This window comes from Taudactylus pleione, unplaced genomic scaffold, assembly GCF_031769625.1.
Source record: "Taudactylus pleione unplaced genomic scaffold, aTauple2 ptg001314l, whole genome shotgun sequence".
NCBI classification, from domain to species: domain Eukaryota; kingdom Metazoa; phylum Chordata; class Amphibia; order Anura; family Myobatrachidae; genus Taudactylus; species Taudactylus pleione.
The window spans coordinates 11,755,996-11,899,517 of record NW_028285714.1 but is presented as its reverse complement, the minus strand read 5'-3'; the positions used below and the strand labels follow the sequence as shown (position 1 = coordinate 11,899,517).

General features: G+C 41.6%; 2 protein-coding genes across 2 annotated transcripts; both read left to right on the top strand.

The window, feature by feature from the left end:
• The first annotated feature begins 37,278 nt into the window (after window positions 1-37,278).
• Window positions 37,279-74,989, top strand: LOC148443258 (mannose-binding protein A-like). The gene is given in 7 exon segments (XM_088463071.1): window positions 37,279-37,410; window positions 37,413-37,452; window positions 48,628-48,711; window positions 48,972-49,022; window positions 57,992-58,039; window positions 58,686-58,772; window positions 74,613-74,989. Coding segments are annotated over 7 exon segments (819 nt in total).
• Window positions 74,990-98,939: 23,950 nt separating this feature from the next.
• Window positions 98,940-143,254, top strand: LOC148443257 (pulmonary surfactant-associated protein D-like). The gene is made up of 6 exons (XM_088463095.1): window positions 98,940-99,105; window positions 117,181-117,270; window positions 117,933-117,968; window positions 122,468-122,500; window positions 126,698-126,784; window positions 142,878-143,254. Exons 1-6 carry the CDS (start codon window positions 98,940-98,942, stop codon window positions 143,252-143,254), a joined length of 789 nt encoding a protein of 262 aa, XP_088319221.1.
• Window positions 143,255-143,522: the final 268 nt, after the last annotated feature.

The following is a 143,522-nucleotide window of genomic DNA, read 5'->3' as shown; positions in this document are numbered from 1 at the left end:
GTAGTGAATCTTGTATGATTCTTCCAAATGATATGGAAAAATAAAAATTCCACTAATCTATATGTAAAATATAAACCTTAAGCTGTGATACATCATAATTAATTGTAGTCATACTGTATCTGATCTACTTATGACATATTTCTTAAAATGTGAAATTATATCTAAACTGTTAATAATTAAATTCATTTTCATCTGTGAAATATGAAAAAAAAAAGGATCATTGGCAAAAAAAATAAAAAAGTGAGGTTTTTGTTTACCTAATACAAATATTAATATTTAATATTGTAAAATTGCATCCAAAAACATAAAAATGAATTGCACTCTCCATTCAGAACCTTCTCATTGGTCACTCCATGTAAAAATAATATTTATTTGATCATTAATCCTGCTGTTTCTTTAGCAGAAAGAAGTTCATCTCAGAGCAAAAAAGTGGGCCATATTTTGCGAGTGGTGCTGCCACACAAAGTGCAGGGCTCTTTGAGTGGCACCGATGCTGCCCCTTGGTCCCTTCATCTGGCTAGCAAGGTGTGTGGAATGGCACCCTGCAGCCAATGTCACTGCTGCAGCACCGTTGGACTCTCTTTGGTGATACGGATGTACTTACCAGTGCTGACAGGCCCACCATCATGATGTAAGCGGTTGGGAGCATGGCCAGCTCAGGCAGAGCCTTTCCTAGCCAAATTAGTGACCTAGGCAACATTTTGTGTGGTTCCCCCCCAGTGGGATCATGAAAATGGGTGTGGCCTCACGGAAGGGGCATGGTCTCACTGTATTGTGGCCCCTTCCCTCATTGTGCTGAGCTTCCAGCAACCCTCTCCCAGCACAGCACCCCTCACCCAGCACATTTCTTCCAGCACAGCACAGATCCCAGCACCTCTCCCTCAGCACAACAGCCCTCTCCCAGCTCAGATCACAGCACCCATCATCCCTGTTCCGGCACAGCATGGTGTTAGCACCCTTCACCTTACTCAGCATCCCTATCCCAGCACAGCACCCCCCAACCAAGCACAAGACCCCTCACTCAGCACAACACCCCCCTCTCCCAGCACAGCATGGTGCCAGCACCCCTATCACAGCAGAGCACCCTTCACTAGTAGTGCAGACCACAGCACCCTGGCCCTCGCCCATTTCCAGACTTACTTCACCTGAGCGCAGCCTGCAGAGCAACCGATTCAAAGTTCTCACTTTTCCCGGCTCAAACCATGTGCCAGTGCATGCCTCCCCAGCGCTAAACATTGTAACCACTACTGCATCCAGGTACCCTACCCCCACAAACCGCTGCTGCCAGCTCACTGTTTGCTGCTGCTGGGCCTGATCAAAGCGGACAGCTGAGCTCTGATTGTGGATGATGCACAGTGGCAATAACAGATGCCAGAGTCTCTACCCAGCCGACAGCAGGTGCCTCAGGTATGCCCACCCCAAACCTCTGCCGGACCTAGGATGGCTTGGATGCCCCTAGGCATTCCAAATGCCCTAGGCATTTGCTTAGTTTGTATAAGCCTAGGGCCGGCTCTGATCACAGGGCACCGTGAATCTTTGTTACAGCTCTCAGCACTAGAGTTGTATTCCTATTTTTATATTGTAGTAAATCCATAATTAAATACATGGGAGATTAAATCCCATGGATAAAAGAGGACAGCCAAAGGTTGTAAAATTACAAGAGTTGCAGTGCATAAAGTCTTAGGTGGAGCCTTAGCAAACCTTCTAAAGAGATATTGGATATTTATCATTTGCTTAGTTGCCAGGGGCAACTCCTCCACTTGTCTTGATATCTGGGCACAAATACCACAGAACAGCATAATAAAAATATTGTCTTTGTATTTTGCCACCAGAAATAAAGGGATAGTTATTCTAGGAATTTATTAATACCCTTGTTACCTGCTAGTTTAAAATCATGAACAAATTGAAGCTTTTTTTTAATGTTACCACTGCCGGTAGATACAAAATATGTTAATACTGATAGTTTAATATAAATCATATACAGAATTTAGAATGATTGCATTTGTTCTGTAAACATACTCATGTCAGATAACAGCTCACAAGTGCCATATGTTTCCATAATATTTGACTTGCAGGCAATTGTGTCTTATGGCTCAACCTGGGATGAATCCTTGTTATAGTCTATATATAGAGTATTAGCCTTCCCATACTAAGAACTTGGTCTGCAAGGAATGAAAAAGTCAAAATGATTTAGGATAAACACTTTTGGGGTAGATTTACTACAGCTTCTAAAACAGACAAGTAGAGGTTTTCCACACTGCAACCAATCAGATTCAGTCTATCATTTTCTAGAATGCAATAGAGAAATGATAGCTAAAATATGATTGGTTGCTATGGGCAACACCACCACTTCACTGTTTTAAGGTGCCTACACACTAGACGATGTGCTCATGATGCAATATTGTGAGCCATTTCCCTTGAACTCTCCTCAGCAGCTTCCCGGGACTCCAGGACACAATATGGTGTGAAAAAGTGTCCCATCTGACTTATCGTGCACAAAATCTATCTATTGCACAAAATCGGGTATGAGATTGGCAAATCTTGCCTGCAGTAAGCAAAATCTGAAGATGCGATGTATGACCAGAGGGTACGCGCATCGGCATAGTGAATGGACACTCACAATTTGGACATATTTTACACAATTTGTCATTTCGATGGGTCGAAATTGGGGGAATTGTGTAAAATATTGTCTAGTGTGTAGGTACCTTTAGAAATTTTAGTAGATCGACCCCTGAGTTGCTTGTTAATTTGAGAGTCTGGTGGTCTGTAAGCATAATGTTGTGATATGCATTGTAATGAATGCCACTCCATTCAGTGAATGCATATTCATTGGCTAACTGTATTTAATTTTCCACATTTTCTGACACAATCTGATGTGTGAGAGTAGTACATGTGTGCATTAATATATTCTCTCTAATTGTCTGTAATATTATTGTGCCAAGTGCAGAATATGAAGTGTCCACCTCAATGATAACTGGAAGTTCTTTGTTTCCTATTACCAATGAAAGCATAATAACCTTCTTGGTTAGTCAGGTGATTTCATGCCACAATCTTATCCAAGTCTTTAAGAAAACATTGGCAAATGTTATTAAGTATTGCACCTCCTTAACAAATGTAGGGGCCAAATGCAATTGTCATGAGTTTCTTAATGTAAATTCCCACATTACATTAATGCACATTTCCACAGTTATTTTTACCAAGCACACTCCCACAATCTGTGCAATTTAATTGAAAGTGGCAAAAGGAAAACAGAGTAGAACTGCGCTACCCTCTGGATAAATGTGACTATTGACAATATTACTATCCCTTTAAGGACATTCATCCTTTATTGAATTTACCTCTAAAAATCAAAAGGTTATTATTGGGCATGCGCGATAGCGCTGGAACGTACACCAGAAAGAATGAGATAGAAATACATGACAGACATCCGGAAATGACAGGATAACGACATCCGTTTGAGTGTGGAAAAGCATGCTGGAGTTTGTTTCCCGAAAGTTATATACTAGCACAACACGGATTTATATATGGACTTCCCATTTTTGCCCACTTGACCGGAATGTATCCGATGGTATATGGAGCGGTTGCTGGAGATTGTTTCCGGAAGTAACATTACAGCGGAAAACGGAAGTTGTTGCACATGGACTTCTTGTCTTGTGTACTTGACTGGAATGCAAGCCGGAAGTAACAACGTATTATAACATGTGGATCATGCTCTAATGTTTTATTGCTAGCAGCTGAGTTCAATTTACTGTATTAGTTAGGGTTTATAACACTTATAGCACTTTTTTATGTATCGGCCCAATCTCTTTCCACCTGAAATGAGAAGTGGGAGATACAATTTGTATATTTCAAATTGATTACCCTACCATTTGGAGTAGGGGTGTGCACCGGCAACTTTTCGTGTTTTGTGTTTTGGTTTTGGATCTGGATCTTTCTTCATGTTTTGGATCTGGATTGGTTTTGCCAAAACCACCCTTCCGTGTTTTGGGTTCTGGGTTTTGTGTTTTGGATCTGTATTTTTTTTAAAAAAAACATAAAAACAGCTAAGATCACAGGATTTGTGGGTTTTTCTGCTCCTATGCTATTATTAACCTCAATAACCTTAATTTCCACTCATTTCCAGTCTATTCTGAACACCTCACACCTCACAATAGTGTTCTTATGTCCAAAAGGTTGCACCGAGGTAGCTGGATGACTACGGTAAGCGACACGAGTGGGCGGCACAAACACGTGGCCCATCAAGGAGTGACACTGCAGTGGCAGACAGGATGGCAGTTTGAAAAACTAGGCCCCAAACAGTACATAATGCAAAGAAAAAGGAGCAAGATGGAATTGTCCTTGGGCCCTCCCACCCACCCTTATGTTGTACAAACAGGACATGCACACTTAAACAATCATTTCAGCGACAGGGTCTGCCACATGACTGTGGCTGAAATGATTGTCAGATATCACAAATTCCCAGTAGAATCTAAGTTTTCAGTACAGTCTCAGAATCGCTTGCCTAGTGAAGTGGAATCTAGACGGGTTTTGGAACCAGGGACACACTACCTCCATCAATTATCTAAATCCCACTGCACTAATGGCGGATACCGGACGCACGTCTAACACCAACATAGCAGTCAAGGCCTCAGTTATACATTTTGCTTCAGGATGACTGCTGTCGTGCTTCATCCTCCTTGCTAAGGACTGTTGGAGGGTCAATTGTTTAGTAAAAGTACTGGTGTCCCTACTTCCTTTCTGTAATGATGAACGACTCCCAGCAGCAACAGCAGCAGTGGCAGCAGTAGGCCTAGCTATGCAGGATCCTCCAGAGGAATCCCGGATAGGAGAGTCAGTCATGCCAGTGACATGGCCTGCAGGACTACTTCCGATCCTGGCTAAGGAGGAAATTGACAAGGAGGGAGTTGACGGTGTGGTTTGCAGGTGCTTGGATACAACAGGACAAAGAGATTTAGGTGTCCCTGGACTGCTTACGGTCTTAGCCAAAGTTTCTGAACTTGATAGTAACTTTATATGAATGCGCTGCAGGTGACGTTTAAGGGAGGATGTTCCTATGTGGTTAACGTCCCTACCCCTACTTATTTCACCTTTACATATCATACATATGGCAAGACAGTTGTTGTCCGGATTTGGGTAGAAATATTGCCAGACCAAAGAGGTGGAATGTTTGGTCTTCTGCCCAGGCATGACCGTGATGGTTTTTTTCATCCCACGGACAACAACTGTCTCCCCCGGAGCCTGATTTAAACAAACCACATCACCATCAGAATCCTCCTCGCCAACTTCCTCCTCAGCACCAGCTACACCAGTATCCTCATCCTGTTGTACTTCAACAGTGACATCTTCAATTTGCATATCAGCAAGTGGACTGTGGGTGCTCCTTTCAGCACTTGCAGAGGGCGTGCAAATGGTGGAAAGAGCCACCTCTTCCCGTCCAGTGCTGGGAAGGTCAGGCACGGCAACCGCCACCACACTTGGACTCTTCTGGGGGATTTGTGATATCTTCTTAGAATGCACAGTTTTTCGCTGTGCTTTTGCCAGAACAACTAGTTTGATTTTTTTAGCGAGATGAGAACTTCCATCGTCATGTGAAGCTGAACCACTAGTCATGAACATAGGGATAGACCTTAGCCGTTCCTTGCCACACCATGTCATAAATGGCATATTGGCAAGTTTACGTTTCTCCTCAGATGATTTAAATGTTTTTTTAAGGTCATTTTCCTGAACTTTGTCATTTGGGATTGTATATGCCCTCTACTATGACATTGGGCATCGGCCTTGGCAGACAATGTTGAAGGCATTTTATCGTCTATGTCATGACTAGTGGCAGCAGCTTCAGCACTAGGAGGAAGTGGTTCTTGATCTTTCCCTATTTTATGTTTATCGGAGAAGGTTTGGTCCTCCATTTATGTTAAATTGATATATATATGTGCAGCTAAGGCGCACACAAACACAGAAAATATTTTTTTATTATTGTTGGAGACTAGTGCACTTTGGGGTTTCACCATCCTTTAAGAAATGAGCCAGCCGGCTCTTTACTCATGGGACACAGGTGCACACTTGGCGCTAAGCTTTTGTTGATGCATGTGCAGCTACAGTGCACACAATTCACAAAGACAGAAAAAAAAGAAAAATTTTTAATTTTTTGTGGCACGCACTTTGAGGGTTACACCACCCTTTAACAGACAGATGCATGCTTGGCACTGCTGCTTTGAGGATACACGTATAGTGCAGACAATTCACAAACACAGAAGAAAATATTTTATTTTTGTTGGATTGCACTTTGGGGGTTACACAACCCTTTAACAGACAGACGCACGCTTGGCGCTGCTGCTTTGAGGATGCACGTACAGTGCACACAATTCACAAACACAGAAAAAAAAATATATTTTTTGGAGTGCACTTTGGGGGTTACAGCACCCTTTAACGGATGAGCCAACCGGCCCTTTACTTATGACACAGGCGCACGCTTGACACTACTTTGTTGATGCACGTGCGGATACTGTGTACACAATTCACAAACACAAAAAAATATATTTTTTTAAAAAATTTTGAGTGCGCTTTGGGGGTTACAGCACCATTTAATGGACAAGCCAGCCAGCCCTTTACTTATGGAACACAGGCGCACGCTTGGCGCTGCTCCTTTGTTGATGCATGTGCTGCCACAGTGCACACAATTCACAAACACAGAAAATAATTTTTTATTTTGTTTGGAGTGCACTTTTTGGGTTACAGCACCTTTTAACAGACGAGCCTGCCGGCCCTTTACTTATGACACAGGCGCACGCTTGGCGCTACTTTGTTGATGCACGTGCTGCCACAGTGCACACAATTCACAAACACAGAAAATATTTTTTTATTTTGTCTGGAGTGCACTTTGGGGTTTATAGCACCCTTTAACGGTCAAGCCAGGGGCCTTTATGTATGACACAGATGCACGCTTGGCGCTACTTTGTTGATAACCATGCGGCCACAGTGCACACAATTCACAAACACAGAAAATAATTTTTTATTTTGTTTGGAGTGCACTTTGGGGTTTACAGCACCCTTTAAGGGTCAAGCCAGCCAGCCCTTTACTTATGACACAGGTGCACGCTTGGCGCTACTTTGTTGATGCACGTGCGGCTACTGCACACACAATTCACAATCACAGGATAAAAATATATATTATTTGGAGTGCACTTTTGGGGTTACAGCACCCTTTAATGGATGAGCCAGCCGGCCCTTTTACTTATGACACAGGCGCACGCTTGGTGCTACTTTGTTGATGCACGTGCGGCTACTGCGCACACAATTCACAAGCACAGAAAAAAAATATTTTTATTTTGCACTTGGGGGGAGCACCCCTGATGGACTGAGCACCCCCTGGACAGCACTACAGCACCCCTTTAGGACTGGGAAACTGCACAGGATTTTGGAGTGGATACAGCCCCTATGGACAACTGACTGCACAACACAGCCCAGCCAGCCCCTAAGGACTTTGGAGGAGTGGACACAGCCCCTATGGACAACAGCAGCACAGCACAATACAGCCAGCTCCTATGGACTTTGGAGGAGTGGACACAGCCCCTATGGACAACAGCAGCACAGCACAACACAGCCAGCCCCTATGGACTTCGGAGGAGTGGACACAGCCACTATGGACAACAGCAGCACAGCACAACACAGCCAGCCCCTATGGACTTCGGAGGAGTGGACACAGCCACTATGGACAGCAGCAGCACAGCACAGCACAGCACAACACTACACTGCACTACAATACACTACACAGCCCAGCCAGCCCTAACTCCCACTCTCCCTCTTCACTATCCACAGCAGAGTGAGAAAATGGCGCTGACACGGGTACCTTATATAGAATCCAAAACCCGTGAGACCCGGAAGGCGGGATGATGACGTTTTGCCTCGATTTCAGATCCGAGTCAGGCTGGAAAAGTCGAGCCTGACTCGGATCAGCCTCGGATCGGGGAGGCTCGGGGGGGTTCGGATTTCAGAAATCCGAACCCGCTCACCCCTAATTTGGAGTATACGTCATTGCTTCTAGAAATTGTGGAGTACTACTCTCTGGACAACAAATCTTATCTAAAAATCTGGACTGAGCTTTTATCTTTAACAGAGTGATTACTTTCCATTAATAACTTGTATTGGAACATGTATATGGTGAAGAGCACTTTTGGTGGCATTATAACAATTTTTATACTGAATTTGTTAGGATTCTTTTGAGAAATCCTTCATAGTGTCTATTGAGCTGCTATTTTATAATTTTATTGCACAAATTTTACCTTGTTATTTATCATAGCCTGGAAAATGGTTAGATGGTGCTGGTCCGGAAACAAATCCACAAGAGGTTCCAAGTGCTTTATCTGGTAATGGAGGGGTGCTAAATGCATTTTGCTATGTTAGGACACACAGCTTCTTCAGTAGCATGATCCCCAGAGTCCGTTTAAGGGCTTTATATACCCTTATGTAGGCGTTAATAATGAGCAGCTATGGCTCATCAAAGTGTCTAATCAATCAAGCCATATAGAGAATTAAAAATTACTAAACATAAAAAGCTTATTAGAAATACAATTTGTTAAAGCATGAATAACATGAATATTAATAAAGGAGAATGTTAAAAGTTACCCAGACTTCTCAGATGCATAGAGTAGAATCTGATCACGTGATATCAACATAAACCATGTGACCTGGTATGACCTATGGGGGCTTGTGTTTATCTCCTGGGTCAGATTGTGATGCCATGTAACATGTTATAGGCAAAAATCACGTGGTTTGGCTGGGTTATAGAGAATATCATCCAATGTATTGGGTCACGTGTTGTAAATATAGAATACTTGATCCCATTCATCTAATTCAACCGATAGTACCCAACTGGAGTATATATGGTGGCATCACGTGTTATCAGCATAAGTCATGAAAACATGGCTCATTATAAATCTTGACTGCTATATGATTGGGGTTTGTGAGAGAATCATTTAGAATTGGGTAACTAAAAATATAGTGTAAATAATGTATACCCAATTGGTAGAGAGAATAAAGTTATATAATATAAATGCCGGTAGTTTTTGCTATCAACTTATGAAATGCCTACATTATAACTCAGATATGAAACAATGTAGGAATACGTATACATACTATAATGAGTATATTTTATTAGTAACCTGATATTTTTGGTTGCTTCAACATATAAGGTTTAATATTTAATAAGAATATGTTAAACATTCAAGTATTAAAAATAACAAATTCCCTAGATAATAATTAACAAATAAGCATAAATAGAATCCAGTTTGTAATAATTAAATCTAGCTCCATAGAAAGTGAACATATCCATTATCTATGTTTTGAATATAGGAAATGGGTGGTGGGGACCCTATCTACCTAAATTCCCAGCTATCAAAACGAAATAAATGTATTTAATTCATGGACTCATTGAGACCCCCTGGATATAAATAATTTAAACTTAACATCCAGAAGACCTCCTGATGACAGAGAGTTTTGAACCTGTCTCCACCCCTCTGGGTAAGATGTATATGTTCAAGCCCTATAATATTTAAAGATTGTGGGTCACTATTATGTTTTTTCAATTAGTGAAGAGATAGGCTATGCGTAGTAACTTTATTAATAATATTACGGTGATGCTCCATAAATCGTCTCTTTAAGGGTCTTGTTTACCAACCCACATAGTATAATCCGCATCCGCAGGTGAGTAAGTAAACCACATATGTGGAGTCACAATTGATAAAATTGGTGAATGCATACAGATCATTCCTATCTTTAAGGGTTATAGTGGTTGTTTTCCTAGATGTATAGGAACACATAGTGCACCTGGTTTTCCCACAACGATGAAAACTTGGTGGCATGTAAGGTAGCCATTGTTAAGAATTTGTTGTTGTGTTACCAGCTATTGAATACGATCTAAGGTGGCTCGGTGCTAGAATGGATTTTAAAGATTTATTTTTTTCTTTACACTATGGATGGTTTTGGGGGTAAGATATTTCTCAGGACATTATCTCTTTGGAGGATATGATAATTTTTATGGCTAATGTCTCTAATCTGCCTGTGAGAGGAACTGTACTTGCAAATAAATGCAGTATCTCTGTTTTTGGTATTGGACTCTTGTTTCATATTTTTTGTTTTCATATTTGTTGTCACAAGTAAAGAATGATCTCTCTGTATATAAAACTTCTTGTAGAGCTTTTAATAAAATATATTAAGGGTAGCCTATCCTTCTGAAGGAAGAAAGCATATTGTTCACTTGTATATGGAAACTATCTAAGGATGAGCAATTTCTGTGTAGTCTAATCAGTTGTCCTTTTGGGATATTGGCTTTCCAGGGATAGCGGTGAGCACTTTTAAAATGCAAATATGACTGTCTACCGATTTTATATAGTTGGAATAATGTATAGTATGGTCTCTTGCCTCTAGAGTCACATCGAGAAAGTCTATGTGATTGGGGTTATATTGGTAAGTAAATGAGAGATTTAAAGAATTCTGATTGGGTGTGGAAACAAAATATGAAGCAGAGGATAGATCCCCATCCCAAATAAAAAATAGATTGTCAATGTAATGGCCAATGAAGACCAGGTTTTCTCCAAACTCACTCCCCCACACATGGAGGTCCATGAACTCTCTCTTATATAGTTTTGCATAGCTCAGTACAAACCTGGTTCCCATGGCCGTCCCCATGACTTGAAGATAAAAAGTGTCGAAGAATAGAAAATAATTATGTGTGAGAATACAGTCTGTGATAAAATCCCTATGTTCCTGGTTGAGATCCTCATCTCTAGATAATTGGGATGACATACATTGTACACCAAGTGTATGATGGATATTGGTGTAAAGAGAAGATATAACCATAGTGAGGAAAGCACCCCTGTCTGAAATGAAATCTAAAGGGCAACCATGTAATCAGAAAATGTATTTGATGAACAATTGTGCAAGGGCTGGGGCAGATAGAAGACCTCAAATGATGTAATAGCGGTGGATAGAATGAAGACTGCATCTGAACTCGCCAGCTCTGCACTGAAGAGAAGCAAGTTGGTATGCAACATAGAAGCTGCCACACTAACAGGTGATGATACACAGCAGTAGATGGAAAGCATGTAACAGTATACTCACTGGCTGAGTGAAGTAGCTGGGGCTGGTCTGTATGCAGCATGGAAGCTGCAGCACTGACAGGTGCTGATACACAGTGGCAGATGGAATACTGGCAATTGCTACAGAGAATCACACTGGAAGCTAAGATGGTAAATAGCGATGAATCCAGAGTAGCAATGAGAATTAAAGAAGACACGATATCAGGATACAAGGAGTAAACCTTGAGCTTAGAACTATCCTGGGAAAGGCACATGTTCAGGTGATGGGCTACTCACAGGAACTGGTTTAAAAAGGGAGTGGTGAGAAGCCATTGGCCAGGCTGACCAGGTGAGCACATAGGTGTATTAGTTAATCACAGGGAGGCGTCCCAGAGATTTCTTGAAAACAGAAATGAATGAATGTTTGAGTTTGTAAGGGATGCTAAGACCACAATTTGTGACACTATCTGTGCTGCCACTCTCATCTTAAATCACAACAAACAATGCCAACTGCAGGAGGACCCAGAGGCTGCTTTAGCCATCGGCTGCACATTGAATGTGCTGATCACAACGGATTCCATCACAACATAACACAACTCAAATTTATCTTCTGTATAAGAAGTGGTAGCCGGTGAGTAAATTGCAGGTAGTCTGCAGCCCTCTAATTTTAATCTGCCAGTAACCATATATGCTGTGTGGACACTTTATAAAACCTTCAGGACTAATTCATTGGCAGGTTTATAACTAAAATGGTCTGCTGAATGAATCTCTTTTTAAACATTTTACATGCCAATTAATTATTTTTTTGTGGGATATTATTCCAATCAATCAATCAATCATTCATTCATTCATTCATTCATTCATTCATTCATTCATTCATTCATTCATTCCATACACTAGGTGATGCTCTTACTGTTCTACAATCTGGAAGAACATTTCTTACTGCTTATTGGAATCTTTCATTACACAAAAAGAGATATATAACTTCAGAGACTCTTTTCCTTATATTGGGGGAGATGTAAGAAGCGCCAAAGCGGTATCAACGCACATTATGTACGCTGATATTGCTTCTCCCCAATGTTTGATCAGGGAGTTGTGTGGTAAATGACAGGCACACTAGGCTGATGCGCTGTGGTCTCTAGTTGGGATCGCCGGAGGGGGGAGTTCACGCTCCTCCACTCAGGCCAATGAGATGTTCTTAAATCTCATCGTTAGTGCTTCCTGATGCATTATAGTGGCACGTTAAGTGCCGCTATAATACATCCCCCCCAGTGTGCTTTAGCCGATACATTTAACAGTTATGTTTGTGAGGAGCACTGTCAGTTACATTGTGTTTGAATTTTAATTGCATTTGTGAATTATGTGGTTTAATTTTTGTGTTTTGTATGCTATCTTGTAGCAGTAAAACAGCAATATATTTTTACCTTAAGGAATAAATGCAAATTTTTGTACACTCCTGACTTTTCTTCAGGAGTGCTGTGGACCAGTCCCTATTTATTAATATATATTTATTGTCTATTCCTTATCCATTAATTAGTGTAGTTAAACGTTATATTGTTATCATCCTTGTTATGAGATTCATGCTAATCGACCTCTAGTTGTTTTTGGACATTTAATGAAAGTCAGATTTACAGTACATATGAGTATATAGTTTTACTGTCACTAGTGTTTGAGGGAAGAAACAGAGTGATAGTACTGTGCTGTGACTGAATAAAATGCACTCCAAAAAATACATAATTTTCTGTTGCAAAAAAATAACAATTGTGAAAAAGATTAAATTTGTTTTTTCTGGTGTCTAAAAAAAGTGCAGTATTTTAGAATTGAGTTTAAATCTATATTTCCTACTAGAATGTGTGTTTCTGAGAGGCAGCATACAGTATATAACTGTAGCTACAGGTGTGGTCATGTCCAAGTCAGCTGTGTAACCCAAAAAATAATAAGTGCATAACAGGGATTTTTTATCTGGTGTCAAGAAAAATATTCATTCCTTTAATAAAACTGCATGGTAAAGGTAACAGTCCTTGAAAAACCCTAAGGTGCATATATATTGCTAAAGCTGGACCCAAACACAGTCAGACATTGGGCCTGATTCACAGCTGCTCGCTAGATGTGGTCGCTCACTCCCAGCGTATGCAAATCCAGCATATGCCCAGCAAGGCAGGTGATCACACGGCAAGGTATTAGCACGCCCACTATGTCTTGGCGAGTGATTACTTTGTGTATGCAGACGCCCAACAGCCATTCATAAGACACCCACTTGCGCACGTCATCTCCTGGAAGGGCATGAAAACATTGATACATCGAGCACCATCGGATGTGCTTGCAGCACTTGAGGTTGACTCTACCTGGCCGCAAGCACTGCAATCACTTCAGTGTGAAATACAACCAGGTGATGTGTAGAATGACGCTGCCTGTTAACTATGCATGTCTATGAAATGGCAATGAAACACACAGGCATGCCTGCGTTCATACCATCACTCCCCTGTTTATAGTGGCCTGCCCCTGTTACCACCCACAAACGGCCTCCCTGTCACTCATTCAACTGGGCTGTCTATGCTGGGCGAGCGAGCACTTCTTGATCTGTTGCAGTGGTTCGTGCACGCGCATTGTGATGCATACGCATGCGCAGAATGCAAATATTGGCCAGCTACGAGCGATCGCATCCTAGCGAGCAGGTCTGAATCCGGTCCCTTGTCTGTAACCCTTGGCTGAAGAGCAAACTGTGTGTTCACAAACTACACAGAAGTCTACTGGACTGCAAGGTATTACGAATGTGAAATAGGGAAGTTTGCATCTCTAATGTTGGCCATGCGATGGCTTTGCAATTGCAGACATTAGCATATTTTCGCAGTAGATCTGCGTGCAATTACGGAGCCGCATTAGCGGTCTGTAGTGAATCAGGCCCTGTATTCCTAGAAAAGCCTCCATCGACTATTTCTTATCCCTCTGCAAATATAAAGATGAGTAGCAGTAAAATGATGATGATGACATGAAATTAAGAATTTTACTGTGGAAGTGCAACAGGATAAGGATGAGGATGTTGATGATAAATGTATTGGACAAGAAGAAGTTGATAAAATTCTGGAGGAGGATGCTGTTTGAGCAAAAGTAAGTAAGTCTCCAGTGGCAACAGTTCTTGCCAGTGATAAGAAGGACATTGTCATCCACCTCTTTCATGTGGACACATTTTTACTCAAATCCTGATAAGTATTGTAAAGGTATCTGTACCATTTGTTGATGCCAAAGTAACTAGAGGTAGGGACTTTAACAATCTAGGCAATTCCTTCCTGTTACATCATTTGCACAATGCTAATTACTTCTATCTTAATCATATATAACAAGCAGTCCAGCTTCAGCATAGATAGATCCCAGGAGATGCAATCTCTGCTACCAACATCTTCATCACCAAACTCCTCACTCCTGCATCCAATTTGCAAAGGACATTAAAAACATATTCTTTGTCTAAAAAAATCCATTGTACCGACTATACACTTAACTAGAGATATGCAGACAAATGGTACTGGTCATATTAAAGATTAAATAAATGTGAAAATCCATTGGGTAGGTTTATCTTCTTCAGCAACAAATACCAAACACATTACCAGCTCATTCACAGGAAGGCTACTCTTTGTATTACAGACATCACTAAGAGGCATACTTGTCAATCTGTTGGAAAAGCTCAGGGATGTGATGGCAAAATGGATTACCCCGCTAAGACTCTCCTTGGGATTTGTTATTTTCAATAATGCAAGCAATATTTTAAGAGCACTACAATTGGTAGAATTTTAACACCATGTGCCACGTTTTGCACACACAATAAACTTGGTGGTTTGCAATTTCATGCTGACTGTGGCCCATAACATTTCTGGACATTTTTGGCATTTAGCAGCCACCACTCCCTTGGTCTATATCATACTACCCTCTATGGCTTTCCTCCTACCTATCTAAATGTTAATTATTTGTCTCCTCTCATGACTCCTCTTACCTGTCACTTAACTAATGGTAGGTGTCCCCCATGGGTCTGTTCTTGGACCTCTCCTTTTTTCCCCTCTATAATTCCTCTTTAGGTGAACTTATCAGCTCATTTGGCCTTCAGTATCATCTCTATGCTGATGATACTCAGATATACCTTCCCTACTCTGATATCTCGCCTGACCTGACAACTGATTAGTTCCTCCCACTCTCTCCTCCAAGATTTTGCCCATGCTGCTCCCTACCTCTGGAATTCTCTCCCTCTTAGACTCTACATCTCTCTCTAAATCTTTAAACACGCTATCAAGACCCATTACTTCATCAAATCCTTCCAGCTCTCATCCTAACCCGCTGCTCCATATTTCTTTCACACTGTACCCTACCTATGTCACCCCTGTCTGTCTGCCACTCCCATTTAGAATGTAAGCTTTCATGAGCAAGGCAATCTTCCCTAATGTGCTTGTCCTTCCTTTACTCATACTACCATCTACTCCTAACTCCCCACAAGGGCACCTTACACTTGGTTGCTTATGACCTGCTTCTTTTTTCAGTGTCATGAGTGCTGATGCCTTAATGTTTCTAAACCATGTCCTTGTTCTCCATTGTCTTGTAAAGTTTGTCACTGTTTTCTTATTCACTGATTTGTTTATGTACTTTGTAAGGAGCTGTAGAACCTTTGTGGCACCATATATATAAAGGATAATAATAACAATAATAAGAGTAGTATTACACAGAAAATTGATGGAGCTGTTTTTGCTCATCCCTGTGATTAGTTTTGAAATAAACATTGATAAGGTTCAATTTACTGATGTAGTCACCTATACATTTCAGAGTGATCAGTGGACTGCTATTTAAGTATTATCAGTGCTTTTTTTTCTATTAAAAAAAGTACTTATTTAATGAAAAAGGGTATAGATAATTAACTAAACTGATGAAGATCTTATGGCCAAGCTACAGTTTCCATGGTCTAAAAAGTAACTGAAATGGACTAGTTTGGTAATACAATTTCCAGGAATTAGTGGTAAAATTTACAGATGTACTGACTTTTTCTAGAAAAAAAGTGCAAGTATTCAGTACTGTTGAGTACGGTACATTATTGGCATTTGAAAGAGGGAGATTGTAGGAATTTGAAAAGAATAGAAAATACATGTATGGAATATATATAAACCAACCAATAGAGTATTAATTATGCAGGGTAATTCTTTGTTGATTTACATAGACATTGAAGGGGCACCATGGAGAAAAGGACAGTATACTCAAGAGCAGTGGACCACAAGATCGATTCAACTGAAAAAAATTCACTTTTTTGTGCACTCTTTTGTTTGCAGAATGAATAATTCTAAAATTCTACTTTTTATATACTAGTTAAAATAAAGGTCAACAAAAAAGCAATAAAAGTTTGATACCATACAAAGTATTAACTTAATATTCATATATTATTATCCAAGGTAAAAATTCCTCGCATACAATTAGCTCCATATTTGTTTATACAAGGTACCAAGAAGAGGTAATGTCTCAAAAATGTTATATTCAAGGAACCAATATTCCAATTCACAATTATTGTTGGAACCAGTATACAAGCATGTGTGAAAAATATAAAGTAATTATACCTAAACAACACCTGACCGTATAAGTTGTGTCAGGGGACCTTTACATAACCACTACGTAACATATACTGTAAGCCCATAAGTTGAACCACACAAATAATCATCAAATGGTCCAACAGGTGTGTTGTAGGAGGATGCAACTATATGAGGCAAATCTCTCATACCCTGGGTGTCATAAATTAATTTGTAAATTATATTCATACTGTATGTCATTACACTCTGCATTGATGAGGTAAGTCTCAAGTCCACTAATTTTGTTACAGAGCAGATGTAAGATAGCATGTTCATATATTTTTATACTTTGCACTAATAGATTATGTACACCAAAAACACACACAACACATATATATATATATATAAATATATATTGACTCAAGTGATAATACAGAGCAGTCCTCCCTTAATAGCCTCTTCCTATTGTCTGATTCACTATTCTGACATTTCAATATGAGTGTTAATTGACTATCAGGTTTATGAAAGAGAGAGGAAATAGAGAGGCCTCTAAATTAGTATGGTTGAAACCTTTCTACTGTAATCACCACTGACTATACCGGATGATATGGATATGACAGTAAAAAAATTACAGGAAATTGTATAAAAGCTATTTTAAAAATATACTTATTATTATAGGTACTATCTGCCTGGATTTAAAAAGTAGGAATCATACTCTATAAACTGAGTTATTTAATTAACAATTGAAGTAACATATTGGCAGAAGTATCCAAATAGTTAATATTTGAAGTATTACAGTCTCAGTTGTTTTCCATGCCGGTTATGTTGAATATGAGAACAGAAACTCATATACTCTACAGCCAGCAGTTTATCTGGATGATACAGATGCAGTACCACTGATTATAGAGGGTAAATTTACTAAGATTCGAGTTTGGTCGAGTTTTGATTTTTTAATCTCGATTTGCATCGACGAATCTCAGGGGATTTTTCCATTTCCATTAGCTGAAAGTGAGTTTTCCGATGGTGACGCAGATCGAGATATATCCCCCAAGTTGCAAGTTAAGATGAGATTACTCAAACGAGATTTCAGTGTTTTCTCTCTGCAAAACTCTTCCGAGCTATCAGCCTGCACATATCAGTGAGATATGTGAAGGCTGTTTGTCTGTTATACCTGTAAAGAAGGGTTAAATTAAAAAAGGATGTAGGGCCAGTGCTGGTTTTAAATATATTGGGAGAAAATTGCATAGGGGGTCCTTCTATATTTAAAACCAGCACCGGACCGAAACTAACCGGTGTGCAATGCCACAGCCAGAAGACACTATTACCAGATCTCCATGGCCAAAGCATTCTCACCCCAAGCTGGTCAGGCCAAGCCGGGGATCTCAGGGGAGGTGGGGACCCCCAAAAAAGGGGTCCCCCTCTCCCGAAACCCCAGGCTTGGACTGAAGCCCAGGGCTCTTCCCCGCACTCCTGGAGCAGTGGGTACGGCGGTAATAAAGTGTTAAATAGTAGTAAACTATTGTATTTTACAGTGGAACTACAGGTGCCAGCATGTTTGCCCTTTGGAACTTGTGGAGCTGCAATTGCCAGCAGGCAGCCAGCACCCGTACTCCCACAGTAAAATAAATAGTTAAAAAAACCACAGGACATACACACCATATCTAGTAAAACTTTATTCCACACACCTACCCAACTCACACATACTTACCTGTACCAGACAGTCGATCCTCTTGTCCCATGTAGAGTCCATGGATGTACCTGGGAAAAAAATCCCATACTCACTTCCATCCTGGCGCCGCTCTCAGTAGCATCCACAATCTTGGCACAACAAAAAAAACGACTTATGTGAACCAAATGAACAAGTGTAAGTATATGTTGTTACATATACTATACACCTCGCAACATGACAGATGACCAAAATCATCTGTTATTTCTCACGGGCCACTTGCCAATCAGTGGTCACTTTACATGTAGCGGCCGCTCATTGGCTGAGATTTGTTTGTGTGGTTTGCCGAAGTAGTTTTTTTGCTTTGAAAAGACCCCTGGATGCTACGGAGAGCAATGCCAGGATGGATGTGAGTATAGGATTTTTTTGGCAGGTACATCCAAATGGATTACTACATGGGACAAGGGGATGTGAACATCTGGCAGCAAGTAAGTATGTGTGAGTGGGATAGGTGTATGTAATAAATGCTTACTGTATATGGTGTGTGTACTGCCTTTATTTAACTATTTATTTTTCAATGTGGGTAAGGGTGCCTGCCACCTTCTGGCACTTGTAGTTCCACAAGTGCCAAAGGGCAAGCATGCTGGCACCTGTAGTTCCACTGTAAAATACAATAGTTTACTACTATTTAACACTTTATTACGACCGTACCCACAGTGCAGGGGTGCCTTGGAAGAGTCCTGGGCTTCAACCAAGCTTGGGGTTTTGGGAGGGGGTAGACCCCTTCTTGTGGGGGTGCCCACCTCCCCTGAGATCCCCGGCCTAGCCTGACTGGCTTGAGGTGTTAATGCTTTGGCCATGGAGCCCCGGTCGGTTTGGGTCTGGTGCTGTTTTAAATATAGGGGAGGGCATTTCCCCCCCCTATATTTAAAACCAGGACCGACCCTGCAACCTGGTGCTGGTTCCTAAATTATTTTGGAATCCTAATTGTTTTGTTCCCCATCATTTTTGGAATCAGGACTGGCTGACAAGTACAGGACTGGTTATAGCTTTTGGGGGGGGGACCCTACAGAATTTTTTTTATAAAAAAACAGTATTTTTAATATTTGCAGGCAGAAACATACACAAATCACACTTGTTTGCCCGATGGTGATAAAATTCAAGTTTGCGATCTCACCCGAGTTTTAAGAGTGAGAAGAGAGAACTCTCCCAAACTCACCAAAGTTTGCCTTTAGTAAATTTGCGAGATGAAAAACATAACTAAACTCACCAGAGATTGTCTTCTCGATCAGACTTCATTCTTAGTATATTTACCCTTAGGAGTCATTATAAGGACATTGTACTAAAAAAGATGCTTATTGTATACACCATATGCCTGAATCTAATAAGCAGGATTTATAGTTAATCTGCATAATAATTACTGCACAAAATAAAGCTCTGATGGTATCTGTTAATTGAAATTCACATTATACATGGGATGATACTGAAGGTCATTTGAATACATCATAAAATGGTTACTATACCATTGTAGCACAGCTCCTAGAACAACTGCCTTTGTCATAAATGTTCAACAGTCTATTATATTTTTAGTACTACACCTATTGGATATAACTAATATAACCATTTTTGAAGGGTTATATTAGCTGCTAAATAAAGTAAATGCAGCTTTTCTAAACATCCATATTACTTACAGTATATTGTTCTTTGTTTCATTATAGGAACTATGATTTTGTAACACATTAAAATTATACAATTGTGCAACATCATTGCTAAATCGTTTTGAAACTGTTACACATTGCAAGGTTTTTCCTAACTGCTGCTATAATCAGCGAAACTGACAGTGGTACTGTATTTCAACAGTATTCTTGCAGTTAGTTATACTAAATACTCCCTGAATGCAATATTTTTGCTAACATCTATTGAGAGAACTGTGAATTATGAAAATTAAGTTTAGACACAGACATATCATACAGCAGTAGTTCAATTATCAAGATGACTTTGCATTAAATATATGCCCCACTGATGGATATCCTGCAGGCTTATTTAGTTATTAAACATACAGTCAGGTCCATAAATATTGGGACATTGACAGAATTTTCAGATTTCGGCCTCTATTCACCACCACAATGGCTTTGAAATGAAACAAACAAGATGTGATTTAACTGCAGACTTTCAGATTTAATTTGAGGGTAATTATATCCAAATCAGGTGAACAGCGTAAAAATTACAACGGTTTCTATATGTGCCTCCCACTTTTTAAGGGGCCAAAAGTAATGGGACAAACTAAACAATCCTAAATCTAACTTTCACTTTTTAATACTTTGCTGCAAATCCATTGCAGGCAATTACAGCCTGAAGTCTGGAACGCATAGACATCACCAGACGCTGGGTTTCATCCCTGGTGATGCTCTGCAAGGCCTCTACTGCAAATGTCTTCACTTCCTGCTTGTTCTTAGGGCATTTTCCCTTCAGTTTTGTCTTCATCAAGTGAAATGCATGCTCAATCTGATTCAGGTCAGGGGATTGACTTGGCCATTGCATAACATTCCACTTTTTAGCCTTAAAAAACTCCTTGGTTGCTTATGCAGTATGCTTCGGGTCATTGTCCATCTGCACTGTGAAGCGCCGTCCAATGAGTTCTGAAGCATTTGACTGAATATGAGCATATAATATTGCCCGAAACACTTCAGAATTAATTCTGCTGCTTTTGTCAGCAGTCACATCATCAATAAATACAAGGGAACCAGTTCCATTGGTAGCCATACATGCCCACACCATGACACTACCACTACCATGCTTCACTGATGAGGTGGTATGTTTTGGATCATGAGCAGTTCCTTTCCTTCTCTTCTCTTCCCATCACTCTGGTACAAGTTGATCTTTGTCTCATCTGTCCATAGGATGTTGTTCCAGAAATGTAATGGCTTTTTTAAATGTTGTTTGGCAAACTGTAATCTGGTCTTCCTGTTTTTGTGGCTCACCAATGGTTTGCATCTTGTGGTGAACCCTCCATATTCACTCTTGTGAAGTCTTCTCTTGATTGTTGACTTTGACACATATACATCTACCTCCTGGAGAGTGTTCTTGATTTGGCCAACTGTTGTGAAGGGGTTTTTCTTCACCAGGGAAATAATTCTTTTGTCATCCACCACAGTTGTTATCCGTGGTCTTCCAGGTCTTTTGGTGTTGCTGAGCTCTCCGATGCGTTCTTTCTTTTTAAGAATGTTCCAAACAGTTGATTTGGCCACACCTAATGTTTTTGCTATCTCTCTGATGGGTTTGTTTTGATTTTTCAGCCTAATGATGGCTTGCTTGATTGATAGTGACAGCTCTTTGGATCTCATATTGAGAGTTGATAGCAACTGATTCCAAATGCAAATGTCACACCTAGAATCAACTCCAGACCTTTTACCTGCTTAATTGATAATGAAATAACGAGGGAATAGCTCATACCTGTCCATGAAATAGCTTTTGAGTTGATAGTCCCATTACTTTTGGTCCCTTAAAAAGTGGGAGGCACATATTGAAACTGTTGTAATTCCTTCCCCGTTCATCTGATTTCGATGTAATTACTCTCAAATTAAATCTGAAAGTCTGCAGTTAAAGCACATCTTGTTTGTTTCATTTCAAAACCATTGTGGTGGTGAATAGAGGCCAAAATCTGAAAATTCTGTCAATGTCCCAATATTTATGGACCTGACTGTATGTGCATCGCATCACATCAATAGCAGTTCAGTCTGGCATCTTCCTGCTTTCACACAAATCTCTTTATATGCTGTAGACATTACAGGGATTCCCCATCAGTGAAGGTTAAACAAGCTATTTTTTTCTCATAAGACAAACCAGTTTCAATTTATATTGTTATTATATATTAGTGTACCAATATTTAAATAAGTTAAAGGGATATACTTCATTATAAATAAATTCTAGAGCTGGGTAATTTATGTCCTTAATCTCAGTGTGATTTGGAATAGATTATCGAATACACCCCCTATTCTACATTGACAATTAACTAGTAGGACAAACTTAGAGTATTAATATACCAATAGATGTTTATGAGATATATTAACTAACACAACACAATTAAACAGAGACACACAGTGGGATAATTCATTTTATTTTCATATATTTTCTATTTAAACACTGTACTCATATCTATATTTTTAACATATTTAGCTGTTTTTGTTCACAATTTTTATAATGAATATTTAAATAAAAGTTAATTTTTATCTTTTCAAAGTGAGTGCGCCATCCCTTGAACAATACTTTGCCTTTATTACTATTTCTTGTTGTAAATTGGCAGCAACCCCCATTGAGAATATTTATTATATGATATTAATATTGGGTCTAACTAACACTATTTCATGTCAGTATATATAATATAATAATGTGTGTATTCTTTTTGAAAGAACAGTGAATTGATAATACATTAGAAAAGATAAAATATGAAGCTGTAGTCTTTACCATGTGGATTTTATAAAGAGATAAATGTATATTACTATATCTGGTACAATTACCTTTTCTAAAGACTGTTCAACATTAATCTTTTTATTGTTGGGAGATAACTGTGTTAATCCCTATATTAAATAATTAATGAGAGTGGCACCAACATAACACAATATATATGTGGAAGCACCAATAAAACACACAAGCAAATCAGTTTTTAATCACATTTTTTATCTTTTCTGTATTACTTTATTTTTTTTATTTTTTTTATTTTGCTCGCTTCCCATATTCTATATTTTTAATATAATATGTACAAATCATTTAAATGAATAATGTCAAAGGTTAAGTTTTAATACAAAACAATAATTTAATGGTATCTGAGTGCACACATCAGCAGACTTCTTCTCCCTCCTTTTCCCGTTCCATTTTGATTGGTTTATAGTCATATAGCCTATGTGACCAATTAACAATAATATTATTGGTTTCATATAAATAGTCTTTTTAGGAGTTTCAGGTAGACTCCGTATACAAGAAAAATATTCCAGTGCAGTGGATATGTTTTTTTTTTCACTAATGAATTACATAAACCTACTATTGGCTGATGAGGGTGTCTCTGATGTCAATCACATAATCAATAACACTAACATTGATATAACTTACTCTAAAATAAACACAGAGACACAAAGTAAAAGTTTCAGATTAGGTCAGCTGTTTATTTAAATAAAAATAAACATATATAACAGGGAGTACTTAAAAAAAAGTATGGTGTCCAAGAAAGGATGGACAAGAATGTAACAAAAACCTACAATGCACTACCAATCTAAATTAACCTGAATTGTAATCCAAGGCCAACAAGGGGCACAAAACACAACCATCACATGGGTATCCGACCGAGGTGTGTGCTGCTCCCTTAAAGGTGGTGCAGCTATAAAATAGTCACATAGGTGAGTGCACCACAAAACAAATATAAATATAACTTGGAGCTTACAACACAAGACTTGTATCTGGTCTGCTGTTCTACTGTACTGTGCCAACTGCAGGTTTCCTCAGAACCACATACAGCCACCAACCTAAACCAACCAGAACACAAAACCTTGTATAAAACCAGCAAACCACATCACGGAAAATGCACGCCATCATCCCATAGAGACATTTATAACAGAAACATACCAAAGTTTGTGCAATAATGACCCATCATAGGACAAAAGAAATGTGCAACCTGCCACAGGGGTCTATTTACTAAGCAGTGTTAGGAGACAGAGTGAAAAGTGATAAGAAAGTGATAAGGTGCCAGCCAATCAGCTCCAAACTGTCATCTCACAGACTATGTTTGAAAAATGACAGTTGGGAGCTGATTGGCTGGCACCTTATCACTTTCTTATCACTTTTCACTCTGTCTCCTAACACTGCTTAATAAATAGACCCCTAAATCACCTACTTATGGGCCAAAGTAACATAATCTCAGACATCCGAGCAGACCAATCTGGGAACAAAGTGTGGCCAAACAATCTTTCAGTATGCACCACCAACCAAATATGCGCTCTAACTGCACCAGCAAACAAGTCAAAATGCTTCACTGTCTCAGACTGAGCTGCCCAAAAATAGAGGATTGATCAATAACTCAAATTGCAACCAAATTGGGGGGAAAATCAACACCAAACTGGAGAAAAAGCATAAAAATAAAGGAATACTGACCCAAAAGCCTCTAGCAGAAAGCAGAAACAAGGAGCGGGCAAGGTCAAGACACAAAAGGGGAAAAACTGAACAATAGGCAGGTGGAGAGAAGTTTGGACAGACAAAGGAACATACAAGTGAAATTGGTGAAAGGTAAAAACAAAAAAAAATCTCCTGAGGGACTTTATAGCCCAGTTCATCTATCTGGTGGGGAAAAATTAAAAAACACCAAACAATCCCCTTACCAAAATCAGCCAGTGAGGGAGCTCAGATAAGGGAAAGACAAAGACACACAATGAGGGGCAAGTCAAGACACAGGGGAGGAGGGCAGATAACAACACTTTCATATGCACACAAAGAGCCAGGTGAAAGCGACCCATCTACGCTCTCCAATCTGGCTCAATGACCATAGGAATCTGGCCGGTCTCCAAAAGACAAGCAAGGCAAAGAAACAGCCCCTGGAGCCCCATTCTCCATGCAGGACGAATCGACCTTGGAATCTAAAAAAGAAAAAAGAACAAAGGTGGACATCTGCAACAGGAGCTGTAGAATTCCCTGGTGACAGTCATGCAACTCATCTAATGCTTCTTAAATTGTACTGCAGCAATGAATCGGGGGATAGGAAGGGACAGGGAGAACAGCCCATGACTAGTACAGTCAAACAATAGCGGACATAACTACTGTATAATCAGGACAAAAAAAAGACACCCGGCAGATAGCCAGAACCTGCATAATAACATAAACTGCAGAAGTCATATGCCTCTCCACATATTACGTATATACCCTGAGACCTTGCACACACTCACATAACACATAGTACTCAAATATACATAGCACACAGTAGTCACCACACAGTACATAACATATAGTACATAAGGCCTGATTGAGCACGGATCGCAACTGCAACAACATATGCAGACGGCTGATTGTTGCAAACTGCGCATGCATTTGCAACAGTGTGTGTGCGTGATGGCAGCATTGTGATCACACAACCTTTCGGAAAGCCATCGCAGAATGATTGACAGGTAGCCAGCGTTTGGGGGTGGTGACGTGGGGGTGGTTAGAGAAACACAGGCACATCTGTCCATTTGAACACCATGCTTATTTTAGTAACTGCGATTACATACGCAGCTTGAGAGCCGACTGCGTAAGACTAGGTTAGCATGAGGGATTGATGTTACTCGATGTTCCCGATGTATATGCAGGACCGCAAGGTATTACGGATGTGAGATAGTGGTAGTGGGAGGTGGTGGACGTCTATATGCTGGCAGTGCGATGACATTGCGATAGCATTCATTAGCATATTTTCACAGCAGACCTGCATGCGTAATCAAAGCCATGATCACAATAGTGATCCATGCTGAATCATGCCCATTGTACACAGCATACTAGAGCACACAGTGTACAGTACACCACAGCATATTGTACACCACATTCAAAATATAGGACATACTATATATATCACACCATCCCTGCTGCACTGTGTCGATCATAGTGGTCATCTCCCTTCACAATCGGTACAACACTGTAGTAGCAATCTGTGAGCAAGAAATGTATGTTCCTCCTGCCCGAATCTATCTTGGGGACATGCAGGTTTCAGGACCCCCCCCCCCAGTGAGGTTGTAGCAGGCTTCACTCCTTCCCACCCTGCAGTACAATGCCTAAAATGGTGGCCACAGTTGCCATCAAGCCCCCAGTCCTCACAGTTGCAGGCGACGGCACACTAGAGAGAGCTTGCTTCCCCAGCACCACTGCTCCATTCATTTAGCATTGTAGTCACCATGGCAAAACACTGCATGCCAATGAGCAAAGGAGACAGGGCAAAGACATAACAAAAGATCCAATAGGATGTAGGACAGTACAGAGTCCAAGAAAACCAACAAGCATTGTAGGTCATAGTCACTTCCCTTAAGAAGATCCACCAACAAAGCGGCTTAGGCCCAGTAAGGCAACATAACTTAAAGCATCTGTTAAAACATCCCATAAATGTGATAGGCTAAACAATATGTGATTGACACTTGGGCCAGCCTCCCAGCCTTGAGGATTAAGCCACTCTCTGCATATTCTTCCCTCAATTCTTCAAAACATGAATCACAATGATATTCAAGAAGGATAATGTAGTGCCACATAGCCTCAATGAAGGCAACAATTACTCAATCATTTTTAAATGACCCTACTAATCTCCTCAAACTAAACATGATCACATTCTTGCTATTTTTGCACATACATAAAATATTCACATATAACCCACTGGTTCTTGCAAACATAAAGCTCAGACAAAAAAAATACACATTTTATTCTACACATCACAATAAATTTATTGAATATCGTAGTACAAAATAATTTACTAACATCATGCTGTTCACTCGTTTGGTTTTTGTTTAATATATTTAGGTCACACTTGTTTCTCTCACAAACTGTATCGATCCCACATATCATCTTAATGAATCCACTAAACTACTTAATGTATAAGACCTATGATACTTCCAATGTAACACTCATTTGGTCATCATTTAACATCACACATTGGACCTGACCTGTATGCAGCAGTGTCTAATGCTGGTTGCCTATCTACGATTTTATTCAAATGCAGATTTAAACTCCTTCACTTGTGTAGGTCCATTTGCAAGGACTTAGATGCTCTCTGTTAACATCCATGCATGCTTTAATGCTGATTTGTGCATCCTTAGATGCCACCTTCGGTCGCACTATCAAAACTTGCACTAGCCCTATGCAGTGTGTAGTTTATCTTTCTGACCATGGCCTTCTATGCCTGCGGCTGTGCACCTGGCTATGCAGCTGCTTTCATTGACATTCCCGCAGCCCTTCTGTAATACTGTACACCCACTAAATGGGCTTTTTCAGTGTGCATTACATCACACCTCCCAGTCACCGCCCAGAAACACCCAGAAGTTATCCACAACATTTCTTATACTGTCTGACACGGTCACAACAGCACCTTTGTGCTTACACTCTGTGTAAGACATGTGACATAGGGGTTTTCCTAAATTCTAGCACATGCACAATTGCAAAAAATCCTTCAACTACATGAACAGAGGAATTGCATGCAGATTGTATGCAAGTCATAATCAGGGCCACTCAAAAGGCCGCCCATTTACTCAGTTGAAGACTAAGAACACTACTGTCCCAATTTTTTTTATCATTTTATATGTTTACATTGATGACATTTTAAACATTAAATAAGGAGCAAATATTATATAGAGATCACTAGTTGTGAAAACAAAAACCAGAGGTCACCTTTCTGTATTTCAAACAGGTTACACTATGATTTATCTCTCTCTTTTCTTTCTTAAGAAAAAAATATGTAATTGTATGGAAATAATATGACTGTGATATATCAAAAGAGAATAAACTTACATTAAAGTTTGTCTATTGCAATATTATATAGGGGAATAACTTACTGATATGACCTATTGATGGTTAGCCCACACCTGTGTCTGTACATACAGAGGTGGCAGTGGATTATGCATGCTGGCTCTGTACATATATAGTGGTATAGCGGTGGTGGTGTAGTGGAACTATTTGGGGTCACTGGCCTATGTAATGCTGTCTTTACTGAGGTATTGCTGGAGTCTTGCAGGATCATGTCCTACTAGCATGGAGGATCAAGCTGAAGTTGCACGGACATACTGTGCATGGACAATACAAGATCAGAGGTCACACCTCTGGCAGCATTGGGGGTCCTTGTGCCTGGACAGAAAAACAGCACAGGTTGCACTCTTCTAACAAGCTCCAAAGGAGATGGAGAGAAAGTTGCCACAAATTTATCAGAAGGAATGCAAGTCACTTCAATAAATTTGAGACTAGTCTTGATGGAGAGGAATATGTGTCGTTGACTAGAATGTTCCACTCTGCCCTTAGTTTTAAAGAGCTGCTTTCAAGGTAGAAAGAACATTTGTGGAACCTTCAATGTTGAATAGTAACCTGAGGAAACATCCATCAACAGTATATTTCACTAGCTTTCAAAGCTGAAGTAATGGTAAAAAAGCAACCTCTACTTCATGATGGTGAGTGCAGAGAAATCAGGAAAGTGTTGAGGTCCACCGAGCACATCTGAGTCTTCATCTGACCCAGCTGCTCTCAATAGCAATGTCTTGATGGAAAAGAAGTCCACATGCACTCTGAAGTAATTCCTTGTAGCAGGTCAGCCAAAGGAAGAAGCTTACAGAACAGGACCATTGTGTAATCCAATAAATCAGAATTGAGAACAGGAATGCCCTGAATGCTAATATTCTTCCTCCTAGTTGGCTATTTTGACTTTGAGAACTGAGACATTAGTCTAGAGATAATAATTTTCATTAATTAGATAATACTGCAAACTGATAACCCATATTAGTATCCAGGTGATCCATATGATGCCCTATTTACCAAATTTCAAGTGTTGAGCTCTCTTGCAGATGCAGTACCTAAATTTAGACATTAGAGGTGCAGAAAGGGCAGTGTGCATTTGATGCATTGCTTGTACAGTGAAGAAAAATCAAGGCTGAAATCCAAATGTTTGGTTGTCATATAATCTGACTAAATAAATGTTTAACTTTTCTTTTTCATAGCATTGAGTGTGTCCTCACTTCTAGGGTATTGTTCAAGGAGCAAAGCACACTGTAGGAGGCTAGTCATCTTAGATTTCTGTGGAATCATGATGACAGTAGATGAGAATATTCACATATCATTGAGTAGGGTTCAAAAAATCATTTAAAATCTTATAAAGCAGATTATTATGCCATGTAAAAATGACACAGGATAAGTAGCAAAGTAATTATAGTAAACACCTCAGACATAGAATGACAATACGCCAAGAAACAAAAAAGAGGACCTGGTGCAGGAGGCAATGTTACAATCACAACTGAATGAAAGCTGCCTCAGGCCATACATTCACATTTCTCCAGATTGGTATATAGGTGGTTCTCTCGTAGCTTCTGTAGAACTAGACGTACGTGCTGATGATGTTGGTCAAGCGACTTATAATAAATGAGAATGTCATCCAGATAACAACAAATTTTCCAAGGAATTCTCGAAGGATGTCGTTGATGAGATCCTGGAAAACCGCCAGAGTGTTGGATAAACCGAATGACATGACCAGGTACTAATAATGCCCTGAGTGAGTACTGAAAGCTGTCTTTCACTTGTGCCCACTCCTAATCTGGATCAGGTTGTATGCTCCCCGAAGATCAATCTTGGAAAAAATGTTGGCCTGGCGTAACTGATCAAAAAGCACCGAGAAGAGAGGTAGTGGGTAGGAATTCTTAATGGTGATGTTGTTAAGGCCTCTATAGTCAATACAGGGATGGAGGGACCTGTCCTTCTTCTCTACAAAGAAAAAGCCAGCCCCAACCAGTGATTTAGAGGGGTGGATAAATCCCTTCACCAGTGCATCCTTGCTGCAATCCCTCATCACCTTGTCTTCTGGCACAAAAAGAGAATACAACTAGCCTTTAGGTATTTTGGCACTTGGTATCAAGTTGATGGCACAGTCATATGATCGATGCAAAGAAATGAAATCTGCCAGCTGCGTGGAGAAGACATTGGTAAAATCTTGGGTACTGAAGTGGGATTGCCAAAGGAACTTCAGCAACCGTAGTTGGAATTGAACAGAGACAGCCAGACAATGAGTTTGATAGGCTTGGCTCCAACTTATTATTTCTTCAGAAGACTAATCAATTATGGGATTATGATCCCTGAGCCATGGGAGACCGAGAATGATAGGGGTTAATGGACAATGTAAAAGGTAAAAATAAATGGTCTCTAAATGCAACGCCCCAACAGACATATGGAACGTAGGTGTTTTAAGTTTGATGTGACCTCTAGAAATCAAACCACCATCCAGTCCACAGATAGGAATGTCCTGATCCAAAGGAATGGCTGGTACTCCCAGTAACTGAAAAAAAAGAAAGTCTATGAAATTGCCAGCTGCCCAACTATCCAAAAATGCTGAAGTGGTCAGGGTGGAATTTGCAAGTTGGATGGCTGCTGAAACAATACTGAGTTCTTGGAGGAAATAGGAGCCAGGCCTAAATGCAATTCCTCCTGAACATTTAGGCATTACCTTTTACTGAGCAGACAGTTGTTCACGGATACCCCCTTGTCTCCGCAATACATGCAGAGACCTAGGGAAAGTCTCCTGCATCTCTCTTTAGGTGACAATCCAGACGCACCAATTTGCATTGGTTCTTCTGGGTAAGAGGATGGAGCCCAAGTGGGAGAGCGGGGTGACTTGGTGGGAAGATTTTGTTCCCATCTTCTTGACCGGAGATGTCGGACAATCCTGATAGCCTTAGGCATGAGGTCATCCAAGGACTCAGTGGGAGGATGTTGGACGAGGATATCCTTGATGGCCTCAGAGAGTCCAAGCTGATTTTTGCTGCATAGGGCCGGTTCATTCTAACCAGAGTCAGTAGCCCATCTTCGGAACTCAGAGGAGTAATCTTCCGCCATTTTCTGACCCTGCTTGAGGGAATGCAATTTGGATTCAGTCACAGGCGGCCTATCAGGGTCGTTATACAATTAGCCCATGGCAGTAAAAAAGGTATTGACTGACTGCAGCACTGCATGGGTTGAGGGCAACCCAAAGAACCAAGTTTGTGGATCCCCCTGAAGAAGGGAAATTACCAGTCCCACTTGCTGCTATTCTGTCCCAGGGAGATGGGACAAAGCCTGAAGTATAGCTTACAGCTATCGTGAAAGTTGAGAAACTGTCGATGATCCCCAGAAACCTGATCCACCAAGTTCAGCTTAGGCTCCTTGAAAGGAGCTGAAATAGCTGGAGTCTGGCTCTCTTCAACATGCAGGGAGAGTTTTTGGACCTTCGGAGTGAGGACTTGGATTTGTGCAGCAAGCACCTGAGCAAGATTATGTGCCTGTTCCATGATTGCCCTCTAATGTCTTGGGCCAACTGTAATGTTATGAATGCCAAAGCCTGCTCCGTGTGAACAGGTCTTTGTGAGAATTGTTTATTTGGGGGTGCAGATTAAGGCTGGACATCAACACACACACCCTCGCTTACACTGGAAGGTTAACACACTTTGCAAATTCATTTAGAAAAGGCTCCAGTGTCCTGTGTGAAATGGTGCCTGGTCTAGATGGCGGGACTTAAATGCAATCCAAAACATGTGGCATCCGGTTCTTAAATTCCAGTTACGAATTGCAACAAGACCCGCTCTGAGATTCGGTTCAAATCGAAACCCCAAAGTGATTCTGAACAGGGAATAGTAATTCAAGAAAACCAAACAACACATTTCTAACTAGAACGGATCATTCTCCAAACTGTACATGTCATATTTGTTAATGTGTATAAAAAAAAGAACTTAAGCTTATATTTTGCCTAAAGGCCTGTTCTATAAAAAGACATGAAATCATATTTGTGCCCCAAATCCAGTCCATGGCTATACGATAGTTGTGAATTTCCAGTTGCTTTTTTAATTTGGAAAACAAATGGGTAATGTGTCCTTTTTGTCACATGTTCCAATGATCGGTCAAAATAGAAGTGTTTATGTAAGATGTAGATTTTTCCATGCTAGGATAAATATGGGGTTTTATTTAGAGTGTGGATATTTACTGGTTGGTTCAACCATTGAAAAATTATAGCTATTTTTCCAAATATATGAAAGCGACTTTTAAATGAGCATCACTCAGCTGCTCCAGTGATTTTTTTAAAGGTAAAAGTGGCCATACACTATGCAATTGTCAGCCTGATACACCAATTACTGACTGATTGGACTGATAATTGCACAGTGCACAGTGTATGTCTGTGACAGAGCAGCAATTATCGCTCTGTCAGGCATGAAAAATCCTCCAGCATTGCCAACAAATGCAATAATTCGTAGAGTTGTGCAGGCTTGGTTCGGTGAAAGATGTAATTTTGTCTTTTTCTGAGTTCCGAAATTTGTCGGAAATGATCAGAATTTGGGGGGGAAATTTGAACCGAGCCTGCACATATCTAATAATTTGTGCACAGAGCTGACAGTGGATATACTCACCATCAGACAGATAGACCAATTATCTGACAGTGTATTGCAATATGTTAATGTAACCATACACTGTGCAATTATCGGCCCGATCAGCCAATTATCGGTTCATTGGGAAGACAATTGTACAGTGTATGGCATGAAAAATCTTTCAGCATGCTCGACAGATGAAATAATTGTGCATGGATATACTCACCATCTGTCAGACAGACCATTCAGAAAACTGTCCTGTCTGTCTGATGGTGAGTTTGATCTGACAGTGTATGGACTATATTGTGGCAATGGAAAATCTTTACTTGATGGTTGTTAAATAAACTTCTTACAATCATTCTTGTCAGATTTACTCAGTGCCAGATTAATGTACACATGGGCCTGGAGCTGAAATTTATGATGGGCCTATTGTGTGCCGCTGCAAGGGGTGTGACAAGTGCCATAGCAGTGTGACTGGTAATGTGGGGTCATGCCCAGTGCAGTGTGGTTGGGGTTTACATAGGGGTGTAGCCTGTGCAGCGTTCTCTTAGGACGCTCAATGCAGTGCTGCATTTCCAGGTGCCGGTGGCCTCAGTACCTTTGCGCAACAGCATGACGTCATCACAGGGCCGTCACAGGGCGCTCCGGAGCCGGTCCTGGTACGCCGATGTGTATGTGTAGGCCGGCACTCCTGTGCAAAGTATAGTGCTATGGCGTCTGGTGCCCTCCTAATTACCTCTGCCTGTGAAGGGAGGGAACATGTAGCAGTCGAATGGGCGGCAGGCACTCTGGACGAATTGTATAAAACACACTAAAAATCCATTTAAGTTATCAACAATTCAGAACTTGTATTTGTCCTCTCAGTAATCCTGATGTAAGAATGAATACAAGTTCTGAAGCGTTGAAAACTTAAACAGATTTACACATACCCATACCTACACACATACACGTAAATTTGGAGGGTACAGGAATTTGAGGCACACTTAAGGGGGCCGAAGCAGGTGTGGTGAGATATGTTGACAGTCATAATGTCAACATTCATTATGTTAACATGAAAATGTCGACATCAGGGGTTAGGCACTAGGGGAAGGTTAGGGTTAGGCTACGGGTGGAGGAGGTTAGGATTAGGCTACATGGGGTGGTTAGGCACCCCATGTTCGCTGCCGACATCTATCATTGCCCGTACTTACAGGGCAACCTGACGATATTGTCAGGTTCTGCAAGTACGGGGATGAGAGAGGGTGACGTCACTGAACAATATATCGTTCAGTGTGGGTGCTCAATGTCATTAATGACATTGAGCACATCACTGTTGGGGAAACACTAGACGATATTGCTCATGGAGCATATCGTCTAGAGGATACCCGCCTTTAGACTGCGGGGGGGAGGAGGTTAAGGTAGAGACCTATAAGGTAGGGGTAGGCATTAGGGTTAGGGGGGAATTCTCACAGGAAGGCTAGAGCAGCAGAGGTCATGACCGCTGGGACCCAGAAGCCGCACTAGAGTCACTGCAGCCGTCAGGAGCAGGTTAGACAGCACTGGGCCAACAGGGATGATATGTCGACATTCCATCTCTGACATGAATAACTTCAACATTATGACCATGTTGACAATCTCCTATCAGCATGATGAATGTTGACATATCACACCACACCCGCTTCAGTCCACTTAACTGTGCCTCAAGCTCCTGTACCCTCCCTATTTACCACTGTGTGTATATGATATATATATATATATATATATACACATATACACACATATATATATACATACATACATACATATACATACACACACATATAAATATATATACACGCACTATATATAAAAATATATATATATACTGTATATATACACACACACCTAATTTAATGTATATATATATATATATATATATATATATATATAGATATGTGTATATATATATATATATATATATATATAGATATGTGTGTGTGTATATATATATATATATAGAGAGAGAGAGATATGTGTGTATATATATATATAGATATGTGTGTGTGTGTATATATATATATATATATATAAAATATATATATATATATATATATATATATATACACACACGCATATTTGTGTAAAAATCCACAAAGAAGAACCGCACACACTTAATAGAATTAGCGGATGCTGAGGTCACATATTGTAGCATATATCATATTCAATCCCAAGGGATCAAAAAACGAGACCAGCACACCTTTAACTTAATGCATGTAAAATGGAATGTATTAAAACACAGCCATGCTTAATCGGGTTATACACAAATGCACGTCACATCTGCTATGCAGTAGATTCCTGTTATACTTATCAGTGCCGGTGACCATATGCATATATTCAATCAAGAGCCCAACAGGCGTTTCAGTGGCAAACCACCTTCATCATGAGCACAGAGTAAATGGGCCTATCCATCAGAAGACTTTTTGAATAATCCGACCAAAACCAGGAGGTTTTGGTCGCTTCGCTCAGAAAATCATCTAATGGATAGCCGGCAAGGACCAGCGAAGCGTGTGCACGCTGGGTCCCTGCCGACGCCGACTATCTGTGGAACATGCCCGTCAACCTGACGATGATCGTCAGGTTCGGAATGTTCTCAGATAGGAGGTCGGTCTCCTGCACTGAATGACGTTCAGTGAACGCCGTTCAGTGCGGGCACCGCACCTAGGCGACCTGAAGGACTGAACGCTAGTCGTTCAGTTTTTAAGTCACCTAATGGATAGGCCCCTTAAGTGTAAAAGCATGGTGTTAAATAGGGAGTGTGACGCCAAATCAAACAAACATACATAGATCTCACCTGTCACTGGGGGGCCAAACTACATGCTGGCCGCCGCGTCCCGGAATCAATGTCACAGAGAGTTCCATCTAACCAGCCGGACACATGGTCAGGCATAATAGGTCCGCCCAGAGGGAGAAACACGCTGCAAAGGGGCCAATGCCAGTGTGTCTCCTGGGGGCCGGACACGATGCAATGTGATCACGGCCATCAAACAAGGACCAATAGCTTGAAGCACGTGACTCACATACATCACGTTTGTTTCAGTCAATGGAACATCAATGTTGTAGGCGTTGACATAAATGTTATAGGTGTTGCCATAGTAATCAACATAGGTAAACATAGACAAGATCTAATGGTGGGTACACACTGGGCGATATTACTGAGCAACTGCACGATTACAACATCGTAATCGTGCAGTCGCTCAGTAATCGTGCACTTTTATGTCGGAAACGACCAGCGATGCGCACTCCCGCTGGTCGTTTCCAACATTGTCCATCGCCTGAACATGCAGCACAATCTGATGATGTCGTCAGGTTGCTGCATGTCGGGGAATGGGGGAGAGAGCCCGGCGCTGAACGATATCGTTAATGATATCGTTCAGCGGCTGTGCTCAATGTCATGAACGACATTGAGCACAGCCTGCCAGGGACACACTACACGATATCGCTCAGGGAGCATTTCGTGTAGTGTGTACGCACCTTAACAGTGTGAGTGTCTGACAGGCACCAAAAACTTGGCAAACAGACTAACATATAAGACAAAGATATTAAGCGCCAAGATACACAAATGGCCCAATCACCATATTAAATAAATGTGAACATATAATATGGCGCACTCAAATAAAACCACAAAAGAGAAAATAACGACATTAATAAAACTAATAATTATTAATGGAAAACAATTATTAATGATTTTTTTATATATAATATGCATATATATATACATAAATATATACACACATATGTATATATATATACACACATATGTATATATATACAGTACACACATGTATATATTCACACTGACCTGTATAAACGGACAAGCTGGGCTGATATACAAGTAACCTTGTAGGAGGTGCAAGGATTACTTTGTCAGGGCTCCCCTGCGTTTGTACTATACTTCACTCAGTGAATGCTGCACTTTCTCCCTGTACTTTGGATTCTTATATATATATATATATATATATATGCACACATATGTATATGTACATATACAGTATACACATGTATATGTAACATATACATGTATAATATGTTCACACTGACCTGTATAAATGGACAAGCTGGGCTGAGCTTCCTTCCCTCTTCAGCTAGGCGATTGGTTGAGAGCAGGAAGGAACAGGGGGCGGGGCTTCGCCGGACCAAAGGTGGGCGGGGCTTCATCTGCCGAGTGTGGGCAGAGCTTCGGCTGCCGGGGGTGGGCAGGGCTTCAGCCTGGCCGGCTGGATCGTCCAAGAGGAGGGGGTCAGAATCGGCTAAGCTAAGCTGTTCTGGCGGCTGTTAGGTGAGTGGCCTGGGCTGTTAGTTGGTAGTGTCAGGAAAGAAAGAAAAAAATGTTTTCTTGCCTGCACTGCAATGCAATCTGCGTGGGCCTATTTTCAATGGGAGGCCTGGAGCTGTAGCTCCACCCGCCCCATTGTTAATCCGGCCCTGGATTTACTCCTGTTATGGAGAAAGCAGAGCAATACTGAAGGTGAGCAACAGAGGTCCAAGTTATATGTAGGTGTTAGGTCTTTGCCAACTGACAACTTCTATAGACATAATTTTAGCCCAAAATCTGTCTCATTGTTTAATGTATTAATTGCAGGTATTAAATAATATACATAACCCTGGACATTTACTCCAATTCAGTACATGCACAAAACAAGATTACCTTAACTTTACAAATCTTGTTTTCACAGTGTAACGTAACATTTTACTAAAAAAGCATTTTTATTGACCTTCCCTGCTCAAAGTTCACCGAGATACTTCTAAGCAATCGATAAACTACCATATATAAACCAATGGCATCACATGTTTGTGAAACACTGACGGTATTATTGTTTCATGACAGAATAAAACCACAGAAATTGGTGAGTGCTGTGTAATAATGTTCTATTTTATTATTTTGAAATTTGTAAAATTCATGTGTTTTCATCTAGGGATACATGATCCTGCACTTCCAACCCATGTCCTTCATAGCTGCAATATTCCTGATATCATTCTCCAAAGCTCTGTCAGACACATCACCCATGTCTTCTGTGGTACAAGGGCTTCCAGGTCTGAATGGACGAGATGGAAAGATGGAAGAGATGGGGTGAATGGATTAAAAGGGGATCCAGGTAAAGGAATACATTATATTTACATATTTATTATTTGGAGATTGTTCTATCAAAATAGAAAAAAATTCATTTGAAAACAAAATTATATGTTATCCAACATTTCAGGAATCAAGAATTATATTTTAAAATATAAAATATTATTTTTGAAGCTATAGTTAGACTTACTTCACAAATGTTATCCAGAATTAACTACAGTAAACCTAGAAATTAGTGCCAATATATCAAATTTTAAAGATGGGTATTGACAAGGGAAACAAAATAAATGTCTATGAAGTTGAGGTTCAGTTTCCATTATTATAATTTTGTAGTTTCATTTTTAACTACCAATAATAAACTGATTAATAACCATATTTTAATATTATTTGAATTTTGAAATTGATAGGTATTTTATAGTATAGTAATTTTCTTCATTTGTATGCAACAGAAATATAATTAAGGAAAAATATAATATTATTTGGGTTGGTTTGGGTTGTTAATTTGATAAAACTTATTTTATTTAGTTGTGAAAAGTTTGAGAACCCTGTCTGGCTCATCATATACAGTATCTAAGCTGTACAATTGTTGCATTTGTGGCTCCTCATGTGTCCTGATTGTTATTGTATGGACACAAATTTGGGTGAAGGGCATGTGCATTTTAGTGGGTATACATAGGAGATAACAGTAGGGTTATTAGGCAGATGTGGGAGTGTCATGGGCATGTACCTCACAACAGCTGTATCCAAAGACACAAAACTACTCACACAGGAGTCCATATTCAGATGGAAAAACTTTAGATGATATGTCCCAGATGGATTTTCACAGATGCAAGGAGCTGCTTGTGGGCGTCTCAGTATTAAATAAATCGTTAGTGGCATTAGCATAAAATGTAGATGCGGTTGTAGTAAAAAACACAGCCACATCTCTTTGCAACTCAGACTCATAAAGAGAAACAATACTGTGTCATATACAGTACACGTGGTACAAGGCAAATATGCAGACCCATACAATTTAATATTCAAGGGCTTCATTAAGACTAAAAGGAAGAGGTACAGCAGACCTGTCTGGGGGACAGCAGATGCTACTCTGTCAGGTAAAAATCACCTAATAAGATGAGATAACCACTTTTTTTGGAACTCTTCACAAACAGATACAGTATTTAAAAGGGCACTTGTCTAGAGTTAGAGACATAGAGCTCTATTTATTAATATTATTTTTACTAAAATAAAGTGAAAAAGGGTGTTTTCACACCCTTTTCACATTATTTTAGTTTCACCTAAATTTACTAAAGGGCAATTGGAGTAGAATTCGTAACATTCAACTCCAAGCCTTAATTATCACATATTTTTAGTAAACAGATCATGTTTCCCATAATTGTATGCAATCTGCCTGCGATTTACTAAAAATACATTGTGAAAAAATACCGGGGGAAGCCATGTGATAATAACGCCACCTGGGGGTGACATTATCCAGGATCTCCTCTGGTTACTGGACTCCTGCGCTTCTCTAATAGGCAGAGCAGAGCTCGGAGCCGGACCCAGTGATCAGCTGTTTGGACTAAACAGACTACAAGCTGATAACTGCTAAAAAATAGTAAAAAATAAAAAATTACCTGCATCCAGGGCCGGTAATCGGCGCTCTGGTAATGTCCACCATGGCTCCGGTCAGCTGGTTTCTCATCCTGCACTGTGACCCCGGTCACAGTGCAGGATGGAATACCAGCTGTCCGAAGCCGCAGAGGACATCACTGGAGCATTAATCACAGGAGGTAAGTGAAATTAGGGAAGGGGGGTCACGATCTCGGGGGGGGGTAGCGGCGGCCGATCAGCGCATGTGCAAGCACCTTGTCACTGTATGTTTTCTGAAAAATACAGTGATAAGGCTGTGGAGGGGATTTGCAGGCACAAAGCTTTATCGCAAGGGATCCCGACAAGGGATTTTTAATAAATCCCTGTGATATTACCTGAATTCGCAATGAGAATTCATTCGGTAATATCACACTACAATCTGCATTTTAATGCAGATTAAGTAAATAAAGCACATAGAGTGATACCAGGATTACCCAGTTATGATCTACTGTAATTGAAGCACTAAAATCAAGAATTTACCTTCTTGATTCCATGTTTGGTGTGTACCGTAAATGCAATTTTAGGGCTAAACAGAATCGCTACCCTGTACTTTTTAAATGGGCCATTAGCTGAGAAACATATAGGGAAATTACCATTCCGAAGGATGGGTGGGGCAAAAAATTGTAGAGTGATGTTACATTTATAAAACGTGGCTAGGGCAAGTCTACGTTTATGTGGTGAATTTAAACCTTTTAAAGAAAAGAACTTAACTTCAGTATAGAAGCATTCATAGGGAGCTACATGTACTATTAAAAGGTAAAACCGAAAGCCCTGCAAGAGAGAAACACTGTATGACATAAACAAAGTACATGTACCCCAAAAGAATTGGGAGAGGAAAGGGGGATCAGGGTATTGCGCTACAGCGTTTACCACAGGGAAACATTGCAGTAATTTCAAATGTAAAATGGGAAGCATGGCCCAGAGGGCAGTTACCTGTACCTATATGCATCAAAATCATATGAATAAACATACACACAGAAGTGGCAAATATTATAAAGCAGGAGAAGCTTTGTTCAGGAGCACTGTGTGCAAAGCTTTGAGATTTTGCTTCTATTGGGGAACCCACCAAAAGAGGTACAGCTGCAATACTCCAAGAGGTGGTAGTTTGGTAGCATTCATGGGAGGTCTGTACTAGGAAACAGACTTGTCAACATGGATATCAAATTCAGAGAACAGATTGACGCTGGCATTTTAGGAGTATATCACATACTGTACATAGAGCAAAATGAATATGAGGAGCTTACCTCCAGTGATTAGATAAGTCATTGGCCTTCATGACTGTGGTAATGGGATGAAAGGAACATCATTTGGCCAAAGTTGCCAAGTCAGGAAATAGCTGAAGACCTCCCAACTTATCTGAGTCCTCTGCCTCTCTTACAGCTCACAGGATACACTCCTTGATTAGAAAAGATAGGAGGTGCAGCAAGATGACAAAATACATAGAGGGGAGAGCCACTGTTGGCTTTGGGAGTCTGGCTATATGATCAATTAGGAGATCTTGGTCAGAGAGAGGGAGAGGTTTATGAAAAAGGTCTGTGTCATAATGAACAGCTCAAATTTCACCACAGAATCAGGGATCCCATTACTTGAGATTATTTTGATGAGACCATTCCTGCTGGTCAGCAACCTTATTAAGTATAGATATGACCAGTGTCTGCAAAGAATCATGGGCTGAAAAAAAGTCATTACAAGAGGCAAAAAATTCCTCCATTTTAGACTCCAAGTGCTCAGTGTGTTTCCCAAATTCAGATATCTCTGATCATAGGTCTTTAATGGAGGTTTTAGATGATATAATGACTTTGAACACAGTAAGCATTTGATGAGGGTGGGTACTGTAATAAAGGACAAATAAATATATACAAATAATCAATAAATTCATAAAACCAACTAAATTCAGTTAAAATGTGCAGCTGAGAAGTTAATACAGTCTTTAGAAAAATCCACAGAATGCTTAAATTTATGTATCAGAAAGCAGAGATAATTCTGTCTGGTTAGTTGCAAATCCAGCAATCTGTTAGTATTTGCATCACAGATGGTAATATTGCATTGGTGTCAGCTGTCACTATTTAATATGCCATCCATTTCAGCAATTTCCTCTCACATTTATCATTGGTACATCTCTTATTGGAAACCATTAGAGTCAATGCCATATCCATAATGGGTACAGGGTGTGCGCACACCCTGAATCCATATATAGTTATACTTACCTCTCCGCAGTCTCTGGAGTACTGATCTGCAGCACTGAACAAGTGCTGCAGAGCAGCAAACATCATAACGGACATTTTCCCATAGACCCGCGAATGCCAGATTCTGGCACCAAACTAAAATCTACTGTGCTCCCATAGAGTAGGGGGCCCACACTGAGTCTGCACACAGGCCCTCTCCTCTCTTAAAATGCCCCTGATTTGAGCTCACCATGATGTTGATGCCATGGACACAATGGGTGTCCATCCTGTAGTCCATGACACATTCCTTCTTCAAAAGGAAGAAGAGAGACGCATCAAGGACTACAGGTAGGACACCCATTTATAGCTCTGTAGTGTGGCCAGTGAGAGTTGCTATAATTAGCTACCAGCAGAACACTATCAGCCTGAGCAAACTGCATCTGTTATGTGTACTTGCTGCACAGCCAGAGGAGTGGAAACACTGTGAGCCACGTTCTGGGACACAGCTGCCGATGTAGCGTGGAGCTGGAAGAGTGAAGGAGCAGTGGAGCAGTAGCCGGGTAAAGTAACCACACTGCCAACTTATATATAACCAGCATGCATATCCCTACTCTGCATCATGGCCCACAGTAAAGACTTTTACCTAATTCCTCTCTGCATTCTTGGAGCCATCTAATTGCTAGAGGAAATTCCATCTTTTAACATACTGTATGCGGCTGATCAATTGTGATTTGGGGCTATAGAATTTAATATACTGCTGTACCCAGCTAGTTTGCAGCTCCATATGCCATGTAGCATGCCCTGCATCTTGCGCCACATAGTACACCTTCAGTTGCACCTTTCAATATTAATCACAAGAGAATGTACCGTGGTGCTGGAAAAAGTCATAATGTGTAATACAACCTTTTGTCCACCAGGTGACGCTTTTCCTAAAGTACACTGCACATGTGTCTGATATTCAATGCATTTTCTGTATCACCACCCGATGATTGACTGACAGAAACTGTGACTCGGTACACTATAGTACAGCATTTGTCATGGAATTGGGACCAGGGCAGTTTCTAGGGTCTGAGGCTCCCAGTGCGAGCAGTCAAAATGCGCCCCCCCCCCTCGAAGCAGTAATATTGTGGAGTGGGCGTGGCATCATCATGAGGGGGTGTGGTATCACAGTAAGGGAGCGTGATCTAGAAAGACCACAGAATGACAGCCACCGTGACTACTGAGTACAAGGGTGTCTAACCTGTCAGAGGCAAAGCGCTGAAAAATATATGTAGCTAAATAAAAGATAGAGAGCATGCGCGCGCCGGAGGCAATGGGGTGTGGCCTAGCTGTCACAAGTCCACGCCGCATTTCTGTGTGCATGCCTGTGGTGTGACATTTGCAGAAGTATGACCTTGCATCACACCCGGTTTTAGTCGCGTTGGGAGCGAGCCCAGCCAGATCCACATAAAATACACTGCAACAAACCACTTCCACATAAAATATATTGGAAAAGCCAGAGGCACATAAACTACGTTTTAAAACCACATCCACCTCAAATACATTATTAAATCCAGAACCACATAAAACACATTGAAAAAACATGATTCACATAAAACACACTTCATTCCAGCCCCCTCCCTTACCATTCCAGCCCCCTCCCTTACCATTCTCTACCCTCCCTTACCATTCTCTCCCCTCCCTTACCATTCCAGCCCCCTCCCTTACCATTCCAGCCCCCTCCCTTACCATTCTCTCCCCTCCCTTACCATTCTCTCCCCTCCCTTACCATTCCAGCCCCCTCCCTTACCATTCCAGCCCCCTCCCTTACCATTCTCTCCCCTCCCTTACCATTCCAGCCCCCTCCCTTACCATTCTCTCCCCTCCCTTACCATTCCAGCCCCCTCCCTTACCATTCCAGCCCCCTCCCTTACCATTCCAGCCCCCTCCCTTGCCATTCCATCCCGACAGGTCTTAGGCTTCCCCCCCACTGGCTCTCAGGCAAAAGTGCCCATTATGCAGTGCCCCCTGTAGTTGTCCCCATATGCAGTGTCCCCTGTATTTATGCCCCTTATGCAGTGCCCACAGTGGTAGTGTAACTTATGCAGTGCCCCCTGTAGTCATGTCCCCTGTAGTCATGCCCCCATCAGTAATGCCCCCAATAGTAATGGTTCCTGTTGTAGTGCCCCAGTAGTAGTGTCCCCAGTTGTATTGCCCCCAATAGTAATGCCCCCTGTACTAGTGTCCCCTTTATAAATTCCCCAGTATTAATGCCCCTGTATTAGTGCCCCCAGTAGAAGTGCCCCTGGCCCCTGAGTAATGCACCCAGTAGTGGTGCCTCCTAAGCAATAACCCCAGTAGAAGTGCCCCCAGAGTAATGTCCCTAGTAGCTGTGCCCAGGTGCCCCCAGTAGTGGTGGCTCCCCCCAAGTATTGTCCAGGCTGCCTGCACACACACACAAAAAAAAAAAAAAAACAGTAACACTTACCTTCAGCCCCGCTCTGGCCCCAGCTCTGGCGTCCGCTCCGCTCGGCTGCTCCTCTCTCTGCACTATGGGAAAGACGTCATGACGTCCTCCCATAGTGCACATTGTGGGAGCCGGAAGCCGGAGCCTCCGTCTCCGTCTCCGGCTGCTCTGCTCTGCCGGGCGCCCGCTGGTAACTGAATCTCAGCGGGCGCCCGGCAGTTAACATGCTGTTTCTACAGCAGGGGTAGGAGGCAGCGCGCCCCGTGCGATTGCACGGGTCGCCTGCCCCTAGAAACGGCCCTGATTGGGACTGTAGAAGAATCTGTAATAAAGTTTTAAATCATTATAGTACAGTATGTGTTTGAGTCCTGTACTTCTTTTAAAAATATATGTTTTAATATTTTTGTCTCAGGGGCTCAGACAGGGCTCACACGCACGCACAGCTTTCAATGAGATGGGATGAATTAATATTCGAGTAACTGCTCAGGTACAGTGTGTACATGTACTAGTATAATATTTAGAAAGGAAGACACATTATTATTATTATTATTATTATTATTATTATCATTACGCTTCTCCCACTGCACCCTCCCTAATGGCAGCGGGTGGGTGGAGTGCACAAGGATTCAGTAGGTGGATGTGAAATCCTTCTTGGCCTAGAGGTAGAGCAGTGGTTTTACATTGCCATTGTCCAGGGTTCAAATCTCACCACAGCCAAATATTATTTCATAATCATGATTACTTTAGATTTATTTATATACATTTTTATAAAGTACAGTGGTGGATCCATCTGCACTAATCAAGTTTTAGATGCACCTACATGTGTTGGGGTTAAGGGCCTCAAACACAACCTCAGTTTTAAATAAGACCACATGATTTGCTGTTAAATAATGTTGCAGTAGTGTATTGAAGGCACTACATTGCTCCACAATTCCCCTGCACCCTGCAAAGACACACCCATACAGTTATGGGGTGCAGAGGTTCGAGTTTCGAGTTTCAGACACACTCTCAGTGTCAGGGGCTTAGATGGGTCAGTCACATCCACAGCTGTTGGGGTTCAGGGACTCAAATGCACCTAAAGTACTGTAGATGAGTATAAGTGATTGTGAGTGTGCATGTATGCTTTAATAAAATTTTACTATCACTGTGTGTGTTTGTGTCCTGTGTTTATTGTAATATTTCTCTTGCAGGTGAACGACATGTACAGGTATGTACCAGTGGGCCCATAATTCCCCTCATGCTGGTACTTGTGGTTCTTTAAGTACTAGCATGTGGGGGAGACTTTCTGGCACCCATAGTTGTACTGCAAAAGACAATATTTTTACTTCTTTCATTTGCACCACATTTTACACAATCAACCTGGAACCCACTGCTCCAGGAGTTGCCGAGAATAGCCCCAGGCTTGGGGTGCCCAGTGAAAGGGTTCCCTTGGTTGTGGCATTACTCCCCCACTAGAAAGAGCTTGGTACTGGTTATGGATAACACAAAGGACCCATATGCTTTTTGTCCCCTGTATACCCAAAACCAGGACTGGCTCGGCTGAGCCCAGTGCTGGTTGTACCCAGTATCTCATTTTTCCATGCTGCTACAACATCCATGCCCCAAGACATATTTTGCCGCCGATTGCTCCATAAGGTCTGGTCGCCTAGCGCCTGATTCAATGGTCGGCAGCCATTTTATCCCTCTCGTGCTTTGACTATACTGCTATGTCCCATGCTAGCCCATTATCTTGGTTTTCCATGCTGATACAACAACCATGCCCCTAGATGCATATTTGTATATCAAGTCTCAAAGCAGCTTACAACCTACACACACCCACTGCCTTTATATTTTTAAGCTTATGTGGAGGGTGCAGTAAGGAGAGGGCTAGAGGGGAAGCACAGGACAGCACTGGGTGCCATGATACCTACAGAGGTGAAGGTAAACACAGTGACATAAGCATGAATTTTATCTGTGTGGTGTGGGAAGTGCATAGCCAGCCCTGAAATTACAAGTTATGTAGCCTAACGTAAATGGATATGAGAAGCACCTGACTGGAGGGTGGGGGAAGGTAAAAAAAATGTACCTACTTTTATTTTTAAAAAAACTATTTGCATCCCTTTTACAGCAAGTTATAGTACTACAGTATACTGTACATACATATCTGTAGTTTTGACCCACTATCGGTTATACTTATCATAACACCATGGTAATTGCACTACTGTACAGTACTGTATGTGTGCTGATTTGCATCCCGTTCAACTATATTTTGATCTGGTTAGGGGGTTGGTGAATATGTCAACACAAAAATGGTCGATACATGATGCATTTTAACAAAAATTATTCGGTTATGAATTGGTTAAAATGTTTACACAAAATGGTCCGCATGTTGTTATTTTTTAGATTGATATTAATTTTTTATGGTCAAAAGGTCGACACAAAAATAGTCGACACAAAAATGGTTGACACATGGTGATTAGTTGTCTTTAGGGTTTGGGTTAGATTTAGGGACAATCCATCTCATTGAAAGCTGAGGGTGCGTCTGACCCCTGCCTGAGCCCCTGAATCCCAAAACGCTTTTGCTGCATCTGAAACTCGATAGCATAATAATAATGATAATAATAAAAAAAAAATGTGTCTTCCTTTCAAAATATTATACATATAAACACATAACCCCACCATTAGTGAATAATAATTCATTCTCTCTCACTGAAAGCTTTGCGCGCATCTCGTTGATGTATCGGTTATGCCATCATAAAAACACGGCCATTACAGTACCGTACAGTACTGTATGTGTACTTATTTGTGCCCCGTTCAATGAGCTTCTGCGATATTATTAAACAGATTGGTTGTGCAAACATGCAACATGCAAATACACTGTGTGAACGTGATTGGCCCACTTCTCAGGGATATCCATCCACTTCTTAAGTATGTTATTCAGTAGTATAAATTTAATCAGTGAAGCACTCGCCACCAAATGGTTAAGCGGTGTATTACCTGCCGTAGATTCTCTTACGTTGTAGAACGCCATGGTGTGCCAGAGTACAGCCATCATGCAACGTTCCAAGGCATGACTCAGAACCCTGAATGTCGCGCTATGAGCAACAAACTAGCTGGGTCCATCTGTAGACTGTGAACATACTGGATTTTTAAACCACATTGGTCTGGTAATCATTACACATATTGGATACAACAAAGAGACGGGATATTTAAGAGATTTAACACAGTGGATTCCAGCTTTTTAGGACTGTTTCCATTTTTATTAGAGTATGATACAGTATATTAATTGAGTTCAGGGGCAGAACTATGGGAGACAATGGAGGCGCCTGCTGCCGGGCTCCAGCACTGAAGGGGCAACTCCTCCATTGCCCTCAATATAGTCACCCCACTTAGGGCTATAACTATGTAACCGGTGTGTACCATCACGGACACCCAATAAATGGCACCTTTTCCTGGCACCTGAGAAGCCACCATACACTAGTGGAGAGCTCAGTGTCAGCTGCCACCTCCGTCTATCTATAGCCTGTCTCTATTCATTGGTGTTGCTGCTCCTCAGCAGCTTCATATGTCATGTCCGCTGCCCTTCTCACCCACAACTCTGTCTCACTCCTCCATGGCATGCCTATATTCTGTGTGCAACTGCGGTTGTATCTGCTTGCGAAATGCTACATTACAGTGTCAGCGGCTTTGACGGCGGGGCACCAAATTATAACTTGCCTCCAGGCGTCTGGGATGAATTTACGCCACTGATTGAGTTATATTTTGCAACATTGTTGAAATTTACATTCTGTCTACAGAGGTGTTTCTCATGATTGGAGAGAATGTTTGTCCCTACCATTTTAACATACTGTGATTGATTGAATAAGGGATAAATGATTGCTTGAGGCCGCTCTACCATTTATTTCAATTTTCACTCTCTCTGCATTTTGTTTGTAAGCAGGAGTTTCTACAATGTTGAATCCCTATCTGTAGACATTATTCTGTATTTAACTAAACATTTTACATATGGAAGTTGATTTCTATTGTTGCAACCACAATATATCTTAATCTTACAGCTTAATCTTAGTCCCATTATGCATTTGTGAGAGCTATGTATGGGAATTACTGACATTTGATTTGTATAGGTAAACCACTCTTAAATGGGAATTTTAGTTAGTAGAATCTTTGAAGTATTGGAAATTAAATATACACTGATAGCAATTAAAGATGTGTTCTAATACACTGTTGCTCCTGTCACACCAAAAAGCAACTCAGCTGCACCGAGTTTCTTTTCCGCTCAAAATGTGCTTATTAATCACATAAATAATACTATCATAAGCTACAAAACCAACTTGTTAGCATACGCTGGCCACTGGGACTTGCATGACTTGTACATCTGGGTGCAACTTAGTCTGAATCTGTGCAAAAAGGAAACCGATATGGGTGTCTGCTGCATTTTCTCCCATCAATTTCCATTATGCTTCATCTGAGACTTTATATGTGTGTTATACCAATTCCTGTGCAGTTAAAGTTGTAGCCTAGAACCTCTAGTACAATGTGAGTGTCGGAGTGTCTCTGTTACATCGGACTACTCACATCATATGGAACAGATGGTAGGTGTATGAGGACACAACTGTTAACCACTCAAACTATTTTCTTAAGCTTTTAAAGTGTCTTACACTACTAACTTATGTAGACTGAAACACCAGTCAAATAACTATTGAAGCAATCTGTGGCTGCAAAGTAATATTTATCGGGAGAAAAATTGTGTATTAAACATTGCAACTTAGCAATTGCGTCACATAACATTGAATACATGACACAAGCAATATACAGTATTTTTCTGCAGTTTATTGTTTTATATGTGTAGTATATGTTGTCATTAGATTTGTAGCTTATTAAATACAAATAAGATATAAAGTATATATATGTATATATATATATATATATATATGTGTGTGTGTGGAACATTTTTAAAATTGATAAATATTTCTTTATTTAGGACCCCCTGGGCCACCAGGAATACCAGGTATACCAGGTATAAGAGGTGATATTGGACCACCGGGAAAAGTAGGACCTAATGGAAGCAAAGGGGATATAGGTAATGGAGTCCATCTGAATAATGCAATATTATGAATTAACTTCATAGAATAGCAGTTTCATATAGATTCAGTATTTCTGGTTGTTATTTTCAATGTTTTGTGCCTATATTTGTATCAAACATATGGGTTAAAGACTTTTTATACCAGGTATATATGTCACATTAAGACAACATATCATATTTCAATACTATTACTAAGTTTAATAATTGTAATGTTCATCTCATTTTCTCACTTTTTCCAAAATCACCAGGTCAAAAAGGGGACAATGGAGCCAGTGGAAATATTGGAGCACCAGGTAAACACTGTATATTCAAAATAATATTTATAGTAAGTAACCAAAATTATACTCTAAGGACAGCAGTGGCATCACTGGGGTAGGTGATTTTCCGGACTGCCCCCAGAGACTCACCTCACACTGCCTACTCCTCAGTGATCTGGAGCCGGGGCATGCACATTAATATCACAGTGCAGCACCCGGCTCTCGGCCACTGAGAAGGAGCTGGTATTTTGGTGTCACCCCCTCAGAGGGTGACACACTTTGCAGTTCACACCTCTCTAGAGAAGCCACTGAAAGACAGCAAATAATAAGAGGGATGTTACCATGTACAGTAGATAGTATCAAGGTAAGTTATCAGTTTTCTGCTAGTTCATTATGGATACAATGATAAGTTTATATCTGCTTTCCCCTTCTTTACAAATGTATCTAAAGATTTTTGTATCAATAGAAAATGATTTACTGCAGCATTGAAAGGAGCCTCCATGAGTAGGCTTTCATTCCATCCCTTTAAATCGGGACACTCGTGAATTACCCAAGATCTGTCAAGCCTGCATGTTACCTGGTTTTAATCAGCCACAGAACCTGTGTAATTCTTGAGTGTCCTGGTTTAAAGGGATAGTATGGTAAACCTATCCATAAGTAACCAGAATATTCAGACTTCCAAACCCCTTTAAAAATCAGGGGTTTTATTTCTTCAAATATGCGCTGGTGTTTTGAGGAGTATTCTAATACATATAAGTAAAGTTGACAGAGGTTTGTTACTTCAGTTCAGTGAGAAATGTAAACAATGTCTATATAATGTAAAGTTTCAACCGATATATTTATATTTTGAAATTCAATGTTAGATACCCTGAGTTTTACAAATTAGTTGCTAAGGTATAGACAATAATAAAAACATATATAATATTCTGAAGTGATCATTTCATTTAAATACTTAGGGCCAAATGTACTAAGGTGGGAGTTTAGATAATGTGAGAGTTTGGTCGGGTTTTGGGGCCTATGTATCAAAACTTGATGAGAGATAAACTTGTGAGTGAAAAAATATTAACCAATCAGCTCCTAACTGTCATTTTTCAAACACAGCTTGTAAATTTAAGTAAGAAGCTGATTGGTTAGTGCTTTATCACTCACAATTTTATCTCTCAACAGTCTTTGATACATAAGCCCCATTATCTTCAAAATGGGAAAACATCTGGATGAGAGTTTCAATCGTGAGAGTTCTTTGATCTGAAAAACATGCGTGTTTGCTCTGTTGCTTTGTTCTCTGACTATTACATTGGCTGAGTTTAAAAAGTGTGAGAATCTCAAATTTTCTAAACTCTCACCCTATTACATTTGGCCCAAAGTTTGAAGCAGAGCCTTCTGTAATGTTTCATCTTACCTGATTATCTTGCTGTTTTATACTGTAACTTGGAAAATAAAGAACTAACCGAGCTGTCCTCAGAGACATGCACATAGGTCAGAGGTTTCCAAATGCGGTCCTCAAGGCTCAACAACAGCTTAGGTTTTAGAGATATCTATGGTTGAGCACAGGTGACTTAATTAGTATCTCTGTCAATTTCATTTAACCACCTGTGCTCAACCATGGATACAGTATCTCTAAAACTTACACTGTTGGGGAGCCTTGAGGACCGTGTTTTGGAACCTCTGACATAGGTGATGACTGCACAATCTCCCTGAAATGCTATTCAAAATTAGACAAGTTTGGAATATCAGCAGGTCAGGAGCTAAATCACTTTCAAGAACTCTGCAGCTGATTGTAATCAAGGACATCATATAAATTGGTTGAGTTAAGATACAATCTCCCAGATCATTTTATATAGTCTGTCTGGAGAGTGTATTGGTCCTTGTTTATATTTAAAAATCATATATAATAAACATACAGTAGACTGTCGATTATCTGAACTGCAATTCTGAAAATTGTTAATTATTCTATCACAATCTATGGGAACAATATATAAAATCAGGTCATATTAGCCCATAAACACAAAATAGTATTAAAACCTTACAAACAAACACAACATGCACAGTTTAATAGATTATATAAACGAACAGAATATCTGAACTACCCTTGGTTCTAAGTTCTTAAAATCATGTAACTATTGAGATTCACAATAATCAACCCACAATTAATGAGAGCAACCAATAGGTTAATAACTCCTGCTACATATCATTCATTAAAACTACTAATATTATGTTATATTTGGGGCAATGTATGGGCTACTGTAAATTATAAGGCATTGAAATGTCATCTCATAGTTCTATAGCCAATTTATACAGATCTTAAAACTTTGAGATTACTTCTAAAACCCTTAATAATTTAAAGATGTAATAAGTGTTAAAATGACACCTGGTGCATAATGGCTTAAAAGGCCCCCATACATATGTGATTAATTGTGGTAAAGTCCTATTTTGAAACTTATTGGGAAAAAAAACTCGGTAATTTGTGGGGTACACCAATCACAAAACAAAAAATGGTCAGTATCGGTAAATCAGGTTTTCCAACATGTTGGTTTTCACCAACCTTTAGTGGCTGTAGATTGCTAGTGTATGGTAATGATAGTTGATTTGCTGACCTGTACTAGTTAAAATGATGATGTCACGTATCTGGGTCTTAGCATTTCTGACAAGCTCAGACATGCCTTCATTGCTGTCTCCAGGCCTATGCAGAAATATTCAATTGCAATTACCTGATGCACCTGAGAAGCTCAGTAGTGCTCACCTGATCCTCTGCTCTAATTGGGATGGACTGTTTGCTATTTACAGTAAATCTGCACCTGGAGTCAGCACATTACCTGATCAATACTGGAAACTACTGAAGAGGAAAGGGATCTGGGAGTCACTTTTTCAGGTGACTTAAAGACAAGCAAACATTGTAACAAAGCAATGAGGAAGGCAAGTCAGATGCTCGGTTGCATAGGGAGAGGAATCAGTAGCAGAAAGAAAGAAGTGATAATATCACTGTATAGGTCATTGGTACGGCCTCATCTCGAATACTGTGTTTAGTTCTGGAGGCCATATCTCTCGAAGGATATGAATACATTAGAGACTGTACAAAGAAGGGCAAGTAAAATGGTGCAAGGTCTACACCACAAAACATACCAGGAAAGTCTAAAAGTTCTTAATATGTATAGTTTGGAGCAGAGAAGGGATAGGGGGGACATTATAGAAATGTTCAAATATATAAAAGGTTTTAACAAGGTAAAGGAAGGAGACATTCTTCAAAGAAAGAGAAGTATTAGAACAAGAGGACATGTTCTAAAACTGGAGAATGGTAGGTTCAGGGTAAATTTGAGGAGAAATTACTTCACAGAAAAGGTAGTGGACAAGTGGAATAGCCTCCCATCAGCGGTGGTAGAGGCTAAGACAGTAGAGCAATTTAAACATGCAAGGGATATACATAAGGATATCCTTCAGAAGAAGTAAGGATCAATAAGGGTTGAGGTAACCATATGTTTAAAAATGGGGCAGACTAGATGGGCCAAGTGGTTCTTATCTGCCGTCAAATTGGATGTTTCTATGTTTCTATGTAACAATGTGTTTCCTTACCAGGATAATTTTAGGCTCAAAAAAATTCCTTGATTTTTGATATCGTGTCTCCTTTTACTTCCATTGTTAATTTGTAGATGACTCGCTGGTTACCATCCTCAGCTATTTCTGCCAATGTTGTAGCTTTTACGCTGCATACAGACTTGTCCACTTGCTGCTGTTGCCTGTGTACTATCTGCCAGCACGGCAGCTTTCATGCTACATACAGACTAGCTTCAGCTACTCCACTAAGCCAGAGTGTGTACCATTACCTGCATGCCATCTGTAGCTGTGTTCACCATCTGTCAGTGCTGCAGCTTCCACGCTACATACAGACCTGTTCCAGCCACCTCACTCAGCCAGAGTGTATACCATTACCTGCTTTCCATATGCCGCTGTGTTCATTACTTGTCAGTGCCGTAACTTTTATGTTGCATTCAGATTTGCCTTTCCTCAGTGTTAGCCAATGTGTGCTTTCGTGGTTGCCATAACATCTGCTGCTTGTACATCTTGCACATCTTGTGGCCTCCTAAGCTAGTGCATGCAAGTTACTATACTGTGTTATTTTGTGCTCTGTGGTTATTCAGGTCATTTGGTTAAACTATTGTGCTGAACCTGTATTGGTTTCCGTGTGCTATTGTCTTGGGCTAGTTCAGAGAAGGATGCTGGTTCCAGGGCTAGGGTTCAGAGAGCAGTATACAGTCTGTGCACTGAGGTGTTCAGTAGCTGTATTACTTATCTGGACTCTCAGTTCCTGAGTTACTCACTGGTTCCAGTTCCAGGTCACGCGTCAGAGCAGTACCAGCATTACTGAATACATAAGACTCCAAAGTCTGGCCTGAGTTCTGATTTCCAACTACCAGTACTATATTCTGAGTACTGGAGTTCACCTTTGTCTCTGGAATGTATACCTTATCTTGTTGGCCTTCACAGGTCACTAGGCAGGGGGTCGCCAAGTGAACCTAGTCTGATCACTCTAGTTCCAGTTCAGTATCCATGCATTTCATAAGCCTGTGGATCCTACATACAGCCACTAGTGTGTCTACACTCCTGTTTATAACCATGAGCCAAAGTATCATTAAGCCTACACGTTTCCTATGCACATCCATCATACCTAACAGTCCCGAGCTAGATCTACAGAATAACATCTTTCTTTCTTGAAAATGATCTGCAAATCCCTGAAAAATATCTGTAATGTATGGGCACAGATAGGTGAATTAAGAAATCTAGATTGGGGGAAAATATTCACAGAATCTGTGAATCATTTTTTTGTGATTGCGATAAGGCGCCAATACACCAGCATATATTTATTACCATAATGATACTACCAAAACATCAATATTTTATTCTTGTAGCACCAGTAATGGGAGCTTGGTGGACTCTTACCCCTCATTGTGAAAATTATCTATTCATAAGATTCAGAGTACTGTACAGTAAAGATTAATTGAGAACAAATCTGCAACAATCATCATTATAATCAACTTTTTCCCAGCCAAGCTCTTTCAGTGGTCTGGGGAAGAAATGTAAAATAGTGATGCATCTGTATTTCTTTAAATGTCAACAACTAAGGTGTCTCCTCCTCTTTTAAAATCCATAATTAATTTTAGACAGCCTTTGCTGGTTGCCACTAAAGCAGGGGCATAACAAGTATGTGGACCCACTGCAGAAGTGAAAATATTCACTAAACTGCACATTCACACACTAACAGGGAAAATCACAGTGTGCAGTTTAAGACAACAGGTTCATGGAGATTCATAGCAGGCACCTTCTCTATGACACTGTGAGTTTGCTGGGCACAATAACATTGATCATTTGACTACTGATTGAGATAGTCTGTAGGGCTGGTCTGCTAGGTGACAGGGTAAAGGAGTCTGCGGGGATAGGCATGATGTTTGGCAAGGTGAGAGAGTCTGTGGGGACAGAATGTGTTTGGCAGGATGATAGAGTCTGCAGGGAGAAGTATGGGGTTTGGCAGAGTGTGAGAGTCTGCAGCGACAGGTGTAGTGTCTGGTGCTTGATGAAAACTCTCACAGTCTATTATATTCAAGACAACATAATGTTATTTGTCCAGGTAATTCTGTTTCTTCTTTCTTTCTTACTGATATGCAGTGTTCCCCTCAAATCAAAGGAGAGAAGGATTTGTAAAATATGTCACACAGATGAGTGAAATTAAATGAATCTACTTACATCTGAGAACCATATTCTCAGCTGACGTATCTACCACGATATCCGCGCACACTGCAACAAACAAACTCTGGGATGGAAATCCAGAAACAATAGCAGGAAACTTCTATCCACAGAAGCTTTTTATTTCAGAACAAAAGTTTACAAAAGACACCTTGATAAAGAAGCAAGCACTTCGAAATGCATTGGTGGATTTTACAGGGCACTGCAACCAGAGAGCACCTTGAGTGAGCATATGGACATTTTCCCTAATACCTTAGGATGTTTAAGCAGTTTGGGGATTGTTATATATACGGACAATTGCTCCCATATGAGGAGGTTTTATGGTGCCTTTTTTAAAATTTTTCTCAGATGTAAGTAGACTCATTTCATCTCATTCATCTGTGTGACATATTGTACAAATCCTTCTCTCCTTTGATTTGAGGGGAACACTGCATATCAGTAAGAAAGAAAGAAGAAACAGAATTACCTGTACAAATAACATTATTTTGTCTGGAATATAATAGACTGTGAGTTTTCATCAAGCGCCAGACACTATACCTGTCGCTGAATATCTATTAAACATCTTTAATTAAGCTGTGTGAATGCCACAAACATAGAATGAATTAGGCCTTAATTTTATTTTCTTGCTGCAAACTATATTCAAGCCCTGTTGCCCTCGGCTGCATCCTAATTAGTCTTATGGTTGGTCAGGCACTGCACAGGTGTTATATATTTTTTCCATTATTTGTTTATTAATGTTATATGACCAATTCTCCCTCCATACGCCTGTATGGATTCCAGTTTACAGAGTTGAAGTTGTCTTACCAATTTATTTTCAGTTCCCTCCTGGATTTGTTTGAATTTCTCATTGGCCCTAGCAGCATGCCCGCATATAATTTATTCCAGAGCTTTGGTGACATTGTCCCACCACTCCATGAGTATTGGGCTCACTTGGAGGAAAACAAGGGCATTCAGTATCATCATGGATGAAAGCAACAGCTACCCATAGTAAAACATACAATAATAACAGACTTTGACATTAGAATTGCACCTTTGTAAAACTGGGGCTGATGGGTCATAGAGGGGAAGAAGCTAGTCACACTTCTAAATTATCTAAGGTGCCAGGCTCTACTCTTCACCATCTATATCCAATTGTCTATGCTCCAGTGTCCCCTAGTGGATGAAGGAGAAAAATTAATTACACATATACAGTATATTTAAATTTATACTGTTATTTAGTGTGCATGTGATACATTTGGCCCAATAGGAAGTAATGAGGAAGTTGATTTCAATTTTGCATTCTATTTTGCATTCGAATTTAATGGGGATTTGAGGTTCGATTTTGGAAGGGATTTCATAAACTGAACACAAAATCCCTTCTTAAAATTGACCAAAATCGAATTTGATTTGAAAATGAAATGCAAAACCGAATACTAGTAAATGAGGGATTTGTTGAGGAAGTTTGGAGTTCGATTTAAATTAGATTACAGTCGATTTTATTGATTCATAAAATTGAATACCAAAACGAACTTCAGTAAATTTACCCCCAGATTGTTTGAAGTGTTTGAAAGATTTATTTGAAGTATTATAACATGCCATCAAGCCGCTAACGTTTTGATTCTATTGAGAATCTTTCTCAAAATATATATATATATATATATATATATGTATATATATATATATATATATATATATACACACACATCTGCTTACCCCACTTAAATAGACCCAAAGAAAGACACCCGTGTAAGCGGCAGAGTATCGAGGTGCGGCGACGTGACGCATCCTCATGACGTTATGCCGGCCCCTGTCCATCCGTGCATCCACATCTAATATCAACCAAGGACGCCACCCGGGTGTCAGTCCTCAAAGACAGGCGCTGTTAAAATAGAAAATGACTTAAAAAACACCCAAGTCATAATATCTACTGTATGTGTTTCATAATAACAGCAAATAATAACACAAATAGAGAGAAACTACGAAAATATAATAGCTACATCAATATAAGGTAGTGAGAGTCCCTATGTTAAATTCAACTAGCAAGTTAAATTAGACTATTCCAGCAGACATTCTCATTAAGGCCCTTTGGGGCTGCAGTATTCACTCTCATAATCCATTTGTTTCCAGTCTGAGCAGCTCCTTTTTGCGGTCACCTCCACGTCAACGTTCTGGGACATGGTCTATTATCATGTACCGCATACTAGCCAGAGTATGTCCCTAGCCATACTAGCCAGAGTATGTCCTCGATAAAAAGTGCGTGGCTACAGGTTGGTCACTATGTTGTTTAGACAAAGCCAGGCGTACTGCCGATCAATGAAGGGCCATGTGATCATTGGACTGTCCAAAATTTTTTCCTACGTAATATAGCCCGCATGGACAAATAATTACATAGACAACAAATGACTACTTGTTTAGTCGAAACATATTTTCCATTGTGGGGATGTCTGAATGAACATCCATTATTAAGATAACTGCATTTGATGCAGTTTACACATATGTATCATCCTGGTTATTTAGTAATAGATCTATTTTTAATCTGGTCAGAATTGGTAATGTCTGTATGAACCACCATATCTTTGATGTTCCTACCCCATCCAAAAACAGTCCATAGGGGTCTTGTCCCTAAAGCCTTGCAAATCATGATTCGTGGTGATTATTGGCCTCAAAGCTCTTGTTGCCTTATACTTCCTGACCTACTCTCTTGTATATTGGTCTTGATAATGACCCTACGGGGCCTAAACGTTGTCATTTTTTTTTATATATTGGTGACCTACTAAATGCAACACTTGAACTTTATCTGGTAAGTGGCTGATTTTGGCCATACCCTGGATTTAATTTGGAACCATTTGGTCACCATTGTGGTGCACCCCATTACATTTGACTGCATTGAAGATGTGAGTGTGGATTTCTACATACAAATATATATATATATATATATATATATATATATATATATATATATATATATATATATAATATATATATATATATATATATATATATATACCCAATTCCAGCAGGGAAGAGGCAGGTACAGCACTCATGTTAGTTGAGAAAATTATTTGTTTATTGTATCAAAACTGAAACCGCACTTTGCACCTGATGGCCTTTGCATTCACCTCCTTGTGATTTTCCTCAGGGACCACTGGCTATATATTTTCGTACTGTATATTCACATTACGATACTTCACCCTTTTGCCCTCTGATTTCTTTTCAGCCCAGTATGTGTTAGATTTTTTCGTCATACAGTATAAAAATGTGTATTGAACTGGTTTATATACTTTATTTTCCAGGAGTACCAGGTCAAAAGGGAGACAAAGGTCACAGTACTGGAGATCCAGGTGTGTACAGTAATAATTGTAGTGACAATAATAAAACAATACTAAATTTTGTATATGCATATTCTTTTTAAAAGAATGAAAATAAAACATTAGATAATTGAAATAAAGCCAGACCCAGTTTTCAGTTGCTGAAATGAACATGAATGTTTCTGCAAAGCATGTATTGTTGATTTTACTCTGAAAACTTCAATATTTACTAATTTAAAATGAGTATATACTGTAATTGTACATGTGTATGTTCTAATTCATAAGAATAGATGCCAATGTGCATATTAGAGATGTGCGGGTTCGAGTTACTGAAATATGAACACACCCAAACTTAGGGACCGTAGTCCTTACTTAGGTCTTCTCGCAATTCGGAACTCAGACTTAAAAACGGATCTCACATGTTACAGATTGCAATTGAGTCTCGCCCTCATGATTTCAGGTACTGTTGGGTGGTTGGAAATTACTGGAAATTAATGTTATTGATGTTAATAATACTAAAGGAACAAAAACTGGTCAAACAGGTGTAAATTGACACAATAATATAAGGTGCTTTAATTAATTATTACAATAATGTTACCCTATGTATGCATAGCTAATCGTAGTTGAAAATAAACAAAAGAAATGCTAGACTAATTTAGGGATGTGTTCACTTTTACAGAAGTACTTGCAAATATACATCAAAAGCTCGCATCTGTGGAAGAGCAATTACGTCTTTTACAGTCTAACATGGATCTACAGAAAAAAGGTTTGTATTATCCTCATGATTGGTATTGGTAAGCTTATTTCATTACTTTAATTGAAATTGAAAGTAATTTAAAAGCAGTAGGTTTGTAGTAATTGTTCTGTGTTCTCTATAATAAATGGAATTCACAGTACAAAAGAACCAGCTCCGTATATGACACAAAATGAGGATGCACAAATCTACAGTATGGGGGATATGTATCAAAGCTTGATGTGAGATAAAATTGTGAAATATATATCACCAACCAATCAGCTCCTAACTATCATTTCTTAAACACAACCTGCAAAATTTAAGTTAGAAGCTGATTGGTTGGTGATATATATATCTCACAATTTTATCTCACATCAAGCTTTGATACATATGCCCCTATATGTGCAAATTATTGTGAAATAATTTGCACTATTTGACAAGCCTCTTGTTATTTGGCATGCCTCTATGCAAAGCTTGTCAAATAACAAGGATCAGAAAAAGTTTGAATAACATCAATAATGAAACCTAGAATAAAATCTGAATAAAATTAATAACGAATTTCCCTTCCCTAATGAACAAGAAGGAGAAAATACAGAAACTTACAATAATGTAATATTGAAAACACAGTACCACCTGCGTGGGTCACTACAGAGACAGGTGCGCAGGAACAGTTTTCCCAGAACAGAAGCCAGTGAGTTATCAGGAATTCACACTAATATCAAACCCAACACCCTTAAAGAAATATGCTGACTACATTCTAGGATATAACTAGCGTATCACTGTACTTGTCATCAGAGGATTGACTTCCATATTAACATTCCTCAAATTATCATTCCACAATTTTCACAGTTATATGAAGAAAAAAATATAATTGTGCACCTGGAATAATTCATTTATAAACAGGGAATCAGAGTGTAATGCCGGCTGTTGGGATGCCTCCTGTCAGAATACTGACAGTGGCATCTCGATGGTTGGTATACTGACAGGGGTCGGGTAAGTATACTTCTCCTCCCCCCTTCCCCCCTAACTTACCCTTTTTGTAGCCTAACTCTAACCCTCCCCACCCACACCCTAAAACTCCACATTAGTTCCTAAACCTAAGTCTCCCCCTTCAGTGCCTATTCCTAACCCCCCAGTGGTGCCTAATCCTCCCCCCCAGGGGTGCCTAACCCTAACGCCCCCAAAAAAACTTAACCCTTGTCCCGCTAAGCTCCCTAAACCTATCAACCCCCCCCCGCCATCAAATGCTAAGGGCGCCCCGGACTTACCTAGTTCGAGCTGGCGTCCTTCGGCATTCCAGCATCGGGATTAAGATAGGCATCGGTATTTTAACACCTATCTTAAGTTTCTTGTCAGGTTTCCGCTGTCGGTATTGAGACCGGCGGCATTGCGGCCGCTGGTCTCGTAACTACATCCCATAAACAATGGTAGATACTTTTACACTTACAATACGAACACAAAGTGCTCAAATCACATAGATAAATATGTTTACTGAATACCTTCCAGAAAAATTAATGTCCAAATATTTGTCATATGAAAAAAAAATGTGCATATAGCAGATGTTAAACCTGGGATATAAAGTGGCCTTTTGTCTCCTGTGACATTGGTATAGCCTGGATCCCGTCAGTGAAAAGGACTGTAGTGGTCTCCTTAGCATACTGTAATGTGTACCAGGTTTTTCAAAGTCAATGGTTTTATTTTGCAAGTCCCAAATTATGAAAATATCAGTTTCTATTGTCCTAATCCATTGGTCAATCATTGATCTTACTTATGTTCCTTCTGTCACAGTAAAAGGTAACTAAATCTATCATGCATTCTAATTACCAGAAGTTGAGTGTATTTGTGTTCCAAATAAATGAATACAGTAAATTATACCATTCATTTCACTGACTCAAAGTGATGATAATGTTATTTTACATCTTAAAAATGTCACTAAAAGCATAAGGAAAAACATAATAACACAGTAAAAAATTTAAACAAAAAATCTACAAAGGTAGACATTAAAGGAACCATTTTAAATATGATATTCAGACCATTAGGAGTCAATGTATTTAATAAATGTGCAGACATCTCAGCATTTCCTAATCTACTTTCAATATTATTTCTCCAATGGGTATACCTTTTTGTATCCCCCAGAAATTCTTTATATTACTGTCAGAATATTTATGTACAGTATCTTTTTAAAATGGCCAGGAATACAATGAGCCCAGAACCTTCCTTATATTATTGATGTGCTACAGCAGCCTTACTTTCATGGGTCTAAAGCTGGGTACACACTGCATGATATTTTGAACAATTTGGCTGACTCTGACACACTGGAATGACAAATCGTTCAAATCGTGTAGTGTGTACCCAATGTCACGATCCCAATGCGCACTACTGTCAGTTGTTCACATCCTCAAATCTTTTGTACATGCAGAAAGAGCTGAGGATGTAGCTAGCAATGCCCTGCTGTCGAATGCAGCATGACCCCCACTACCCCTCTACTGTCACTGCTGGCATTGGCAAGGGTGTATGCAGTTGACAATGCTGGCACCCCCGCCGGGTCAGTCACTAACGAGATCTGTACACACTAGAAATCATATAGTGTGTACCAGCCATTAGAGTGTTCACAACTCCATGTATCTTTTTTGATTGGGTGTGCTACTTCTTCACCTAATAAGTAACATGTATCAATAGAGATTGATTGCTGTAGTGAAAGCAGCTCTTTGTGGGAATGCAAACTGGTCAATGAATTGTAAAGTAAATGTAATACATAGCCTTTATAGATAATACATTAAGACATTTCTTCCTATTAATAAAAACAGTGAAATAAACCCAAAGCATCCACGTTTGGGATTGTGCTAAATAAAAAAATATAAGTGTTTAAAAATGCAGTCTGCATAATATACTTAGTTATAAATTGTGTTGGGAATTTATATATTTAATTACAAATTTTCACAGTACATATCTGCTATGAGGCTAGAAGTAATGTACTTGGGCAAATAAAATATTCAACATAATTATCTGGTAGACAGTTACTCAGTGTAACCAATCCATAATTAATTTGACATTGTATTGAAAAAAAAATGGTACAATACCTGACACTACAGTATATCTATGTATTTGGTTGAGTATTTTTCCATTGTTTGTTAATTATCACACCTATCACATTGTGTCGATATTAAATGTATCAACTGATATTTCTCATTGCATGTTCCTTATTTTCAGTCTGCCATGTCATTATAATCACATATCTTTGATAAACTGCAGGTGTTAAATGTAAAATATTGTGTATTCAATAATCAAATGAACAGTGTATATTGGTAACAGTATTGTGCTGTAGTATTGTACAATGTAACTACTGTAAGTCGGCAACATTTGTATCAGAGTGAGATACAGATTCCAACTGTGTTCACATAATGATTTAGGTGCTCTATGTATTAATAATCACGGCGCTGCCATGATTAACGTTCCCACTCAAAGGGGATATTTTCATCTTTAATAAAAATATCCCGGCTATGTACTACCGGGAACTCGCAGGGACAGAAGTGAAAGACTTCCCCAGGGGGAAGCTGACACACTGTATATGCACAGTGTCGGCTTCCTGGACTGGCTGGGGGCTGCAGGGGGAGAGATTGAAAGATATGTCTCCTGCCCCTGGAGCTCCCATAGGCAAACAGATGTTTACACCATCTGAAGATGATGTAAACTACCAGGGCTAAACTCTGAAGCATCGCTTTATGGAGTTTAGTACATAGGGGTCAGATCGTAGTCCCCATTGATAATAATGGGGACTGCCATCTAATGTGCTAATTAGAACTTTGCCGGATATTTCTGTGAAATCTCCTGCATTGTGGTACTAGTACGTAGGAACAATACATAAATGTAAAAAAAGGCTTGATATATATGCCCCTTAATACATAATGATTATCAATGAACATTAACTATTTGAAATGCTTAAATATTGTCCTAATGAAATTTGCATTACTGGACTCACTAGATTTGTGCTGTGATATTGTTATGACAGTCTAATGGATTTAGGTAACTTCACATTGTACTGCATCAGGAAAAGAACATGCAGTGTTTTTTTTTATATATATCATGATAATGCTGGTAATCATAAATCTTTGTTTTGTCACATTTAAAGTATTTATCAATCATAAAATGTCCTTGGAGGTTTTAGTAGGAAGATATGTATTGGCAATCGAACACAGATTGGAAATCTGGGCCTGATTCAGAGTCGGATGCTATTTGCGGACAGTCGTTCCAAAAAAAGGGCCGGCTATTTAAATTGAGTGCTTGCTCTTTGCGGTTTGTGCCTCTATGTCTGAGCGAGCGAACGAAAAAAGCGCTCGCTATTTTGTAAAGACGCCCCTTTGCCGTTCGCATCACAAGTCATCTCCGGTATTTATTAGAGTAATTGGGTACATCAAAAGGCATCTGAACTGCTCGCAGTGCTTGTGGTAGGATTTTCTTACCGCAATCATTGCGAGCAGTTCAGGCTAAAAGACAACCAAGTGACGTGGTCGATGACTCTCCTTTACTAATTATGCACTCCCATTAAATGCCCTTTTGACAGTTAAGCACCCCAGCGTTCGGATCTCCACTCCCCGTTTTCACGCACCTTCCCCTGTTACCACCCACAAACGGTACATTCTGTCAATCAAATTAGCAGCCCCTCGCTGTTTTGCGAGTGCACGATTTCCGACCGCAATAACTGGTTTGCGCATGCGCATTACGACCCATACGCATGCGCAGTTGTGCGAACATCGCTCAGAGCGAACGAGCGGCCGCTTACGATCGGCTCCGAATCAGGCCCACTGTGTGTTTTAATGCAGCAATTTACACCAATAAATGTTTTTTTCTTGTGTGTTTTTTTTTTTTTTTTTACTAGATAGCTCTAAAATTTTAAAGATGAGTTTCTGGGTAAACCTGTTTACATTTCACTGTATAATTCTGTTTGTTATACGATATAGAAATGCCACTTCAGACATATAAATTCCTTTGTGTCGAAACATTAACCAGACACCCTGGTTACCATACAGGTACTCATTTTATTTTTAGCTTTAGTAAAAAAAAAATACTTTTTCTATTTCTCTTATTTTAAAAGTCCACCACAAATATATTTTTTCCTTTCTATCACTGTATATGATACACATTTTGAACCTGATTCAAAGGTGTACACAATACCTGTCACTGCTACAATCCTGTACACAGTGGACAAGAAAAAATATGCTAGTACATTAGCTGCCGTCTTATGCACAGTGACGCCCACCTGAGACATCTCAGCCGCTTTCTTACAAGACAGGAAACCTTGGAAACATTGGTCATACCTCAAATCTCTGAGCAACCTAATGCTGTCTGAGAATGTTGGTCTCACGTAAGACACAGGGGTATCTCCAGCTGCATACGAAATTGTGGCGGCTCCACAGTCAGGAGATGGCAAATTTTATTTAACTGAGTTGCAAATGTGCTGAGTGGAGAAATGAGCAGACTGTTCATTGGCGGAATATACGGCTGTAAATGAGTCTCCTGTGATTAATCAAATCATACTGTACATACATTTTCTGCAGTGAGCAACCTCAGAATAGCATTTACTGTAGATGTAGCCAACAGTATCATTCCAGGGGATGTAGTCATGTGACTGGCACAATCCCGACAGCGGAATGCCAGCTAGGGATTTATGATAGACGTTGAAATACCGACACCTATCAAAATCCTGATGCTGGAACGCCGAGGATGCCAGCCCGAATGAAGGTAAGTCTGGAGCTCCCTTAGCGTTAGCCGCGGGGAGGGGGAGGGTTAGGATTAGGGAGTCTAGCAGGGTTAGGGTTAGGTTTTTTGGGGGGTGAGGGTTAGACACTTGGGGGGGAGTTATGGTCAGGCACCACTAAGGGAGGGTTAGGGGGGGGCAGGGGAAGCTAGGGTACTTACCTGCCTCTGTCAGGATTTGAACCGGTGGATAAACAGCTGCCGGCATTTCAATCCTAATCCTCCTTCCAGCTCAGCTCCCAATTGACCAGCAGCATAAAGATGACACAAAAAGACTAATAACTCCACAAAATAATTAAATTTACCACAGCTTCAAATAAGGAAGGCCTCACACTGATCACTAAATATTGCCTTGTACTTTAGGAAAATATAATAACATCTCATTTTTCTGTGGTTTTGCAATTATACCTGTATTTACCCTGAATTCAGATTATGAAAATGGGAGGAATCATAAGCCCATGCAGTATTTAGGGTACTACTATTTACTCTCTCTCTCTCTCTCTCTCTCTCTCTCTCTCTCTCTCTCTCTCTCTCTCTATATATATATATATATATATATATATAGATAGTGTGTGTACTCTGCTACATTGCAAATTGACTATTGGAAGCAAATAAGATTAACATTATTTTAAAGACTTAAATGTGTACATTATAATTTTACTTCCTTTAATCTTGACCCAACTTTTTGTAGATAATGATGAGATAAAATTAAAAAAAACAAGCTAACTTACTTTCTATACCCAGATTGCCATATGTCACAGCATGCCATGGTCAAGTGGATCTAGTATGCTGGGGCTTCAGCACCTGTGGGCAGGTGTCTGCCAGCACCAGCTGCAGCAATGTCCATTTGTCCAGCCGACCACCCCTGCCTGTTTGCTTCTTCTTGCTGCTCACGACGGCTGTTATAGAGTGGCCACAGCTTTCATAGGGATGTGTGCTGCACTCTGTATAAAATTCAAAGCGAAAAATGCACCAAAAGTGTGATGTCACGCTAGCACCAAATTTGAACCCCTCCCAATATACGTAGCACTATTCAGTGCCAGAGTGTTAGGCTACAAACCTAGCTTCAGTGTTTGTTCCCAGTGAACTCCTTGTACTAGTTATTAGTTATTCCTGGTTCTTACCTTGGATATTCTATTTGACCTGAATCAGCTTAACCCCTGTTATTGCTCCTAGTGATTGCTGGTATTGACATAGCTATTCATTTGACCTGATTCTGCTAGCTCCCTGGTACCACATTGCCTGAATGGTTCTGATCTTTTCCTGACAACTACACTCCAGAACATTCCACATGACTATATACAAAGACTAGTCTTTGTCTGTTTTTAGCTCTTTGTAATGGGATGTGCTACCTAGATGAGACTTAAAAAAAAAGGCCAGATGCACCATGCAACCATTAATAATTATACATTATAAACAAGGGAGGCAGTCCAGGCCCCCTTCCCCTAAAATATTTAAAATATTTAATGTATTATGCATATGTATACACAGGTGAAGGCCCAGACTCCGTCAATCTGGACTCTCTCCCTGCCCACCTGCCTCTGATGTGTTTAATTAGGGCAGAGCCATAACTAGACTTTTTGGTGCCCTGTGCCATGGAAGAGATAGGGGCAGCCAGGAGATGCTGGGGATAAAAGAAGAGGAAGCTACAAGCGAGAATGATAATAAATAGAAAATTGACAGGCCCAAACAGCACCCCCTGCTCTGCGGTGCCATGTGCCACAGCACTGGTCGCACTACCCTAGTTACGACCCTGAATTAGGGACCTAGCATTTAATGACTGCACTGTCTGTATAGCAAAGCCACATGTAAGACCTATATGCATTCAGAACTATATAGCAAGTCAGTTATGGGGTGAATTTTGGGACATGGGGCCCCTTGAACTGCTCTGGCTGGACCTCTTTGGGGCATCAACACTTAATACTTATTTTTAACACTTTATATCACTCTGTTTGATTTCTATATATGTTACATTTTCACATTTATTTTTCATGTTTCTAACACTTTCAACACAAAGCAGCCACTTTCACTTACCTTACCTGGTGCCCTGGGGTGGTTTGGCTGGGTTGGTTTGTGGGTGCCTCATGCCCCAGAAATGAACCCCCATAGTGTTAGGGACTTAACTGATGAGGTTACCTTGACATTGGTGGGTAAGCTCATAACTTTGGCCAAATGTATGCCAAAAACTTTGTATATGATGTATAATTATTAATGGTTGTATGGTGCATCTGGTCTCTCTCTCCTTTTTTCTATGTTGTAGTCTTTGTCAATCTCCGTTCCTTTCTACCAGCAGCCCATACATTAGAACCCAGACTGAAGGCTGTGACCTGCATATGGGGTGCAGCAAAATCCAAATTCCCTTGTATAGTCCCTGGTGAATGCTACTGATATGTTAGACTCTGCACCTTAGTTCTGAGTATACGCCAACTCCAACTGTGAGTTCAGCATCCACACTTTCCACCCAGAGTTGTGAAAGTATACTCTGGCCCAAAAAATGGATGCCGCTGGTAATCTTTCAACAAAGGAACATCAGGAACACCTGCTTACTAGAGTAGAGAAACAAAAACACGACTAGACACCCAAATAGTGTAATGTCTGCAGACTCATGTGCAGCTGATTGATGCTATTCAGCCACTATTGGTGCTGCCTGTGCCACCTCCTGTAGCGCCTGTACAAGTCACATGAGCTTTATCTCAACTGTGGAATTCCTAACCCCTGGAAGTTTGATGGGAACTTCAAAAGTTGTCGGTGTTCCCTGAACCAGCGCTCAATACAATTTGAGATTGAAGCTGCTAATTTCACATCCATGGTCCTCCTCCCAATAGAAAAGTAATGATCCTATCATGCACAATTGTGGAAACTTCTTCGATGTCTTTAATGTTTTTGATGAGTCCACATGGGTGACAATTGCAGCTTTCAACATTCTGCATCTTAAACAGGGAGTAGGCCACTATGCAATAATCGTCAGAACTCTTGCATCCTTAATTGAAAGCACAGGTTTCCACCTTCTGATGGAGGTTATCGGTTATTCAAGGACAAGCTGGCAGGGAAATGCCATAATTGTTGAATGCATTATTTACAGTGTTCTTTACAGTGGATATTCACTATATGGAGAGAGCTCAACAATGGGAATAGACCATGCAGGTTGGTGTTCTCTTTTTACATGCTTCCATCGGCTGAGAGTCCAAATATTTGGTGTCTTCCATGGCTTTGCCTACATGCTCCAATTCTAGATTGGAGTACACCCCAAATGCTGTCTTTGGGACCTTATTGCTTTGGGTATTTGTCTTTGGGTATTTGTCAGCAAGTATTCTACCACATTGGTTCATCCAAAGTGTCACCATCTCTCAAGTCGACTCTTAATGGTTCATCAGGGAGTCAAAGTCACCAGTGGGAGTTGTCCTATTTATTTTGTTAATAAAAAGGACAGGGATCTTAGACCCTGTATTGATTTCCTGTTGCATGAATGCCTCACCATTAAAAATCAATACCTGATACCTGAGATTTTTATATGGGATTAAAATGGTTGCAATTTTTTTAAATTAGCTCTATGTGGGGCCTACAATTAAGAATCAGGTCAGGAGACTAATGGAAGACTGCCTTTAACATTCATGACAGATATGATGAGTATATAGTCATGCCATTTGGTTAAGTAATGTACCAGTTATTTTTCCAAAATACATACAATAACAGCATGTTTCAAAATCTCTGATATAAATATGTTGTGGTTTGTCTGCATGGTGTTCCCACTGCAAATATCTGCATGAAATCCTGACTCGTTTTCAAGCTAACCAGCTATATTGTACAGTAAATTGGAGTATTTTTTAATCAGCAGGACATTCTTGCAGTACATCATGTGGGGTTCCAGTCTACAGATGGACCCAAAGTAGTTTTCCACCATTGCCAATTGGCGCCCGTCCTACTAGATTAACAGCAATTCAGCATTTCCTGGAGTTCTGCAACTTCAATATACAGTTCATCAGGAATTACTTGTCTGTAGTGGCACTGTTATGATTCCTGAAGTGAATCAATGGTATAAATGTAGAGCCAACAGATGACAGCCTTGAGGGCTGGTTGTGGCCTTTATAGTCGTGACCAAGGGACTAAAGGTGTGAAGCAGCCTTTGGGCAGATGACACTCAGGTGAGGAATTCAGCAAGAACGAGGGGCTGCTACCAGTGACACCAAGATGACACTGGCAATGGTGTGCTAATTTGCACACCTGGAATGCAGAGTTGCTACCAATGCCGCCGGGATGACTCTGGCGACGGTGTGCTAAGTTGTGCACCTGGAATGCAGAGCTGCTACCAGTGCTGCCAGGATGACACTGGCAATGGTGTGCGAGGTTGCACACCTGGAATTCAGAGCTGCTACCAGTGCCGCCGGGATGACACTGGCCACCGAATGGTGACAGACACTTCTGGGATAGGAAGTGCTCCATGCTGCCCAGATGGTACAAGCAGCACATGTCAATGGGATGTAGGTGGAGCCGCCTGGATAGAGTAAACGGCACACACAAAATACAGCTAGACTGACCCAGGAACATGACTGACATGCAGGAGACAGGAACCGGAAGTACGAAAAAACTTTCATCACCGGCATGGATTGCAGGGCTGGCTGGATTTTAACAGGAACAAGGCCAAACCAGAGCAAGTCTCTCTTAATAATAGACCAGTGTGCAGCTGTGCTGTGAACAGGAGAATCAATCAGCATGCACCTCACTGCACACAGACAGGCAGTAATTAATGCATTGTTTCAAGCTGGAAGCTGCAGATCCTGAACAGGCACACATTACTGCGTTAACCAGGAAGGGCCTAAATACCAGGGTTTGGCCGTCCAAAGCTGAGGCATTCTCTCATCTGAAACAGTGCTTCACTTCAGCATCCATCCTTAGGCCACCTTTAGTAATCCTGATCAGCCTTTTGTTCTGGAAGTTCATGCCTCTATAGCTTGAATAGGGGTAGTTCTCTCACAATAATAAACATTGGGAAAGTTGAACTCCTGTGGCTTATTTTCCCACCAGTTCTCATCTCCCAAGGAGAACTTTGCTGTGGGGGACAAGGAGCTGTTAGCAATCAAACTGGCCTTGCAGGAATGGTGTCACCTGTTGGAGGGACAAAGATTCCAAGAGACCATAAAAAGTTTTTGTACCTCCAAACAACCCATTGTTTGAATTTGGCCAGGCCAGGTGGTCATTGTTCTTTTCATTTTAACCTGGTCACCCCTTACCACCCAGGAAACAAAAATATCATGGCTGGTGCATTGTCTTGCACATTCTCTACCACAGAGGATAAAGAGCCTTGCGAGGACAAGTCAATACAGAATAAAGCCTTTTTTATTTCTGTAACTAGCAGCGTGTACATCCCTTTTGGAAAATCATTTGTATCTACATAATTACATTCCAATTTGCTTCAATAGGCACATGCATCCTGCTTCACCTGTCATGCAGGAATGAAAATAACTCTAGACTTTATTCTCAGAAGTTACTGGTAGACATCTGTACATCAGGATGTAAAGGAGTTCAAGGCAGCCTCTCCTACCTGTGCTCAGCACAAAGTGCCTCAAATTGCTTTTGGTCCTGTCACGATCCAGTGCAAGAGTTCCAGGTGTTGGTGAAACCTAGCCAGAGGTGCGGACTCTAGCCCACTTGGTCGTCTTTACCAGTGACCCCTCCAATTGGGATTTGGGTTTTGCCACACCAAGTGAGCAGGTCACAGCTCTCTGACTAGGTACCTGGTAGAAATTAGGAAACAAGTATGACACTGTAATTAGTACACAAGAGATGAACAGAATACAGGCAATGAATTGAACACTGAATATGCACTGAATGCTTGAACACTGGTGATGAATGGAATGCTTGAACACTGGTGATGAATGGAATGCTTGAACACTGGTGATGAATGGAAAGTTTGAACACTGGTGATGAATGGAATGCTTGAACACTGGTGATGAATGGAATGCTTGAACACTGGTGATGAACGGAATACTTAAATACTGGTGATGAACTTGAGAATGTAGAGATCCTAGTCGTGGGCTTGCTTGAAAACACAGGGAAATGTACTGGGAACTGCAACAGATTCAGGTGCTGATTTGCACAGAGAGACACAGAGAAAAGTGGACACAGGCATGTACTGGTGTTGCTATAGATCCAGCTGAGAGCTAACTAGAAAACAGCAGGAAACCTGACACCTTAGTAACACAGGGAAGCTGCAGGAAAGCTAGCAGCACACTACAAGGCCCACATGAAAAACAACATAAAACACTGGACTTCTGAGAGAGAACTAAAGTCTCAGACTGAGCATTAGCATGGGAGCTAATACAAGAAATACTGGAGAACTGTGAGTAGGCTGAAGCAACACTCCAAAGGAAATAGCACAGAGCAACACTTGGTGAGTATCACAAGTCACTGGAACAGCAAAGTTGAACAGCAGTTTTCTGTTCCTGGAGTCAGACTTAAATACCCCTGGGTAGCTGGTCATTTGGGTGAGAGGATTAGCTGAGTGACCACAGGACTACCATTGGGAGAGACTAGTCAAGTGATATGGACCAACATGGCTGCACCCAGGAAATCAGGATGCATGCACAGAAGCACTAGTAGACCCTAGGGAGAATACTCAGTCACCACTCACCTCCACTCCAAATGACTGAACATCTAAGCCCAAGGACGCCGGTGCAGAGGTGAGCAGCCACCAATCCCAGGCCGCATCCTGACAGGCCCATTGCATCACCTACCAACTACAGACCTTCCATGGACCCATATCTCTTTATTACAGAGTTATTTTCCTGTCAAGAATAACAATCTGGGTAGTGGTGGACAGGGGTTCCAAGGCAGCCCATTTTTTTCCCTTAAAGTCTACCTTCAGCTCTGAAGCTTGCTGCTAGATTTATTAAGGAGACTTTTGGTTACACTGGTTTCTCAAGTAAATCATCTCTAACTGAGGGCTGAAGTTTACTTCTATTATCTGGATAGCACTTTGTTAATGTTTAATGGTAACTTGAGGTTCTCTTTAACCTCTCACCCACAGAGCAATGAACAAATCAAAATAGTGAACCAGGATCTGGAAAAGTTTATCAGAGTTTATGTATCTGCCATAAGCATAAATTAAGCGTATGAGCAAAGGCGCTGGGTCTGACGATGAATGCAAAAAATCAATAAGGAAAAAATGACAAATGTGTTCTTAGCAACAATATGCAAAAATATAAACACACATTTATTAAATTCCTTACAATACACACAATGCATAAAACATGATACTGATACTGGATATGGATGTCCACAAGATCCCTTGTAGGAATTAGAAAAAAAGTGGTCCCGGGCTTATAGCTCGGCAACACCACAACACGTTAATTGGGGAGCCCAAACAGGAATACTAGTGAATCCTAAGACAATCCAAGTCAAAGTAGGTCATCAGCACAACGCATTTCAGAATATCCTTTATCAGGAGATGATCTGCCAAGCAGGATGACTGGGACTTAGTTAGCCTATAAAAAGCTTTTTATTGAAGCCTTAGAACATTCTCCCTTTTTCATCCAGAACAGGTTACATCCAGTATTACCTGATCTGCCCTCCTGTCAGTCAGTACCCCTTCTGGCAATCTATGACACTGTAAAACAATTTATCAACATTTGGAGTAAGCTGAAAAGGAATCTGGCCAAAACATTGGCATAATACAAGTTATTCTCTGATAAGAAGAGAAGAAAAATTCCCTTGTTCAAACTTGGTTATAGGGTCTGGCTTTCAACCAGACATCTATGGCTGGAAGTACTCACTATGAAGCTTACTTCTAAGTTCATTGATCCCTTCCAAATTCTTCAAGTAATTAATACAGTGGCCTTCAGTCTGAAACATATGACCACACACAAAATTTCTAATGTGTTACATGTCTTACTTTCTAATACCCCTTTTCCACTACTGCAATTTAGCGGGTTATTGCTGGGTCTGCCTGGGTTGCAGCTCAGTGGAAAAGGGTCCCTGATAAATAACCTGGGTCAAGTGACCCAGGATCCAGCCCAGGTAGCTACCAAGGTTGGGCTCGGGTAATGGTGCAGTGTAAACAGCTCAACCCAGGTTATACAACCAGAGCAATGACTAAAATGAGCTGATTGGTGGTTGTGGAGCAGTCACCTCTCACTTTTTATGACCTCACAAGTTTAGCAGGGCAGACCCAGGTTCAGTGTGAATGGGGCTCACCTGGGAATATCCCAAACAAAGGTACAATGTAAATGGGGTCTGACCTTGGTTGAAACCATGTCTGAAAACCCTGGTAGGACCCGGGTTTTCGGGGGAGAATGGGTATAAGGCTGGAAATTTCCAATCAGCTGGAAGCAGCATTTTAGGTAGAAAGCATGGAACAGGTTAATATGAAGAGGGACTCATCATCACCATATTCACTCCCCATCATTAACATAGGTTGGTTCCTATTGTTCCACTAGATTTAGTGCTCCTACACAACATGGACTACCTACTGTAGCAAACAAAGGGATTGCGCCTATAGCCCCCTTGAGGAATTAGCCACTCATAGCATATATCATAATAAGGTATTGGCCTATGAGAAATACAACATGTGAATTTGAATGGAAATACAGGGACATCTTCTTGAGAGAAAGAGTGTGATTGGCATTAGACAGAACATGTAGAGTTCTGCCTCTTCTTAGGACCATTGTGTGGGTTAGATCTGACTTAAGGAAGGGTTGTGATGATTAACCTAGTTATTGTTTAACTTACCATTGGTTGTGATTATTGGTGTATTGTAATGTATTGCATCCATAAAATCTAATAAATATTCAGTTGTATTTTAACTAGGGGTGAGCGGGTTCGGTTTTACTCGGTTTTACTCGGTTCTTTTCGCCACTTTACCGCAATTTCGGCTCGATTTCATTCGCTATCCAAAACACATGTTCGGCGAAAGCCAATAAAAAGATCCGAGTAAAACCGAGTAAAACCGAACCCGCTCACCCCTAATTTTAACTGCTGTTTTCCCTATCTGACCATGAACCCTAATGTTCCCCAACTTGCCTAGTGAGCCCTGGCTCTAACTCCAAGGTACTTCATTCTGGTGGTGCCATCAAGCATTAACAAGTTGAACTGTCACTTAAGCTCCTGCAAAAGTGCCCCAGCAATCGCCCTTGGTACTGAGGCCTCTTTTGTAGGCATTGAAACCAAAAATGTAGTGCAATTAGAATTGTGTGTAGTACTTCCATGCAGAGCCGTAACTAGACTTTCTGGTGCCCTGTGCCAGAAAGAGCATTGGCGCCCCCCTCATTCTGCAAAGGGACATAATGCACCCAAAAAAGGGCCATGGCTTCATGGGAAAGGGCCAGGGAAGAGATAGGAGAGGCCAGGAGATGCTGGGGATGAAATAAAAGGAAGCTACAAGCAAGAATGATAATAAACAAAAATGTGACAGGCCCAAACAGCGCCCCCTGACCTGTGGTGCACTGTGCGATGGCCCCGGCCGCATTACCCTAGCTATGGCCCTGCTTCCATGTTTAACTGTATATTTTTGTTGATGAGTACTTCACACAAGCCAAATAAGTAATTATATAAAAAATATAGTTTAACATAATTTGTCCTAAAAAAAATTCTCATCAAGTATAGATGTGCAGGTTCAGTTTTATTTAGTTCTTTTCACCAAATTAGCACAAGTTTTGATAAGTTTGGATTTATCTTATTGGCTATCCAAAACACTTGAGAGCTGAATAGCCAATAGGATGCAGTTTATGAGATCTGAACATAACTGAGTCAAACCAAATAAAACCAAACCCACACATCTCTATCATCAAGGTACTTATGTTAATATATCATGTAAAATTAGATATAAGTTACAGTCCATTTTATTTATTTAGAAAAATGCACTTTTTATAATTATAGGTATTTTTATGAAGCTTATTCAATTAATTAGTTTAGTTTTTTTTATTTTACACCAGTAAAGAAAAATAATATAGGAGTGCAGGGTTTATATATTTATATTTGAGTTGTCAGTGACAATGATTCAAGGGCTGACTGTAACACATTTGGGATGGACATAATCTATCTATGTTACTAAAAATGTATTGTTTTAATTAAAGTGTACTGTTTTATGGTATTTTTAATAGCAGTGTTCTGTCTATCTCTTTTCAGCCTTTGTGTTTTCTAGAGGAGAGAATTCTGGAGATAAAGTATTTGTTACAAGTGGAAAGATGGTTACACATGATGCGTCAAGTGCAATATGTTCACTCGCTGGCACTAAGATGGCTACACCACGGAATGCTGAGGAGAACAAAGCAATTGCCAATATTGCCCAGCAATACAATGCATATGCATACCTGGGAATTACGGACATAACAACAGAAGGTACTTTTACGTACCAAAATGGAGAAGTAATTACATATTCAAACTGGAATACTGGGGAACCTAATCAGCAGGGAGAAGAGGATTGTGTGGAAATGCAACCTACTGGAAAGTGGAATGATGAAAATTGTCAGCAGGAGCGATTGAACATATGTGAATTTTCCTAATAACAAAACATTGAAAAACCAATAAAGTCTGTTCATAATTGAATGTTCAAAACTCTTTCCTGTAATTGGTGTTATGTTATATTTCCATTAAGTTGCATCTATAGCTGCACCAAAAGCTGTACTCTTGTTATACTGTATATAACAAAGAAAACCTCAACACATTTTGTACTTTGTTGATCTAAGAACCCTAGAACACAAATTATACTGAACTTGCTATTTTTCTCCAGAATACAAGGGGGTCACATAAATAACCTTTATTGTTTACTGATATTTAGAATTGTACACATTATAAATTTCCACATGGATTTTATATAGTTTAGCCAAATAAAAATCGAATCAAAGCCTTTTTACATACAGTATTACATACTGCTACTACTGCCTTTATCAACTGGAAGTAATAAAAACTCCTGTATGCATAAAAACTTAATAACTTCTGAAAATAACAGAAAGTTACTAAAGTAAAAATCAAATGTATAATTTCATTTCATGGTTATTTAGTCATTTGCATTGGTAATCCTCCAATTGTGTTTAGTAATTGAGACTTTTTAAGGTCTAGACAAATCCTAATACCCAGGTGTTCAAAAAGCAAACACATGCCTTACTGGGTCTAAGGATCTCATTCAGACCCGGTCGCAAGCGCTGATGCACTCGCAACTGGGTCGATGGTCCCCACAGAGCATGCGCACGACGGAGCCGGCTCTGTCGTGCGCATGCGCGAGACCCGGCTAGTGACGGGCACTCCATCGCTAGGGGTCTCGTAGCAGACAGGGCGAGCTGTCGATGTTGAGTGACAGCTCGCCCCGTTTGCTGGGCGGGCCGGGGGCGTGCCCGGCCAAACGGAGGCGTTCCAGTCTGAACACTTGCCGTTTGGGGGCAGCCCCACTGACATCATTGATGACCATCGCGACCATTACCCTGGTCGGTCGCTAGAGCTGTGGGTGGTAAATCACAGCCTAGCGATCGACCAGAAGGCAGCACTTAAAAAAGTAAGTGGCCGTCCTCATTCAGAACGATCGCTTGCAGCAAGCAATCGACACTGAATGAGGTCCTAAGTTTTGACTTCATTCTTATTGACCTTAAGCTGTTTATCTTCCCTGGTGGTCTAACGGCTATCTCATGAATGTTCCTAAAATATGTATAACTTTGGTCCTTGATATAGATGAATGTAACAGTCCAGAAAATGTCATGCGGATACAGATTCTACAGCCTGTAAAAGATATTGTGAATATGGTGATTTAGAAAATAATTTTTGAAATAGTAAAGAGTCATTTAGAACACAAGAGGCTTTAGATGCTTAAATTTCAATAACTTTATCTTTCCCTAAACATTTTTCACATTCTAGTTACACAGTATGGCACTAATGACAGGTAGTCACTACTATTCCTTTTCTTTTCAAACTTATTAACACGTATTAGAAAATACAAAGTAATTTGGGTAAATGTATTTGTGGGGACAATGTGCAAAAAGAGTGTGTGTGTGTGTGTGAAAAGGGGGTGGTGGAAAGACTATTCTCTCGGTTAGCAGGCATCCATGCATATGTAGAACAAAATAGTGAAGTTGGTGAATGCTGATTACATTTTAATTTTTTGGTATTCAAAACTCACTTAGTTCACCAATCAGTCCCAATAAGTTATACTGTATAGTGATCAGATGTTTCCCTAAAAGTGAATCAGAGTTATTAGTGGCATTATAATGACATCCACTGCACCATGATGCACTGTTGAATACGCAATTAACTTTACTTCATACTTAGCACTAGCTAGCTCAGCTCAGTATTATTTTACCATCATAGGAATCTTCATGTACGGTTTCTATTTTAAAAACATTTACAATGTATAAAGAGCTTGAAAGTCATGCAACGGGGTTATTCTTCTTAAATTCTTAAATCTTGCCTTCAGTGAGCTGTCCTTAAACTATCTCCTTGCTCTTACCCAGAGTTGTGTTTAGTGATGTTAAGTGTGAGGATACGGGGTTCTCTCAATCACCCAGACACCGAGCAGCTGAAACCAACGTGATGGTTTATTTTTCCACAGCACACAGAAATAGATAATATGTCAGGACAAGCAGTAAATCCAGTGAACGGGCAATAAACAGGTAGCAGTCCAGACAGAGGCAGTCCCAGTAGAGTATAATGTCCCAGAACAATTCCACAAAATAGCTAGAGACCCTCAGTCCCCACAGTAGAAACTATCACTGATCACACAGCAGTGAATAGCGTATGTCCACTCAATCGCTTCCAGGACCCTACACGTAGAAACTATCAGAGATCACACAGCAGTGATAGTCCCTGGGTCCAAACAATTGATTCCAGGATCCCATACAGTAGAAGCTAATCACAGAACACACAGCAATGAATAGCGTATAGGTCCTTGCAGAATTTCCAAAGTATAAATCCACAGAACTGGTGATGCGTTCCACTAGTACCATGGCAGAGCGAGACCTCTTAGCCAAAGTCAGCGACTAACATGTGGAGTTGCCTTCGGTGACATGTTTTAAAATCTTCCAATTTCCCACGATATTGTGACCTCCCAGGGGGGGTTGCACCGTTTCCTGATTGGTGCGAGTCCCTTATGCTGTCACTTTCTCCTACCTCCTCTGGGTATTACTTCCCTGACGAACACCTGCTGGGATGGTTCCGTTCAGTCTACCAGGTTCACGTGATGCACAAAACAGGCAAATGGAAGGAGGAGTAAATCCTGAGTGTCCCCTGGGGAGGTGGGAATTAACTTAGAGGGTCTTTTGTTTTGGGAGGTGTCACCTTGCTCTAACACAGACATATGGACCAGGCTAACATCAAGGCTTATCCAGTATTAAACATTTCAATAACTTACATTATTACAGTACATAATAGACATGCTAATGGAAATGTGTGTCCTGAGAATGATCACACATACACTAGGAGACGGATGGGGGACACAAAAGGACTAAAAAGTAAATTGATCTCTGCAAGGACTGAGATGCTGCCAGTACATTTGTAACACACATCTCATGTCCTCACATTCCTCTCCCACTTTTTAGGCTTTGTTCCCTGGGGGGATCCAGAACCACTACTGACTGGGCGAGGTGGGGTGCAGGGTAAAGCATCTTGTGGGTGAGTGTGCCACCAGTGTCCCACAGAGTAATGTAACATAAGACCCAGGATGTGAGAAGCAGCCTAGTTAGACAATCCGCATGTACAAAATTACAATATAACATGTCCCCTTTTTCCACCAGAGGATTTAGCAATTCCCCCAAGTCAGACGTTCGGTGTTCCCCCTTCACATTATCACACCCCTTTCCCCAAATCATACTAATCGGGCATCCTAACACCCTCACTTCTGGAACACAGGGGCAGTGGGTACCTTCCCCCTCACCACCTTGTACAAGTAACGGTTGCCCAGGGGCAGGCAAATATTGGGTCTCTTTACATGGCACTTCTGTGGCAGTGTCCATTCCTTCCTCCCCCAAACACCAACTGGGGGGCTGACAACTTTCAGTGCAACATGTGGGCTCCTCACGGCTCGGGCCCCAGGATGAACCTTCTATATGGAACAAGGCAGTTAGTGGCTGCAGGGGAGCCACCAGGACAGGCTGGTCCTGTCCCAGCCCTCCCCCCTCAAAAGCCAGAGTCTCACCTGGAACATCTTCTGGACTGTCCTCCTCCTTGGTACCTCCCTCTTCTAGCCCGGTCGGCTGGATAACTGGTTGGGTACCACACCAGGTTTTAACCGTTGAACACTCCAAAATTATCTCCACAAATGCCTCGTGTTCTGTGAGATGCAGGGGGCCGGGTGGTGCAGTGCCTTCTCCCTGGGGTGGGAGAAGGGGTTGCGAGCGCTGTCTCCTGACATCCACCTGGTCTGTATTTGCTGGAATCTTACTAAGGGCAGGCAAATCCCCTGGCACATAGTTACAGTCCACACCACTGTTCGAGTTATTACAGGGTGATAACAAATCCTCTTCTGATTTATGATCTGATGTAAGGTTAACAGTCTTTGCTACCCATGTTCCATTTAAATCACAGGGTACGTACCAACATTTTGCCTGCAATTCCTCAGTTTCCAAATAGGGGATCGGGTACAATCCTTCATATCCTTCAGGGGGAGTTAGGATAGCAGGACATACACAGGGCATTTTCTCCTCAGCCTCCCCCGATGAACTAAAAGAGTCTGCCATTGCCAGTTCATCATGATGGGCCTCTCCCAGCTGAGTATGCTGAACCGCCTGGACCACGATGCCATCTGCGACTGGTATGCTTGTGGTTGGGAAGTGAGATGATACTCCCCCAACCTTGGTGATCTCCTCTCGGACACCGTCCTCATAGATCCCCTGGCAGCTGGTTAATAGGTCTCCATCTTCCACCTCAGCAAAAGGGAAGGTGTAGTGCGACTCCTCCTGGGGTGCCTGTATTATGGGCACTGCTTCCTTCACTTGGGCGCTAGCCTCTCCCAGTATAGTACACTGGGCAGCTGTGTCCTTTGGCAGTGGGAAAAGCTGTTGCAGGCGGTGCCTTTCTGCATTCACCCGGCAACACTGGTCCCGCCAGCCTGGGGTATCCAGGAGACCACGATCTGAGGCCTCTTCTTCTGCCACAACAAAGCACGACTCCAGACACTCCAGCTGTTCCCCCACACTCATCCGTGGGCCGAGATGGAGGATAAATGTCCGATAATCAGTGAACGCTTTGGTGGGGTCCCCCTCGTCCTGGAGTATACACTGAAGGATTTCCCTGCGCGTGCCGAATTGGCCAGGGATGCCCCGCAGCTGGCATTCTGCTACCAACTCCTCCATGCTCATTTCGTCCAGAGGGCTTAGGGGCCCCCCTGACAATGACCCCGCTCCACTGGTAACAGTTAATTTTGGGGCAACCCCCTCGGTTGTCTGGCCGGGTTGCAGTAGTTCTATTTTGGATCTTTCCTCTGGGTCTGTCCAGGAGGACCACTTATCCTGCACCTGCCCTTCTGTCTTTGTACAGTGGCTTCCTTGTATCATTTGGGCCATTGTAGCCTTCACTTCCTCTGCGAATTCTTCAAACTCTGGTTCATCCAGCATCTTCCATGTGACTGCTTCACTTCTGCAGTGCATGAAAGCATCTCCCAGATAACACAATTTGTCTGTTAAGCTGGATACTCTCCACCCGCTAATCATCCTCCGAGCATCATTCCAGTATGCCCATATGTACTGCATCCTTATAATAAATAATATATCCGGCTTCCTAGCCTGCCGACAAACCGATGTACCTCCATCCACGAGCTTCACTGCCCTGGGAGACTTGAGGCACTGACTTTCTTTCCTTAGCACCATTTTACCTTTTACAGGACGGACGACCACAGTTGGCCTGATCCTCTCTTCTCTATTGTGAGTGACTTCACGCTTTCACTGCTCCTTGATTGATGTCTGAATGATCCCACTGTCGCTACCGCCAAATGTGAGGATACGGGGTTCTCTCAATCACCCAGACACCGAGCAGCTGAAACCAACGTGATGGTTTATTTTTCCACAGCACACAGAAATAGATAATATGCCAGGACAAGCAGTAAATCCAGTGAACGGGCAATAAACAGGTAGCAGTCCAGACAGAGGCAGTCCCAGTAGAGTATAATGTCCCAGAACAATTCCACAAAATAGCTAGAGACCCTCAGTCCCCACAGTAGAAACTATCACTGATCACACAGCAGTGAATAGCGTATGTCCACTCAATCGCTTCCAGGACCCCACACGTAGAAACTATCAGAGATCACACAGCAGTGATAGTCCCTGGGTCCAAACAATTGATTCCAGGATCCCATACAGTAGAAGCTAATCACAGAACACACAGCAATGAATAGCGTATAGGTCCTTGCAGAATTTCCAAAGTATAAATCCACAGAACTGGTGATGCGTTCCACTAGTACCATGGCAGAGCGAGACCTCTTAGCCAAAGTCAGCGACTAACATGTGGAGTTGCCTTCGGTGACATGTTTTAAAATCTTCCAATTTCCCACGATATTGTGACCTCCCAGGGGGGGTTGCACCGTTTCCTGATTGGTGCGAGTCCCTTATGCTGTCACTTTCTCCTACCTCCTCTGGGTATTACTTCCCTGACGAACACCTGCTGGGATGGTTCCGTTCAGTCTACCAGGTTCACGTGATGCACAAAACAGGCAAATGGAAGGAGGAGTAAATCCTGAGCGTCCCCTGGGGAGGTGGGAATTAACTTAGAGGGTCTTTTGTTTTGGGAGGTGTCACCTTGCTCTAACACAGACATATGGACCAGGCTAACATCAAGGCTTATCCAGTATTAAACATTTCAATAACTTACATTATTACAGTACATAATAGACATGCTAATGGAAATGTGTGTCCTGAGAATGATCACACATACACTAGGAGACGGATGGGGGACACAAAAGGACTAAAAAGTAAATTGATCTCTGCAAGGACTGAGATGCTGCCAGTACATTTGTAACACACATCTCATGTCCTCACATTCCTCTCCCACTTTTTAGGCCTTGTTCCCTGGGGGGATCCAGAACCACTACTGACTGGGCGAGGTGGGGTGCAGGGTAAAGCATCTTGTGGGTGAGTGTGCCACCAGTGTCCCACAGAGTAATGTAACATAAGACCCAGGATGTGAGAAGCAGCCTAGTTAGACAATCCGCATGTACAAAATTACAATATAACATGTCCCCTTTTTCCACCAGAGGATTTAGCAATTCCCCCAAGTCAGACGTTCGGTGTTCCCCCTTCACATTATCACACCCCTTTCCCCAAATCATACTAATTGGGCATCCTAACACCCTCACTTCTGGAACACAGGGGCAGTGGGTACCTTCCCCCTCACCACCTTGTACAAGTAACGGTTGCCCAGGGGTAGGCAAATATTGGGTCTCTTTACATGGCACTTCTGTGGCAGTGTCCATTCCTTCCTCCCCCAAACACCAACTGGGGGGCTGACAACTTTCAGTGCAACATGTGGGCTCCTCACGGCTCGGGCCCCAGGATGAACCTTCTATATGGAACAATGCAGTTAGTGGCTGCAGGGGAGCCACCAGGACAGGCTGGTCCTGTCCCAGCCCTCCCCCCTCAAAAGCCAGAGTCTCACCTGGAACTTCTTCTGGACTGTCCTCCTCCTTGGTACCTCCCTCTTCTAGCCCGGTCGGCTGGATAACTGGTTGGGTACCACACCAGGTTTTAACCGTTGAACACTCCAAAATTATCTCCACAAATGCCTCGTGTTCTGTGAGATGCAGGGGGCCGGGTGGTGCAGTGCCTTCTCCCTTGGGTGGGAGAAGGGGTTGCGAGCGCTGTCTCCTGACATCCACCTGGTCTGTATTTGCTGGAATCTTACTAAGGGCAGGCAAATCCCCTGGCACATAGTTACAGTCCACACCACTGTCCGAGTTATTACAGGGTGATAACAAATCCTCTTCTGATTTATGATCTGATGTTAGGTTAACAGTCTTTGCTACCCATGTTCCATTTAAATCACAGGGTACGTACCAACATTTTGCCTGCAATTCCTCAGTTTCCAAATAGGGGATCGGGTACAATCCTTCATATCCTTCAGGGGGAGTTAGGATAGCAGGACATACACAGGGCATTTTCTCCTCAGCCTCCCCCGATGAACTAAAAGAGTCTGCCATTGCCAGTTCATCATGATGGGCCTCTCCCAGCTGAGTATGCTGAACCGCCTGGACCACGATGCCATCTGCGACTGGTATGCTTGTGGTTGGGAAGTGAGATGATACTCCCCCAACCTTGGTGATCTCCTCTCAGACACCATCCTCATAGATCCCCTGGCAGCTGGTTAATAGGTCTCCATCTTCCACCTCAGCAAAAGGGAAGGTGTAGTGCGACTCCTCCTGGGGTGCCTGTATTATGGGCACTGCTTCCTTCACTTGGGCGCTAGCCTCTCCCAGTATAGTACACTGGGCAGCTGTGTCCTTTGGCAGTGGGAGAAGCTGTTGCAGGTGGTGCCTTTCTGCATTCACCCTGTAACACTGGTCCCGCCAGCCTGGGGTATCCAGGAGACCACGATCTGAGGCCTCTTCTTCTGCCACAACAAAGCACGACTCCAGACACTCCAGCTGTTCCCCCACACTCATCCGTGGGCCGAGATGGAGGATAAATGTCCGATAATCAGTGAACACTTTGGTGGGGTCCCCCTCGTCCTGGAGTATACACTGAAGGATTTCCCTGCGCATGCCGAATTGGCCAGGGATGCCCCGCAGCTGGCATTCTGCTACCAACTCCTCCATGCTCATTTCGTCCAGAGGGCTTAGGGGCCCCCCTGACAATGACCCCGCTCCACTGGTAACAGTTAATTTTGGGGCAACCCCCTCGGTTGTCTGGCCGGGTTGCAGTAGTTCTATTTTGGATCTGTCCTCTGGGTCTGTCCAGGAGGACCACTTATCCTGCACCTGCCCTTCTATCTTTGTACAGTGGCTTCCTTGTATCATTTGGGCCATTGTAGCCTTCACTTCCTCTGCGAATTCTTCAAACTCTGGTTCATCCAGCATCTTCCATGTGACTGCTTCACTTCTGCAGTGCATGAAAGCATCTCCCAGATAACACAATTTGTCTGTTAAGCTGGATACTCTCCACCCGCTAATCATCCTCCGAGCATCATTCCAGTATGCCCATATGTACTGCATCCTTATAATAAATAATATATCCGGCTTCCTAGCCTGCCGACATACCGATGTACCTCCATCCACGAGCTTCACTGCCCTGGGAGACTTGAGGCACTGACTTTCTTTCCTTAGCACCATTTTACCTTTTACAGGACTGACGACCACTCAGTTGGCCTGATCCTCTCTTCTCTATTGTGAGTGACTTCACGCTTTCACTGCTCCTTGATTGATGTCTGAATGATCCCACTGTCGCTACCGCCAAATGTGAGAATACGGGGTTCTCTCAATCACCCAGACACCGAGCAGCTGAAACCAACGTGATGGTTTATTTTTCCACAGCACACAGAAATAGATAGTATGTCAGGACAAGCAGTAAATCCAGTGAACGGGCAATAAACAGGTAGCAGTCCAGACAGAGGCAGTCCCAGTAGAGTATAATGTCCCTGAACAATTCCACAAAATAGCTAGAGACCCTCAGTCCCCACAGTAGAAACTATCACTGATCACACAGCAGTGAATAGCGTATGTCCACTCAATCGCTTCCAGGACCCCACACGTAGAAACTATCAGAGATCACACAGCAGTGATAGTCCCTGGGTCCAAACAATTGATTCCAGGATCCCATACAGTAGAAGCTAATCACAGAACACACAGCAATGAATAGCGTATAGGTCCTTGCAGAATTTCCAAAGTATAAATCCACAGAACTGGTGATGCGTTCACTAGTACCATGGCAGAGCGAGACCTCTTAGCCAAAGTCAGCGACTAACATGTGGAGTTGCCTTCGGTGACATGTTTTAAAATCTTCCAATTTCCCATGATATTGTGACCTCCCAGGGGGGGTTGCACCGTTTCCTGATTGGTGCGAGTCCCTTATGCTGTCACTTTCTCCTACCTCCTCTGGGTATTACTTCCCTGACGAACACCTGCTGGGATGGTTCCGTTCAGTCTACCAGGTTCACGTGATGCACAAAACAGGCAAATGGAAGGAGGAGTAAATCCTGAGCATCCCATGGGGAGGTGGGAATTAACTTAGAGAGTCTTTTGTTTTGGGAGGTGTCACCTTGCTCTAACACAGACATATGGACCAGGCTAACATCAAGGCTTATCCAGTATTAAACATTTCAATAACTTACATTATTACAGTACATAATAGACATGCTAATGGAAATGTGTGTCCTGAGAATGATCACACATACACTAGGAGACGGATGGGGGACACAAAAGGACTAAAAAGTAAATTGATCTCTGCATGGACTGAAATGCTGCCAGTACATTTGTAACACACATCTCATGTCCTCACATTTTCATACTTAGCACTAGCTAGCTCAGCTCAGTATTATTTTACCATCATAGGAATCTTCATGTACAGTTTCTATTTTAAAAACATTTACAATGTATAAAGAGCTTGAAGGTCATGCAACGGGGTTATTATTCTTAAATTCTTAAATCTTGCCTTCAGTGAGCTGTCCTTAAACTATCTCCTTGCTCTTACCCAGAGTTGTGTTTAGTGATGTTAAGGTATTTTTTTTCTTTAACTTTAAAATTTGTGGGGAAAAAACAAGTCACATTATTAAGACAAGGGAGTAAGGGGTCTATTTACTAAGCCTTGGACAGAGATGAAGTGAACGGAGAAAGTCCCAACCAATATTTCAAACACAGACTTTGACATGGCAGTTAAGAGCTGATTGGTTGGGACTTTATCTCCGTTCACTTTATCTCCACCTAAGGCTTAGTAAATAGACACCTTAATTACTAAGCTGCGCTTTTCAAAGCTAACGCGTCTTCTGCTGTAGGTTTATATGGGTAATAATATTAAATACAAAATATACCTGGATTTGTAGATGAGTCATAACAAACTGGTTCAATAAATATTTAATATTTTTTTATATTTTGTTACCAGTTATCTACAGTATATAGTGCATTATTATATAGCATTATACAGAGTACAGTATATAATCATTCACATCAATACCTGACCCCTTCCCTTAAATGTGTTTTATAAGGTTGAAGTTTAAATGTTTTCAGTGAAACCTGAAAGTGTCTTAGGGGTCTATTTATCAAACTCCAAAATGTAGTTGTTTTGGGGGATTGCCATGTTTTTGGGCATCGGGTCTTTTTAACAAGAAGCACAAAACAGAGATATCTGCCCTGTTCCCCCAGCTTGCTGTGATTTACCAAGCTCAAAAATGCTTAGCTTTTCAGGGCTTGGCTCTGGTACAGATGTGTCCTCCTGTATACTGTACTTGCCACTTGTGATGCAAATCACGCCACAAAAGTAGTGAGTAATAGTGACATATATTGAACTGTTCACATGTGATATTTGGTATGGTACCGTAGTAAAGGAATCTGCCAGACTGTGACATTACCCTCCCTCTAGGGGTGGGCTCCGAACATCCCACAGGTGGCTTTCCAGGGAACTTCTGGTATCATTTTCAGAGAAGTTGAGGTGCATTGATATCTGAGGCCTTGACCTAACAATGTTCCTTGGGATCATATCCTTTTCAGTCCACAAGGAATTGAACTGTACCTCGATAAAATCTGGAGTTCAAAATCTGTTTCACCTTATACTCTTCCTGATGATTCACTGGAATAACTGAAGGAGGGTCACAAAGTGTCAAAAACTGATTCAGAACCAGTGGTTTCAAGAGTGAGATGTGGAAGACATTTGGTATCAAAGTGTGCCAGGCAGTTTCAGGTGGAATGCCCCCCGGGTTGACCACCTGGAGGATGTGGAATGACCCAATGAACCTGGGGGCAAATTTCATAGTGTGCAACTTCAGTCACAGATGTTTGGTTGACTACCAAACTCTGTCACCAAAACTCAGTAAAGGAAACCTCTTCCTGTCCACAAGCACCTTATACCTCAAAGAGGTTCTGCACAAATTATTTTTCACCTCTTTCCAGATATTAAGGAACTGCTTCACCACATCATGGATGACTGGGAGTGATACAGACCGAAGGACTGGTAATTCAGTAATACAGCAGGTAGACCAAACTGGATGAAGAATGGCGAGTGGCCCGATGTCTCAAGGAACAAATTGTTGTGTGTGAACCCAGCTCATGGCAGCAAGGAGATGCAATCATCTTGACTGGCTGACGCATACATTCGGATGAATTTCCCCATATCCTGATTGCCTCGCTTACTCTGGTAACCCCAAAACACTTACATAATGATCTCCAGAATTTGGAACTAAATTATACCCCACATTCCGAAACAATGCCCTTTGGGAACCCATGCACCCTGAGGATCTCCCTTATGAAAGCATCCGCTAGCCTTGAAGCTGAAGGAAGGGATTTTAATGGAATGAAATTAGCCACTTTAGAGAACCTGTCTACCAATACCCAGATGGTATTGAAACCTTGACAGAATGGCAGATTGGTGACACAGTCCATGGAAATATGGATCCAAGGACTATAGACTGTGGCAATGGATGCAAGGGACCTGAAGGTGAGTGTGGTGGAACCTAGTGTTGAGCACAGGTAGAACAGCCTGCCACAAAGTCCTTGACATCTTGATGGACCATTTGCCACCAATACCCCCTAAGGATTAGCTCCAGAGTTCTTTTCACACTGGCATGACCAGTGAAATGCGAATCATGTGCCCATTGTAGCAGTTTTGAATAGAGCTCAAGCACTTTGAATGTCTTTCCTGGGGGAAATTTGACCTTGGTAGATGCAGCCATAAAGCAGGCTAGGTTCAGAATAGGCTTGTCCTCCCAAACTTCGTCCTCCTCAGCAGAACTTGAATACCTAGGACAATGCATCTACTTTGATGTTTTTTCTGCCTGGCTGGTATGTAATCACCAGATTGAAGTGGTCAAAGAACAGCAACCATTTTGATTGACAGTATTTTAGACAGTGAGCAGATTTCTTGTAATCGGGATAAACTGTCACCAGAAATTTTGCTCCATCTAATCACCATTGAAGGCTCAATTTGATGGCTAACCATTCTATATCCCTGATGACAAAATATCTCTCTGGAGGAGATTTAGTCTGGATACTGACAGTTTCTATATCCCGACAATGGCAGCCTAACAGGGGACTAAAGAAAGGCGTCAAAATCCTGATGCCTATTATTAGCCCCACTACAAAATACCGACACCCAGCATACCGAATGAAGGTAAACCAGATGTCTTAGCGGCTAGCCACAGGGAGGGTTATGTTTAGGGGCCCCCATGGGGACTTAGGGTTATGCACCCCCCTGGGAGGGTTAGGGTAGGGAAAGGGGGGGTTAAAGTTAGGCACCACTACGGGGTTAGTGCTTGGCACCCGGGAGGAATAGGTTTAGGGTGTGAGAAGGGGAACTAGGTTTAGGCACTAACAGGGGGGAGGTTAGGGTTAGGCACTAGGGTGAGGATAGAGTTAGGCACCACTAAGAGAGGAATAGGGTTAGGAAAGGAGAGGGGAGGGTTAGGTTACTTACCAGCCCCAGTCGGGACTTAGGTCCATCGTGGGAAACACTTTCGGTATTTGATCGGGTGGTTATTTAGCCACCGTTATTAAATACTGATTCCCTCTGGAGCAGAGACTTATGGGAAAAGAAACTGCAGGAATACCACTTGCCCTCTTTATCCTTCTGCGAAAGCACCACCCCAAATCCAAACATGGAGGCATCCAACTCCAAGAAAAAAGGTTGACCACAATTAGATTATCTCAAAGTGAGTGCTGACATAAAGCACTGCTTTAGAAGAATTAAAGATTCTTCTGCCTCTTGACCCTTCTTGGTATGAGCAGTGATGGGAGCTGCGATAGTGAGTAGCTGCTGTTGAACTGACAGTAGAAGTTGCAGAAACCCAGGAAGCATTGTATCGCTTTTAACCCAATTGGACTAGGCCAGTTGACAATGTTGGTGAGTTTCTCTGGATCCATTCGAAGGCCAGAACCCAAAATGATGTAACCAAGGAATGTCAGCTCCTTTTGCTTGAAGGAACATTTCTCCAGCTTGCAGAAAAGCTGTTTAGCCTAGAATCATGACAGTACTTCAGAAATGTTTTGGCAATGGCTCACTGTCTTCAGAGAATACCAGTATATCATCCAGACATACCACCACATACTTATATAACAGATCCCAGATGATATGATTCATGCAGTTTTGGAAAACAGCAGGAACATTGCTTAATCCAAAAGGCATGACTGGCCATCACCAGTGTTGAAGGCCATTTTCCACTCATCCCCAGTTTGGATTCTGATTAGATTATAGGCCGGTGGAGGTCTAGTTTAGTAAAAAATCTTTGCTCCTTTAAGCGATTGAAGTATTTTAAGATCAGGGGTAGGGAAAATTGGTCCTTGATGATAATGGCATTCAGGCCCCAGTAATCAATGCACAGTCTCAGACCTCCATCTTTTTACTTAACAAAGAACAGACCAGCTCCGGCAGGTGATTTGGACTCCCTGATTAACCTGAGCTTCAAATTCTCTTTAGTGTATTCTGACACTACCTTGGTCTCAGAAAGTGAGAGAGGAAACTTTTCCACAAGGATGTTTTTTCCCAGGTAACAAGTCTATAGCGCAGTCCCACTTCCAATGATCTGGAAGCCTCTCAGCAGCTTTTTTACTGAATACATCCCTGAAGGACTGGTACAGAGCAGGAAGATGAATTTCTGGAGAGATGACTGACCTCCAGATGACAATGTGGAGGTTTGATAGACAGCAAACACGACTGATAAGATTGGGATCCCCACGACAATATTTGAGGTTCATTCCAATTTAAAGTTGGAGATTGCTTGAGAAGCTACAGAAGGCCTAGAATAATCAGAGTCTAGAAAGGCCATACAAATTTCAAAGGGTTTCTCTAATCATGTTGTCTGTAAACTAGGAGGAAGCATTTTTTTGGAGGGATGTGCACCTAATCTGACCACCCCTTAATTAGTTAGGCCTTTTCATTTCCTGAACATCTAGAACAGCCAGAGAGGAGATGACCTGGTTCACCACAGTACATACTCAGCTTGATCTTAAACCTCCTTTCCCTCTCTGCGGCAGGAAGAAGTTACCTGCTGATCTGCACGGGCACTTCTGGAGACTCAGCTGGTCTGTGAAATGCAAGGCAAGCTTCAAACTGAAGTGAAGAGACTGTTCCATCTCTCGTGCTCTCTCTCTGTGGTGAACGACTATCCAGGTACACAAAGAAGTCAGGTCATCCAGAGATGTTGGCAGTTCTCTAGATGCTAGTACATTCTTGATTTGCTCTGACAGACCTTTCATTAAAGCAACAAAAAAAGGCTTTGTTGTTTCACCCTAACTCTAAAGCAAGGGTTCAAAATTACACAGCATAATGATTGCCTCGCTTGAACTGCAGAATAGCTGGCCCTGCGAAACATATTCGCCCGGGTTCATCAAAGACCTTCCAGAAGTCTGCTAGGATATGATCACTGTTATTGACCAGAGGGTAATTTATTTCCCTTAACAGAGAAGACCATGACAATGCCTGCCCAGACAACAGCGAGATAACATAAGCCACCTTTGCCCTCTTGGAAGGGAAATTTTCTGCATGACCTCAAACTTAGGGCCTAATTCAGCATGGATCGCATGGATTGCTATTCTGCTTATATGCACACAACACATTTGCTAATATCAGTGGTGAGATGCAATTAATTTCATTCACATTGCGAATGCAACACACATAAGGACATCCACTTACCCTTGTCTCGCACCTGCAATACTCAGCAAAATAGCGAAAACATCTAATACCATCGAACCCAGATCTACACTTGCACAAGCCCAGACCTTACTCAGAAATTGCTAACTTTCAAGTACACTATGGCAGCTCAAGCAGCGTATGGGATAGCTGTGGCTAATTTATGCATGCCCATGGCATTGAAATGCACTGACAAGCCTGCATTCACCTGACCAGCCCCCCATCACCACTCACAAATGGCACTTCCTGTCAATCAATCTGCCATGGGTCTGCATAGCCTCTGCAAGTACGCAACAATTGGCCAATTGCTTGCGTATAAGCAAATGAGATCCTTGCTGAATCAGGCCCTGAATCCAGCACTAATTTAGAAATCCTCAACAGTTTTTTGGATCTCCATCATAATTTGAGGAATTCTGAATCTGTAATGGTGTGAAATGACCTGCAGCTTGAAAAGCCACCACAGGAAGTGGTGCTGGTTGTATCGGAGGTGACTAAGTGGCACCGACTCATGGCATCTGCAGGCATTGCTTATCTGGGCTTGGTCTTGATCTTGCTTCACAGCTCTCTCTCTCTCGAGGAGGTTCTCCAGCAAATCGTGAGATGAAAGATTACCAGCGGCATCCATGTTGTTCTGTCACAACTCACGGATGGATAGTGGATGCTAGCCTGTACTTTGGTATTGGCGAGACCTAGTACTGAGGTTCATAGTCTAACATGTCAGCTGTATTTACCAGAGACCCCACTAGGAGGTTTGGACTTAGCTGCATCTGACATGCAGATCACGGCCCTCAGACTTGGTTCACTTGGTGTAGTCTCAATTAGAACAGGGAGAACAGTGCAGGCATACCAAGTAGTTAACAAGATGGGTAAGAACCAAATGGACAAGAAGGAACAAGGGAGCAGTTAAAAACAGGTCACGGATGATAGCCAAAGTTAAAACCAGAATACCAAGTGCAGTACCATGGAAAAGTTGGAATCAGGTCACAAATAAAGCCAAGTCAGGAATGGGCAGTAGTACTCACTAGGAACACTGGAGTAAGGTTTGGGAGCCTATACTCTGGTAATTTCCTAGTGCCCATAGACTCCCTTTATAGGGATGAGTTCAATTATTTGCACCAAACTTGACTCTCAAAATAGCAAAATAGTAACAGGCATGACAGTGATTGGCCCCACATGTGTTTGTAGCTGGCCTTCAGCCTCACAGAGGCAAGACACCACAGCCACAAAAGTGGGAGCTAATAGTGGTCATGAAACAGTCTTGCCCAGTGCATGTGGATCAGTAAAGCAGTGATGTGACTCGCACTAGTGGTCCAGTCAGTTAGTCCCACTACAGGACCAGGGGAAGCTGAATTGGTCTCCAATGATGATATGGGCTAGAAAGAAATCACAAATCACAATGACGCTGCCCTATAGGCAGAGAGGAGGAAGATTATAGTTCCCATTAGTGGATAAGGCCTCAGTAAGCACCAGAGGGATAAAGCTGCAAGCCATCTTAAACAGCAATAATCCAACACCCAGCCATGCTCAGAGTGTATGTGCAAAGATCAGCTGCAGCAGAGGGGGACTTATCATCAGTCCTTTCAGACCCATGCTCCGCATTAGAGTAGGGGGAGGAGCAATGGCATTGGCAAGGAATATAGGGACAAATGGATGGAGAGTAATAAAACAGTGTGGGCTTATGGACACCTATGGTGGGGGAATGTGTTTATGGAGAACGATTACGACTAGAGGGGTGGGGGGGTTTGCCGCTTGGGATCTTTTTCCATTGGGGATTCTGTATACACTGGGGGCTGGGAAGTAATTTTTCAATGGGGGTTAGTGGACATGGGGAATTCAAGTCACCTAGTAGACATATTTTATATTTTTAGTATATTTTTTAAAATATTTTCTAAGCTTATTTAAATTCAATCAAAAAAGCCTGAAAAGGTGTTAAAGACTATTTTATATCTTGTTAGAACTATTAATAAAATATTTCTACCTTATTACCTGACAATAAACAGTGCATTATATCTGCCTTTTGGCGTGTCACTTTTATAGCAGTTCAAAATTGATGCTGCACCAGTTATAAATAATAGATTGGGTGTTAATATGCTCTGAAAACAGGATTAAGTGCATTTCTTCTCAGGAGTTTGATACTAATTATCTCTGAGGAAGGACTGTTGGGACTGCAGTCCTGGGCCAGGATAGAGAAGGGGCCCAGGTTGCAGGATTTTGTGGATTTTTGCCAGGCTGATTGCACTTGGCACACCAACAGCCAGACATGGAGAAAATGTGCTGGTGGTATATCGAATATGGCGCCGGGCACAAACCAATCAGAGCTGATGGATATGCAGCCAATCAGGAGCCATCCCCTGCCCATTCCAACCTTCCAAGCCCTGTGCTCCCCAGGTCCATCCTTCTCTACCCTGTGTCTCCCTTTAAAAATCCAGCCTTGACTGCCCTGTGCCATCCCCCCACCAGTTTTAGCCATCCCTGTGCCACTAATAGGTCCAGCCCTCTCTGGCCTGCACCACCCCTTGGTCCTGCCTTATCTGCCCTGTGCCCTTCTATTAAAGTCCAGCTTTCCTTGCCCTGTGCATCCCCTACCATATCTAGCTATTCCTGTGCCTCTAATAGGTCCAGCCCTTCCTTTCCTGCACTTCCCTTTAGTCTAGCCCTCCCTGCCCTGTTGCCAGCCGGTCCACCACTCTCTGCCCTGGGCCCCCTAATTAAGGTCCAGCTTTCCCAGCCCTGTGCCACCCACATGCCCTGCATTCCCTGCTCTGCAACCCCCATTAAGTTCAGCCTTCCCTGCCCTGTGCCCTCAATTAAGGTCCAGCCCTCCCTGCCCTGTGCCACCCCCTATCATTTCTAGTCATCCTTGTGCCTCCAATAAGTTTAGCCCTCCCTGTCCTACCCTTCCTCTTTGTCTAGTCCTCCCTGCCCTGCATCACCCCTTGGTCCAGCTTTCCCTGCCCTGTATCCACCAGGTCCTGGTTTTTCTTGTCCTGTGACCCTCCAGTTGCTGTCCTCCCATATCCAGACATCACTAGTATTCAAATATTGCCCCAACTTTTCCCTTATGTTCCTCACCATCCACCTTTCCTCTGTGCCCTTCACAAACCACTTTTCCTCTTGCCATGCCCCTCATCCCACTACCCCCTTTCATCTTCCACTTCTCTATTTATTATCTCTTATTATCCTTCTCCTTTTCTGCTGAAGGTGATGGAGTCCTACTGGCCGACAGTTAGAAGTGACATGGAGAAATCTGAGCATGGCAGGTAAGCACAATCTTCTGATTTAAATAATGTTTTCTCTGTAATGCAGCTAACGCTTGCTAAAACCTTGACAGCAGTAAAATTTGCCAATTTTTTCCAGTGAAGGCTGGAAAAACTGCATATGAACTGCAAAAGTGTTATGGTGGTACTTTATGTGGATCTTTCATTTTTTATGTTGATCTGGCTTTATTTATGTGAGTCAGTTTTTCTATGCAGTGCCTCCCCTGTCATACTCCCGAGATTTTATATAAAATGATTAGAATAATACAAAGAATATACTTATAACTTAAACATCTTCCTTGTTTTTGTAATTATTTTTACAGTTAACACTCACCAGCCCTGTGGAGCTCCATGGGACTGCAGGGAGACGATAAAAAGAGGCAACAACAGATCAGCCAGTGGGGCCAACCAAAAATAGTAAGTTGCAAAGATAGAGAGCTAATAGAGGCATGCCTCTGAGTATGGGGTGCTTGCCTTGAGCAGTGATGGATCCTTTGGATGTGTTAAGTGACCAGGAAGTGCACTGCAGTGTTTAGAGATCAGAGCTCAGCAGCAAGAGAAGGCACATTTATGCAGGTAGGAGAATCAATGAACACTGTAGCTTAGTGTAGTGAGCAGGGCTGGCAACAGAAATAATGGGGCCTGGAAAACAAATTTTTTTAGGGGACCCCCATCCCCGTTTCCCTGCAGCCAGCAGACATCACAAAAAAAAACTTTATTGCACCATGGTAATGATATTATTGAATTGTTATAGATATTTTAGCTAAAGATAAAATGCATAATAATAAAGTGTATAAAACTTTTGTACTTTATATCTGTTTAAAATATCTATATAACCATGTATTAATATATTTGCCATGGCCTGCAATACACCCTTCAACCCCACACCAGTGCTAAAAATGCTACTTATTTAACAATCAAAAATGTAATGGTAAAGAAAAGGGTTAAATAAATATTATATTCCATATATTCAATTTTATTTAATAACAACAACTACTGTACACACTACTGTACCTAAAACATTACAGACACTGTGTCACAGGCAGCCTGTCACTAACCTACAGTAAACAGAAGATCCTCAGTCCAGGAGTCACACACTGTGAGCAGGTGCAGCAGTATAAGAAAGCAGTGAAGAGTAGGAGGGTCGGGGTCGCATGGCTCTGACTGTCAATCACTGAGACTAGCAGGAGCACAGGATGGGGCAACTGTGCTGCTGTGTAAATATTCACGGGCAGCTAAGGAGGCAGCGCGCAGCCCAATCAGCTGACTTGCTGAAGGACCATCCACCCATGGTACCCCTGCATCAGCGCCACGGCACCTCTGGGAGCCGCTGAGTTAATTATTAGCTGTGAGCCCCTCCAGGGCCCCCTACAAACTTGGGGCCTGGGACAGCTGTGCCCCTAGTCCCCCCCTGCCACCGGGCCTGGTAGTGTGTAGGGGGTGAGACAGGCTCCCAGCTTTCAAACCTATCTCCAGGTGTGCCTACCCGGGCATTTCACTGCTCACACACACACACACATTATATATATATATATATATATATATATACACAGCCCAAAATGGAGGAACTCCAGCAAAGTATTTTGAAGTCCCCAGTGCCCTCCGTGAACAGACCCAGCCTGCGGATCTGAATATAAGCACATGGACGGCAGCACTCAGGTATAAATATTCACTACAATGCAGGTAAGTAAACTCAACGTTTCGGAGTACTTTATTCCTCCATCATCAGGATACAAATGAACAAACAGGTGCTCACATTTATCACCCTCAAAACCCTGCGTGTTCCACGCTACTACCGGTGTCCAGACAGATGGCACATCAACATGACATCAGAGCCACTTGACCGTCACCATGGAGACAACTCCACATATAACACTGACATTACATGATGGTAATAAAGAAAGACAATTGCACTATAGTGAACACCGCTATATTCACACCTCGATAGTACACTGCATGTAAATTTAAGGAATCACACATAGACATAAATACAACAATAAGACATCTACAATATCATCATAAAGAGCATTTCTATATGATTGCTAATAGCAACCACAAGCATATACACAATCAAAAATGTATCATGCGTAATCATCATACCGATAATTTATAGTCATTAACAATATATACCTCATTTACAAAAAACAGACAAGCCCCAAACCCTTGGGACCATCGACTCAAGTCTATAAATCCAGCGTGTCTCAGATTGTAAAAGTTTCAATGATCTATCACCACCCCTGACAGATTTATGTATATGATCAATGATAATTTAGCATAATGCCGACACATGGTGTCCTGCTGTCAAGAAATGGCGTGCCACCGGTTGGTCACTGCTGCTGTTCCAAATAGCCGCACTAATGGCCAACCAGTTTAACGCCATGCATTCATGTAAAGTCCTGTCAGTCTTGCCAACATATGCGAGACCACATGGACAAGTAATGAGGTATAGTAGTGCAGGTTACTCTGTGTCGTATGCTATATCTTTTGCCACTATGTGGGTGGCAAAAAGTATTGTTGGCAGTTAAATAGCAACATGTTAAACAATTAAAAAATGTAAAACAACCGAGCTTCGGTCGCAGAAAATGATTAACAGAACTTTGGGCCTGATTCAGAGCCGGACGCTCTGAAAGAGCGCTTGCTCTGAATCAAGGCGTTATTTTTTTTTTTGGAGTGGCCTCCTGGCCACTCGCATAGCTGTGGGTGAGCAACCACAGCTATAGCGAGCGGCCATGATGATGGTCGCGCTGGTCAAGACCATCACGGCCATCGGGCTTGGGTCTCATTCATCGCAAGCCCCAGAGAGATTTCGGCTCTAACAGAGCCAGAAGCTCTCCACTGACATCACTTGTGATGTCAGTGGGGCCGCCCCAAATGGCAAGCATTCCCTCGGGAATGCCTCCATTTGGGCAGCCACCCCCACCGGCCCGCCCACCAAACGGGGCGAGCTGTCACTCAACATCAACAGCTTAAAATTAATTAATTCCTCATGGGTCCTCATGCAAATGAGCAAAATGTAATCTATGTATCTGGAATAGAAAAATATCCTGCCAGATACAGAGATATCTTTGAAGAAAATCTAAAACTCAAACTGCCACAAACATAAACATGTTGGCGTACGATGGGGCCACATTGGACCCCATCACAGAGCCAATGAATATACAGTTTTCGATCAAAGTAGAAAACATGACTAGTGAGAATCATGTGCAACAGATCTATAACCAACCCCGCATTAGGACCCTCAAACATAGGGTGCTCTCAGCAATCAATTTTTGTACAGCTGCCAGGCCACCGAGGTTAGGAATAATAGTATACAGACTATTAATGTCAATACCCTGTGCTGTGCACTAGTTTTTACCCTTAAAGGTAGATTCTGTGACTGTGTGGCATTCATACCTTCCATCTCACTCTGTCAGGTATAGCCACTGCTGCAGGTATCTGTGTCCAAGGGTTTACACTGTCTCTGTCTCTCCCTACTCTTGAACCATGATGATTCACCAGGATTATATACCCAGGAGTACACTTTTCACTCCTGGTAATCACGTTATACAGTGGCTAGTTTATCACGCTTAAACTTAACTAGCCTACTTCTGTAATTCTCAACTTGTTCACTTAATTATTCTGTTTGCTGCTCAGATTTCAATGTGTCAACATGTGCAGATTCAAAGGAGGTGATTTTTCTCAAGAATCAGATTCTTCTATAACCCAAAGTATAAGGTCATAGCTGCACTTACAGTATTAAGCATGGCAATCCACCATCGATAGAAATCATAATTGCACTCCTCAGTCATGGGTATAGTTTTGCTGTGGAATCCAACATGTATTTGTTTACTACACAAGTAATAACACAGGGTGACCACATTTAAAAAATAGTCGATTTACCTTTTCTTAAGCTTTAACAGCTGAGAATATGATTGTTCAATTAAAGATATTTATTAAAGCAGTATTCTTTATCTCTAACAAAGTTATTGTATTTGTATGTAACAAAAATCTTGTTCTTTAAAAAAAGAAATAAAAGCATATTTGTGCCCCCACTCCAGTCCATGGCTATATGATATTTAGCTGCCAGAGCCTAGCTTCATATACTTAACACATTAACAATTGTTTATTTAATGCAGTTAACAGATAGGTTATGACCCTTTTTTCATAATTGTCAATGCCTAGTCAAAATAGAAGTGTTCTAAGTAATCTGTAGATTTTTTAAATTCCATTATAAATATAGGTTTCTGTTTGGAGAGCGGATTTTCACTGGTAATTTACTAGCCAAATTTGATTTCACCATTGAAAAATTATAGTTATTTTTCCAATTTGGTAAAATTTACTTGTATATGAACATCACTCCAATACTCCATTGCTCCAGTGAAGTTTTAATGGTAAAGGTGGCAATACACTATGCAATAATCGGGCCGATAAGCCAATTATTGACCTATTGGGCTGATCATTGCACAGTGTACTGTACATCTGCAAGCGTGCAGCAATGATCGCTCTGTCAGCCATGAGAAATCATCCAGCATGCCTGACAGATGCAATAATATGTGTTCAGATCTGACAGTGGATTTACAGTACTCACCATCAAACAGACCAATTATTTGACAGTGTATTGCAATACATTAAGGTGGCCATACACTGTGCAATTATTGGCCCGATCAGCCAATTATCGGTTGTTTTGGCTGATAATTGCACAATGTATTGCCACAGCTGTGCACCAATTATCAGTCTGTTGGGCATAAAAAATCCTTCAGCATGCTCGACAGATTATATAATTTGTGCTCAGAAAAATAGACCAGTCAGAAATTGTGTCTGTCTGCCTGATGGTGAGTTTCATCTGACAGTGTATGGCCTGTGTTAAGGCAATGGTATATTTTTATTGCAGTGATAGAAAATCTTTACTTTACTTGATGCTTGTTAAATAAACTTCTTATAATCATTCTTGTATGGAGAAAGCAGAGCAATACTGAAGGTGAGCAGCAGAGGTCCATGCTATATGTAGGTGTTAGGCCTTTGCCAATTGACAATTTCTATAGACATAATTTTAGACAAAAAATAGCCTAATTATTTAATGTATTAATTGCAGGTATTTAATAATCTACATAACCCTGGATATTTACTCCAATTCAGCAGATGCACAAAACAAGACGACCTTCTCTTTACAAATCTTGTTTTCACAGTGTAACATAACACATTTTACTCAAAGAGCATTTTTATTGACCTTCCCTGCTCAAAGTTCACCGAGATATTTCTAAGCAATCGATAAACTCCCATATAAAAACCTATGTCATCTCTTACATTGTAGTAATTGCTGCAGGCTCACATGTTGGTGACATACTGACACAGTATTTTTTTTTCATGACAGAATAAAACCACTGATATTGGTGAGTGCTGTGTAATGATGTTTAATTCGCATTACTGATTTATTTCATTATTTTGATATCTGTAAAATTCATGTGTTTGAATTCAGGGGAGACATGATCCTGCACTTCCAATCCATGTCCTTCATAGCAACAATATTCCTGATATTGTTCTCCGAGGCTCTGTCAGACACATCGCCCGTGTGTTCTGTGGTACAAGGGCTTCCAGGTCTGAATGGAAGAGATGGAAGAGATGGGGTCAATGGATTAAAAGGGGATCCAGGTAAAGGAATACATTATATAGTAGATTGATATATTGGAGATTGTTCTATAAAAAAAAAATGTTCCTTTGCAAACAAAATTATATTTGATCAAACATTCTAGGAATTAAGGATCATATTTTAAAGCTGAAATATTTGAAGCTATAGTTAGATATACTTCATAAATGTTATCTAGCATTAGCTACAGTATACATTGAAATTAGTGTGAATGTATAAAATTTTAAAGTCGGGTAATGACAAGGGAAACAAAAAAAATGTTTCTGAAGTTGCGGTTGAGTTTCCATATTTTGTTGTTTTATTGTTCACTACCAATAATAAACTGATCAATAACCATATTTTAACATTATTTGCGTTTCCTAATTGCTATGTATATTGTAATGTAGTATTTTTCCTAATTTGTATACAATAGAAATATAATTAAGTAAAATATATACTATTATTTGGGTTGGTTTGGGTTGTTAATTTATTAAAATGTAATTTATTTAGTTGTGAAAAGTTTTAGAACTCTGTCTGGCTCGTCATATATTTGAGTTGTGCAATTATTGAGTGTGAGAATCCAATGTTTTCAAATGGTATAGTCCCTGTCTTTCCTTAGAATGATTGCTTTCTTTTATTTATCATCAATGGTGTTTAATGAATTAATATTACATATAAAGTGGTACAAATAAAACACTTAGGGGATAGGGTTGGAGAGGCAAAGAGTGGAAAGGAAAAGGATGGGTAATACCAGGACAGTAAATAGGGTGGTGCAACATATGCCACCGCAGAGGGCACTGCAGGGTAGGGGGCACTGCTCGGCCCTGTCAACTTTCTGTTTTATCCCTGGTATCTCCTGGCTGTCCCTATCTCCTCTCTGACCAACTCCCCCCTCCACCTGGCCACCTCCCCTAGCATCGTCATTCACATCCTTTTTTATTTAACACTCAAACTTATCACCTCTCACAGGACAGTCAGACACCTTACACATGGAGCTATCTGCTCCACAATTTGTGATGGCAGCCCTGAACACAGCCACCCATTCTCTAAACAGATGTTAGCATCACACATCGAGTAACTTTGACAGTGGGCTCAGCTGCTGCTATAGGATGCATACACGGACCTCCCCGCTGCTGATATTTGCTGCATACACACTACAAGTGGCAATATTTCCATACCTTCAGTCAGTGATCTACACTTCTGCCTGTAGGCTTGTGCATGGCTGTTCTGATGAACAAATCCAGCTGCAGGTGCAGCTGCAAAAGCACTTTGTTATATCTAGAGTTATACTGCATAATTACTGTGTATCATAACTGAAGCCATTGGATTAACACTGTATTTGGCAGTGACAGCTGGATAACAGTGGTACAATGAAATTGGTACTTCTTCATCATCATACGGGTTATAACAGAATTGCCATGTCCCTTCCCCATGAGCCCACTCCTCTTTTTCAGCCATGCATCTTATGTCCTTATTTCAAAAATGGGGGGCACCTATGCTTTTACTGGCAGAGCATACAAAAAAGTCTAGTTAAGGCACTGAGTAATACAGACAGTAGTAATAAATGGACTGAACACATACTATAGGGCTTGATTCTGAGTATCACACTAAACGCTCGCAATGCTGATCACACAGTTGGCCAATGTTCAAGTACTGTGCATGCATCTGAGTTGCACTGCGCATGTGTCTGAATTTTTACTGCATGGAGACGCAGAACGAATTTGGGCATGGGAGTGTGGAATACAGTGGGCATATCTAGGAAATAACATTAGGGTTATTAGGCAGGAGTGGGAGTGTCACAGGCATGTCATTTACAACAACTGCATTCAAGGACACAAGTATGAAAAACCATGAAATTCAATCTTCCAGGGCTTCATAAAGACTAAAAGGAAGAGGTAGACCTGTCTGGGGGCACAGCAGACCCTACTCTGTCAGTAGTAAATTCATGCCAACTAAGCCACTTAATTAATGGTGAAATGGCTGAGGTATATAGGACACCAGCCACCTTCATCTCATATAGATGATACATTTTTGCTAAGACCTTACTATAGTAGGTGGTAAATAATCTTTCCATTTATGGGTCGAGGTAGTGCATGCTGCAATGAGAATATGACCAAATACATATCTGTAATGTTTGAGGAGTTTAGAGAGGTATAAATGTAATATTGCTATGTCAGAAAATGTAGACAGATACCAACTAAAAAGCTGGGAAGCAAAAGCAAAAACTTTCAGCCAAAATGGCTGTATCACTGGACACAACCAAACAACATGAAATATATGGCCAGTTGCAGCACATTTACGCAAACACATTTTAGATTGTAAAGGTCAGATCATATGAAGTCTCTGTAGTGTGAGTTACAAACAGTATAACAAATTGACATGCATTTTAGACTGGTGGAGGCATTTTATAAACCATACAATAAATAAGGTTCATTGTACAGACATAGATGTCTGGAGATCAGCTTCCCAGGGAGTGAGAACAGAGGGCCTGATTCAGCTTTGGAAATAGAGTGAGATATCTCACTCAGCTGATCATCTTGGTGAAACCATGCTGCACTGCAGGAGGGGCAGATTTAAAATGTGTAGAGAGATTTATGGTGCATACACATGTAAAGATTTTCTGTCCAACCATCCAACTAGTTGATTGGTTGGAATGAAAATCTGGTAAGGTATGAAAGCAAATGACGATCAGCAATTTGCTCCCAAACGCCGAAAAATGGACAAAAACTGTTGTTTGAAGAAATTGTTTAGATCAAACATTTAACAAACTTGTCTGAACGTCAATTTTCATCTGTTTTCTGGCATTTAGGAGCAAATTGCTGATCACCATTTACTCCCATGCCAACCAATCAACTAGTTGGATGTTTGGACAGAAAATCTTTACATGTGTACCCAGCCTTAGATTTGGGAGGGAGGTGTCCAAACTGACATTTAAGTTGCAGTGAAAAAATAAAGATGTGCAGTATATGTTGGCTACTTTCAAAAGCAGCTATTATTTACCCTGCATTCAATTTTTTTTTATGTATTTACACCCCTTGCATTGCAATATGGTTTGTCCAGGTTCACAGTTAAGTGCTGTTTCTCACTCTATTCCCAAAGCTGAATCATGGTTCAGAGTGTGTAGGTAAAAAAAATAGTTAATGGTGTCTGTAGCAAATAGTCATGAAAAGTTATTCTTCTATTATGCTGAGAAGAAAGGATTAGGTGAGGGATAAGCTTAGCTAGGGTATTGATAGGTTGCAGGAAGGTAAGGAAAAAGACTAAAACTGGGATCAATAAAACGTCTGCTAGGTAAATTAGGGAAGATACTGACCTCTTCAGAGCAACCCAAGGTTTAATGCTGGCCACACACGGTAAGATTTTCTGTCCAACCATCCAACTAGTTGGTTGATTAGAATGAAAATCTGGTAACGTATGAAAGCAAATGACAATCAGCAATTTGCTCCCAAATGCAGGAAAATGGACAAAAACTGTTGTTTGAACAAATTGTTTAGAGCAAACATTTAACAAACTTTTCTGACTACCATTTTAATATATTTTATGGCATTTAGGAGCAATTTGCTGATCATCAGTTACTCCCATACGTTACCAGATTTTCATTCCAACCAACCAACTAGTTGGATGGTTGGACAGAAAATCTTACCGTGTATGGCCAGCATAAGACTATAGGGACATGACCAGTTTCATAACTGAGTTAAAGTACACGCTTCTTGATAATTTAAGAGATAATGTAAGGCCAGGCCCCAATCACACTTAGTGAGAGTCATTCAAACATAAGCAATCTTAGGGGACTTTTTTTTAAATATAAGAAGACAGCAGAATGAAACTTGGAATCAGGTATGGAATAGTGTGAATGATATCCATAAGTTTAGGCAGAAGCATGATTTTGTAAGCTAAGAGTCAGTCCAACTAAAAGACCTCATGTTTGAGCCTAGAGACTGTAAAACCTTATGTGTACGTAGAGAGGTTACATCCAGAAAGTCTGTGGTATGTATATACCTAAATTAGATATAGGATCGGGTTTCCAAACATAACAAATTTCATATTGTAACAGGGCTAAAGTCATGGGGCTTAGGTTAATTAGGAAGACTTCAGATTTAGTAGTATTGAGTTTATAAAGAGAAGTCTGACTAAGATGGTCCAACATCATAGGCAAAAAAGTAAAACATTTATAACAGGTACTGTAGTCCAATCCTTAAGGCATGGAAGTCTCCAGAAGCCTGCTGTTTAATAGGCAGTGGCTCTTTTGTCACCATAAAAGTAGTGGGGGACAGAGGACAACCCTGCCAGGTGCTGTTGTAGATTGGAAAGACATCAGACAAATAAAACATTAAGGAAATAGAAGCAGGTGCGCAAAAATAGTCTGCTGGAAAGCTATCTTGTCAAATGAGCAGTTACACAAAGTGGGAACTGCAACCCACTAAAAAAACAAATGTGAATAAAAGAAAGGTAGAGCTGATTGATAAAATAAAAACAATTTATTATATCATATATAGCATGTTGCAATGGGACAAATAAAACACAATGTGTTAATTCAATATCATAAGAGTACAATAAAATATACAAGCTACAAATCTAATCAGAACATGTATCTCCCTGATTAGTCATAAAAATCCCTCAGTGGTAAGGAACAAATCCCTGTAAATAGATGATCTCACTTCATTAGAAATGTATTTAGGAATGTCAAACCAGTGTATACAGAAATATTTGAATAATTAAGCCTCAATGGTACACTGCACAAAAGTGTAGTGGAGCTGCTAATACTGGAGTCAGAAATAATTGATGGTGCCTTGGAATATTACCCGTCCAGTGGTCCTGCGGCTCACCTCAGCCTTAACCAGCTTCTGATAGCAGTCTTTCTCCTTTACAGACTCCCGGGCTGTGGTAGCTGGCGCCCGTGTCAGCATGTGAGTGAACGGCAGCCAATGTGCATCTGTGTCCAGATAATATAGAGAGCTCCCATGATGTAATCTGAATGATGCAAAGTTGCAGGGATATGAATACCTTCCAGAGGGACAATGGTGATCATCCAGGTTACTCTGTCTGATATAGCAGCAAAAAAAGCCCAAAAGTCTTAACCGGTTTCTCCTGGCTTAACTCCCAGTTTCTTCAGCAGGAGGGCATGAAAAAAAAACATTATTAATGACCCTTGCAGATGTCTGACCATACAAAGCTAAAGTAGATCTTAAGATTCGACCCTAAAAGCCAAACATCTTCAAGACTTGCATATGAAGGTGTTGAGGGAGAGTAAAACAAACTCCTAATCAGAATTGTTAATCAATTCAATCAAATTGAGAATTGTACGGGTGTTGTCTAATGCCTGTCCTGGCCAAGATGAATCAGAAAGGTAGCAAAGACAGGATGCATAGGCAGGCGTGACATTTACAGACATGGAGTAAGATGCTAGTCTTACAGCTCTCCAGCCTGAAAATCCTGCAACAAAATCTTATGGCCCCAGTGGACTTCTCTCACCTCCCTCCTGTAGTGGAACATCTCCTGATGCCTTGGGGGTGCTTTTGGTGGACTTTGGTTTCTAGTGTGTCTCTTCCTGCTGGTCCATGCTGTCCTGGGGCCTTCTCCTGCCGGGGACACTGAGATGCCATTTTGGCCCCTCTCTGACTGCTGCTTAGTTGCTTGCTGCCCATGAGGAATCTTGCACACAGTCTGAACTGATCACTGTTGCTGGACTCCGCTGGCAGGTTTCTGTTTTCATGCTTTGCAGTGTTGGAAGGATCTCGCCCAGTGGTGTGTTGTGGCTGCCCAGCTCTGGAGACACCTATTGACCACAGCTGTACTGTTCCCTGCTTCCGCTGCCACGCAATTATCCCACTCCCCGGTAACAGGGAGACTGTGGGTTTCAGTGTACTGCGCTGCCCAGTTCCAGGGGCATCTGTGACATTATTTTACAGCCGTACACATTATTAGTATGCCTGCTGGTGCTGGCTGGAGGACATGGAGAGAACTTATAGCTACTGCTGCATATGTCTATCGTCGACACCTGGTAGCATAGATCTGCAGCTCTGCATGAGTTAATATAACCATCATCGCTCTGTGTTCAGTTTCTGAGATGTAGTGGTACAGATTCCAGGCTCTTTGGGAGAGGCTGCTACTATTTTACATCTTGACAGAAAGTGTGGGATACATCGCAATGCAACCTATCATCCTGCTGCATGGTGGACTATCTTGTGGATCACAATCCTGATATTTTGATCTGTGCGCTGTTTGCTGAAGTCTGAAGCCAGGATGTGTAATTTCATATATGCTGGGCTCTCCTGGATTTTGCTGGCAAAAAGGTACTTTACTACTGTCTCCCTAGCTGCTCTAAGCTCCAGTTTAGTTCTACCCTCTGGCCTCCCTTGCAGTCCCTCCTGTTCAGTTTTGCCTCTCTGGAACTTTATTCTGTTGCTCATATTTACCTCATGCTACAGCAGATACTGCCTTGGTCTCCTCTTTAGTGCAACCCTCTGGACGCTATGGAATGACCCTTCAAGCCATTACTGACTCGGGAGAGAGGCTGGCAGTTCAAATGGTGTGACTCCATGCCAAGCTGTCTTCTTCATGTCAAAATTTTCTACATATGCAGGCTCAGCATACTGAGACTGAGATTTGTGCTTTCACAGTGGAAGGCTTTGATGCTTCTGTTATTGACCAGCTGACCCCCATGGAGTCTGGAAGGGTGGCATATCCAATTCCATCTGCCGTTATTAAAAAATGTTGTATCCCAGTTTTACATATTGCCTCATTTGCTGTTGAATGTGCTAAAATAGCTTTTTACAACCTTTCCTGTCTAGAAATCCTTTGACAACATCTACTGAAAACATTTGTGCTATCCGGTTTTCCTTGATGGAATTAAATGCACATTGGAGTTTGGCAGTCAGATAGTGGTAGTCTTCCAGGATTTATCTGCCAGTGTTCTAAAGTTTGCTGCATGGTTATTTTTACTGGCCCCAGGACAGGTTGACCCTCCTTGACTATTTTTTGTGCTCCTGAAATATTGCTTTTGTTTGCTTTTTTATTCTGTTATACAGTATAAATTATGTGTTTGTTTTCTTCTTACCTATTAGCATTTGATTGCCCCCCCAAGGCTTAATCTTTGATTTGTAATGTTCTCCTTATTTTTTTTCCTGTTATCTATATTTTGTCTGTTTCAATTTATATTTGTGATTTTTTTTCCTCTTTTTATTATTTATTTATTCACTTATTTATTTTTTGGTAGTTCCTTTGTTGCCCTTTTAATCCTGGCTGGATGCACCATGTCCTTACAGTACACAGGTGTAGTTGCCCTCCATTTTTTTGTATTATTGAGGTAGTGTAGTTAGAGGGAGTTTTAGTTTAGGGATCCAAATGTGCCATATGTTGGTGGTTTGGTATACTGCGTGAGAGGTAATGGGGGGCGGTCATTTTTGGTTATGTATTTTCATCTATGTTTTAAAGATTATGACTTGTGTAGGTAGGTTGACTTTAATATGCTCAGTCCGGTGGCGAGTGCAGGGGTATTCCTGTATAGTTTTTCTGGAGTACAGCAATGATCCTTTTTATAGAACTATGGGCCTGCTTCATTACGGATCGTAACTGCAAATGCAATGGCGATTACGTACACAGTTCAATTGTGATAGTATGCTAATTCATTGTGATCACAATGCCGCCGCAGCACTACATAAGGATGCCCACTTTACCTTACACACATCCATAATGTTTAGCAAAATTGCAAAAATATTGGTACAAGCTCTGACCGTAATTGCTAACTTCAGCACACGCTATCGGGCCTCAGGCTGCGTAGGGCATTGCAGTGGATATTTTATGTACACCCATGCAACGGTGTTCAAATGCACTGGCACATCTGTGTTTCCCCGACCACCCTCCCCATCACCACTTCCTGTCAACCTCTCTGCAATGGGTCTGCGTAGTCACTGATCGCAGTCCCGAACGCAGTGGCCAGTTTGCGCAAACGCACTGCAATGCAAACGACCGATTGCTTGCATATTAGCAGTTGAGCTCCTTGCTGAATCAGCGCCTTCAGGTGCCCCACGTTGTTCTTCAAAAGTAGTATGAGGTTTTGGTGTTGGTGGGGGTTTTTTGTATTGAGGCTATTACTCACTTCATTTTGTTTTTTTTGTGTACTTATTACTCCAGTCTTTTTCAACCTTACAGATTTGTACTTTGTCATTTTAGTTAGTTATTGAATTCCTTACCACAGCCGAACCCCACGTTATTTCATTATGTTTCATATAATGTGTTATTTCTGTATTTTCTTATTGCAATTGTACACTCTTGACATGTCTCCTGGTTATTCTGTGTATTTTTATTATGTGGGTGTAAATTTCAACACTTATACAAAAAAAATATTTTTAAAAAAAGACGGGATGCATAGAACTTAATATATACATTGAGAGCCATGGGTCAATAGTTTTGACAGGTTTTGGGTAGTCACCACCTGTGCTTCTAACATCTTAGCGTCAGCAACTTCATCATTAAGGAAAAAAAATATGACATAATCAAAATCATGGGGCATTGTCATCAGGAAAGTGATGAATCACCTCCAGTGGTATCAATAGAGGACAACTCTAACCCATACATAAAGAGACCTATCATTCTTAAGTTGTACAGGGACATGTGATATTTAGCAAATTATTTAGATGTCTGCGCCAAGTGCAAGACTCTGGTGCCTTAAAGGTTATTGACATATTTAATCCAATGTTGGGCTTGCGTAGAGTGCAGTTTACAAGCCAACATCATCCCTGCCATATTACCAGCTAAGAAAAATGTTTGGTGAAGCCAGGCCTAAGCCACCTGAATATGTGACAGGAGGAGCTTTTGAATTAGATTCCTAAAACAGTTCAATTCTTTTTTCAGAGCTTTAGTAGGATTCTGTTTATGAAGGCCTTCAGTGTAGGAAATTGTATTTCCCAATAACTAAATTTCGACATGTTGGTGTACAATTGGGAGTAGGTCAGTATAGCCACAACTCTCATAAAAGCATTATGTGCACACAAAAAAGGTAAAACCAAAAATACTGCAAGATAGAAATACCATATGACATAAATAAAGTAAATTTTACCCAAGGGAACTGGGGGAGGAAGGGGGAATACAAGGGGCAGAAAAAAATTATAGGAGGGGGAAAGCAAATTGACACAGGGTATGGAGCGAAAGTATTTACTGTAGGGAAATATTGTGGTAAATCTAAAAGCAAAATGGGAAACATGGTCCAGAGGGCAGCTACCTGTACCTGGCCTATATGAATCAATGTCATATGAATAAACATAAACATAGAAGTTATATAAATATTTTAAACAAGAGCACTGTGTGCAAAGCTTTGGAATTTGCTACTATTGGGGGGAACACACCAAAAGGGGTATAGCTGTGATGCTTAAGAGGCGGTAGTTTTTTAGCGTCCAATACAGTACATGTATACATTGGCACTGTTTGTACACGGTGGAGTGTGCAATGCGGTACATGGAGGTATTGGCATTGTGGAGACAGAGCGTAGCATGCAATAAGATACTGTACATGGATGTGTTGGCACTGTGGGAATAGCACATAGAAGAGCAACAAGATACACAGAGTTGATGCAATAACGCTAGAGCTCAAAACCAGACAGCAAATATAAATGATCAGAGTACACACATGGACATAGATCTTAAAATCAAATAGGTGAAACTGGCATAACCAAATACACTGGTAAAGAGTCTAAGTTCCCCATTGACTTTCACTAGGGATCCATGCAAGAGGATAAGGACTTTACTCACTGAGTACACATATTACAACACAGTGTAGTTGATTCCCACTATGAAAACAACAGAGTACTTAGCTGGTATGAGGACTCTGGTCCTGATTCAGAGGCGCTCGCTATTTTCGAGTGCTTGCTCTGAATCAGGGCAGATTTTTTTTAAAAAAATCCACCTCCAGGCCACTCGCATAGCTGTGGTGACCACCCACAGCTTGTGTGGGCAGCCTGGTGATGGTCATGGTAATCGCGACCATCGGGCTTGCGATGCGACCCTTGTGGTAGGGTCTCATCCACCGCAAGCCCCAGTGAACTTCCTGCTCTAATAGAGCAGGAAGTTCACTACTAACAACACGTATGATGTCAGTAGGGCCGCCCACAACCGGCAGGTGTTCCTTCAGGAACAGCACCATTTGTGCAGCCACCCCCCCCAACCCACCTACAAAATGGGGCGAGCTGTCGATCAAGATCGACAGCCGCCCCGTCTTGTAGCTAGCCCCGAAGCGATTGATAGCTCACTTGCTCCAGTGCTCGTGCACACGCAGTGTACATGCCACACATGCCCTGCCCAACCGTCGACCCGCTTGTGAGCACTACACACTCAAGAGCGGGTCTGACTTAGGCCCTCTGTCTGGAAACACCTCCAATGTAAATGCTGATTTGTATGTGCTGCTGTCAAGAAAGCTGAACACTGCAATTAAAACAACACTGCAAGCAAACTGTACTGGAAAGTATAGTTTTAAAGCAGGAGCATCTATGAAAACACAATTGATACACAGGAACTGGGTAAATGCACTAACAAGGCTTTTATAGTGGTTGGCTGATTTCCTGCCTAGTCATCAGTGCTGGACGTTAGTGGTAACACAACAAAAGAGGTGTTATGTCATCTCTAGCCTAAGGCTGAGCCCAGCTGGGTTCTGTTGAGGATTCTGTTTGGGAAGGCCAGGAATCAGTTACCTACGGAGTGTTTGGAATCAGGCCAGTCATATCCATGACTGCTGGTACTAACAGTGTGGGATTAAGATATTCACAACATCACCAATATTAAGAAGTAGTCATTGAAACCTGTAGGAAAGGCCAAACAATCCTGCAGATAGAGATATGGAGCCAAAAACTAATCCCACAGTAGAGTACAGGGTAAACATGAGGACCAAATGCAAAGAATTAAAAAGGAAACAGAAGGGACATTTTCTCCATATAACTAAAAATACAGTAAATCAGTGAAGTGGGAGAAGAGGCTATAACAAGCCGGGACCAGGAAATCCACCACAGTAGCAAGGACAACTCTGGTTGCTTGAGACCATTCAAAGGAGGGCGGAGGACTGCCCTGGGAAACAGACTTGTCAACAAGGATATTCCATTCAGAGAGCAGCTTGACATCAGCCATACATAGAGCCATCATGAATAACGAGAAGTTTGACTGGAAACCCTCAGCAATAATATATATCATTGGCCTGAAAGTCTATGGTAATGGGATAGAAGGAACATTTTTTGGTCAAAGATGTCACAGAGAAGTCAGGAAACAGCAAGAGTGTCACGGCTGCTGACACTAGAGACTCCTGGAGGGAGGCAGGCCTACTAGGCACAATAAACTGGGATGGTCTTAGGAATGACCTTTCCATGAAACTCAGTAACACAGGATAAAAGTAAAATAGAATTTATTCACATAAGAATCATAAACAGCAAGGTCTCAAATAAAGTCTCAAACAGCACAGAGGTTCACATATGCAATAATATGTATAGGAGAGAATCCCCAAATATATATGCAGTTTATAACATATAAGAACTAACGTGGTAAATAACCCAGAGTCCAGTATGAGGCAAACACATAAGGATGGCATTGAGCACCTTGGCCAGGGTAGAATCCTGTAGTAATGGAAATCCAGAGCAGAGCGAGCCCTGCAGAATAATATAGTTCCGGGACAGGGCCGAGACCTGTGGTGCAGTGAGAGATGAAGCAAACTTGAGCCTTGTGGAATAATGAGGACGGAGCAGGGTTAAACCCTGTAAGACGATGAAATTCCAAATTAAAAAACAGTGTTGAGCCCTGCAACATGGCTAGAGTACAGAGTGGGGTTGAGCCCCGTGATGCGGAGAAGATTATAGTAGATTGAGCCCTGTGGTGCGGCTAGGGTTCGGAGCAGGGTTGAGCCCTGTGATGCGGAGAAGATAGTAGCAGGGTTGAGCCCTATAATGTAATCAGGGTTTGGAACAGGGTTGAGCCCCGTGATGCGGAGAAGATTGTAGCAGGTTTGAGCCCCGTGATGCGGAGAAGATTGTAGCAGGGTTGAGCCCTGTAATGTAGCTAGGGTTCGGAGCGAGGTTAAGCCCCGTGATGTGGAGAAGATTGTAGCAGGGTTGAGCCCTGTAATGTAGCTAGGGTTCAGAGCGGGGTTGAGCCCTGTGATGCGTAGAAGATTGTAGCAGGGTTGAGCCCCGTGGTGTGGAGATAACACTGTAATGGTGCAGTTGACAACTGTAACAAGGATGAGTTCAATATCCACAGGAACGGAAAGACAACAGGTAAAGTGCAGCAAAATGATGAAAGCACAATGATGGAGCAAAAAGCAATACTTAGACAATAGGAATGCTGGGCTCTGTAGTGCAGCGGATAACTGGCATCAGAAGTTCATCTGGAATATAACAAAGTCCACAGCAACCCACAGGCACAGCGGGGATCTGGCAAGAGTCCAAGAAAAGACCTGAAAGCAATGTTGCAGAGACACTGAGACACAGTTAGTAACAGGCTTTATACTAGAGGTCTGTGATCCATAGGAAGTTTCAGAACATGTGACCCAAATGGAATCAGGTTTGAAATAATGAGCAATCTAGGAATCCCACAACCTGACGACACCTGGGAAACAGATGATCACTTTAACACTCTATCCCCTGAATGAGAAGCATGGCAGCAAGCAGGATAGCTCCTCCAATGACCACAATGGAACTTTGGCAAAAGTAGTCTAGTACTGAAATAGTTGCAGTCCTGACATAAAGACCTCCCAACCTCCATCCCTTTCATAGCATTGGTGACAGTATGCAAGCCAAGGTCCACAAATATGGAAGGGGACAATAGAGAAGAGGCAGGAGGAGGATCTGAGAGTTTACTCTTCTGTCATAAGGTAGAGGTATGATCCTCTTTAATGGAAGCATGAAGGGGAAACCGCACAAACAGTGGAAGGGAAATTGCCTTTACATTTTAGGAGACATGCTACGGATGTCGCATAGAGCAAGAGCACAGAAGAAAGGGTCCAACTACAAGTCTAGGAAGAAGGAATGATGTCACTTCAGGAGAATATCAAGACATGAATGGCATTCAGAACAAAGTAGACCATAAGGCTCTTAGCAGAGCATAAAAAAGGAAAAATATAAGGGTTGCTGACATGGGTACTTTACAGGTTAATATATAAAGTTTTTAGAAACACAAAATGTGTTATACTGTACTACATAGGAACAGATATACACTTTAACAATCTACAGCACTTAGAAGCAGCCTCTAAAAACCAGGTAGTCTTCTGGCTGAAAATTTAGACAAAATAAAAACACAGAAGTGGTGCTAAAAGTCTATTTCTGCACAGTTAAACTGGAATATCCTTAGAAAAAAACTAAAGAGAGCCATGTGGTTGTTTACCATTAAAAAATAAATCTTCCTATATATTATTCACATACTAAAAATAAATCCATAATAAAGGGATGTAGTTAATCTAACAACATGGGGCATCCCAGCTGAAGAAATCCCGGTGCCAGAATGCCACTACTCGGCTAGAAGACCGGCACCGGAACACCGTAACGAGGTGACATCCCGACACCGAAATCTCGACAGCCAGGATGCCGAGCGTAAGTATAGCAGGCCTGGTTAGGACTTAGCCATGAGGGTAGGGTTAGATTTAGGCATCATAGGGGAGTTAGGGTTAGGCTAGGGGAGGGGGAGGTTAGGTAACCTCAGGGGTGGATTAGGGTTAGGCACCACTGGGGAGGTTAGGTTTACGCACCAAGGGACACGGGTTAGGTTTAGGCACCAAGGGGGGAGGGTTAGGTTTAGGCATTAATGGGGATGGTTAGGATGGGGTGTGGGGAGGGTTAGTGTTAGGATGTTGAAACAGAGGGTTAGGGTGAGAAAGGGGGAGGGTAAGTATATTTACTTGACCCTTGTCGGGATCCTGAGCACCAAGATCCTGCTGTCGGTATATTGACAGCAAGCATCCCGACTGCCGGGATTTCATACCCATTCCATAGTAAACAACAATTCAAAAAGATGCTTATACAGCACGATATTATGTTTCAACACTGATAGGTATTTCTCTTTGAAATCCATATACTTGCTACAATCTCAACACAAAGTGATTGTAAAGTTGCTAATTTGAATAGAATGGATAATTGGCTACATATGTAGATGGCGTTATAGTTACCAGAGATCACACAAAGAGTTCAGTGTGGATTATGCCTCATAGACTCCGATGGTTATATCAGGACATCCGATGTGAAATAAACCAGTCCACTGTGGGTGTTGTATTAGCTGACTTGTAAATAAATATTTTTGTGAGATGCAGCCCCCTACTGTAGAATGGAGCTCCGTAGATGGATATTTCTGCACCTTTAGAGTAGGTGGGCTGCGTAATACTTTACTCTCATGGACTGAGGGATGTCATCAGCGGTATGTAATTAGTATTCCCACTCAGGAGAAATTTGCTGCTGAGCGGTGTCTCTCACAACGCTGCTGGTGTAATCAGTAGTGCAGTAATGTATATCTCACTCCGGGATAGTGTGCTGTCAGTTGGTGTTTGTATTCCAACTCACCAGCAATCCAACATCAATCTGGCAGCACGGAGGATGTCATCGGAGGTGCACTGTTATTAGTCCCACTTGGGGAAAGTGCGCTGCCCAGAGCTATAACTAGATTTTTGGGTACCCTGTGCCTGAGAAAGCATTTGAATATCCCCATTTTTTAAATAGGGACATAAAATAGTGTACCTGATAAAGGGCCATGGCCACATTGGGAAGGGCCAGGGAAGAATAGGGGAGGCCAGGAGATGCTGGTGATAAAAAAAAGAGGAAGCCACAAGTGTGAATGATAATAAGCAGGAAAATTGACAGGCCCAAACATCGCCTCCTGCCCTGCGGTGCCCTGTGCCATGGCAGTGGTCGCACTACCCTAGTTATGGCCCTGGTGCTGTCAGATGGTGTTTGTATTCCAGTTCACCGACAATCCCCGGTATAAAGTCAGTCTTTTTTTGTGTATCCTGTACTTCAAGAGATGTTGCAGCAGCAACAGGGGCGTAGAGAGCCCTGTCGGTTCCAGGTAAAGAGGGGGCATGGCCTAATCCCGGGAGGCGTGGCCACACCCCCTTGAGTAAAAAAAAATACAACACACTTTTGCAGCACCGCGAAGTGGCACTGCATGATGCAGAGGGAGGCGCTGTGAGCCCCTCAGCCCAGCGCAAAGCCAGGGGGGGCGCAATCAGTGTGATCGCTCCCCTCCACAGGCATAGGAGACTGCTGTGGCTGCTGAAGAATAAAAACAATATAGACGTGCAAAAACAAACAGACCACATGGGTCGCGTATTTTGATTTGATACAAAGGTATTAAATCACTTTTTATACTTGTGACTAAACAAATGTTTTACTATGACCCATATTTACATTTCTTGGGTGAGATAAATGAAAATATGGGTCATAGTAAAACACTCGGAAAAAGTTATTTAATATCTTTGTATCAAATCAAAATATCAGAGCCATGTGGTCTGTTTTTGCGCTTCTATAGATCATATAGATTTTAATTATGCTAATGATACAAGGAGGTATTTATACTTGTTAATTTGTATGGGAAATACTTATGAGAAAGCTGTCTAATGACAGGAAAACGGTTTAAGTACAATACCATACAATGCTGCTACAACATCTCCTGAAGTACGGGATACACCACCAGAGACTGACTTTATATTGGGGATTGTTGGTGAAGTGGAATACAAACACTGTCCGGCAGCGCACTTCCCCCAAGTGGGACTAATAACAGTGCACCTCCGATTAAATCTTCCCTGCCGCCAGACTGACATCAGATTGCTGGTGAGTTGGAATACAAACACCACCCGACAGCACACTTTCCCGGAGTGAGATATATTATACTGCACTACTGACTACACCAGCAGCGTTTTGAGAGACACTGCTCAGCAGCACATTACTCCTGAGTGGGAATACTTATTACATACCGCTGATGACATCCCTCAGTCCGTGAGAGTATAGCAATGCGCAGCCCACCTACACTTAGGGGCATATGTATGAAAGCTTGTGAGATAAAATTGTGAAATATATATCACCAACCAATCATCTCCAAACTATAATTTCTTAAACACAGCCTGCAAAATGTAAGTTAGAAGCTGATTGGTTGGTGATATATATCTCACAATTTTATTGCACATCAAGCTTTGATACATATGCCCCTAAAGATACAGAATTATCCACCTATGGAACTCCATTCTACAGTAGGGGACTGCATCTCACCAGAATATTTATTTACAGGTCAGCTAATACAACACGCATAGTGGACTCAGTTATTTACATCAGATGTCCTGATATAACCATCGGATTATATGAGGCATAAACCACACTGAACTCTTTGTGTGATCTCTGGTAACTATGCCGCCATCTACATTTGTAGCCAATTATCCATTCTATTCAAAATAGCAACTTTAAAATCACTTTGTGTTGAGATTGTAGCAAGTATATGGGTTTCGAAGATTTAGAATACCAATAAGTGTTCAAATTTAATATCTTGCTGTATAAGCATCTTTTTGAATTGATGTTTATTATGTATGTATTTTTAGTACAGTATGTGAATAATAAATAGGAAGATTTCATTTTTACTGGTAAACAACCTCACAACTCTTTAGTTTTTTCTCTAAGGATTTAGTTTATTCCAGTTTAACTGTGTAGAAATAGACTTTTAGCACCACTTCTGTGTTTTTTATTTTGACTTAGCAGACCATGACAGCACTATCACGTCATAGCAACTGCATCCACTGGTAATGGCCAGGGAAATATGTGTACTCCAGCTGAAACAAAGCACCAAACCTCCTGGCAGTAGATGGCAGTGACCATCTTATTGCCCAGCAGGATGGAGGAGAAGGAACTGAAGGGGAAACAAAGATGGCTGCCATCCCTAGGGAGAATTACCCTCCACAGTCCGGCAGTATCACTCCCAGAAATACCCCAGGTAAGAAGCAGGTGGCACTGCATCCCCAGTGGGGGGCACAGTAGTTAATTACTGTATGGAGTCCATAGGCAAATGCAAGGGGGGTTTCCGTCTGCCTGGAAACTCCCCCTCCCCAGCTCACACCATGACCACAATAGAAATAGTAATATAATAGAATTTTACTAGTGCTGCATGTTCTTCACAGTATCACGAATGAAATAATTAGCATCACCTGTGGATCTTTTAACATGTATCAGTCAGTAATAAATAACCTGTGCACAAACTAGGAGATCTGTAAAACATTAACTGTTAGGGATGTGCTGCTATAGAGCCCAATATGTACATATATGTCCAGGGCAGTGCAAGGTTATTCTGCTACTCCCAGACTCCCAGACTTGCTCTAATACTCTGGAATGGTGCCCACATCTAAAATAAAAACATTCAGCTCAGGATGGCCCTACTGCCGCATTTAATGGCTTACTGTGATCTCTGGTCCTGTATATGCTGGAATTATTACACACAATACACTTTGTATGATGCATATTAAGGCTGGTTAAGTGCTAATTCTGCCCTCTTCATGGACTGGCCACACTCTAAAATCAAGCATTTGGAAACCCCCCTCTAGAAATCCTGTGTTTGCCACTGGAGTCAGCCACAGGTGACTCCAGGAGCAGCTGTGTGGTTAAAGTCATAGCCTAGCATCCCTAGTGCACTGTGAGTAGCTTTTTGCTGCATCTGCGATGTGACTGAGACACAAAATGTAAAGAAAAAGGATGTACGCTACTTGTCTCTGAGTGTCTCTGACGCGCCGAACATCTCGTGCCATATGGTGCAAAGATGGTAGGTTTATTAAGACACATCTGTTGACCACTCAAACTAATTTCTTAAGCTTTTAAAGTTTTTTATACTGATAACTTGTAGAATGTGAAGCACCAATCAAATAACTGTTGAAAAAATATGCCACTGCAAAGCAATATTTATTTGGAGAAAATTGTGTATTAAACATTGCAATTTAGCAATTGTGTCACTTACCATTGAATAAATGTACATGTCCAGCAATATATTTTACTGCAGTTTATTGTTTCATATGTGTAGTACTGTATGTGTCTTTAAATTCATAGCCTATGAAATATAAATAAGATATACAATATATATGTATATTTAAAAATGAAAAAATATTTCCTTATTTAGGTCCCCCTGGTGTACCAGGAGTACCTGGTATAAGAGGTAGTAATGGACCACCAGGAAAAGTGGGACCTAATGGAAGTCCGGGGGATAAAGGTAATGGAGTCAATCTAAATAATGTAATCTCATTAATTAACTTCATAGAATAGCTGTTTCACTGGTTGTTATTTTCAGCATTTTGTGCCTATATATATATATATGGGTTAAATACTTCTTATGCAGGCATTATCTGTCACATTAAGGCAACATATCAAATATCAATACAGGTTGAGTCTCCGATATCCAAAATGCTTGGGACCAGGGGTATTTTGGATAACAGAATATTCCGTGTTTTGGAATATTTGCATATCATAATCAAATATCATGGGAATGGGACCCAAATATACACACAGAATGCATTTGTGTTGTATGCACCTTATTCACAAAGCCTGCAGGTAATTTTATACAATTTCAATAATTTTGTGGCTCAAACAAAGTTTGTGTACATACATAAAATTCAGTTATGTTTCATATACACCTTATACACAGAGCCTGAAGGTAATTTGCTACAACATTTTTAATAATTTGTGCCTTAGACAAAGTTTGTGTACATTGAACCATCAAAAATTAAAGGTTTCATTATCTCAGCCATGCTAAAAAAAAATCCGTATTTCGGAATATTTGGATATGGGAGACTCAGCCTGTACTATTACTATTTTTTACTAAATGTAATGTTCATCTCATATTCTCACTTTATCCAGGAACACCAGGTCAAAAAGGGGACAAAGGAGCAAGTGGAAATATTGGAGCACCAGGTAAACACAGTATATTCCAAATATTATTAATAGTAAACAAAATTTTTACTCTAAAGACAACAGTGGTGTCACTGGAGTAGATGACACCTAGAGCGTATAGTACAATTACGTGGCCGAAAAGGGGCATGACTGTGTGGGGAAGGGATGTGGCCTCACGACATTCTCCCCAGCCCCCCCAGGTTCATCATTCTGGGGGCATGCTCAGCACTCCAGGGGATGTCGGGCTGCCCCAAGAAACTCTTGACACTCTGGAAACAGCTCCCCCTCAGTAAATGAGAGCCTGGCCATTCACACTAATGTTACAGTGCCACTGTGAGTAGCTTTTTTCTGCGATGTGACTGAGACACAAAATTTAAAGAAAAAGGATGTACGCTACTTGCCTCTGAGTGTCTCTGACGCTCCGGACATCTCGTGGCTTACGGCGCAAAGATGGTAGGTGTATTAAGACACATCTGTTGACCACACTCAACAGATGAGGTCACTGAGGAGGAGCAGGCATTTTGGTGTGACACCCGGTGAGGTCTGCACCCCCTTAGTGACACCACTGAAAGATAGCAATTAATAACATAATGTTATCTTGTACAGTTGATAGTATAAATGAGGGTATATTATCAGTTTGCTGCTAGTTTTATTATGAATATAGATAATATTTTACTCCAGCATTAAAAGAAACCACCATAATTGACCAGAATATACAGACTTCCAAGCACTTTAAAAATCAGGTGTTTTATTTCTTCAAATATGTGCTGCTGTTTTGAGGATTATTCCTATGCATACAAGTAAAGTCGATAAAGGTTTGTTACTAAAGTTCAGTTAAATATGTATAAAATCTTTTATTCAATTTAAAGTTTCAACTAATATATTTTTATTTTGAAATTCTATTTTAGATACCCCGAGATTTACAAGTTATGGTCCATACACACGGTCAGATTTTTCCTTCAGATATGAACGATAACGATTAAAAAATCGTTCAGTCGTTCATATCTGAAGGAAAATCGTTCATATCTGACATGCCTGAACGATGGACGATCAACGATGCGCGTTCCCGATGGTCAGATAACGATTTCTGACATCTGATGTGTTTGCAGTCAGACTTGGACGATTCCATTCATTTTAATGCAGTTAAAAATCTTTCAATCGTTCAAATCGTTCAAAACTTTGGTAAAATCGTTCAAATCGTTTAATCGTTCATCTGACAAATCTGACAAGTCTGACAAATCTTACCGTGTGTATGCTCCATAAGTTGCTCAGATGTAAACAATAATAAAAAACATATTTAATATTCTCAAGTGAACATTAACTTTGCAAACTTGGGCCCTCATTCAGAGCCGTACGCTCTGAGCAGAGCGCACGCTCTGAATGAGGGCCGGTCTCCATGAAAATGGAGCGTCCTCCTGGACGCTCGTATAGCTGTGGGTCACCACCCACAGGCTATACGAGCGTGCAGTTTGATGGCCGCGATGGTCGTGACCATCGCGACCATCGAAACTGCGAGCCGGAGCCTGCGGTTGAGGTTTTCAACCGCAAGCTCTGGAGTGATTTTGGCTCTATCAGAGCCAAAATCACTCCCACTGACATCACTAGTGATGTCAGTGGGCCGGCTTTTGACGGGAGGCGTTCCCATGGGAACGCCCCCGTCAGGGAGGCACGCCTACCAAAGGGGGCGTGCTGTCAATCAACATTGACAGCACGCCCCCTTTGATCGGACACAATGAGCGAAGGACTTTCCTTCGCTCGTCGCGACTGGCGCATGCGCACGATGGAGCTCCCTCCGTCGTGCGCATGCTCAGTCCAGAACATCGACCCACTTGCGAGCGGACAGCCGCTCGCGAGTGGGTCTGAATCAGGCCCTTGGTTCAAAACACAGCCTACTATATAATTTCACCTTACCCTATTATCTTGCTATTAATACTGTAAATTCTAAAATAAAGAAATAACAGAGCTGTCCTCAGTGCCATGCACATATCATAGACCAGTGGTTCTCAAACTCGGTCCTCAGGACCCCACACAGTTCATGTTTTACAGGTCACCTAGATGTTGCACACGTGTATTCATAATTACCAACACATTTTAAAAGTTCCACCAAAGGAGCTAATTACTTCACTTGTGATTCTGTGAGGAGACCTGGAAAACATGCACTGTTTGGGGTTCTGAGGACCGAGTTTGAGAACCTGTGGCATATATGATGCACAATCTTCCTCAAATATTTTTCCAAATTAGACAAGTTTTGAATTCCAGCATGTCAGGTTTTAAATCACTTTCAAAAACTCTGCAGCTGATTTTGTAATCAAGAATTGCTTAGCTAGATACACCCTGCCAGATCATTTTATTTAGTCTGTTTAGAGCAGGGGTAGCCAACCATGGTCCTCAAGAGCTACCAACAGTGCATGTTTTCCAGGTCTCCTCATAGAATCACAAGTGAAATTATTAGCTCCACCTGTGGATCTTTTCAAATGTATTAGTGAGTAATGACTACACCTGAGCACTAGCTAGGTGGTCTGGAAAACGTGAACTGTTAGTAGCTCTCGAGGACCGAGGTTGGCTACCCCTTGGTTTAGAGAGTACATTGTCTTTGTTTATATTTTAATATCATACTCAGTAGAATGCCAATTATCTGAACTACAATTATGGAAATTTACAATTATTCTAACACAATCTTTGGGATGAAAATATAAAAATTTATGGCATATTAGCCTATAAATACTAAATTATATTATAAAATTACAAACAAACACAACACGCATAGTTAAAAGATTATCCAAATAAATGGAGTCTCTGAACTACCCTTGGTTCTAAGGTCCTGATTCAGAGGCGCTCGCTCTGAATCAGGGCACATTTTTTTTATAAAAAAATCTGTCTCCAGGCCACTCACAGCTTGTGCCGGCGGCCTGCTATGGTCACGATTATCGCGACCATCGGGCTTGCGGCGAGACCCTTGTGGTAGGGTCTTGTCCACCACAAGCCCTAGTGAACTTCCTGCTCTAATAGAGCAGGAAGTTCACTACTGACATCACGTGTGATGTCAGTAGGGCCACCCACAAGTGGCAGGCATTCCTTCAGGCATTTGTGCAGCCACCCCCCCCCCAACCCGCCTACAAAACGGGACGAGCTGTCGATCAACATCGACAGCCACCCCGTTTTGCTGCGAGCCCCGAGCGAGTGAAGTGCGTGCGCACAGCCCAACCATCGACCCGCTTGCTTGAATCAGGCCCTAAGTTCTGAAAATCAGCTTACTATTGAGATGCACAATGATCAATCCAAAATTAATGAGGGCAACCAATAGGTTAATAACTTCTGGCTCATATTCTATAAATTTGATAATATCAACTTAATATATAAAAAAAGTTTATTTGTTGGCAAAAGCGACAGAGCGACAAATCTTATATAAAAAAATGTATTGGTCTGTTTGTTTGTTTGCCTTTTTAATTATACATTTGGACTCCTGTGTACCAGTTGGGATGAAACCAACACAAGGTCGTCCAGCTGGATCCTGGCCAGATTTTAAAAGGGTTAGAGTATCGGTTGGACCTCCCATTGGTGTACACTGGTTAGAACTTTGACTCGGGGAGCACAGTTCTGCACATTCCACTGGATGGATTTTGATATAAACTTCACAGAGTGGTAACATTGGATCCAAGAAGACATACTGAGGGATTGAGGTCCCGAAAGGACCTCCCATTGGTGTATGCTGGCCAGAACTTTTACTCGGGTAACCTGTTCTGGACCTTCCACTGGATGGATTTGGATGGAACTTCACAGAGAGGTGGCAATTGGTCTGGGATGTCTAATTGAGTGGTTGGGGTCCTGGTCAGACCTCACGGCAGAGTTCACCAGGAAAGCTTTGACCCAGGGAGCCAGTTCTGGGCCTTCTACTGGATGGATTTAGATGACATCACATAATAAAATGTAATAACTTGTAAATACAAACCTGCATCAATTGGGATGAAGTCAACACAATGTGGTCCAGTTGGATTCTGGACAGGTTTTAGGGGAGTTAGAGTCCCCTAAAACTGAGCCTTTCGATGGATGGATTTGGATGAAAACTTCAAAGAGTGGTAACACTGGATCCCAGATGACATGCTAGGGGGTTGAGGACCTGGACGAACATCCCATTGCTGTATGCTTGCCAGAACTTTGACCCTGTGAGCCTGTTCTGGGCCTTCCACCACATGGATTTTAATGAAAATTCACAAAGAAGTGCCAATTGGTCGCGGATGCCTAATGGGATGGATAGGGTTCCGGTAAGTTCTCACAGCGGAGTGCATTGGGCAGAACTTTAACCCGGGGAGCCTATTCTGGGCCTTCCACTGGATGGATTTGGATAACATCATACAACAAACCTAATAGCTTGAAGATTTAAACCTGAGCAACGCTGGGAACTTCAGCTAGTATTAGATATATTCACATTAGAATACTTCACCCTGTTGCCCTGTGTTAGATTTTTTTGTCATATGTAAATGTACAGTATATTGAACTGGTATATATGCTTTATTTTCCAGGAATACCAGGTCAAGACAATGCTGGAGAGTCAGGTGTGTACAGTAATAATTGTAGTCATAATAATAAAATAATACTATGTCTTGTATATGCATATTCTTTTTAACAGAATGAAAGCAAAAACATTTGATAATTGAAATAAAGCCAGACCCAGTTTTCAGTTGCTGATACGAAAATTAATGTTTCTGCAAAGCATGTATGGTTTATTTCATCCTGAAAACTTCAATATTTACTCATTTAAAATGAGACCATGGTACAGTATATAATTGTACATGTGTATGTTCTAATCCATATGAGTAGATGCCAATGTGCATATTAGAGATGTGCTTGTTCAGTTTACTGATATACAAATACACCCAAACTTGGGGGTTCCAAGTAGAACAGAGTGCCTGTTCAGAATCACTTTGGGGTAACAAGTAGAACAAAGTCCTGACTCTGATCTTCTCGCAATCGGGACTCGGATTTAAAAAAATGGATCTTGCATGTTATGGATTGCATTTAAGTCCTGCTCTCGTGATATCTATAAGGTGGTTGGAAATTACTGGAAATTTATTTGTTGATGTTAATAAAAATAAAGGAATAAAACCAGGTAAAAATGTAGTTAATTTTATAAAAATGAATACCAAAACCGAATCAAAGCCAAAACACTTGAGGGTTTTTTTTTGCCAAAACCAGAACACAATGATTTAAAACCAAAACCCGGGGGTCTGAACACATCTCTAGTGCATATCTAGAAAACACAGTGGTCTGCACACACCTCTAGGGCATATATAGCTGCTTTCCAATGTACAGTGCGGAAAGTATTCACAACGTGTCACTTTTTCAACAGTTTGTTATGTTACAGCTTTATTCCAAAATAGAATAAATTCATTTTTGTCCTCAAAATTCTACACACAATACTCCATAATGACAATGTGTAAAAAGTTTTTTGCGATTTTTACAAATCTTAATAAAAAAAAAAACTAAGAAATCACATGTATATAAGTATTCACAACCTTAACTCAATACTATGTTGATGCACCTTTGGCAGTAATTACAGCCTCAAGTCATTTTGAATATGATGCCACAAGCTTGGCACACCTATCTTCGGGCAGTTTTGCCCATTCCTCTTTGCAGCACCTCTCAAACTCCATCAGGTTGGATGGGAAACGTCGGTGCACAGCCATTTTCAGATCTCTCAGTTCAATTGGATTCAAGTGTGGGCTCTGGCTGGGCCACTCAAGGACATTCACAGAGTTGTCCTGAAGCCACTCCTTTGATATCTTGGCTGTGTGCTTAGGGTCATTGTCCTGCTGAAAGATAAACAGTCGCCCTAGTCTGAGGTCAAGAGCGCTCTGGAGCAGGTTTTCATCCAGGATGTCTCTACATTGCTGCATTCATCTTTCCCTGTATCCTGACTAGTCTCCCAGTTCCTGCCACTGAAAAACATCCACACAGAATGATGCTGCCACCACCATGCTTCACTGTAGGGATGGTATTGGCCTGGTGATGAGCGGTGCCTGGTTTCCTCCAAACATAACGCCTGGCATTCACGCCAAAGAGTTCAATCTTTGTCTCATCATGGTCTGAGAGTCTTTCAGGTGTATTTTGGCAAACTCCAGGCAGGCTGCAATGTGCTTTTTACTAAGTGGCTGCCGTCTGGCCTCTCTACCATACAGACCTGATTGGTGGATTGCTGCAGAGATGGTTGTCTTTCTGGAAGGTTCTCCTCTCTCCACAGATGAATTCTGTAGCTCTGACAGAGTGACTATCGGGTTGTTGGTCACCTCGCTGACTAGGGCCCTTCTCCCCCGATCGCTCAGTTTACGCGGCCGGCCAACTCTAGGAAGAGTCCTGGTGGCTCTGAACTTCTTCCATTTATGGATGATGGAGGCCACTGTGCTCATTGGGACCTTCAAAGCAGCAGACATTTTTCTGTACCGTTCCCCAGATTTGTGCCTCAAGACAATCCTGTCTTGGAGGTCTACAGACAATTCCTTGGACTTCATGCTTGGTTTGTGCTCTGACATGCACTGTCAAGTGTGGGACCTTTATATAGACAGGTGTATGCCTTTCAAAATCATGTCCATTCAACTGAATTTACCACAGGTGGACTCCAATTAAGCTTTAGGAACATCTCAAGGATGATCAGTGGAAACAGGATGCACCTGAGCTTAATTTTGAGCTTCATGGCAAAGACCGTGAATACTTATATATATGTGATTTCTTAGTGTTTTTGTTTTTTGTTTTTTTAAATTTGCAAAAATCGCAAAAATTTTTTTACACGTTGTCATTATGGGGTATTGTGTGTAGAATTTTGAGGACAAAAATGAATTTATTCCATTTTGGAATAAGGCTGTAACATAACAAAATGTGGAAAAAGTGATGCATTGTGAATACGTTCCGGATGCACTGTATATGTATTGCACTTTGACAATGAATCTATTTGCATGATTCCTGATGCTTATGGATACCCTGAGAGCACTGTTGTGATTGCCTAATTGTAAAGCAACTTTATGTTTCTATTTACACTCATTTAACAGAATATGCAACTGCATTTGGTACTATTTTCTATTGGTAGTAATTATTAATTTGCTTTTTTTCCTATAGATCTTGAAACAAGTTGATTAAATGCGCATGATTTTTTCTATTCTTTAAAATTTACTTTCATCTTTGCCTCAAAAAGGGAAATTCAATTAGCTATGAGGTTCCTTCAAAATCTCAGACGCTAATGTAATGGGGTTATCCAGGAAGAAATTCTTGCTCTGCCTTGTTTGCACCCTAAGAGTTGCTAGCAAAAAGAAACAAGGTTTTCCCTCTCATGCTTAATCGCAATGTGAGCAGCAGTACAAGATAAATGGTTCCTATGAAACCTCAAACGTAATTGAATCTCCTCCAAATACTCCTTCCCATCATTATGTATCGCCATCCCCAGAGACACATTAAACAGAGCATCAGGGAAGGTATTTGGTGATTATGGCTCCTGAATGAGTAAGTAACATGGAATAAGACATTGAGGGCCTAATTATTGGGAATCTATCGGGAATCTGCAAGTGTGCAGGACCCATTCTGCGAGTGTGCAGAATGGGTCCTGCTAAGATGCACGCATGCCCTTGAATGCCTCTGCCTTATTGACAGCCAGAGGCATTTAAGGGGTGGTACAGGGATGGGGGAGGCAAGCATTCCTGGAAATGGGCGTATCCGCCCCATTTTCCGGAAATTGCCAGCCCAGGGACTACGTGGACGTACACAGTCTGCTGGGCTCGCAAGCAGTGGCGTCACAAGGAGGTGCGGGGGGTGCGGCCCACACCCGGGTGTCACTCGACGAAGGGTGACTCCAAGTTGCAGACTCCCCTTTAGTGACAGGAGCCGAGTGCTGTACAGTAGCACTGAGTGCAGCACTTGGCTCCTGACATTGTAAGGAAGCCGGCACTGCCACAAGGCACCTTCTGCACCCCCCGCAGTAACAAGAATGGGACCACCGAGGTTTGGGCCTTGAGGCTACACCCTGTCCTGCGAGGGCATGCCCCTTTTCGCAGCATGTAGCTCCGCCGCACGCACAGCGTCCCACCCCGCATCAGGTGACACCTCGGGGAGGGACACCACTGCTCGCAAGGCAGCCAGCCTGAGTAAGTGGAAGCTTACTCAGCTGGTCGACCGCCCGGCGCCATCCACCATCACAACCATCGACCACCGAAGGTCGCGATAGTGATCCCAGTCTGCGACCTCCGTCACAGTGCTGGGATCGCAAATGCAGCAAGGGGTGTCATACAACTTCTGCTGCATTTGCATTATTGCAAGGATCGCAATTGCAACGCTGTCTGCATGCAGCTTTGCAATTGCGATTCTTGTTGAATCAGGCCCTGAGTTCACTAAATACAAGTTGAGGGTGTAGCCATAAGTGCACCATAAGGTAATAACGTGTGTCTCAGTAAATTAACCTCACAGAAACTTTTAAATCTGAGTAGAAAATTTTAAATAGACAATTGTATTGTCAAAAATTAATCATTTTGTTTTAATACTGCAAGGCAGCCCAGCTTATTTTTTTTTATTTAAAATTAATTTAAACACCACATCAAAAATGTATGTAAATTATTTTTCAAAATGTTTAAAGCATTTGTAATACTATAAATTGACACAATAATATAAGGTGCTTTAATTATTACAATAATGTTACCCTATGTATGCATAGCTAATCATAGTTGAAATGAAACAAAAGCTAGACTAATTTAGGGATGTCTTCACTTTTACAGAAGTACTTGCAAATATACAACAAAAGCTCGCATCTGTTGAACAGCAATTACGTAATGTGCAGTCCAACATGGCTGTACAGAAAAAAGGTTTGTATGATCCTCATAAAAGTATTGGTAAGCTTATTTCATTACTTTAATTGAAATTGAAAGTAATTTAAAAGTAGTAGGTCTGTAGTAATTAATAACAATTGAATGGAATTCACAATACAAAAGAACCTACTGCTTATATAACACAAAATGAGGATACACAAACCTATAGATACAAGTTATTGCAAAATAATGTGCTATATTTGAATACCTCATTGTTATTTGGCATGCCTCTATACAAAGCTTGTCAAATAAGAATGATCAGAAAAAGTCTGAATAGCTTTAATAGTGAAACCTAAAATAAAATCTGAATAAAACCAACAATGCATTTCCCTTCCCCAATGAACATGAAGGAGAAAATACAGAAAATATACAATAGTGTAATATTAAAAACTAAGATCCACCTCTGTGGGTCACTATAGAAACAAGTGTAAAGGATCACCTCAATTAACCTTGCAGTTACTGTTATAGGCTACAATGTAGTGGTACCCACCACAGACTTCAATGGCGCTTTCCCACCATTAAAGTCTATGGGGGAAAGTGTGACAGACAGGCTGACCACTCATATCCAATCAGCGGGCAGTTCCTACGGAGGCGCCCACTGATTGGCTGGTGGCTCCTGTAATGACAGGAGTCACGCAGGTCCCTGTCATTCATGTGAAGGAAGTGTATGTGTAAGTGGGGAAGGCTTGATGGGACTTCTACTGCAGTTCTCCATTAAAAATACTATATATATTATTAAATCTAATTTTTCACCAACACATTTACACAATCAACCTGGCACCCACCGGCCAGGGAAGCCAGAGATATATCCCTGAGCTATCAGCCCAGGCCTGGAGTACCCTGGAGAACCTTTATTGGGGGGTCCCCACCTACCCCTGGATCCCCAGCCTGGGCAACCTAGCAGTCAGGTATAATGCTGTAGTTTGGGGACAAAGCAGCCTTCACGGATCTGATTTGTGAAGGCATCAGTATAACACTAGTCACATTTAAAGGGGTCAGAGTTTACATAGAGAAAGCTCGCACAGACTTGCATAATGTAAAAGCCTTAAACTCACAAGTTCACAGGCTATTACATATGGTGAGTTGTGGAACAAACTCGTACCTTTAAATGTGCGAGTACAGTAGGATGGAGCTTGTCCCACAGGGAGAACTTGTACCCTATTACTTTTACCCCCTGTCTAATAACATTTTGTTTGCTCAATTTATTTTCAATATAGGATACTGCAAAGATCTTAGCATTAAGAATATCCTTTATTATGGATAACTGAGACCTTTATTATATATGTTATAGTGCATATTTGTATACCGTCATGAATACCTTGTCCAAACAATATAGGTTAATTTCCTGTATTTTTGTGTCCATAAAGGTACTCATCTTATTTTTCACTTTAGTAAAATAAAAGTTACATTTTATACTTCTAAAAGTGCACCACAAAAGAGTCTGCTTTCTATTACTCTATATTATATACATATTGAGCCTGATTCAGAGTCCCACATCCACTAATCTCTTACAGAAGAGGAAACATTGGTCACACATCGAATCTCTGAGCAACCCTCAGAATGTTGGAACCACCTAATGCTGGGCATACACTATACAGTTATCTGCCAGATATCAGTCCAATCTGGCTGGCTGAAATGAAAATCTGGGAGCAAATGACAATCAACCATATGATCTTAAACACTGAAAAATGGCCAAAAATGTTTGGTCAAATTGGTTAAATACGTTTGATTTAACCAATTTGTCTGAGAATTACCATTTTTGTCTGCTTTCCAGTGTATGTCGGCAAATGGTAGATTGCCGTTTGCTCCCATACATTACCAGATTTCCATTGCAACCAGCCAGATTGGACAGATATCTGACAGATAATTGTATAGTGTATGCTCAGCATAGGACGCCGGGGCTCCTCCAGCTGCATACGAAGTTGCAATTCTAATGAAATCTTACAATTGGCTCAAGTTTAGTTTTTTGAAAATCTCACCTTCTGTCATAAATCAACAGTCAGGAGGTGACAAATTTGGCTAAGTTGCAAATGTGCTGAGTGGAGAAATGAGTAGACTGTCCATTGGAGGAATATCAGGCTTCAAATGAGTCACCTGTGATTAATCAAATCATACTGTACATACATTTTCTGCAGTGAGCCACCTCAGGAAGAATTGCATTTTCTGTAGATGTATCCCTCCAGTTCGGTTTCCAAATGACTATCAGCATAACAATGACACAATAATTCTAATAACTGTACAACTTACCAGCTTCAAATATGCAAAGCCCTCACACTGATCACTAAATATTATCTTGTACTTTAGAAAAAGATCATAACATCTAATTTTGCTGGGGTTTTGCAATTATACCTGTATTTCACTTGGATTCAGTTTATGAAAATGGGAGGAATCATAAAGCTCATGCAGTATTTAGGGTACTATTTATATGTGTTTGTGTGTGTACTATGCTACATTGCAAATTGACTAGTGGTAGCCAATAAGATTTACATTATTTTAAAGACTGTTAAATGTTAAAATTATAATTTTACCTCCTTAATATTGACCCAAAACTTAATTTTTTGTAGAGAATGAGGAGATAAAATTAGAAAACAAGCTGACTTACTTTCTATAACCTAATTGCCATATGTTACATGGTGCCAGATCTTAATGTCAAGTGGCACTGGTATGCTGGGGCTGCAGCAGTCCCGCTGTGGGCAGGTGCCCACCAGCACCTAACGCAGTAATGTTCTTTTGGCCAGCGGACTTCTCCTCTTCTTGCTGTTCCCAATGGATGTCACAGAGTGGCTACAGCTTTACTAGAGATGAGTGCACTACTACTCTGTATAAAGTTCAAAGGGGAAGTTAGGCCAAAAGCATGGTGTCACGCTGGTGTCATATTTGAACTCTTCCCTATAAAAGGAACACAATTCAGTGCTTAGTAATTGTTCCCAGTGAATTCCCTGTACTAGGTGATTCCTGGTTCTTACCTTAGGTATTCTATTTGACCTGATTCTGCTTAACCCCTGTTACTGCTCTTAGTGATTGCTGGTATTGACATCAGCTATTCCTATAACCTGATTCTACTTGCTTCCTGGTACCACATTACCTGCCTGGTTCTGATCTTTTCCAGACAACTATGCTCCAGTACATTCCACTGTGACTAGCCTTTCCCTATCTCAGTTCCTTTCTACCAACAGCTCAAACATTGGAACCCAGACTAAGGGCAGTGACCCACGTATTGGGTGCAGCAAAGTCCAAATCCCCTTGCAGGGTCCCTGGTGAATGGCACTGATATATTAGACTTGCGCCACAGTTCTGGGTATACGCCAACTCCAAGTGTACGGTCAGCATCCAAACTGTCCACCAAAGAGTTGTGAAAGTATACTCTGGCCCAAAAAATTGATGCTGCTGGTAATCTATCAACAAATTAACTCCTGGAACACCTGTTTAATAGAGTAGAAAAACAAAAGCACAACCAGACACCCAAAACATGCAGTGTCTGCAGACTCTCATGTTGACATGTGCGCAGTGCCTATTCAAGTTGCAGGAGCTTCATCTCAGCTGTGGAATTCCTAACCTCTTGATGTTTGATGGGGCACCCAAAAGTTGTTTGGGTTTCCTGAACCAGTGCGCAATACAATTTAAGATTGAAGGTAGTAACTTTCCATCTGAAAGAACAAAGGTGGCCTATATAATATCCTTATTGTCAGTACACAATCTTGGCATGGGCTTCCCCCCTATGGGAAAGCAAAGAGCCTCTCGTGCACAGTTTTGCAAACTTTTTGGATGTCTTTAATGTTTTTGATAAGTCCACATGGGTGACATTTGCAGCTTCCGCCATTCTGCGCGTGAAACAGGGAATCTAATCTGTAGGCCACTCTTCAATAAATTTCAGGACTCTTGCATCCTTAATTGGAATAATGAAGCATTGGTTACCACCTTCTGGCAAGGGTTATCAGAACAAGTCACGGGCAAGCTGGCATCAAGGGAACTGCTATCATTCTTGGATGTATTACTATCCCTCTGTGTTAAAGTGGATATTCACCATATGGAGAAAGCTTAAGAAATACAACAGTCTTGATGTTCCAATTCAAAGTTGGCTCCTTAGTTTTTAGTACCCCTTATACCTACTGAAGAACCTATACAAGTGGGGAAATCACGACTCCCTCCTGAGGAGAAAGGAGGTTCAGAAAAAAGCTTTCCTTGTATTGTATGGACCCAGGGCATCTTCTCATCAGTTGTCCCAAGCATCCAGGTAACATAAAAAACAGAGGTGGGCAGATTATTCAGTTCAATACCCCCCAAAAGAGGATGTCTCAATACAATTTTCTATTGAAGTATCCTTATTGCTAAATAAATATAAACCTTTCTGGTTTCTGGTGCCAGTGGGAACTTCATCACACCTAGGAAAGTTCAAGAGCTTGGAATTCCACCTGTATCTCTGTGTATAATCAGAGTGGATGGGAACAAATTTCCTATGACTACCATTCATTATGTAACTTAGAGGTTGACCATGCAGGTTGGTGCTTTCTTTTTATGTGCTTCCATAGGCTGAGAGTCCAATAATTTGGGGTCTTCCATGGCTATGCCTACATGCTCCCATTCTAGATTGGAGTACACCCCATATGCTGACTTGGGGACCTTGCTGCTATCAGGGGTGTTTTCCAACAATTATTTCTCCACATTGTTTCAATCAAAGTGTTACCATCTCTCAAGTCGACTCTCCGTCCTTCCATAATGTATTCAGAAAGCACTTCCTATTAAATGGAAATGTGATTGTCACATCGATTCTTTACCTGAAAAATGCCTCCTTGAGGAAGAGATTTTACCCCTGTAACTCCCTGAGACTCAGGTGGTTTCAGAGTATATATGGGAAAACCTTGTACAAGGGTTCATCAGGGAGTCAAAGTCAAAAATGGGAGCTGCCTCTTTTTTGTTGAAATGGACATGGATCTTAGACCCTGCCTCATTATACATCTATACCCCTGATACGTGAGATTTTTCATCAGTTTAAGAGGGTTAATTTTTTTTTTTTAAATTAGCCCTACATGAGGCTTACAATTTATTTAGAATCAGGTCAGGAGACTAATGACATGGACCCTACAATTTATTCAGAATCCGGTAAGGAGACCAATTAATGACTACTTATAACACCCATGATGGATACTACAAGTATATGGTCATGCCATTTGGGTTAAGTAATGTACTAGCTGTTTTTAAAAAATACAAGAACATCATATTTCAAGACCTCTTACATAAATATGTAGTGGTCTATCTGGACAATGTTCTGTTCTTTTCTAAAGGTAACGCATCCCACTGCAAACATGTGGGTGAAGTCTTAACCTATCTATGAGCTAACCAGCTATATTGTAAGTTGGATAAATGTATTTTTTAAACAGCAGGAGATCACATTCTTGGGGTACATCATCTTGGGTTCCAGTCTATTGATGGACCCAGAGAAGTTCACCATTGCCAATTGGCTCCATCCTACAAGATTAACAGCAATTCACCATTTTCTGTGGTTTTGCAACTTCAATAGACAGTTCATCAGGAACTACTCATCTGTAGTGGCACACATTACTGCATTTACCAGGAAGGTCCAAAATACCAGGGTTTGGCCTCCCAAAGCTGAAGCATTCTCCCATTTGAAACAGCGTTTCACTTCAGCATCCAATCTTAGGCAACCTATAGTAACCATGATCAGACTTTTATTTTGGAAATTGATGACTGTAGAGTTTGAATAGGGGCAGTTCTCTCAGAAAGACACAGCAGGGAAGTAGTAATCCTATGGCTTCTTTTCACACTAATTTTCATTTCCTGAGAATAACTATGCTGTGGGGGACAAGAAGCTGTTAGCAATCAAACTGGCCTTGCAGGAAGGGCGGAGGGAGCAAAGTTTCCAATAATGGTCGTCAGAGACCATAAAACTTAGTTGTACCTCCAAACAGTGTGAAAAAAATATACCTAGCAAGAAGAATATAAGTTGGGCACTGTAATAGTGTGTTGTGTAAAGAAGCTACCACAAAAGTGATAGTCCCACAAATTATATACAAAAAAAAAGAAATAGGTAGTGCTAATAAAGAATATTTAACAATTCTGTAGCATAAAACCAATAATTACTATTATTTAATACACATGAAAAGCCAATACAATAATATGTAGCATATTTTGAAATGCAACAGCATAAAAAGAATCTCATGAAAACAATATACATCAATGTTGCAGATAAGTATCGGAAATCATGAGACCACTTGATAAAAAAATCATCTGCTAACTGCAGTATGTCACAAACCATGCTAGAGACCTCCGTCAGAGACCCCTGCATCTTCCCATGCGCTGGTGTCATCGCGGCTTGCTGAGTCGCCGGCCACTGCTTTCAGAGGAATCCAGAGTGCGGCCTATGCCAGAAGGTGGTTCCTTGCATCCATGCTGTTGCCTAACAGTTCCTGCTGCCTCTCCATGCACTTCCTGTGCTTCTGCATGCCAGATATCCAGATCATGGGCGCGGCCATCTTAGATCAGGTCAGGTGATCCAACCAGTGGCGTCACAAGGAGGGTGCGGGGGGTGCGGGCCGCTCCGGGTGTCACCCTCCAAGGGGGTGACACCAAAAGCCACACACTCATGTCTGCAGCTCGCACTCCCCCCTGCCACCGAAACACCCATGCCCGCACCCGATGCACCCCCTGCCGCCACCATACTACCGGCATTATATGCCAGTCGGAGAGGGAGAGGGGGGAGGGCGGACCCCGCCGGGTGAAACAAAGAGGTGGTCAGGGAGGAAGTTTGCCTATAACCTTGGAGTAGGAGCTCCCAAGCTCCGCCTACCTGCTTTACAATGCACAGGCATCCGGCAGGTGACTGGTCAAGTGAGCGTTCCGTGACGTGATGATGTCACGGCACCCGCGGTCTTTGTGTGCCTGACTGACTGTGTGAAGAGCCAGAACGCCGAGGGGGGGCTGCATTATCTGGAGGATGTCTCTATTGACGGACACTGACAAACAGCTGCCTGCCACTGATGAAGAGGAGAGCAGAGGCGATCAGTCAGCTTTAAGAACTGCTTAAAGCTGTAAGGTAAGTAATTAGTTTTTACAGCTGCAGGAGAGGGTGGGGGTAAGGGTGGGGGTCCCCGACTCATTCAGCCAGCTCTCACAGAAAGCCAAGGAGGTGCACACTAGCTGGGCTAGGAGATTGCTCGACATGTACATCCAGGTGCTGAGGGACAAGTGGAGGCTACAACTCATGCCGGATAAGATAGCTCTAGTGAAATGGCCTGGGTCTCCCAGCAGGAAGGAGGTACTGCCCCAGCTGCAATTTACCCTTACCCCCTCCATACCCATAACACTGCCTGCCCCTAACCCCCTCCTTGACCAGTAGTTTCCCAGCTGCTATCTATAACCCCCTCACTGCCCCAGCTGCTATATATCCTAACCCCATTCTTGCCTCCAGTACTCCAACTGCTATCTACCCTTATTCCTTTTTCCTACCCCAACTGCCATTATCCCAATCTAGCCCCTCCCTGCCCCAACTGCTCCCTTTCTTAGCCCCCAGCTCTACCCCAACTGCTGCATGCCCTTAACCGCCCCTATCCCAATTGCTACCTGACCCCAATCCTAGCAGTGTCACAAACCCCCTCTCCGACTCCAGCACTGCACCTGTTGACTATTTGAGATCAAGGCAATGTATTTTAAGCATTTTCTGTACTGAAAATATGAGTGTGACTACATGTGAAAGGCATGTTGGGTGTTCTGATGCTATGTGGGGAGGCATACTGTAAGGGGAGCTCAAAGCATAATTTGTGATGGCACCCAGAAACAGTTGAGTAGGAGCCCAATATATTAAAGTGAGGGGTTCTTGGGACCCACAATTTTTTGTCACTTAGGGCTATCACAGTATTATATATATTTTTTTCTTCTGAAAGACTAAATGTACAGATTTCAGATATTTATCTCTTAAAAAAGAGTTTCATGGGTAAATCCTAATTGGCACTTAAGGGGCATATGAGGTGGGTCTGATGACGAGGGAAGATTTTATTTGGCACTGAAGGGGCATGTGGGGGAGTCTGTTTGGCAATTAAGGGGCATGTGAGGTTGGTCTGATGACATGGGAAGATGTAATTGGCACTGCATTGAGTCTGCTGGAATGTGGGGGGTCTGTTTGTCACTTAAGGAACAAGTGAGGGTGGTCTTAAATCCTGGAATCCCGCCGATCCCGGGAATGGCCATCCTACCAGATGTCTAGTTTTGCCTATGAGGAGGAGCACAGTGTGACTGCTGGACTGGTAAGGGGGGAGAGTTTGTTTTGGTGGAGGGAGGGGGGGTGTCACCATGCGTTACAGCACCGGGTGACACCAACCCTAGTGACGCCTCTGGATCCAACCCCATCCAGTCAGCAGCGCTCTCCAGTGACTCCAGCCAATCACCATCCGGCCAGGGGTATAAAAGCCCATCCCTGACTCTGTCTCATTGCCAGTACAATAGTGCTCTTGCTGTAGCCAGGCCTATGCTTCTGAGCCCTGCTGTTTCCAGTTCCAGTTCACCTGTGAATCTGTTCCTGTGTACTCCAGCCGGGAGTACTCCTGCCCAATCCAGCACACTCCATCCTGGAGTTCTATTCCAAGTGCTCACCCAATCCAGCACACTCCATCCCAGAGTTCTATTCCAAGTGCTCACCAAATCCAGCACACTCCATCCCGGAGTTCTATTCAAAGTGCTTTCCCAATCCTGCATACTCCATCCAGGAGATATATTCTACTCTGCTACAGTATTCAACTCAGTATTCAACTCATCTACAAGTTCTACAGTATTTAACCCTGCAATTCTCCTCCACAGTACCCCCTGAACCTCAGAGACTTTTGTGCTTGTTTTAAGTATCTGCAGTTGTGCATCTCTGCACCAAGGACTTTATTTACCATCACTCAGTTAGTCCTCTTTCATCTGTATGCTAAAGAATTACATTAAACCATCTAAATTCAAACTCCCTTCTGATCCAGGTGTCTCTGTCACTCAACCCAGCTTGGGTCCACCCCTTCCAATTTCCCAGCCCGTGAAAGTTTGTACTGGCCCCAAAGATTCATCTGGTACTCAGAGCCCTGGGCCAGTATATATCCAAGATCTACTAAATTGCCTGGGTAGACAGGAGTCTGCACAAGTGCAGCTGATGCAATATATTCAAGATATATATACTCGTTTGGATAATGTTCAAGCTCTCCTTTCAGGAAGATCTCCAGTCCAGTAATTCTACTCCTGCAACCACTCCCACAGTGGTCTCTCCACCAGTGTCTCATCTTCAGCTACCACTTCCTAATAAATTTGATGGGAACCCACAGCTCTGTCGAGGTTTTTTAAATCAATGTGAGATTCACTTCGAGCTACTGGCTACTAGCTTCCCTACTTCCAGGACTCAAGTAGCATACATCATATCACTCCTGACCGGTCAAGCTCTGGACTGGGTCTCTCCCCTCTTGGAGAAAGCTGACCCAATTCTTTCCAACTATACTGAGTTTGTGACCACCTTTAGAAGAATCTTTGACGAACCGGGTAGAACGACTTCTGCGTCTAACGATGTTTTACGTCTCCGTTAAGGAAGCAGGACGGTCAGCCAATATGTGATTCTATTTCACACAATAGTTTCTGAGATAACCTGGAATGAGGATGCCTTAGTCGCAGCCTTTTGGAATGGATTATCTGATAGGATTAAGGATGACCTAGCCTCCCGTGAATGCCCTCATCATTGGACGCCCTGATTTCTTTATGTAATAAAGTTGACCTGCGTCATAGAGAGCAAGCCATGGAAAGAAATCGGTTCGACTGCACTAAAGGTCATTCTGTTCCTCGAGTTACTTCACTCTCTACTCCTCCTGATGAGCCTATGCAAGTAAATCGTTCCCGACTCTCTGCTGATGAATGTCAAAGGAGATGACTGGAAAATCTTTGCCTATACTGTGCTTCCTTGCACCACTACCTTAAGTCTTGTCCGTCCCATCTGGGAAATGCTCCCTCCTAACCTATGACAGAGGGGTTAGGTTAGGAGAATCTATGGAATCACACAAGGAAACCGATCTTACTCTCATTGCCTTGTTGGAAGTGAACCAGGTCTACCTAAGTGTTCTTGCCTTGCTTGACTCAGGAGCAGCTGGGAATTTCCTCACTTCGGACTTCATTCACAGACATCACATATCCACCGAATGGCTATCTCAACCAGTGTCCTTAACTGCTATAGACGGTAGTTGAATCATTGGTGGGAGAATTACACATCGCACCCAACCTTTAAAGCTCAAAGTTGGGGCGCTTCACATGGAAACCTTATCTTTCCTTGTCATTCCTAAAGCCTCTCATGAAATGATCCTCGGCCTACCATGACTTCAAAGACATAATCCCCGTATCGATTGGACGTCCTTGCAGATAGTCTCATGGAGTTCATTTTGTTTTCAGAACTCTCTTCCTCAAATAGTTCCTATACGAAACTCCTGTGTGAAATCTCTAGAAGGTCTTCCTGAGAATTATCAAGACTTCTCTGATGTCTTCAGTAAATAAGGAGCTGACACCCTTCCTCCTCATTGTGAATGGGACTGTCCTATAGATTTAATCCCAGGGAAAACTCCACCACATGGATGAGGTTATCCCCTCTCGTTACCTGAGACCCAGTCTATGTCCGAGTATATAACAGAAAACTTGGAGAATGGGTTTATTCGCCCCTCCAGCTTGCCCGCAGGAGCAGGTTTCTTTTTTGTTAAGAAAAAAGATGGTGGCCTCCGTCCCTGCATTGACTATAGTGGACTTAACGATATTACCATCAAGAACTGTTATCCGCTTCCACTCATTACAGAACTGTTCGACAGAGTGAAAGGTGTGTCTGTTTTCGCCAAGCTTGACCTAAGGGGTGCATATAATCTGATCCGTATATGTGAAGGAGATGAGTGGAAGACTGCTTTTAACACCAGGGATGGGCACTATGAATATCTAGTGATGCCCTTCGGCCTCAGCAATGCCCCGGCAGACTTCCAATACTTTGTACACGAGATTTTCTGAGATCTTCTATATAAGTCAGTCGTAGTATACTGGATCCACAGAAGCTGCAAGCCGTTCTTGACTGGTCTCTACCTACTACATTGAAATCCATTCAGCAGTTCCTAGGATTTGCCAACTACTACCGCAAGTTCATCAAGGGATTCTCTTTGCTTGGTGCTCCCATTACAGTTCTCACTCGTAAAGGTGCTAACCCCAGTGTTTGGTCTCCTGAGGCTACTTTGGCTTTCCACCAGCTGAAACAAGCCTTCATCTCTGTGCCAGTTTTAAGACAGCCTGACGTAACCCGTCCTTTCGTCCTCAAAGTAGATGCCTCTATGGAAGTGGTGGGAGCTGTTCTCTCTCAATGATCTGATGATGGCAAGTTACACCCCTGCTGTTTCTTCTCTTGAAGATTCCTACCAGCAGAATGGAATTATCCTATCAGAGACCAAGAACTCCTGGCAATTAAGCTAGCACTGGAAGAGTGGCATTACTTGTTAGAAGGAGCCTCGTTTCCCATTTCAGTTTTTACTGACCATAAGAATTTGCTCTATTTACAGACTGCCAGATGTCTAAATTCCAGACAGGCCAATTGGAAGGTTTTTCTCCCAATTTGATTTTAAACTCTCCTATCGTCCAGGTCCTCAGAATACAAAGGCTGATGCCTTGTCCCGCTCCCTGGATTCTGAACAATTGGTCAAGCAGGAACCTCCTCCTCCAATTCTGCATCCCATGTCCTTTGCCTCTGCCAGGCTCACACCAGATCCTCCTTGGGGAAAGACCTTTGTGGCCCCGGATCTTCGTAAGAAGCTGTTACATTGGGCCCACGCTTCCCAATTTTCTGGACATACTGGAGTTGAGAAGACTGTCAAATTAATTCAACACTCTCTTGGTGGCCTAGGTTGAGAACTGATGTCAAAGACTTTGTTGCTTCCTGCATCAAATGTGCTCAACATAAAATTTCTAGGAAAACCTCTCCTGGACTACTGCATCCATTGATTGTTCCTTGACAGCCCTGGTCCCATTTATCCATGGAATTTATTATGGACTTGCCTCCATCTCAAGGCCATAACACCATATGGGTAGTTGTCGACAGATTCTCCAAAATGATGCATTTTGTGCCTTTAACAGGTCTGCCTTCTGCATCCCAGCTTGCACAACTCTTCATTAAGGAGATCTTCTGTTTACATGGCCTTCCTCAAGATATCATCTCCGACAGAGGAGTCCAATTTGTGGCCAAGGTTTGGAGATCCTTGTGCTCAGCTGTGCAGGTAAAGCTTAAATATTCCATGGCCTATCATCATCTGACAAACGGGCTAACAGCGAGGGTGAACCAAGACCTAGAGCATTTCTTTCATTTGTTTGTCTCATCTTCTCAAGATGACTGGTTGGAGCTGCTTCCTTGGGCCGAGTTTGCTCACAATGATCGCTATCATATCTACTCCTGAAATATGCAATTTCAACTATTGCCCTTTGCTGATTATTTTTTTATTCCAGCTAATTGTGACAACTCTTTTGGACATGGATATAGTGTATCACAAACTGTATTTTTATGCAGTATTTTCCCATGGACTCAGATTAGTGTTCAGCCTGTATTGTGGGAGATACTATAGTACAGACATCATATGGTGACTGTATAATAGTGGATTGCATTGTGTGATGCTGTCAATCTTGTTTCAGAAATGTCACCAGATGAATAATCAGCATTTTTCCCATCTAATCCCCCCTTTTCTTTCTAAGACAGAAATTTCCAATCATCTAGAATTATCTTAGGTATAAAGCATGGAACAGGTTAACTTGAAGAGGGACTTCTCATCAGGGCTAGCGCAATATGCTCATCCAGCCCTGCAAAGTTGGAAGGCACTAGACAGGGGAGGTGCTGCTGCCACCTTCTCCATTTGCTAGATGCTTGCTGAGAATTCGTTACCAGCGGGTGCCCAGTGGCTTCCTCCCTGCAGCCAGAGGCTGGAGCTCACTCCTGAGCTCTGCCTTCTGGTTCCCACAGAGGATGTAGAGAGATACATCATTAGCCCCTCCCCCCTATTTACACAGTAGTGCCCCTTATTGATGTTATGCCACATAGTCGTAACCTTTATACATGTTATTCCACATAGTAATGACCCTTACACATTATTCTACAAAGAAATGCCCCTTACACATTATGCCACACAGTAATACCCCTTACAAATTATTCCACACAGTAATGCTCCTTACACATTACACCACACAGTAGTGCCCCTTACACATTATGTTGCATAGTAATTTTGCTTACACATTATGCCACACAGTAATGCCCCTTATACATTATGCCACACAGTATTGCCCCTTGCAGTTACAGGTAGCAGGGGGGGTAGTTAAAGGGTTATCACACTTGCATTGGGAGCAGTGACAGGGTGAATGAGGTCAGTTATAGGATGTGGGGGTGAAGTTCAAAGCCATAACTAGACTTTTTGGTGCCCTGTGCCAGAGAGAGCATTGGCGACCCCCCATTTTTTAAATAGGAACCTAAGATAGTGCACCTGAAAAAGGGCCTTGGCCTCACGGGGAAGGGCCAGGTAAGAGATAGGAGAGGCCAGGGATGCTTGGGATAAAAGAAGAGGAAGCTACAAGTGAGAATTATAATAAACAGGAATATTGACAGACCCAAACAGTGCCTCCTGCCCTATGGTGCCCTGTGCCATGGAACAGGTTGCACCACCCTAGTTATAGCACTGGTGCAGTTGCAAGTGGGCTGCCAGTGCCTGTCAAACAACAATGGTGACATGCAACTGGGGGTGGGGCCACATACATCATGCAGCCCAACAGTCAAGCTGGCTAGCGTTAAGGAGCCACCAGGTATGCCGCTAGTTTCAGCATACGGCAAATGGACATTGTGGAGCTGGCCAGTTCTTCCCTGGCCCTGGGCACTAATACTGTGAGCACTGTGTAGGGTGCACTACTATTGTGGGCAATGCATGTAAGGGTCACTACTACTGTGGGAATTGCATGTGAGGGACACTACTACTGTGGGCATTGCATGTAAGTGTCACTACTACTGTGGGCATTATTTGTATAAGGGACACTACTGTTTGTCCTAATATGAATAAGAGACACTACTATGTGGTGTCATGTGAATCAAGGGCAGAATATGCAGTTTAATGTGAATAAGATTGTGCTACTCTGTGGTATAATTTGAATTGGGGGTACTATTGTGTGGCCACACCCCTTTCTTGTGAAACCATGCTCCTTTTTTCAGTGAGCGCTGTCCCTTTATAAAAAAATTGAAGGGAGGGTTCAAATTTATAGTTTGTTTGGGGGGCACTGAACACCTTAGCACCAGCCCTGGTTGGTTCCTATTTTTCCACTAGACTCAGTGGCTCCTACACAACATGGACTACCTAGCAAACAAAGGTCTCCATATAGCCCCCTCAGTGAATTGGCCATTTACAGCATATATCACAATAAGGTATTGGCCTATGATAAAAACAGCATGTGAATATGAATGGATATAAAGGGACATCTTCTTGGGAGAAAAAGTGTGATTCGCATTGGACAGAACATGTGTAATTCTGGACCTGATTTATTATGGAACGCAACTGCGATTAAGCACGCAATCAGCTGATTGTTGTGTTCTGTGCATGCATCGCTGTGTGTGTGCACCAACTAGCCACTGCAATCGGGACTGTGATAGCAGAGACTACACAGACCCCTCACAGAGTGATTGACAGGAAGTGCTATTTGGGGGATGTGACAGGGAAGTTGGCGGTAAAATGCAGGCATGCCAGTGACTTTGAAAGCTGTTGCAGGGGCATGCATCCACTGTGATGGCATACGCAGTTTGAGTGCTCAGTGCATGCAATGAGGCTAGCAATTCCTGAGTAAGGTCAGAGATTGAGCAAGCATGCATTAGGCTGCGATGGTACTCGATGTTACTGATGGCTTCACAGTCTTGCTAAACATTATGGATGTGTGTAAGGTAAGGTGGGCGTCCCTATGTAGTGCTGCAATAGCATAGCGATCGCATGGATTAGCATTTCTTTGCAGCCAGACTGCATGCGTAATCACAGCCATGATCCGTAGAGAATTAGGCCCTCTGTCTTTTCTTAGGACCACTGTGTGAGTTAGATCAGACCTACAGTAAGGAGGGGTTTTTATAATTAACCTGGTGATTGTTTAAATTACCATTGATTCTGATATTGGTGTATTATAATGTATTGCTACCATAAAGTATGACCATGGACCATCTTACCTAGTGAGCCCTGGCTCTAACACCCAGGTATTTCACACAGGTTTTGCCATCAAACATTAGCAAGTTGAACTGTCACTGAAGGTCTTGCAAAAGTAGAAGGCCCCAGCAATAACCCTTGGTACTGAGGCCTCCTTTTGCTGCCATTCAAACCATATATATAGGCAATCAGAATTTTGTGTCTATTATTTCCATGTTCAACTGTATATTTTTGTCCACTGAGTACTTCTCACAAGCCAAATAAATAATGATATATAAACAAAATAGTTTAACATAATTTGTCATAAAAACTATTTTCATCAAGTAGAGATGTGAGGGTTTGGTTTTATTCGGTTATTTTCACCAAATTAGCGCAAGTTCGGATTAGTTTGGATTTACAGTAGCTTTTTTACTACTTTTGAAATCCAAACATAATCAAGTAAAAACCAAATTAAAATGAACCCGCGCACATCTCTATCATCAAAGTACTTATATTAATATATTTTCATTTATAAAATTATATATAAATTACAGTCCATTTTATTTAATTATAAAAATTCACTTTTTATTATAATTATAGTAATTTTTTTGAAGCTTGTTCAATTAATAAGTTTAGTTTTTTTGTTTAGTCCAGTACACAGTATATAAGCATCAGTGAGCATCAGTGACATTGTTGTCCATTAAGAAGATTAAAAATTTAAAGTTAGAAGAAAAAGGGGGTGCAAGGGTTTATATACTTATATTTATGAGTTGTCAGTGATCATGATTCAAGGGCTGACAATAACACATTTGGGATGCACATAATCTTTCTACAATATTAAAAACACAATTTAATTGTTTTAATTAAAGTGTACTGTTTTATAGTAATTGTAATAACAGTGTTCTGTCTGTTTGTTTCAGCCTTACTGTTTTCTAGAGGAGACAGCTCTGGAGATAAAATATATGTTACAAGTGGTAAGATGGTTACACATGATGAGTCAAGTGCAATATGTTCACTCGCTGGCGCTAAGATGGCTACACCACGGAATGCAGAGGAGAACACAGTAATTGCCAATATTGCCCAGCAATACAACACATTAGCATACCTGGGAATTACAGACATAAAAACAGAAGGTACTTTTAGGTACCAAAATGGAGAAGTAATTACATATTCAAACTGGAATACTGGGGAACCTAATCAGCAGGGAGACGAGGATTGTGCGGAAATGAAATCTACTGGAAAGTGGAATGACGGAAATTGTCAGGAAAAGCGATTGAACATATGTGAATTTCCCTAATAACCAAAACATTGAAAAACCAATAAAGTTTGTTTATAATGGAATGTTTCCAAACTCTTTCCTGTTATTAGTGTTATGTTGTTATATTTTCATTAAGTTACACCTATAGCTGAACCAAACCCTGTACTCGTGTTGGTTATATATAACAAAGAAAACACCAAAACATCTTGTACTTTGTTGATCTAAGGACCATTGAACACAATATATATATTGAACTTGCTATTTTTCTGCAGAATACAGGCAGATCGCATAAATGACTTTTATTGTT

Excerpts from the sequence above, each read along its gene's own strand:
- LOC148443257 (XM_088463095.1), top strand. The coding sequence starts at position 98,940 with ATGATCCTGCACTTCCAATCCATGTCCTTCATAGCAACAATATTCCTG. Across the intron at positions 99,106-117,180 it reads TGGATTAAAAGGGGATCCAG|GTCCCCCTGGTGTACCAGGA; the intron begins GTAAAGGAATAC and ends TTCCTTATTTAG. Across the intron at positions 117,271-117,932 it reads TGGAAGTCCGGGGGATAAAG|GGGACAAAGGAGCAAGTGGA; the intron begins GTAATGGAGTCA and ends CAGGTCAAAAAG.